This window comes from Ursus maritimus, unplaced genomic scaffold (assembly GCF_017311325.1).
Source record: "Ursus maritimus isolate PB19 unplaced genomic scaffold, ASM1731132v1 scaffold_32, whole genome shotgun sequence".
Classification (NCBI taxonomy): Eukaryota; Metazoa; Chordata; class Mammalia; order Carnivora; family Ursidae; genus Ursus; species Ursus maritimus.
In genome coordinates, this window is record NW_024425786.1 from 9,372,268 (window position 1) to 9,478,056 (window position 105,789).

A 105,789-nucleotide genomic window follows, 5' to 3' on the forward strand; every position below is an offset into this window, starting at 1 on the left:
GGGGGTGCCTAATGCTTTTTAAATGCCTGGCTGACAGCCAGATTGGTTCAAATCCTACCACCGTAAGATGAAAGGTGGCCCCCAGCAAGATATGTCCACATCGTCATCTCCAGCGTGTGACCTAATTTGGAGAAAAACATCTTTGCAGATGTGATTAAGCTAAGAATCTAGATCCTTCTAGATTACCCGGATGGGCTCCAATTCCAAAGCCAAGTGTCCTTAGAAGAGAAGAGCGGCTCACAGAGGAGAGGAGAAGCTGTGGGAAGCAGAGGCAGGGGCTGGAGAGGGGCAGCCACAGGCCAGGGGACGCCTGAGCTCATCAGAGCCTGGACGAGGCCAGGAGTGATTCTCTCCTGGACCCTTCCGAGGGACGGAGCGTGGTCCTGCCCACACCTCTGCTTTCAGACTTCTGGCCTCTGCCATCGTGAGAGAATGAATTTCTGTTCTTTTAAGCCAAGTTGGCAGAGATTACTATACCCGCCTCCTCCACGTACCAGCCACCTTACCTGGAACATATTTCTTTTTCTTTTCTTTTCTTTTTTTTTTTTAAATATTATTTATTTATTTATTTGACAGAGACAGCCAGTGAGACAGGGAACACAAGCAGGGGGAGTGGGAGAGGAAGAAGCAGGCTCCTAACGGAGAAGCCTGATGTGGGGCTCGATCCCAGAACGCTGGGATCACGCCCTGAGCCCAAGGCAGACGCTTACCGACTGCGCCACCCAGGCGCCCCTACCTGGAACATATTTCTTAACACTCCTGAGCCTTGCCTTCCACATTTGTGAAACGGGGCAGTTTCTACATCCCGGGGCATGTGAGGACTCGAGATGATACGGCTAAAGCTCTCAGAGGAAGGCCTGGCACTGGCTGTGGGCCTCTCACTCGGTAGCAAGCACTGAAAGTTCTATTGCCAAACAGTTCCGGCCCCGACCAGTGCTGACTGTCTCCGGCCGGGGCACGAAGGGACTTGAGAAGCCCCCACGCCAGCCTCCAGATGATTTGTCACACCTAAGTCAGGACCCTGGCTCGTCAGGGGCGATGGAGGCTGTGTGGCACGAAACGGTGCTAATGACCCCCTTGTCATGCCATTTTTAGCCCCAGGAAAGGGCTGGCAGGACCTTGCAGTGGTCAGAGTATGGGAATTAGTGGCAATGACCCCAAGGAGGTCAGCTTTCACACCCATGGAAGGGATGGCAGGATCTCACAAGTGGTCGGAACATAGACTCTGCTCTGTGACCCTGGGTAAGTTACTTAACCTCTCGGTGCCTCGGTTTTCTGACCTGTAAAATGGGCACAACGTTCATCATGTTCCTAGCCTGTAGTGTTTGTAGATGCTTAGACTGGAGTTGGAAAATTGCTGTGCTGTTATTAAATACATATTCACCTCAATAAAGAGGGCATTCCTTTGAATCTGAAACCTACCCAAATTTCCACTGGAGGCAAAGCTGCCTCTTGACTGCTTGACACACCCTGCCTCCAAAGGGAAGACCCCCCTGCCCCCCAGGAGGGTCCTTGGCTGCACAGTGCTTAGGTTTTCCCAGCCAACACCTTTGAAGGCTGGGAGAAGTGGGTGAGTGCTTCGGCCCTTACCCCGTGTGTCTGGGTCTCTCCCTCTGGGAGGCTCACCCAGCTTCGTAGTGTAAGCCCCCGTTTTCTTGAGGGCCCCAAACTCTGAGTTATTAGACTTCTTGGCTATCTGGGAGTGTCCCCAAGGGGTCTGCTTCCAGGGCTGGGTCAGCTGGGCTGAAAATGGACTCCATTTTCTCACTCATGGAATGGGGTCCATAACATCATCCCTCAGCCCGGGGTGGAATTCTGAGCCGCACCTTGCTTGGCATCCCCCAGGACACTCTGCGGGCGTCTGGGGAAGACAGGGTGAAGCCCCAGCCCGGCTAGGATGCCCTGTCCTCACGGCACAATGGGGACCTTGGCTGGCGGTGTGCAGGGTTCTGCTCTGCCACCCAGAAGGCTCTGTATGGTTTTCCCCCCCTGGAATCTGTTTTGGGACCTTGGTGTGATCAGTGACCCTCCACGTGTCGTCCAGTTTCTAATTCCAGAAAGCCATCAGTTCAGGTGTGTTGAGCCAGCTTCAGAGAACGTCTCTGTGCGGGGCAGGGGCCTGGGAGGCCGGGGAGTCCTCGAGGTAAGCTTCCTCCTGTCCGTGTGTTCATCCATCCATCTGTCCGCCTACCCAGCAGAGAACAGATGGGCTGAGCCCATCTGCTTTCTGTCTCTGTGAATGAGGGGGAGTTAATTAGGCAACTGGGGCCTCAGTGTCCTCATCTGTACAGTGAGGATGACAACAGGGCCTACCTCTTGGTGTGCTTTTATTTATTTATGTGTGAGAGAGGTAGGGAGCCGGAGGGAGGAGCAGAGGGAGAGGGACAAGCAGACCCTACGCTGTGCATGGAGCCCAACACAGGGCTTGATCCCACGACTCCGAGATCATCACCTGAGCCGAAATCGAGTTGGATGCTTAACCGACTAAGCCACCCAGGTGCCTCTCTTTTGTGTTTTTTTTTTAAGTTTTTATATTTTATTTTGATAAAAATAGAGCAGAAATATATATAGGCATTAACTTCACAGAATACCGGTAGTAGGAATATTTGAAACCGGGTCGTGTCGAATGGTCACAATTTCTTGGACTTAAATATCCTTTTTCTTAACTTTTTATTTCTTTGTGATATCTAGCTTAAACTTAACTTTATTAGTTTCTTAGGGATGAAAAAATCTTTTTAAAAAAAGATTTTATTTATTTATTTGGGAGAGAGAGAGCGAGCAGAAGCAGGGAGGAGGGGCAGAGGGAGAGGGAGAAGCAGACTCCCCACTGAGCGGGGATCCCGACGTGGGGCTCGATCCCAGGACCCAGGGATCACCAACGGAGCCACCCAGGCACCCTGAAAACATCTTTAGTAAACATGACTTCGTACCCATGGTATAAGAGGCTGTCAGTCACAGGACCACACTTAAATACCACACACATAAGAGCACACTTGGAAGAAAAAGATACTTGTCTTCCTAGTTATTTCTTGGAGGAGAAAATGAGGTGCAACACACTTGTTAGAATACATTACAAGAAGAGACATCTTTTTCTTTTTTTTAGTTTCAGATTAGAAATTTAGCTTTTTTTCTAGTCTGCAGCAGATAATTTTTGTGTTTTAAAAAATCGTGTAGCAGCAATATTTTTAGTTAGGTGGTTTTTTCTTTGTGATAAATGTATAATATAGCCATGTGTAGAGTCCAGTTTTTTTGTTTGTCTCTATGTGTTTGGGCTCTTTATTATTTTATTATTATTTTTAAAGGTTTTATTTATTTATTCGACACAGATAGAGACAGCCAGCGAGAGAGGGAACACAAGCAGGGGGAGTGGGAGAGGAAGAAGCAGGCTCATAGCAGAGGAGCCTGATGTGGGACTCGATCCCCTAACGCCGGGATCACGCCCTGAGCCGAAGGCAGACGCTTAACCGCTGTGCCACCCAGGCGCCCCTGGGCTCTTTATTTTTAATTCAGCATCCAAAAATGATTCTTTGGATAAAACAAGATAAACCCTTCTTTGGGGTCATGGTAGTAGTCGTCACTTTTTCTAGGGAAGATTAAAATAGGAACTTGAACTGGGTTCTGAAAATTTACTTAATCCTGAAGGACCAATTTTTAAAAATCTAGGTATTGTGAAATACGCCCTTCCATTGTATGTTTGATACTTTTTCCCTACTGTTTCATCAAAAGGTAATTCTTAGCTGACATAATGAACTCCATCTTAGAGTTCTTTACCTTGAGGATATTTACAATCGTTTAATTTAGTGATAAATCCATCTCATAATCCCGGGCGTTCTCCTGACCTCATTCCTGCATTGCTAGGAACCTGCGGAAAGTTCCGCACAGCCTCGTACACGTGGTAGGAACGCCTTCACCTTTGGCCGTGATCTTGAGAAGCCGACACACCCTTATACCAGAGTCTGTTTCATATCAGTGTGTTCACTCCAAATGACTCTTGGCAGGCCGTGTGCTCGGCAGTCCTCAGGAAATGCCGACTGCTGCCTAAACACCTTGAGTTCCAGCCACGAGCAGCCCCACCGGACGTGCTCCCCAAACAGCCCGTGCCTCTTCATCTCCTGCAGCTTCGGAAATTTCAAGAGGACACAGCATAATCCCCCTGCCATCCTCACAGCTCCCTGATGTCCGAGGTCCCCCCGCCAAGCTGAATCCATAGGCTCAGTGGAGTCACACAGGGTGGAGGTCATGGGAAGAGAATGGTCTGGGAGTGAAAAACCCCAAAGCCCTGAGCTTTCCTTGTCCTGTTTGTCCACTAGGAAGCCACTCTTGGGAGGAAGGAAGAAGGTTGGTTAAGAAGGTGGACTCAGGATCGAGCTGCTCAGACCAAAATCCTGCTTCAGTGCTTCCTCGTCCAGGCTCACTTTGCTCATCTGTCAAATGGGGATAAGAGAATACCTACTCTACAGGCTTCTACTGAAGAATAAATGAGATGACAGTCCTGAAGTACTTGGCACGGTGCCTGGCACTTAGTAGGTGCTCAGCAAACATTACTCTCTGGCAGGTTCAACCCCTGCCCTTTCCTCTGGGAAACACAACACGGCAGAGGGTCTCTGCCCTCTCTGGATCTAGCTCCTTCCCTTTCCTTTTCCTGGCTTCTCTTTGCTGGGAGGGAGCCCCGCTGGGTCTCAGACACCCTGAGAGAGCTTGCCAGACAGAAGCTGCAGCACATGCTAGTGTTTCCAAGACAGGGCTCCAGTCCACGCATCTCCCATGCCTCCCACCGCCCGCAACCTGCTAAACCCCTCTGCCGACAGGCTGCGAGTCATTCCTTCATCTGGCTCGTGACTTACATCCAGACTCACCGGGGAAAGCAGGATGCTTAACGACCCCTGCCGGTGTGTGCTGTCTTATTTGATACAACGAGGCACCATTATCCCCACTTCACAGATGATGACACGGAGGCACGGGGGGTTAAGCACCTTGCTCAAGGTCTCAGTTACAATCAGAAGAGGAGCCTGATACAAACTCTGGTCGCCTGTCCCCAGAGCTCGCGTTCATGAGCTTCAGGTTATATGGAGTGACCCTGCTGTCCAGCAGCAGCAGTGTGGGCTGCTGGGAAGATGAGCCGAGATACCCCCCCCGCCCACTAACTCAGTCCTTGTCGTGTTAGTAAGTGCTTGCTAGAACCTAACTCTGCTGGTATGGCTCTTGCCATCCCCCTCCCCTGCCAGGATCATGTAGGAGCACCCATCACAGGACCTGGCTGCTGCCTGGTCTCCCCCCCACCCCAGTGGAGTCCAGAGTAAAACCCCCGGGGAAACAGGCAGGCGCTGGAAGGCGGACTGCGATGCAGAAATACAGATTCTCATTACATTTAGGAAAATCACAAAACCCTTTCTTGACTAAGAAGGTTATAATCAAGCCAATGCCATCAGAAGGATCAGTTTATACCCCTGGGTTCCAGGGGAGGGGCTGGGAGGTCAGGCCTGCTTGGCTGTTCGGGTCTGGGCAGGAGAAACCACTTGAGTGGGGTTGGGAGGTTGGGCATGGCGTGTGTGTGTGTGTGTGTGTGTGTGTGTGTGGCGGGGTGCACATGGTGTGGAAGGGCAATGGGGTGGGGTGGATGCTGGGAGCCGGGAGCAGCATGACCCTCCCTGTTGTTCTTCTGCACCCCAGTGAAGTTTCTGAACTAGCAAGATGCTGAAAGTCCCTGGGCTTTGCATGGCAGACATGGACAGGGCCGAGCAAAGCTAGGTCTAGACAACAGGCAGGAGCGCTGGAGAGAAGCAGAAGGAAACGTCAAGGAGGTAAGAAGCAGGGCTTGGCTCTGGATTGGATGCTGTCCGGAAGGAGGGTGATTCTTAATAAATCTCATTTAGAAGCAGGAGACTAGACAGAGGTGAAAGAAGCATCAGTCACTCATAGTGGCCTTTTTTGGTCATTATATGGTGACATGGACAATATCCGTATTTTGTCTGTGTTCAGACATGATTTCGGAGGGGTCTTGTTTTCACATTAATCCATCACCGTTACTGGGTGGACTTGTCTGGTGTCGATGTTCTGTGAAGTTGTCTATGTTCATTAGGAAAATACCAAGGCCCAGGTGACGGTGCGGGACAGACACTTGCAGGAATCGGGAGGAGACTCTGGCTTCCAGGTGCACTGGAAAGAGGTGTAGTAAAGTGTCTGGCATACGACGAGCATTAAGGTGTGCGCTCTGTATAGTTTGGTATTTTGGTTTTCCCTAAGAAATATATCCAGAATATCTTGTTTGCTCATGTGTGCCCACATCCCTGAATGATGCTTGGCACAGAGTAGACACCCTGTTTAATATCTATTTGTACAACAAATCAAAGTTTGTTGAATGAATAAGTGTGGGATTTTATTTAACCATTCCTCTATCATTGAACATTTAGGTTATTTCCTATTTCTGTTATAAATTATGCAGTGGTCTACACATATTAAGTGGAACAATATGCTGTCCTGCTGCCCTAGTCCCCACCACTCCCTATCGCCCCTGATGCCGAGGTCACTCGTAGTTGCTATATTTCATCATACACGCACTACAGGTTTTCTTAAAGTAAAGAAATACTACTCTGGGGGCACCCGGGTGGCTCAGTCGGTTAAGGGTCTGCCTTCGGCTCAGGTCATCATCCCAGGGTCCTGGGATTGAGCCCCACATCGGGTTCCCTGCTCAGTGGGAAGCCTGCTTCTCCCTCTCCCACTCCCCCTGCTGGTGTTCCCTCTCTTGCTGTGTCTCTTTCTGTCAAATATATAAAATCTTGAAAAAAAAAATAAATAGTACTCTGTACCCACGTCTATCAAAAATGGAAAGATAAAAGCAGGACTGAGAGAGTTGCCCATTTCTAGAACAACAGGAGTAAGCAAGTCCTTGGCAAAACCGGTGAGTACCTTGTGGGCAAAGTGCACAGATGTGCACACTGTCCTTGTCTTGTACCCAACCTGCGTCACTCATTGACATGGTGCCCTTCCTCACCCGCAGGATTTGAGAGAGTGCACTTTGTCCAGCCTGTGTGAGAACACTCCTGCGTAACCCACACCCAGCTGAAGAAGCAGAATGTGGTAACGCCAGAGCAACATGCACCCTCAAGGCTAACCTTTGTCCTGCCTGCTAACACCACAGGCTTAGTCCTGCCTCCTTGAACTTTACATGTGTGGGACCCTACTGTCCGCATTCTTGTGTGTAAACACTGTGCTCCTGAAGCTCATCTCTGTTGCCATAGTTTGTTCATGTTCATTGCCATGAATATGCCACTGTGTGGATATACCGTCTGTCCTCCATTTTACTCGGGATAAACATCTGGGATTCTGACAATTTTTGGCTTATTGCAAGTAATGCCTTTAGGAACATTTTTTATATCTTCTGGTGATCGTATGGATACTTTCTGTTAGATATACACTTAGGGATGGAATTGAAGCTGTTCTAGAAAAATTTTTAAAGATTCTGCCAAACAGTTTTCCAAAGTGCTTTAATCTGCTTGAAGCATTTTAACACGGAGCATTCACTTAGTTCTAAGCATTATTTGTGTCTGCATCTTACAGATAAGAAACCCGAGGCGCAGAGAGGTGAGTTAACTTCTGGTAGGTCACACGGCTGGTAAAGGCTGGAGCTGGCCTTCATGACACACCATATTGTGTCTCATGAATCCCAACCTGGTTCCTACAAAATGTAGGGTCTGGAACATAGTAGGTGTTTAGTGAGGGCTTGTTGAATAAATGGGCCAATGAAAGAATGGGTCCCCCCCCCAAAAAGGGCTGAGGGGGCCTCTCAGTCTACTCTCTGGCTCAGTGGTTGATTTATAGGGAAGAATAATTTGGATTAAAGACCTAGAAGTGCTGTCATTGCTGCAACATTTTGAAGAATTTTGTCTCTTTAAATTCCATAGATAATACATCATCATTACGGAAAGACTAGAAAAACTGACGGGCAAAACAAGTCCCTCCACCCAGGGAGTCACTGTGAAGACATGATTAGCTTTTTCAATATAAATACATGCTATTATGTCAGTGAGATCATCAATCTTTTCCTTTGTGATTTCTGTATTTTTAAGCGTCGTTAGAAAATTATTTTCCTCTCCGAAGTTGTAAGAGTTCTTCCATGTCTTCTTCTGGTGCTTTTATAATTTTCATTTTAAAAAGTTTGTATTTGCTCCATTTGGTCTTTATCATGAGGCACAGCCTACAACATGGGCTCAGGTTTTTGTTGTTGTTGTTTTTCATCTGGCTACCCAAATGGTCCCACATCATTTGTTAAAAAGCCCATATTTACTCAAATTGTTAAGGCTTTGAAATATCTCTTAATCCCTGCCTGGTGAGTTTCCTTCTATTGTTCTTCCTCAGAGTTTCCTGGATAAATTTGCTTCTTTATTTTCCTTTTCTTTTCTTTTCTTTTTTTTTAAAGATTTTATTTATTTATTTGACAGAGAGGCAGCGAGAGAGGGAACACAAGCAGGGGGAGTGGGAGAGGGAGAAGCAGGCTTCCCGCTGAGCAGGGAGTAGATACAGGGCTTGATCCCAGAACCCTGGGATCATGACCTGAGCCAAAGGCAGACACTTAACGACTGAGCCACCAGGCGCCCCTTTATTTTCCATTTCTGTTTGAGATTCTGAAGTAGCTTTTGTAAATTTCAGGGGGCGGTGGGAAGGAGGTCTATCAGCATTTTTGCTGGGATGTCATAACGTTTTACAGTTATACCAGGGGAAATAGGCAACTTTAGGTATTGAGTCTTACCATCCAAGAACATATTGTGTAGTCTTTTTTGTGTTCCTCAGTCATATTTTCAAGTTCTCACTGTAGATTTGTGTATGATGTAAGGAAGTGATATAAATTCACTCTTTTGCATGGGGGTATCCAGTTGTCCTGGCACCATTTCTGGGAGAATGGTTGTTTTTTTGCCCATTGAATTTTCTTGATATTCTTGCCAAAAATCAATTGGCCATAAATGGGATGGCTTCATTCTGGACTCTCGGTTCTGTTCCATTGATCCATATATTTATCCTTATTATGCCAGTACCATACAGTCTTTTTTTTTTTTTTGAAGAATTTATTTATTTATTTGAGAGAGGGAGAGTGAGCAAGAGAGCACAAGCCGAGGGGAGAGGCAGAGGGAGAAGCAGACTCCTTGCTGAGCAGGGAGCCCAATGTGGGGCTTGATCCCATGACCCTGGAATCATGACCTGAGCCGAAGGCAGACACTCAACCGCCTGAGCCACCCAGGCGCCCCCACACAGTCTTGATTACTATAGCTTTTCACTAAGTTTCGAAATAGGGAAATGTTGAGTCCTTTTTTCCAACTGTGTTCCTTTTTTTCAAGATTGCTTTTGGTATTCTGGATCCCCTTGTGTTTCTATAGGAAGTTTAGGATGAGCTTGTCAATTTTTGCAAAAAAAAAAAAAAAAAGACAGTTGGGGGGTGTGCCTGGGTGGCTCAGTCCCTTGAGAGTCTGACTCTTGATTTCAGCTCTGGTCATGATCTTGGGGTCATGAGATCAAGTCCAGCATGGGGCTGCATGCTGTGAATGAAGCCTGCTTGGGATTTTTTCTGTCCCTCTCACTCTCTCCCCCACCTCAGCTCTCCCCCCTCAAAAAGAAAATACAATTGGGATTTTGATGGGGAATGTATTGAATCTGTAGATCAAGTTGACAGGTTTGCCATCTCGACAATATTTTCTTCCTATCATAAACAAAGGGTTGAATTCATTTAAGTCCTCTCTAATTTCTTTCAAGTGTCTTGGAGTTTTCAGACTATACGTTTTATAATCTTTTATTAAATTTATTCCTAAATATTTTATTCTTTTTGATGTGATTAAGAATGGAATTGTTTTCTTAATTTCTTTTCAAATTGTTCATTGCTGGAGTCGAGAAATACAAATTATTTTTATACATTAATCTTGTACCATGCCACCTTGCTGAATTCATTTATTAGCCCTGATAGTCTTTTTAGTGAATGCTGCAGGATTTTTTTTTTTACAAGATAATGTCATATGCAAATAGAAATAGTTTTGCTTCTTCCTTTTCAATCTGGATGCCATTTATCTATCAATCTATCCATCCATCCATCTCCATCTCTCTCCATCTAATTATTTGTTTGTTTGTTTTTGCCTAACTGCCCTGACTAGAACCTCCAGTACAATATTGAATAGAAATGAGAATGACTCTCATTGAGAGTGGACTTCCTTGTCCTGTGCCTGGTCTTAAAGAGAAAGTATTCTCCCTTTTACCACATGGCAGACAGAATAATAGTTCCCCAATGATGTTCACATCCTAATCCTAGAACCTGCAAATATATACCTTGTATGGCAAAGGGGAATTAAGATTGCAGATTGCTAATGAGTGTAGAATAGGGAGATTGTCCTAGGTTATTTGGGTGAGCCAAGTGTATTCACAGGGGTCCTTCAAAGAAAAAGGGGGAAGCAGAGGAGGGAGAACCAGAGAGAAGGCAGTATGAGATGGAGTTGGCCCAGGGTTTTTTGACTTTGAAGATGGAAGAAAAGGGTTGTGAGCCAAGGAATGTGGGTGGTCTCTGGGAGCTAGGAAAGCCAAGGAAACAGATGCTGGTTTAGAGCATCCAGAAGGAATACAGCCCTCCCGACACGTTGATTTTAGCCCAATGAGATCCATGTCAGACTTCTGATCTCCAGAACTGTATGATAATGAGCTTTAGTGGTTAAGCCACTAAATTTGTGGGATGCCTGGGTGGCTCAGTTGGTTAAGTGTCCGACTGTCGATTTGGGCTCAGGTCATGATCTCAGGGTTGTGAGATCAAGCCCCCTGTCAGGTTCCATGCTGAGCACGGAGCCTGCTTGGGATTCTCTCTCCCTCTCCCTCTGCTCTTCCTCCCCCCCTCTGGCATGTGTGCGCTCTCTCTCTTTAAAAAAAAAAGCCACTAAATTTGTGATATTTGTTACAGCAGCAATGGAAACTAATACTCACCATTAAGTACAATGTTATGTTAGGCATGGTTTTTTTTCACTGATGTCCTTAATCAGGAAGCTCTTTTCTATCTTGAGGGGTTTTTCTTGACTGTTTTTTCTTGAAATCGTTTTGGATTTTGTTAAGTGCTTTTTCAGCATCTACTGAGATGATTATGTGGTTTTGTCCTGTATTCTATTGACATGATAGAGTATATTAATTGAATTTTACATGTTAGACCAATTTTGCTTTACTGAAATAAATCTCACTCGGTAATTTATCCTTTTTATATGTGTGCTATATTCAGTGTGCTAGCAATTTGTGGAGGATTTTTGTCTGTGTGTTCATAAGGTGTGTGGTTCATATTGGCTTGTGGTTTTCTTTTCTTTCTTTGTCTTTGATATCAGGGTAATACTGGACTCAGAATGATTTGGAACGTGTTCTCTCCTCTTCTATTTTTTAGACGTGTTTTTAAGGAATGGGAATTAGTTCTTTAAGTGTTTGATAGAATTTCCCAGTGAAGTCGTCTCTTTCTGTTGATCATGCTTGGAGTTCACTGAGCTTCTTGGATGTGTATAATGTATTTCATTGACTTCAGAAGGTTTTCAGCCATTATTTCTTTGACTATTTTCCTGTTCCTTTTCCTCTCTTCTCTCCTTTGGTACCCCCACGATACATATGTCCCACTTTTCTCAAAGGCTCTGTTCATTTTTCTTTATTCATTGTCTCTCTGTTCTTGTGAGTACATAATCTCTATCAGTCTACCTTCAAGTTTGCTGATGATTTCTTCTACCAGCTCAGGTCTACTGTTGAGCCCTTCTAGTGAATATTTCATTTTGGATATTATTCTTTCCAATTCCATAATTTAATTTTTTTTATTTATTTTTAAAGATTTTATTTATTTATTTGACAGGACAGAGACAGCCAGCAAGAGAGGGAACACAAGCAGGGGGAGTGGGAGAGGAAGAAGCAGGCTCATAGCAGAGGAGCCTGATGTGGGGCTCGATCCCATAACGCCGGGATCACGCCCTGAGCCGAAGGCAGACGCTTAACCGCTGTGCCACCCAGGCGCCCCCAATTCCATAATTTTAGTTTGGTCTTTCAAAAAATATAATTTCTATCCCTCTGTCGGTATTATTTCTATAAAATATTGCCATCATACCTTCCTTTACTTCTTTAAGCATGATATTCTTTTTAAAAAATATTTTATTTAAATTCAATTTAATTAACATATACTGTATTACTAGTTCAGAGGTAGAATTAAGCATGATATTCTTTAGCTCTTTAAACATATTTGTATAAATGGGCAGGTGGATAGGACAGAGCAATATATTATATCCTGAGTGTATTTTGGTCAGTTTGTTAGAAGAAACTACATCTCAAAATTGTAAAGAAAGAAAAACTTATATATATATATATATATACACGCACACTATATATATATATATATATAGTACAAAACAAAAAATACATTTTGTGTATATGTATATATACATATACACACACAAAAATAAAATAAAATACGTTGAAAGGATAGAATGTAACTGTAAAGATGAAAATTAAAAAAGACTTTAACAAAACTAAACAAAAAAGAAGAAAAAGAAAAGGAGAAGAAGGAGGAGGAGGAGAAGGAGAAGAAGAGGAAGAAAACATGGGGGAAAAAAGAGAGACCATGATGAGACAGGTGAAGAGAATAGAGCCATACACAATTCTGGGTGCATTTTGGTCTGTAAGGAAAAACTGCATCCCCAAATTGTAAAGATAGTAAAACATATTTATAATAGCTGCTTTGCAGTCTTTGTTAAGTCTGACATCGGGGTGCTCTCAAAGGTAGTTTCTGTTGCCTGTGTTTTTCTTCTGTATGGATCACACTTTCTTGTTTCTTAGCATGTCTCATTTTTTGTTGCTGTTGAAACTTAGATATCGTATTGCAATAACACTGGATAGTGATTCCTCCACTGCTCCTCCCTGAGCTTTTTGCCTATATTGTCTGCTTGTTTGTTTAGTGACTCGTATGGACTATTTCAGTAAAGTCTATCTCCCGTGGCGTGCAGCTCCTACGGCACTCCTCAGGGGTACAGACGTAGGAAATGTACAATCCACCTGGGAGCACATGGTTTTCATTAGGATTTTCTTTAGCTTTCCCTGATCTCTCCATTAAGCTATCTGCCTCTGTGGATGTCACCCAGCTCTTAACCTCCACTTATTGCAGGCTAGTGACTTACTTTCAATAACACCCTGGGGCACATCATTGTTCTACTTGCTTCTGCATGCCCAGCTCCAGGACTGGCTTCTCCAGTCCTCTGGTCCTGCAGTGTGTGTGGCTTTTGCAGATGGCTTTTCTAGCACCAGCTCCTGCAGTAGCTCTCCCTTCCATCCCCCCTTGGGTAGTTTCATTTCAGAGTGCCTCCATCAAGACACCACCCTATGAATGAATGGCTTTCCCTAGGACCCAGGGAGGGAAGATTGTCAACAAATTGGGGGTGAGGGGGCAGGACAGATGTTAGCAAGTCCCACTGGTACAGCAGGAGAGCAACTTGCCAAGTCAATGAGTCATGCCATGCCTCTCCAACAAGCTCTAGACCTCAGTCCAGTGGGGTGAGAGGCGTTCTGTCTCAGCCCTAGAGGTAACAGTCGTTCCTTGTATCTGTAATTCCTATAAACTTTAGAGCTCTCTTTACTTCTTGCTAGCTAATCTCTTGTGACTCTTGTACCCTATTATAGTTAATAATTCATCATGTTAGTTTTCTTCACACATTGTAGATGCTGGGTGCTGGCAAAACCACACATACTCCAGGAGCCTGCCATGTGAGCTCCTGGACACAGGGAGCAGAGCCTTCTCTCCTCAGATGTCTCTCCAGGACCCTTTCTTGACAATGCCTCCTTGCCAACAGACAGAGGAAAAATATTGAAATTTCCAGCTCCATTTTTACAAAGCAGATAAAAATTGAGTTTGGAGCTGACAGGCAATAAATTGAGAACTGGCAAAAACTCAAATGTCTATCCACAGTAGAAGGAATAAAGAGTTGTGGTGTATTCATACAACAGAATGCTATGCAGGAATGAGAATGAATAAACTGATCGATATAGAAGATGTGGAAGATACACCCGTTTATATAAAAGTCCGAAATCAGCCAGCCGAGTTTGGCTGTTAAAGGAACAATGGTGGTTACCTTTAGTGAGTGTAGTAATGGGGAGGGGGTGGTGGTGATGGGGAGAAGGGACCGTCTAGGTGCTAGAGGTGTACTACATCCTGGTTTGGGTGCTGGTATTTGGGTGTGTTCACATTGTGGAAATTCTTTGAGCTGTATACGTAACGATTTATACAGTCTTACATATGCATGGGTATGCATACATTTATTTATTATAGCCAAATATCATTTGCTTGAAAAAGAAGATATTCGCACAGCCATGTTCTTTCCAGCGCTATTCACAATTCCTCAGCTAATTATATCTCCTTCTTTTAGAGGAGAAACTGAGATGCAGAGAACAGATATAACTTATTGAAGGCCACAGAGCCAGGAAGCTGAAAAGGCAGGGTTCAAACCCAGGCAGGCTGGCATCTTAGTAAGTCTTCTTGACCCTCTGCTATGCTGCCTCTCCCCACAGCCTAGACTGGGGCATCAATCAAAGTGGGGTCGGGGCAGCTAACTGGAATGAGATGTGCTTTGTCCACCCTAACCAGACTCTGGTGAGGAAGGCTGGCTGTGTGCCTCCTATTCCACAATTGAAAAATCAGGTCACAAAGGTCTGAGGCCTCTCCCTTGGGTGCCCAGGTGCCAGGTGCTGTCTGAGCCTGCAGCTGTGCCAAGGCTTTAGGAGACCCATCTACCAAGACACCTCCTGATGGGCAGGACTGGCTTTCTTGGTGCCTGCATTCTTCAGAGGAGTGAGTAGTCCTTCCAGCTGCCATTGGCTCTGCTGGATTTATGTATGAGAAGCCAGGTCAGGGCACTGAGTCATGGCTAAGCCCCAACACAGTGGGAACCAGGAGACAGCTGGAATAAGCAGTCCAGGGTCTCCCAACACAAGTTCCTGAGCTGATTCCTCAGAGAAGCAGCTCCTCAAAACGCCGGAACATGCTCATCCTGGGGCTGGTGCTACTGTCCAGCTTCTCTGTGGGAGTCTTCGTCTGGGCTGTGCTTCAGCACTTCCTCACCGCCGATGTCCCCTCCGCTTTGCAACATCCCACCAAGTTCCGGTTTCTGCACTGCATTTTCCTGTACGTGCTCACTTTGGTGAGTTTGCTCTCAGCCTCTGTCACGGGCTGGGGTCCCTTCCTCTCTCCCTGTACCTTACCCCTCCTTTCCTCACCAGACTCCCCCGAGGCAGCCTTTGCTGCACTGTCTTTTGCGTCTGTGGTTCCACTTCCCTCCCTCTTCCCTTCCCTTCCTCACTCCCACCCCCACTTTTCCTCCTTCAAACATCAAATACTTTTGAATGCCAATCACTGGGCTGCTTTCTGAGGATTCTAAAAGGATTTCAGACCCGGTCCCTTCCTTCAATGGGCTTTCAGCCTGACAGGGAATGAACTGGCTTCACCCACAGCATCTTTGACCCTTGGCGCACTTACTTGCCTGTAGGTCTTCTCCCCTGCATAGACTGTAGGCACCTTGAAGGCAGGGACTGCCTTATCCACCTTCGCAAGCCCGGCCCCAAGCACAGACCTGCCACCCAGAAGGTGCTTTCTATTTGCTGATCAAGACATAAGGGAACTCACCCAGCCTGTCGGAGTGGCCGTGCTGGCCTGGCTCTGAGTAGGGACCGGCATTGTGGAGAGGCCAGCATATGCCCAGACCTGCAGCAGATTGGGAAACAAAGGTTTGGCATGTGGCAGGAGGCAGGCAACTGGATTTAATCCCAATATCTTAAGGCGGGGTGATAGCAGCCAAACAGTTCACGCCACTTACCTGGGGGGGGGGAGGGGCAACCGTGGAAAAAGGAGGATAGAGACCTCAGCAAGAAGCCCAGGCTGCAGCCAGCCTGCCAGTGTGTGCATCCCAGCTCTGGCCATGCGATCTCGGGCCATGTACTGAACCTCTCTCTGTGTCTGTTTCCTTACCTGTGAAAGGGAAACAATAGTGTCCATCTCATCAGGTTGGTGAAAGAATGAGATGACGTGATTAGGGCTCAATAGGTTTGGTAAAGAAGTAAAATACGTTTCTGTGCTGCTGGAATGTTCCACTGTGGATACGGATGACTCTCAGAGATAGAACAAGTCTAGTTTATAATTACAGAAATGCTGCTAGCTCAAGGAGACAGGCCGAGGGTGCAAAACTCTCATGTCTCTTATTTATCAGGGCCATGCTCCTCACCGGAGGTCAGCCTGCCTCAAACCAGCGGCCGCTTTCTCATGGGACTAAGGCTAGTCTGAGACCCAGAAAAGGCCAGACCTTTCTAACCTTCAGTGTTTTCTCCTCGAGAGTAGCTCACAGGCCCAAGTGCCTGCTGATGACCGCTGCGCTGGGGCGCTCGCAGGAGGCTCGGAGCCGGACCTTACAAGTAACACAGCCAGCTATTTTCCCAGCAAGATGGGCTTATTCAGGAAGAGCAGAGGAATTGCAATTGGGGACAGCAAGTTATGGCAAACCACAGACAAGTCCAGCGATCAGAGGAGGGAAACCCTTCTTTATCGAGAAGTGGGGGGAGTGGGAGGGCTGCTTTGAATTAAAGTCCATTGGAGGAAAGCTGGAGGCCAGAGTTGGAATCGCTTCTCATTGGCTGAGTTGTGGTATCTTCTTATTGGCTGAGCTTGTTGCTAGGCCAGGAGAAGTTCTTCCTGCCTCCTGTCAGGCTTCTTCTTGGGAAGTTGAGCTACGTCTTCCCATTGGTCTGCAATTGAGAAAGAGCTGTACCTCCCGAGGGCTCCCCCTGCTGGCGTCCCACTCCATCTTCCCAGAGGTTTCCCTGTCCAGTTTCACAGATACGGAGACACTTGGGAGGTCCCATCCTGGTCCCTTCAGCACTGGCTGGGTGCCCCCAGGACACACTGCCCATCCCGGGGTGCTGCTGATGAAGATGATGATGTCCAAGTGGTTACGGTTCACTCGGTTCTGGAAGACAAACAGATACAGGAGGGATAAGAAATTTGAAGAGGAGGAGGAAAAACCTAAAAAGATTTTATGACCCAGAAATCAGGTGCCTTCTTTTGGTGTCAGACAACCCTTGGTCTGAACCCCAAGTTTCCCATTTGTTAGCTTTGTGGCCTCCATTGTCTTTGAGCCTCCATTTTTTTCCTGTGATAAATGAGGATAGCAAGAGATACTTTTTATAGGGTTGATGAGAAGATTAAATGGGAAATGCAGCCCTGGGTCCACATGAACAAGGCAGATGAAAGACTGCAAAAACATCCTAGCAATTATCGGTGACAGGTGTCATCTACAGTCCAGATGGGTCCTGACCTCTCCTAATGTTTCCCTTTCTTTCTCTTACCTCCAACAGGCAGAAATATTTGAGAAGCTGGGAATTTGCTCCATGCTCAGATTCCTCCAGTTATTGGAAGGCAGTGTGAGAATAAAGAAGGATGCTAGACTGATGGTAACGGACCTGTATTTTGGGACCATACCTGTGAGGCTGTTCCAGCCCAAAGCAGCATCCTCTGGCCCCCGGCGAGGCATCCTCTTCTTCCCCGGAGGAAGCGGGTTTGTGGGGAGCCTGGGTAAGGACTTCATCTACGTGCACAAATTTGCCCACCCTTCCATGAGAACCTTTTTGTAGTGACTCAAAGGAATCAATGGTTGGAGATTTTTATAGGGAGCCCAGACGAAAGGCTTTGGGCTCATGTCAGCAGATGGTGTGCAAATCTACATAGGAGATGGTAATTTTCTGTACTGTAATAGTCTTGGTCAAGGTGAGGCTAGTGCTGTGTCTCAATAGGGCTTTCATGGATGGTCCTGGAGGGTTGATTCCTCTCTTCCCTCACCACTCACAGGCAGCACTGGCTGGTCCTAGCTGCTCCCCACCCACACTACCTCCCAAACCCATGCATTTCTCCCGGGCTTTGAACCCCACCATGATCCAAGACCCCATCTTCTCTTGCCTACCCCCTTGACACTTCTGCTTCTCCTGTCGCCCCTCATTCCATTCTCCACCCGGCAGCCAGAAAGACCTTTAAAAAAATACAAGCCAGAGCTTGTCGGTCCTGTGCTAAACCTTTCTTGTGGCTCTCCAGTGCCCTTCGATGGAACCAAGCCATTGAACCCTGATAGCTTGGAAGCCCCTGCCCACCTTTCCGACCTGGTTCCCTGGGTCTCCCTCCTCCCAAAGCAGTTCCCTGCGCTGCAGCCACACCACGCACATGACTGCGTTCCAGACACTCCCGGCTCCTCCCCACTCTGAATCCTCTGCACTTGCTGTCCGGGGCACCTCAAAAGCTGTCTCGCCCCTCCTGACTTTGCATCGCTGGTGGGCCCTTGTTTGTTCTTCTAGTCTGACCTCCAATGCCCCTCCCCGGAGAGGCCTCCCTGAACATCTTACCTAAGGAACCGTCCCTTAGAGTTCTATGCCCCTGTCTCCATCCCTGACCTCATCCCTTTACATTTTCTTCATGGCACTTGTCACCATCTGAATTTGCCTTGTTCCTTCGTGTGTTTTCTTATGGTCTGTCTTCCCCAACTAAAAATGGAAACTCCACGAGGGCCAGGAAGACTTGTGTTTTATTTTCTGCCTCATCCCCAGTGCCTTGCCTGTGCTTTTCCATTTTCGAATGACTCTATGAGTGCATGAATCCGGATGGGTGGATAATTGGCTGAAAGGATGTGTTCAGGAATGAACACACAAGTGGATGGACAGATGGTTGGACGCGTTGCCCGCCCGGCCCTGGAATTGGGGTGTACCGCCACCTGGTGGTGGAAATAACCACAGCCTCATTTGCTGCCACAATGCTCTCCTTTTTCAGAAGTTAGCAATGGTGATCTCCCACCTGAGGGCCCCAAGATCGTTCTTCCCTTTCAGAGGCCCCCAGGAGGAGCACCCCGTTAGTTGGCTAGGACTGTTAGCCTTCCTCTTTGGGCCATGGTATTATTTACAAAAGTAAAGCCAGGACTCATTCAGCAAATATTCCCTGAGTGTCTACCTTGTGCCAGACCTTCTTCCAGGTACAGAGCACTGAGCGGAGAACAAGGAGGGTCTTCATGGAGCCTACTCAAATGAGGAGGAGGCTGGGCAGTGAAAGAGCAAACAAACAAGTAGGGTAATTTCACAGAGTGAGAGCCTGAGGGGGTGGAATAGGTAGAGAAGGATTCAGATGCATCCTTAGTTTTTCAAGAACAAGCCTCTCCAAAAAGGTGGAATTTGAGCCCAGGCCCAACCAACGGATGAGGAGGAACCAGTCCTATAGAGGCTGGGAAACAGCATTCGAAGCCTCTGGGGGTGGGGGAGGCAAAGGGGGTGCCGGGGGCTCCATCTTGAAAGGGGCACCAAGAAACATAGTCTAATATTTTTATGCATTATTTTTGAAAACTCGATAATAATGCAAAAAAAATCTATGATGGACAAAATATCAAGGTTTATCTAATGGCAGGATCGACAGGGCGGGGGAATTGGACAAAGGCAAAGTAGGCTCTTGTCTACTTGAGATTTTCATACGAGGGTGTTCATCAACTTGTGGTATTTACTTGGGGATTCCTTCAAGTAGTATTTATCTTGGTTGCTGAGTGTCCGGGGCCCATGGCAAGTGCCTCCCTTGCCTCCGCGGGGTCCCAGCCCTGTTAAGTCTAAGCCGAAGGGAGCGCAAACGTGGAGCTCGGGAACAGGAGCTTGAAGGAAAGAATGAATGTCCCGGGGGGGGGGGGGCAGAGCAGGGAAGCAGGGAGATGGCGTGCGAAGGGCCAGCAGCGGCTTCCACCCTCTCTGTGCTTTGAACCCCCCTCCCCGGGGATGCTTTAGAGTCGTCCCCACACCCAGGTCCTGCCCAGGCCGCTGTCTGGTTCAGGGGTGGGGCCGAGGCATCAGCATTTTTAAAAAGCTCCCAGACGATGCTGATTGGCAAGCAGGGCTGAGGCTGCCGTAGGAGCTGCCCACTCCCCACTCCGTTTGGACCCCTCCTCCATCACCTCCCTCAATGAAGTCAATGAAGCCTGCACCCCCCCCGCCACCCGTCACTTCTCCAGGTCATATCAGTCATTCCCAACCTCCCCGGATGCTGGCATTGTCTGGCGTGACCTGGGAAGTCCTGCTGCCCGTGCCCCCCCCCCCCCCAGAGACACTGGTTCAGTTGGTTTGGGGGCTCCTTCTGGGCATCGGGACTTGCAAAAACTCCCTGGTACTTCCACGCACAGCCAGGGTTGACAACCACTGAATTACAGATTTGTTTGGTACAAATGCTGTGTCTGGCACTGTGCCAGGATGGCCAAATACTGTTGAGAAGGGTCTTGTCCTCTGACAACCTCAGAGGTACCACTCAGCTAATAGAAATGGCCCATCCAACCCTTGCTTATTTCTTAATAATATATGTCTGTATGCATGCGTATGTAATTACCATTAATATTCTAGGGCAGGCATGCCTCCCTTCCCCGGTCTTGGTTTTGTAGGTTTCCAATCACCAAGCCTTTCTTGGTCCTCAGCCTCCCCCCTCACTTTTGTAAAAAGGAACGTTGTTGCTGGTGAGCCCCGAGATGCAGCCAAGCCCCGACGGCATTTTGGTTGCGCCCAGGCAGAGCCGGCCAGAGTCACTGCGGAGGAGGCAAGAACAGGAACAGGAGACTGTCACACCCAAAGCTGGTGCTGCTGGCGGTCTGGCCCTGGAGGCCGGGGGAGGAGGGCAGGCAGCAGGGCTGGGCCCTGGGGGGGGGGGAGTGCGGCGACATCCCTAGAGACCACTCAGGGTGACTGCTGCTGTGACCGGCTCTACTCTTGCAGACTCCTACCACAACCTGTGCAGTTTTTTGGTCCTGGAGACGGACTCCGTGCTGCTGTCGGTGGGGTGAGTTGCTGGAGAAAGTCAGTGGGTGTTGCATAGGTGGGGGAAGGCAGGAATGAGCACATGGCTGGTTTGGAGAAGAGAGAGAGAGGCCCTGAGCCCCAGGAGGCACTCTTGCACATGCACATAAGGACCCGGGCACTGCACTGTTCAAAAGGACAAAAACCCAGAAACGACCCAAAGGCCCATCAGCGCGGAGTGCGTGAATAAACTGTGGCAAGAAACAAGTGTGGGTGAGGATGTGGAGAAAAAAGAATGCTTCCGCGCTGTTGGTGGGAATGCATATTTGTGGAAGACAGCGGGGAAGTTCCTCCAAAAATTAAAAATAGATCTAACCCATGGTCTAGTAATCGTGTTCCTGGGTCTTTACCCAAGAAACAGGGAAACTCTCATTTGAAAGGATACATGTGCCCTGTGTTCATTGCAGTGTGAGTTACAAGAGCCAAATTATGGAAGCAGCCCAAGTGTCCATCAATAGAGGAGTGGATGAAGATGTGGTAGATATACAACGGAATATTATTCAGCCATAAAAAGGAATGAAATCTTTTTTTTATTTTCTATTTTTTTAACTAGTGATTCATCACTTACATATAATACCCAGTGCTCTTCACAAGAAGTGCCCTCCTTAACGCCCGTCCCCCACCTAGCCCGTCCCCCACCCACCTCCCTCCAGCAACCCTGTTTCTTCTCTATCACTGAGTCTCTTACGGTTTGCCTACCTCTCTCTAAAAAGAATGAAATCTTGCCGTTTGCAACAACATGGATGGAGCTAGAGAGTAATGCTAAACGATATAAGCCAGTCAGAGAAAGATAAATACCATATGATTTCAATCATACATGGAATTTCAGAAGCAAAACAAATGAACAAAGGAAAAAAAGACAGACCAAAAAACAGACTCTTTTTTCCTTTTTAAAAAAAGTTATTATTTATTTATTTATTATGTTTTAAAAAGATTTTATTTATTTGACAGAGAGAGACAGCGAGAGAGGGAACACAAGCAGGGGGAGTGGGAGAGGAAGAAGCAGGCTTCCCGCTGAGCAGGGAGCCCAATGCGGAACTTGATCCCAGGACCCTGGGATCATGACCTGAGCCGAAGGCAGACGCTTAACGGCTAAGCCACCCAGGTGCCCCTAAAAAAGTTATTATTTAAATTCCAATTAGTTAACATATGGCATAATATTAGTTTCAGGTGTACAATATAGTGATTCAACACTTCCATACATCACCCAGTGCTCATCACGACCTTAGTCCCCATCCCCTATTTCCCCCATACCCCCACCCACCTCCCCTCTGGTGACCATCAGCTTGTTCTCTGTAATGAAGAGTCTGTTTCTTGGTTTGCCTCTCTCTTTTCTTCCCCTCTGCTCCTTTGTTTGGTTTCTTGAATTCTACGTAGGGGTGCCTCTGTGTGACTTACAGCAACTCACCAAGCCTCTCTGGTCTTCTTGATGAGATCGAGGAAGGCAGCATCTTTCTGGTACTCGACATACTTCCTGACTGGCTCAGCATTGTGTCTGAAATCCCACTGAGAGAGTTTCTGTCAGACTCTCCATCTGAGAAGGCCTTCGTGGTAATGAGAATACTCCTTGAACACGTAAAAGTGTTAACGAACACCTGCATGAATACCTTGCAGGAAATTGCTTACGATATTGTTATTCTGGAGAGTTGAAAAGACCCAGGGGGTGCCGGAGTGGCTCAATGTTAAGTGCCCGACTCTTGATTTTGGCTCAGGTCATGATCTTAGGGTTGTGAGATCGAACCCCATGTCAGGCTCCATGCTGAGTGTGGAACCTGCTTAAGATTCTCTCTCCTTCTTCATCTACCTCTCCCATCATTGCTCTCATGCTCTCTCTTTCTCTCTCTCAAAAAAAAAAAAGGGAAGGAAGGAAGGAAAGAAGGAAGAAAAGAAGAAAGAAAGAAAGAAAGAAAGAAAGAGGAAAGAAAGAAAGAAAGAAAGAAAGAAAGAAAGAAAGAAAGAAAAAAAGAAAGAAAGACAGACAAGACATAGGGTGTGGACCAGACTGAGCACATGAGCAACTTACAGGTATAAAACACAGTCGTGTTAACTGTAATCACCATGTTGTAGGTTATTTTTTTAAAGATTTTATTTATTTATTTGACAGAGAGAGCAAGAGACCACAAGCAGGGGGCACAGTAGAGGCAGAGGGAGAAGCAGGCTGTCTGCTGAGCAGGGAGCCCGATGCGGGACTCGATCCCAGGACCCTGGGATCATGACCTGAGCAAAGGCAGATGCTTCACCGACTGAGCCCCCCAGGCGCCCCGCCAGGTCGTAGGTTAGATCCTCAGGACTTGTTATTCTTATAACTGGAAGTTTGTACTTTTGATCAACATCTCCCTCCCCTCCCCCTGCCCCAGCCCCTGTTAACCACCATTCTGAGTTGTGTCTTTTGAGAGTCCACAGATAAGTGAGATCATACGGTATTTGTCTTTCTCTGCTGGACTCACTTCACTTAATGTAATGTCCTCAAGGTCCATCCATGTTGCCCCAAATGGCAGGATTTCCTCCCTTCTCGTGGCTGAATAATATTTTACTATAATTTACACATCTAGAAGTTCATTTTCAAGTCCTTTCTTTTTGTCCTTGAATTCCCATGAAGAGGCACACTTTGGGGGCTTACTCAGAGCAGCCCTCAGTGTCTGTTCCCTGCCTGCCTACCTTTCCTACACCTTCACCCTCATGGCTCCTCCCAACCTGCTCCCTCCTTCCTCAAACCCCCAAGAGAAGGCAGCTCCTTAAGTCACTGGGTAAGAACAAACCTTGGCCATTAGACTTTTGATAAAAAAAAAAAATTCTTCCTGAAAGAAACTTCTCCTTTATTTGGAGAAGCCCTTTCTCTCCAGACAGCCAGCGGGACAGACAGTAACTTCCTTCGCCTTTCCTGGCATTCCTGGTTGTCCTGTTTCTACTTCAAACAGCTTTCGAGTTGCATAATCTTGGTGTAGGGTCTGCATTTCTGGGCAGCAGACAGAGCCTAGGGCCGGAGTCAGGAATCCCTGCCTGGAAGACCAAGGAGAGGCTCTTCACGTCCTCATCTGCAAAAAAAAAGGGGGGGATAAAAATCCTTACCTCACAGGACCATTCTGGGGACTTAGTCAGAGACAGGATTGCAAGGAGGAGTCGAGGACACAGTTAAATCGTTCCCAAACAGCTGGCCACACTGCTATGCTTTTGTTCCCTGCTTGCTCCTCAGGTACCGCAAGCTTCCCGATCACCATTATCCCAGCATTTTCCAAGACTGCCTGAACGCCTCCATTCACTTCCTGAAGTCCCTGAAAACCTTCGGGGTGGACCCCGCCCGGGTTGTGATCTGTGGAGACAGCATTGGGGGAGGGTATGTGGCCTGTGTCACCCAGGCCCTGGTGGGCAGATCAGATCTTCCCCAGATCAGGGCCCAGGTCCTGATTTACGCAGTGACTCAGCTCATCAATTTCCAGTTACCTTCCTACTGGCAGAACCGAAACGTCCCGTTCCTCTCCCAGGAGTTCATGATGATGTGTATGTTCAAATATATGGTTATCGACGTTCACTGGTGGGATGCCATCTTGAACGGGGCTTTCATACCCCCGGAAGTCTGGAAGAAGTACCGGAAGTGGCTTAGCCCTGACAACATACCCAGGAGATTCAGGAAAGCAGGCTACCAACCTCTGTTTCCCGGCCCTTTTAATGAGGCCGCCTACCTGGAAAACAAACACCTTTTGGATGTAGCCAATGCCCCTCTGCTAAGGGATGATGAGACCATCGCGCAGCTTCCTGCAGCCTTCCTGGTGAGCTGTGAGCACGACATCCTCCGCGATGACACCTTGCTCTATATGAAGCGCTTGGAGGACCAGGGGGTCCCTGTGACGTGGTATCACGTGGAAGATGGCTTTCATGGGTCCTTGATGTTTTTTGATAAGAAGCTTTTCTTTTTCCCATGCTCCCTGAAAATTATAAACTCCGTCATCAGTTATATAAAGAGCATATAGTAACCCTGGGGTGCTGCGTCCTTTGGTGAATTCTATTTTGCTGATTAAGAAGACGCTAAGTCAATGCTCGGCCCATGCGAGAAGGATAAGGGAGCTTAGAACAGTCTTGCTTAGTATCTAAAAAAATCCAAAATATGGGGCACCTGGGTGGCGCAGTCATTCAGCGTCTGCCTTTGGCTCAGGGCGTGAGCCTGGCGTTATGGGATCGAGCCCCACGTCGGGCTCCTCCGCTGGGAGCCTGCTTCTTCCTCTCCCACTCCCCCTGCTTGTGTTCCCTCTCTCGCTGGCTGTCTCTCTCTCTGTCAAATAAATAAATAAAATCTTAAAAAAAAAAAAAAAAAAGAAAATCCAAAATGTCTCTCTTTCTTTCTGGCACCAACAACGGTTAACCCTGGATCTAGCAACACTTGCCAACTTTCTCATTCAGGTGAAACAGATCTCAAAGGGAGGGGGGAAAATCTTTAAAAATTTCTCACAGCCTTAACACACAATGTCTGAACAGAGTAAATGCCAACAATTGGTCATACTGTCCCCGGTGAATCTATACTCAGGAGGCGAAGCACGGCTTGGAGCCATATTGCCTGTTGGAGGAGGGGCTCCTACTTGTCCTTGGGGTCAGAGGTCACCAGCCAAATTCCCACAGACTGGTTCCAGATCAGTCTCCAGCTGGAGAAATGCTGTTGCAGTAGAACTCTTGCCTCAAGTCAGCTACCCATCGGCTGGACGAAAGGCAGATTTTAGGGGAGGTGATTGGAAAAGGAGATGGGGAAGAGGGAAGAGGGAGGCCATGTGGGAGAGTGTGGGCTCTGGGGGGCTGGGTGGATGTTGTTTGGGCTCAAGTCTTTAATCTGAATTCCAAAATCAGATCCCGGCCTACCAAGAGGCAGGCTCTCAGGGCCAAGGCTGTCTTGGGAGCCTCTGGATGCCATCTGGCATATGCAAACTGCATTCTTGAAGCCGGACACCTTACTATACACTCTTTCTTTGGTGAGCTTATGTATCATTCCCACTTTTACAAAGAACCTTGCCCTAGAGGTGCTGGCCAGCTTGGTTGGTAGAGTGTGTGACTCTTGATCTCCAGGTTGTGAGTTCGAGCCCCATGTTGGGTATAGAGATTATTTTTTAAAAATAAAATATTAAAAAAAAAGAACGTTGTCCTTGCTTAGCCCATACCACTTTCTCTGCTCACAGGGAAAGGGAAGAGAGTCTTGATACCGCATGCCAGCACTGTCCGCATAAGTTTTTACATGGGCCCATGTTTGCTAGATACATCAGTAATAACACTGAGCCTCACCACTGTCTATACCCACCCAAGTGCTGGAGTTGGAGGTTTTCCCTTTTCTTCCACCATAACCTCTTTTGGTACCAAGGACCTCACCTATGATCAATGGAGGAGGGAGTCTTACAGGTGTCTTGGATCATAGAGGAAGGGAGGGAAAACTGAATGTGAAGAAATCAGAGAGGGAGACAAACCATGAGAAACTCTTGACTCTGGGAAACAAGCTGAGGGTTGCTGGAGGGGAGGGAGGTAGGTGGGGGGACGGAATAACTGGGTGATGGGCATTAAGGAGGGCACTTGATGTAATGAGTACTGGATGTTATACGCAAATGATGAATCATTGAGCATTATATCAGAAACTAATGATGTACTGTATGTTGGCTAGTTGACTTAAAAAAAAAGGAAATATACAGCCTGGGGCCCCTTGCAGACCTACTGAATCAGAATCTGCATGTTTAACCAGATTCCCAGGTGATTCATGTGCCCATGACAGTTTGAGCCAAATCACCCTGGGGGAAAGAGAAAGACACTGAAGCCAGCCAGACCTGGGTGAATTCTGACCCTGCAGATTCACGGTCCAACTTTGAGCAAGTTTTTTATCTGCTACCAGCTTTGGTTTTCTTATCTCTAAAAGGGGAAAATAACACTTTTCTCAGAGCAGTCTTTTTTATTGTGGTAAAAGATACACAACATGAAACGTCACCGTTTTAAATTGTGCAATTCAGCAGCATTCAGTGTATTTGCAACATTGGGTAACGATCACTACTGTTTAGTTCCAGAACATTTTCATCACCACCCAAAGGATACCCTGTACCTTAAGGCACATTTCCATTCTGTTCCCCCTCCAGTCATTGGTAACTGCTAATTTTCTTTCTGTCTCTAGGAACTTGCCCTCTCTGGTTATTTCATACGAATGGAAGCATCCAATACATAGCCTTGTATTCTGGCTTTTTTCAACTTGGTCTTTTTGAAAAAAAAAATGTTACTGAAAGAGAATAAATCTAGAAAAAAGTGCACAAATTATAAATATACAGCTCGATGAGTTTTCACACCAACTACATTCAGGTAACCATTACCCAGACCAAAAAACAGCATTTCGGTGTCCCAGAAGCCTCTCCCCTGCCCTTGTCCTGTCACCATGACATAGACTGGATTCATTTTTCCTGCTTTTGAACTTCATAAAATGGAATCGTAACTGTTCTCTCTCATGTCTGGCTCCTGTTGCTCAGCACTGGTGGGATTCATCTACGTTGTTGCACGTCCTCGTAGCTTGTTCACCGTATTTGCGCTCTAGTTCCCCATCGTGTGAACAGATGGTCATGTATTCATCCCTCCTCTTGATGGGATGGATCGTTTCCAGTTTTCATCTATCATGAATGGTGCCGCCATAACCATTTCTGTCCATGTCTTTTAGCACACATGTTCAACTTCTGTTGGCTCCATTCCTCGGAGTAGAACCGCTGGCTCAGAGGGTACGCATGTGCTCAGAATTAGTGGACGCTTCCCAACAGTCTTTCAGAGCAGTTGTGCCGAGTTATCAGTGGTGTATAATACGGATGCTCCGTATTGCCACCCACACTTCTTGATATCCAGTTGTACTTGAGCACATTAGAAGCGGACCATTGAAGAGCTCTCATCTGTTCTGGATTTATACGGCTATTCTGCGATATGAAATAGCACAGACAGCCCAGTAATCGTGTTTCCCAATATGACTTTGCTTTATTGCCTTTTAAACCCAGAATCGACTATTAGGATCTGAACCTGTCAAGCTACTAACCAGCTTGTGGCTACATGGGGAGGGGAGTGTATCTACCTGGTATCTAGTGGGAAAACCTCCTTCCTCTGAGCACATGAAATCAAATAGTCCCTCATCTTTGGGAAACACCAAAAGTTTATTTTGCAGTTCAAGTATTTTCAACAGAACTATCTATTGTACCTTCAAACAGAGGCTCATTGGCTAGCAGTCAAGGAGTCATGAGCTTGACTGGGGAAAGAAATATTGTTATTTTCATGAACCTCTCATTGAAATTTAGTTTTCTTTTTTTTTTGTTGTTTTGTTTTGTTTTTTGTTTTTTTCTGGCAGAAATGTGGACCACAAGCCACAGTAATATTGCTTGTACAGGGGTCTTAATCACCAATAGAAATCACAAATATTTTCATGTATTTCCATTGTGGCAAATACTACAAAACATCTTGTATGTTCATCGTTATTTTGAAATGTGGCATTCCTAGATCTGCCACTAGATCGTGCTATTTACTGTTTTTTTTTAAGCACTTATATTTCTATATCAGAAATTGAAAAACCATCTCAACAACTCCATTTTACTATAATTAATTTTCTTGGTAAAACTTGGTCTGTTTTGCAGTTAATTAAAAACATTGTTTTTACCCCAAAAAAAGTACTAAAAATATTCTGAAAAGAGGTCTGCAGCACAAAAAGATGAAGAATCCCCGCTTTCAACTGACAATCAGCCACCAGCCATGAGTGATCAGGAAGGAGAGGAACATTCCAAAGGGTTCTAAGTGTGTCTGCAGGGTCACTTCGCCGGTCTGCCATTCTGTCTAACATTGAGCCCATCGTGACCTTAAAACGGATTATTAACAAAGCTATTGTGAAGATTCGGCCAGGATTACTTACTTCAGAGTCTGGAAAGTTGACTCAGCCTTTAGCAGCTCAAAGCTTGTTCACCTGTCCTTGAGGCAGGAGGGGCTCCTGAAACAGACGAGGCCCGTTCTTTTCCCAGGGGGCTTCCTCAGCCAGGAAGGCTCTCCCCAGATCGCTGCTTGGGGAGCGCGCACCCTGAACACTTATGAAGGAATGAATGCACTTCCTGACGCTGCAAACAAGAATTACACATAGAGACGCATTTCTCCAAGTCCGGCGCCATGTTGGTGCCACGTGGAGCGGAAGTCGGCGCTGCGGGCGTCGGGTCCGAGTTCAAGTTCACGTGCAGTCCGCTGTCTGGGGCGGGGGCCCTTCCACCTGGCTCCCTGCACCAACGTGCCTGAGTGGGGCCCCTTAGATCTGCCTGCATCGGAGAAAGAGACCCCAAGGGTCAGGCGGCCTGATACGGCTTTTGCAGCCTCCGTGTGCAGCCGGCCCTCCTGCCCCTGCAGACCCTCAGGTCGGCCTCCCCCCAACGGTGTCCTTCAAAACCCTTGGCCAGGGACTCAGTTCGGCTCCAGGGACTTCCACCTGAGAGTTTCAGCCCAGGAATGTGATTTCAGGAAACAACGTTCAGCTCATTTCCCCTTCAAATGTGCACCACCTCCCCGTCCCCCCAGCCCCTCCACCCTCACTGCTTTCCCCTCTACCCTTTGCAGCTCACATGGGTTTTCCTAAGGGATTAGTAGCCCTTCCACGACGTGAGAGGTGGGGAAACTGACAAAGCCATCCTCGGTGTCCATTTTTGGAGCAAGTTCTGAAGGCAGAAACTGTACTAAGCAAGATGATTCTTGTCATTTTTTCAGACCTTCCCCTTTTATTCACTTGGAAGCTGGAAAACAAAGCTAGAGATTCCCGACGGGTCTTTTCACAGAGGATTTGTGACCCCGTACAGCGAGAGCATGTGCAGTGAAGGCAAAGTGAAATGGACGCAGCAGCGGGCACGGGTCGGAAGTTGGAAGAAGAGGAGAAAAGTATGTCCCCTAGAAGGGCCAACAACGTGTCACACTCGAGGCAGGTAATTGTTTTTTATTAAGATATAATGGACATACATGGGGCGCCTGGGTGGCACAGCGGTTAAGCGTCTGCCTTCGGCTCAGGGCGTGATCCTGGCGTTATGGGATCGAGCCCCACATCAGGCTCCTCCGCTGGGAGCCTGCTTCTTCCTCTCCCACTCCCCCTGCTTGTGTTCCCTCTCTCGCTGGCTGTCTCTCTGTCAAATAAATAAATAAAAAAATCTTAAAAAAAAAGATATAATGGACATACAAACATTGCATTAGATTTAGGTGTACAACATAATGATTCGGCGTACGTATGCATAGATACCGCAAAATGATCACCCCAAAAAGTTTAGTCAATACCCGTCACCACACATAGTTCTATTTCCTTTTCTTGTGACGAGAATCTAGCAACTAGTCTCTTAGCAACTTTCAATGTGCGGTGTTGTTCACCAGAGTCCTCGTGGCATGTGACATCCCTCAGAGTTCATCCCTTACTTATCTTGTAACTGGAAGTTTGGGTCCCTTTTGACGCCTTCACCCATTTTGCCTGCCCCGCATTCCCCACTTCTGGCAAACACCAAGCAAATAATTCTTAGAGAAATTCTTGAGTAAGGAGAGAAGTCTACTAAGTCTTTTTAGATGGTGTCCTGAAAAGAAGAGTTTTAAGTGGGAGTTCTATCGGTGACAGTAACTGGTAGACCAAAAAGTTTTTGCAGACACATTGATTGCATTTGCAAAAGCAAATCTCACATGCTTATTTCTCAAAGCCAAGGGGGGCTTGTAGGGGTCTGCTGCCCCTTCAGGACTCCCCCCAGAGACGCTAATATCCGAATCCCCAGCACCTGCAAGTATATTACCTTCTGTGGCAAAAGGGACTTGGCTCGTGTGATTAAGGATTCTGAGGTGGGGAGATTATCCTGGATTATCCAAGTGGGCCCAATGTCATCCTAAGGGTCCATTTAAGAGGGAAACAGGAGAGGTCAGCATCAGCAAAGGAGGTAGGATGACAGAAGCAGAGGTCAGAGTGATGCCAGGAAGGGACCCTGGGCCAAGGAGCACAAGCACCTCTAGAAGCTGGGAAAGGGAAGGAGACGGGTAGGAGCCTCTAAGAGGAACTCAGCCTTGCCGACACCTTGACTTTAGACCTTCTGCCTCCAGAACCGTATGAGAATAAATTGGTATTGTTTTAAGCCCCAAGTTGGTAATAATTTGTTACAGCAGCAGTGGGACACGAATACATTGTTCCTCCCTTCCTTCCTCCACCTGCTCTGCGCCCTGGGAAGCATAGAGCCCGCCAATAGTATCCTTTGCCCTTGGCTTTCTCGAAGGGTCTGGGCAGGGGAGCACCTCCACATGAGAGCCTAGGGAGGAAGAAGAGTGACAGAGGAGTCAGCTCTGTCCCTGTGGGATTGCCACGTGTAAGCTGTGAGCCTCAGCTCAGCTGACAGGGAGCCCTCTCCAGGCAGCCTTGTTCCGAGGGGAGGGAGAACGGAGCCTGATGTTACCAGCTGTGCTATCCTATGGGGGTCTTTGCAAGTTATCCTAATATGAGGGTCTAGTCCATTCAGGCTGCTGTAACAATATTATCACAGACTGGGGGACGTATAGACAAGAGAAATTTATCTCTCACGGTTCTGAAGGCTGGGAAGTCCAGATCAAGGTGCCGGCAGATTCTGTGTGAGAACGCACTTCCCAGTTCCTAGACGGCTGTCTTTTCTCTGTGTCCTTATATGGCAGCAGGGGCAAGGGAACTCTCTGAGGTCTCTTGTAAGGGCACTAATTCCATTCATGTGGACCCCACCCTCATGACCTAATCACCTCCCAAAGGACCTCCCTCCAAATACCATCACACTGGGGATTGGATTCAACATATGAATTCCAGGTGGACACAAACCTTCAGTCTATAACATGCGTATGCCATCTGTTTTCTGCTGGGACCCTGACTGATAATTACCTTTCTTTCTGATAAAGCCGATTCTCAGAGCATGTGGCTTAAGTATGTGGGCAAGTGTGCTGCGTGATATTAGGAACCCGGTCCCAGGCAGCACTGAACATACACACGTGTGTCTCTGGCGACCCCTGGCTAGAGACCAGAATGCCCCCTCCCAGCAGGCAGATGTCATAGCAAGCTGAGCATGTCTAAGTCCTTCTCTTAGGATCTCCATTCACAAAAGCCACTTTCCTCCCCTTGGAGGAGTGAGTGTAGAAGTAGAGGGAACACCGAGTATTATTCTTCTAGAGATCGCTTTACCCAGGGGAAAGGTGCACCCAAATACTTTCTAGCTTCTGTCTTTGGGCAAGTAGGATTCAAGGCAGGAAACATCAAGTTGTAAAAGAATACCATTCAATGTCGATAAAGGTGCTGTTATGGGTTGAATTATGTCCCTCTAAATTCATTTGCTGTGAGTTTTTAATTTTTTAGAACATTTAAGATTTTTAGGTAATCCTTACACCCAACATGGGGCTCAAACTCACAACCCTGAGATTAAGAGTCCCATGCTCTGCTGCTGAGCCAGCTGGGTGCCCCCTAAATTCCTATGCTGAACCTCACCCCCAGGACCTCAGAATGTGACCTTATTTAGAAATAAGGCCTTTGCAGAGATCATTGAAATGAGGTCATCAGAGTGGACCCCGATCCAAGACACCTAGAGTCCTTACCAAAAAGGAAAGCTCAGGCCACAGAGACATGAGTGGAGGGAAGACGATGTGGAGACAGCCATCCACAGGCCAAGGAGAGGGGCCCGAACAGACCCTTCCCGCACAGCCCACAGAACAAACCAGCTCTGCAGATACCTTGGACTTCCAGCCCCCAGAACTGGGAGACTATAAACTTCAGTTGGCTAAGCCCCCCAGCCTGGGGTCCTTGGTTAGGGCAGTCCCAGCAAACGGATACAGGCGACTTGCAACGTAAAGGGATAGTGCTGTGCCAAATAGCATCACAGCAAAACATACAAAGGAAAAGACTGCTGGCAGTTCCCTAATGTGCGCACAGGAGCACCAACACGGCAAGGGGACGTAACAGGGATACCTGACCTTGGGCTGGGACTCCTTGGCAGTCCGTGGTCGGTCTTCAAGGGGGTCTGAACATCACCATCACACTAGTGTTTATTCCATGGGCCAGATGCTGGCACTCGGCACCCTCCTTGCCGTTCTAATCTCTCTCCTGTGTCCGGGGCCAGATACAGGACAGTGGCATTTCCTAGGCTCTCTTGCCCACGGTGCTCCCGTTGGCCCAGGAGAATGGGTTCTGTGAGCTTTGGAAGGCAGCTAGGAGAGAAATCATTCTTCTCGGGCGGCCGCTGAACATGGGCTCATGAACCCCAGTAGACGGAAGGCTCCACGTTTTGCCCACGCTTCCAGGTGTCCTCTGGAGGGACAGTGGACGTTCCAGTTCCAGAGATCAGCCAGCAGCAGTGGTTTCCTGTGACACTGGCAGGTCCCTTTTCCCTGCAAGCCTGCCCTCCCTCGCTCTGGCTCCCTCCACCCTGCCAACAGTTTTCAAATTCCCTGTAGTAAATCTCCTCTTGCTTGGGGGACAAAAGGCTGCAAGGCAGAAAGATCCCGTGAATTCACCAAACTCCATTTCGTTTTCATCCTCTGCAGGTGGAAGGTTTGTTTGCCTTCCCCAGGGTCCCGTGCATTTAGGTGGAGCCATGTGAATGAGTTCTGGCCAATGGGGTGTATTTCCCGGGCTGGCCCAGGGGTTCCTCCACAAGCATAATGTTCGTCAGGCTCCTGGCAAGGGTCAGAGAATCGTGGAGGTCCTAGGGGCTGGCAGAGCAGCAGATGGAAAGAAACACGGATCCTATAATCACCAAGTGGTGTGGGTGTTCGCCACACATGCAGATGTCTGTGTTGGGAGGGGGAAATATGTCTTTCTTCCCGCAAAATCTGAGATACAGGGGTCATTTGTTAGAGCAGCTGGCATTACTTATCCTAATCTATCCAGGAAATAAAAAATGGTTCAGTGTTTATACGTACGCATTCCCTCATTCTCCCCGTGATTTTGCACGATTTCCAGGTGAAGTGTTTGTAAACCTCAATGGTAACAGACTCCAATCCCTCTCCTCGTAATCGGTCGATCTGTGTTTTCATTTTTTGGGTGAAATTCAGATATTTATATTTTGACAAAGAAATTCTTTATTTTCATTTTTTTAAAAAAGATTTTATTTATTTATTTGACAGAGACAGCCAGCGAGAGAGGGAACACAGGCAGGGGGAGTGGGAGAGGAAGAAGCAGGCTCCCAGCGGAGGAGCCTGATGTGGGGCTCGATCCCAGAACGCTGGGATCATGCCCTGAGCCCAAGGCAGACGCTTCACGACTGCGCCACCCAGGAGCCCCAAAATTCTTTATTTTCAAAATCATTGTCGTCTGGTTTCACGAACCGTAGAAAGCATTTTTCGAAGCATGACGTGAGAATGGATGAGAGATCTCACTGCATAAAAATGAGAAACATCAATGCAGAAAAGCAGCATTAACAAAGTTAAGAGGCAAATAGGAAAAAAAATCCTTAAAATATTTTCAAAAATGTTTTATTGAAGTATAATTGACATACAGTGTCCTGTTAGCTCCAGGGGCATAACTCAGTGACTCAGCAATTCTACACATGACTCAGTGCTCGCCACGGTAAGTGTTGCCCCTATCTGTCCCAATGTGATCACTGCAAGTACCTTTTAAGTCAACGCAACAAGACAGACAAAAATAGCAAAATAGATAAAGGGTATCAACACACAAAATAAATGCGCGTGAGTCCGTAAAGGAAAAAAACCCAAATAGCCACTGAAATATGAAACAATGTTCTACTTCATTGGGTTCGAAGAGATGCACCCTGAAACTACACGGAGAAGCAGTTATTGTCATCCCAATCTTACGGTCTTGGAAGCCGAGGCTCAGCGAGTGTAAGTTACTCGTTCGCGATGAGAATGCTGGCTTGGGCAGAGCCCGGCTCCAAATGCAAGTCTTACTAACGCAGGGTGTCCATCGTGGGCCCTCCTGACCTGCTGGACCAGATACCTTCTCATGTGGGGGCTGTGTGTGCGTTGCCGGGCTTTGAGCAACATCGCTGACCTACTCAGGAGATACCAGTCCCAGCCCCCACCCCCCGGGTTGTGACAACCACAGATGTCTCTGGACATTGCCAGATGTCTCCCGGAGGGTAGAATCGCCCTGTTGAGAACCACTGCTCTGGCACCACCGTGGGGGAAGGGGGAGAGAGGGCAGGCATGAACATTCTTACCACGGACGTGAGACTTTGTCATTAGGGATGATGTTGAACACTGACATCAGTCGCTGACCTAACCTGAAAAGGCAGGTAAGTTCCCTGTTTCCTGCTTTACGATGAGAAGGACGAAGCTTGTTTATTCGTTCCTTCATTCAGCAGCCATTTGCTGAGCACCTACGAAGTACCAGACCCTGATCTAGCCTCTGAGGATAAAGCAAGGAGCAAAACAAAAATTCCTGTGCTTACAGAGGTGACATGTCACAGACTATAAAGGAGTAAGTGAAGTGTGTGGTATTTTGGGTGATAATAAAGACCAGGAAGACAAAGTAAGTAAGTGGGGGTGGGGGGAAGGGCATAGGGATGCTGGTGGGGGCTTATACTTTAAAATAAGGTGGCCAAGCACAGCCTCACTCAGAAGGTGACATTTGAACAGAGACCTGCAGTAGGGGAGGGGTTGAGCTCAGCCACTGTCTGGGGAAACAGGGTTGCACAGAGACTTGCAAGTGCAAATGCCCTGGGGCCTCCTTGGCAGACTAAGGAATAACAAGTGTGGCCAGAGTGGAATTGGGGGGGGGGTGGTGTCCCCAAGCACCGTTGGAGGGAATGGTGTTTCTGATGCCCATGGTGACATCTCCAGGGCTATTTCTAGTAGCAGTGCCGTAAAATATAAGCTGGAACTTCAGAGCCCTCACTTCTAGCTGACTCAGGCTGCGTGAGCCTCTTTCTCCACTGCATGGGCGCTGTCCTCAAACTGCCACCTCACCTGAGTCTGTGACTCACCTGGTGTGGCCAATGCTGTGGAGATGGGGAGGTGGGGAGGGCAGGGTGTGATGTATAAGTGGAGGAGTGTGGTTGGCTCCAAACCTTGTCCTAGTGGCCTGCACTGAGCACAGCCTCCTCTCAGTCTCTTCTGTGTTGAACACAGCACCATGGTAGCCCCGCTCCTTCTTCTCCTCCAGGCAGCCTGCGTGTTCTCTGTGGGGGTTGGGCTGTGGGTCATTGGCAGCCACTTCTTCACTGTGGACATCCCTGCGGCCATCGGCCACCCAGTGAAACTGCGGGTCCTGCATTGCCTTTTCCAGCTGTTGATGACTTGGGTGAGTTGGTGTGTTTTATTTGTCCCCTCCTCCTGAGGAAGAAGGAGGGAGTTGGGAAAACACACATCAGAAGACTCTAGTTGCATTTGTGCTACCGTCATGGCCGTAGAGGCTGACAGTATATTATTCTCAAATTGGAGTGATCCCTGTTGGGTAACGTATTAGCCAAGAGGTTTGCAACCTCTTCATGGTGCTGCTCACGCTGAGCTGGGCTCGGAGCCACGAGATGAAAAAACAATTTACTTCCTCCAAAAAAGCCCTGCACTAGTCCCCCTCCCCTGCCTCCAGACTGACTTACTTCCCAGCACACGGAGTGATGCTGTGAGGTGGGGAATGAGTTTTTCTGAATCTGGAGCGCCCGTTACTACCTGCCAGCTAGCTAGAACCAGCCAGCAATGAAGAGACACATGGCCGATTAGTAAATTAGTACTGATGAGCAAAACTACAGAATGTGACTTTAGAGAGAGAGATGTGTTTTTTGTTACTTTGGAGAGATGGACAGCTATGTAGTATCGTCAGATTCTGCTCATTGTTCCTGGTGTGCGAATTTAATAAAACTGATATAAATGGATCATGGGGAGACTTGTGTCCAAGTTGCCCATGGGGATTGGTGGTGCTTTTCCAGAGGGCTGATAAATGGAACACAGAGAAGGAGTGTTAAGTCTCTTACATAACGGAAAGTGATCACAAACACCTGTTCTCATGAGGGATCCATCCTGGAGAAGAACCCACAGGCTGAAGGTTTCCTACCTTCAGGGCCAGCTTTTGCAAAACCCGATGATACGTCCTGTGCTTTTCCTGTGGTTTGCCCTTGACTCTCATAGTTGGGTAGTCCGGGTTCCCAAATATGGTGACTCCGTTTCCTCATCTGCACAAGAGGGGGAAATAACAGTCTAGACTTCGTAGCATGGGCTCTAAGGAGGTAAGCCATCCCGAGCACAGCTTGCAATGCTTGGGGCAGAAGAAACCCTCAATAAGTATTCGTCTTACTGCTATTTGTGATTTGGTTTTTTCTACGAAGATGGGTCATGTGACTACTATATGTTACCCACCAGTCCCAGCTCTGGGATCAATGATGGACGAGAGAAAGGACGTCCCAGAGAGAGTCTGCCTTCTGGATGGTCATGCTGTCCCGGCAGTATGGGGAGACAGAAACAAGCCAACCCACTGGAAGTAAATTGATTTACACAGCGGCAGGTGCTATGAAGAAAGTAGAACAGGGCAGGAGGGTATGGTGGGGCTTCTGAATCTGGGGTTCCCTGAATCCACAACAGCAACAGAAGGCAAGGAGTCCCTGAATATGGGGGGAGGTAGAAATCACTCCATTTTCGCTTGTGTCCAAAGGAAAAGTGGTATTCCCTTCCATTAGGGACAGAAGTGACAAACCACAGTCGTGACAGCAGGACCTGAGACTTTGTCACCAAGACTATTATCAGAGCAGATGACATTTCTCGCAGATGTTGTGAGAAACTGTGTGTGTGCCTCGTTTCTCTGAAGTTGTAATAGTGTTAAATAGGCCACTAGGTCTTGCTATTCTGTGTGCTAATAAGGAAGCACGAGCATTACTTTTATTTTATGTGTTGGAAACATTCAGCCTCAAGGTCCATAGGCATCACTGAAAGCCTAAATGGCCTTGGCGTAGAGCCACTAGGAAGAGGGTGCCCGGGGAGAGCCTGCTTTGTTTACTTTAATTGCTTATTATGCAGACTTCCAGACATAGGAGACAGAATACCATAAAGACGCCCTGTGTTCCCACCCCCCAGCACTGAGTGCTGACTCCTGGCCAATCTTATTTCCCCTGTGATCCCGCTTTCCCCCCTTCTCATTTCCTAGGAAGCAGATCTTGGGTACCATATTTTATCCAAAAAGTTTCAGTAGGTATCTCTAAAAGACAAGAACCCCTCACCTTTTATTTATTTTTATTTTTATTTATTTTTTTACTTTGTATCTTTTTAAAAATTTAAGTTCAATTAATGAACATATAGTGTATTATTGATTTTAGAGGTAGAAGTCCATGATTCATCAGTCTTATACCCAGCGCTCATTACATCACATGCCTTCCTTAATGCCCATCCCTCAGTTACCCCATCCCCCCACCGCCCTCCCCTCCAGCAACCCTCAGTTCATTCCCTATGATTAAGAGTCTCTTATGGTTTGTCTCCCTCTCTGATTACATCTTGTTTTATTTTCCCCTCTCTTCCCCTATGATCCTGTTTTGTTTCTCAAATTCCACATATGAGTGAAATCATAGATAATTGTCTTTCTCTTTTGGAGTTATTTCACTTAGCATAATACCCTCTAGTTCCATCCACATGGTTGTAAATGGCAAGATTTCATTTTTGATGGTTGAGTAATATTCCATTGTATATATAGACCACATCTTCTTTATCCATTCATCTGTTGATGGACATCTGGGCTCTTTCCATAGTTTGGCTCTTGTGGACACTGCTGCTATAAATTTTGGGGTGCAGGTGCCTCTTCGGATCACTACATTTGCATCTTTACCCCCCACCTTTTAAAAAACATAACCACAATGCAGTTATCAGGTCCTAATAGCAATGGCCACGTTGGCTAGGCTGGTCCAGGAGGGCATCTTTGGGAAGAGGGGTCATGTCCAGGCCACAGTGGGGGGTGTTCTGGGTTAGAGGAACCCTTGCGGGGTGGCCAGAAGCCTGGTTTATGGGGCTGGGGGCCAGGTGTCTGAGGAGAGAGGAGGAGAGGGGCAGTGTGGGCCGGGGTGGGGTGCATCTACCGCAGGGGTCATGGGGGAACACAGGGTGGAGCAGGGCCGTGGTCCAGTCTGCCCGCCAGCCACTCCCCTGGGGGGCATGGGCGGTGGCGGGACTCCAGTGTGGCTCACACTGAAAACCTTCCCGCCTCATTTCCTCTTCTCTCATCAACAGGGCATGATTTTTGAGAAACTGGGAATCTGCTCGATGCCCCAGTTTGTCCGTTTCATGCATGATCTGGTGCCACTCAAGGAGGACCCGGATGTTGTGGTCACAGATCTCCGCTACGGGACTATCCCTGTGAAGCTGTACCAGCCCAAGGTGTCCTCCTGCACCCCCAGGCTCGGCATTGTGTTCTACCACGGTGGCGGCATGCTCTTAGGGAGCCTGAGTAAGAGTCCTTCCCTCAGACCCCCGCCTGTCGTGGGACAGCGTCCGAGCAGAGCTGGGTGGGCGCCTGCCTTCCAGCGAGAGGTGACCCTCCCATCACCTTCCTGGATCAGTCTATACGCCGCTACAGGCCAGGGCACGATCAGAGGGTTAGCGGGTGCCGGAGCAGGCTGGTGGCAAAGATATGGAATGTTTGGACCTCTTTCTGGAAGTGAGGTGACCTATATACGGAAAAAATATATATATATGTATATATATTCATATATATATTTACCTATGTGTGCTATCGATGTATATATATGGATATACAAGGAATTCACACCACATAAAATTAATCACTCTTTTTTAAGATCTTATTTATTTATCTGGCAGAGAGAGAGACAGAGAGCACAAGCAGGGGGAGAGGCAGAAGCAGAGGGAGAAGCAGACTCCTCGCTGAGCAGGGAGGCCATCGCGGGGCTCGATCCCAGGACCCCAAGATCATGACCTGAGCAGAAGGCAGACGCCCAACCGACTGAGGCACCCAGGCCCCCAAATTAACCACCTTAAACTGTACAATTCTGTGGCATTTACTAACTCCCCGTGTTCAACAACTACCACCTCCGTTTAGTTGGAAATCAGGATTTTTTTAAAAGTTAAAAAAACAAAAACAAAACCAGAAACACACCCTTTTGTTTCATGCCAGATATTGCCTGAGACAAATTCCGGTACAGACAGGAGAACCGAAAATTTGAGGAGAGTTAATGAGAGAAAAATCTCAAAATTGAGACGATTTTATTATCTTACCTCCCCCACACTGGTGCCTCATGAATTTGAGGGGAAAAACACTTTTATTTGGTTTCAGCCCTGCCTTCTGAGCTGTGGAATGCCAGAGGCCCACGGCAGTAGCCTCGGGAAAATAAGGGATTTCGTGCAGCCGTGGTTTTGGTTCGGTCGGCATAATGAATGGCATTAACAGTCAATGGATATTATATAATATTATTAATATTTACACGGCAGGCACTGTAGCGACCCTTTACGTGTGTGATCTCATTAACCCCCATACATTCCTGTTGTTCTCATCGTGCCCGTTTTACAGGTGCGGCAGTCAAGCCTCAGGGAGGGGAAGACATTTGCCCTGGGCTACCTCAGCTGGAGCGAAAAGGAGGCAAAGTCAGGATGTGAACTCTGGTCTGAATCCAGAGCTCACACCCCAAACCACTGTGCCCTATGGCCAAACAGCATCTCAGATATTTTGAATTAATTGCAGAGTCCATGGGGGGAGGGGACTCTTAGACGAAGCTGTTCAGACAGGACCTCCAAGGAGAAATTCTAGAAAGTGCTGCACAGCCCGAAGAAAGTCTGCAAAACGTCATTAGGATCAAGCCCAGTTCTCTGTCCATGGTGGTTGACAGAGAGAAAGGGCAGCCCATGGCTGTCAAAGGAAGCCACTAACCATCCTAGTGAGTGTTAAAACCCTTTTATTTTCTAGGAACCCACAACGCCATATGCTGTCATCTGTCCAAGAAGAGTGACTCGGTGGTTCTAGCAGTTGGGTGAGTACAAGAAAGAGGAGGTGGTGCTGGGTAATGGGGTGGGAGGCAGCACTGGGAGCAGGCGGGGAGATGAAGGGCCACCAGGACACGGGGACACTGGGGCAGGGGATGGGCTCTGAGCAGCTGTGAGGGGAGTAAAGGAGAGATAGAGAGAGAGGCAGAGAACGACACTCCTTCCCGTGGGTGGCCCTCGGGCCCCCTGTCATCTGGAAGCTGTGTGGGGAGAGGTCTCTGTTAGGGAGAGCAGGTTCAGAGCTTTACGCACCTGAGCCTTGCTGGGTGGAACATACTTCACTGAGCAGAATAGCCCTCATGTGCCAGATACTCAGCACCTCCTTCCATGAAATGCCACGGTGCCCTGCGTGGTAAACTGGACAAGCTCGAACATTGCCACAGCATTCCCAAGCACTTCCGAGAGGGGGGTCCACTCTGGTGAGATCTGCCCCAGGAAGCGAGAAGAATAAAAAGCCACTCTCTTCTAACTGATCTTCAGAGTCGCCCTCCCAGTTTGGAACCTCAAGGAGGGGTTAGAGGACGTGGGGCAGGAGAGACCTGGCGTGGCCCCTCCCTGAGCCTCCACATCAGGCGAACTGAATACACATGACCAACTGTCCCTGTGGTGGTGTGGCCTCATCCTCCCGCCCCTGCCATCTGACACTGCGTCCCACAGGAGCAGGGTGCTTCCTCCTGATTAATCTTTCCTGCAGCTTTGTTTCAATGCCCGTGTCAGAGATATACCAATTGCCGGGGTCTTAGCGGGAATGCCATTTCCCAGCTTCCTTGTGGCACAACTGGTTGAGTAAGAGTGAAAAATACAAAAATTGGTCCTGGATGAGGGAGAGGGACCCAGAGAAACCAACCACTCACTTTATAATTCTCAGCTCCAAAACCATTTCTGCAGTAGGGAAATCTTAATCCAAGCATTAACCACGAATACTCCCCTCAGCTCTGGTCGTGCTGAACCAAGATGTTGTCGGTATAATATACCAGCAAATCTCTGCAAGAAAATTATTTTATGAATCCATGGTAGACAAGGTTTTAGAGTTGAAACATTGCTGTCCCAGCATGAACTCAGGGTAGCTTAAAAATAGGAGACAGCAGAATGGAAATGGTTGGCAAAAGTTTGTTGATTCCATATATGCATTTAATTTGAAATGGTAACATTTCTCACAACACCCAGATTTTTGGAATCTCTTGAAAAATGGGGAGGTCTAGCATGCCGGGCTGGTATGCCTGCGTGGCAGGAACCTAAGCATGGAGCTCAGGCCCTCGCCTGCTCGCCTGGCTCACCGGCAGGGCAGTGATGGTCCAGAGTGGACATGGCTGTACTGGAGGAGACCCGCATGTTCACTGCTGTCCCCGGGCCATATTTACATCTATAAGATCCTCGCACAAAACCTGGGAGCGTGGCAGGATTCAGTAGAATTGAAACCCAGGCAAATCTGGAGTTGCTCATCAAGGAATCATAAGAAGAGGGGACAAGTGTGAGTCAAGGACGCAGCAGCAGGGAGTTTCAGAAAGATGGGGTTTGTGTTGGTAATTGCTAAATTGTTGAGGACTAGGTGAATGATGGGGCTCTTGTGGTCATAGCCTGTCCCCCGAAGGGGCATTGACACAGAGGGAATAGTAGCCACCACTCACTGAACCTACACGCCAGGCATGGTGGGCTTCGCGTCTACACTTCCCTTAAGCCTCATACCTTAACTTCACCTGCTCAGGCTTCAGAAAGAGAAGTTAATGGAAGAAATTTGGCCTAAAGCGTGCTAGACACAGGTATTTTTGGCTTTGCTAGTGTGAACACCCAGTGTTGCTGGGTGTGAACTGTGTTCCTTGATTCCTCTTTAGATACCGCAAGTTGCCCCAGCATAAATTCCCGGTGGCGCTAAGGGACTGCATTGCAGCCACCATCCACTTCCTGAAGTCACTGAATAAGTACGGGGTGGATCCAGATCGGGTCGTGGTCTGTGGAGACAGTGTGGGAGGGGGAGTGGCAGCGGTCATTTGTCAGAGATATTTGAGCTGTCCAGATCTCCCCAAGATCCGTGCTCAGATCCTGATCTATGCCAGTCTCCAAGGTGTGGATTTTCAGCTCCCCTCCTATCAGCAGAACAAGAATGTCCCACTGGCCAGTCGAGACTTCTTCTTCCACTGTTGGAGTACTGTCCTGGACATCAATCCCTCCTGGAAAAGCACCATCATGAAAGGCGCCCATTTGCCTGCTGAATTCTGGGAAAAGTATAGAAAGTGGTTGGGTGCAGAAAACATCCCAGAGAGGTTTAAGAAGAGACCCTACGAGCCGAAGAACTCTGAGCCCCTGAATGAGTCTGCCTATCTGGAGACAAGCCTTGCTCTGGATTCAATAAACTCACCCCTGATTGCAGAAGATGAAGTCGTGTCTCAGCTCCCCGAAACTTTCATTGTGAGCTGTGAGTATGACCTTCTCCGGGACGATTCACTGTTGTACAAGAAGCGGTTGGAGGACCTGGGAGTCCCGGTGACTTGGCACCACATGGAGGATGGTTTCCATGGGGTGCTTAGCACCTTAGATATGGGCTGTTTGCACTTTCCCTGCTCCATGAGGATTCTGGATGCCATGGTTCATTTTCTAAAGGGGTTGTGACCATCTTTCCTTCCTGGTAGAGCTACGAGAGTATGCACGGCACCGCCATCTGGTTCCCCAATCGGGCTCTCTCTTGTGATGTAGGTGATGCTGAGTGGGGCTAGGGAGGGTGTTGAGGTTGCCTTGTCCTTCTTGCTTCAGGTTCTAGAACTGCAGAATGAATGTTTCTGATGTCTGAAGGGAGAGCAGTACGAGAGATAGGTTTGGGGGGAGGGTGGCGCTGTGCTCATATTCACCACTGGGGAAATTTGAGCTGACGATCTGCAGTGGTCATCTGAGAGTGAATGGTCATGCAGGTGCTGCCTCTGGCTTCCCGGAGGGAGAGTTCAGGCTGGTCTAGGCTGTGGGTAGCAGGAGTGTCCACTTGGCTGACCTTGGAATGAAACAGGGACACATCACGTGTAATCCCATGGGCTTTCTTCAATCTAGCTTGGAGAACGGGGCTCTGATGTTCTAGACTGCTGGGTGGAGGTGGAGAAACTGCTGTCATTCTCCTCCTCTGGGTACACAGTGACATTTTCCCTGCTGTTCCTCTGCCTCTGAACTCAGAGTTTCAACTTTCTAGGCTGGAAGAGTTAGAACAGAATGGCTAAGTTTTCTGTAGTGGCTGGCCCCTAGTGGCGATGAAGACACCTGATGGGGGGAATTCGGGAGCTTTTGGAGTCAAAGGGGCCGAAAGGACTGAAGATGTGTTAGCAAAACCTTTTTCTGTTTTAAGACACAGAACCAGCTCAGATTGGCCTAAATCAGAGAAAGAATGTATTGGTAGCTATGAATTCCAAGGATAAATCAGGTATCGTTTGATCCAGGAGCTCAAACAATGCCACTAGCTGCATTCTCTTCTTTCCTCCATTCTGTGATCTGCTGCACAGACTGCCCCTTCATCTCTGCATATGGTGGCCCTGAGCAGCTCCACACTCACATTCTCAAGAGTCATGTGCCTCATTCTCAGCCAGCCCAGCAGAAACCACATTGTAACTCAATGGGTCCATTGGGTTTCTGAGTAGTATGTCCATATGCCACAACCTAGGGGATGTAATGTTTTGACCAACCATTTCCCATGCCAGCCTTGGAGTGGAGGATGGAGTCAGTTCCACCAGGTGCTTGGACTGAGCATGAGAGAGGGAGGGAGTACTTTCCTCACATCAAAGCTTACTTTTCTGCAGTAGACATTGATGCTTACTCTGCCAGGTGGACATCAATGCTTATGCTACTACAGAAGCTAAATGAACCCTGAATCAGAGTACTTGGAAGTGGCAAGAGATGTTAAGGACCACTAGGCAAGTTGACCACCTGTCCCTGAGGAATAAACATTCCCATGAAAGGGCAGGCCCAGGTTCCCAGGCTGGCCCTACCTGGTCTTCAGGAGGCTCTGCTCCTGGTTGGCTAACGGCTTTTATAGGCCAAGATCCAAGTCTACTGCACAGAGGCCCCCAGGCATGTCCTTAACTTGCTTTCAGTTGAATGTTCGTGCTGAAACATGGGGCAGAAAGGAATCCCATTTGGTGGCTTCTGGATCCATTCACAGCAGAAGACCAGCAGGTGTCTTTGTTGGAGAGATAGGAACCACTCACTGGAAGCACCTCAGCTGTTGGACAATCCTGGGATCTGAGGAGCATGGTCTCTTCTAGAATAGGCCTCTGAGTTGAGTCTAGAGTAGGCTCCTGTCCTGGAGTATGGTCTTCATTGTTTCACCCTGTCTCTGGACATAGGTAGAAGGACTGGGCTGACCTTGTGGGAACTTGGGTGGTTAGCTTTTCTACTGTGGGGTGGCGAGAAGTGTGGGAGCCACCGGAAGACCACGCCCAGAGGAGAGGAGTTGGTTGCATTTTCGGGGCTGGAAGAGCCTCTGGATTTAAATTTCCATCTCCCTGTGATAAGAAAACAGCTCTTTTTTTTTTTTTTAAGATTTTATTTATTTATTTGACAGAGAGACAGCCAGCCAGAGAGGGAACACAAGCGGGGGAGTGGGAGAGGAAGAAGGCAGGCTCCCAGCGGAGGAGCCTGATGTGGGGCTCGATCCCTTAACGCCGGGATCACGCCCTGAGCCAAAGGCAGACGCTTAACGACTGTGCTACCCAGGCGCCCCAGAAAACAGCTCTTTTGAGTTGCTGCCAGGCATTTTACAGCATGACAACCCTGCTCACACCCTCAGTCTGGACAGGTAGTTAAGAACCTCAAGCTTAGGATTCTTGCCATAAGTTCCCACTTTACTTTTCTCAGGGCACCCTATAAATAACCATTTGGGGGTCAAGCCCACAAGAAGTGAGTGACCTCTGCCCCAACCACCTTATCGGTAGCAGGTACTTGCTACCCTGCTCTCTCTCCTGCTCGTTTGAGACCTGAGACAGAGGACTGCCCTTCCCTCAGCTTATTGCACCCCACCAACCCCATTTCTGGGATCTGTAAGCAATAAATCTTGTGAGTTTATTACTTTTGTGTGAGCGTATTGAAATTGCACCTTCAATCAAAATGACCCCGGGTTTCCACTTCTCCAGGGTGGGAGCTGGGATGCTGATGGAGCCACTTGCCAATCCCACGTGGGTGCCTCGTGTCTCCTCATTCAGCAGGTCATGATCTGAATATTTTTAATTTAATACACCAGCTATGCACCCCCCAACACACTCATGTTTGTTCCTCACATGAATTCTACAAAGTAGGTATTCTTAAACCCATTTTACAGATGAGGAAACAGAGGCCTAGAGTCATTAATAACAATGCTCACTTCCTATCTCTTTCCAGTTAGGATCAAGGCCATGTGGTTGGCCAGGTGCTACGCAATGAACCCCTGCTCCATCTGACAACACCCCCTTTCTGCCATATCCCATGGCCCTTTAGCTCTTTTCTTTCCATCATTCAGAATTAAAATAAAATACATGATTGAGCCACATGACCTTATTTGAGTCATTTGCTGTCCACCTAGGTGTCAGCTACTGTTTGATCTGAGTCAGGTTGATGGAGTAAGTACATTTTTGCCATCTGGTTTCCTTTGTTTTTTTGACCGTAGCTTTCTCAAAGTCTGAATGACCTTAGAATTGGTCATTGTAGCTGAGGTGTCCAGCTAATACCAGCTCAGGGATGATGGACACCTGCAAAGCATTAAGCCCTGACATTGTGCAAGTGTTTTCTCAGTAAATTCCCAGGACTTCCCTGAAGAGATCTGCTAGTTAGGCCAGGGCAAATGCCATCTGATAAAGGACAACATGTTGCATCCCAAATTGCTCTCACTGGTCAGTAGGCAATGGAGGACAAGGTCCTAAGGCAAAGATGGAAAAATGGGCAAAATTAGTCTTTATTGGGGCGCCTGGGTAGCGCAGTCATTAGGTGTCTGCCTTCGGCTCAGGGCGTGATCCTGGCGTTCCGGGATCGAGTCCCACATCGGGCTCCTCGGCTGGGAGCCTGCTTCTTCCTCTCCCTCTCCCCTGCTGTGTTCTCTCTGTCACATAAATAAATTAAAAAAAAAATCTTTAAAAAAAATTAGTCTTTATTGTTCTTCCCTCCACTTCCCTTTCAGTGTCTTCCTCAGGGTACCCCTCACCCCCACCCAGGACCTCCCTGCCTTTCTGATCCCAAGCCTTGCCTCCTCTCTGCCTGCATTCTCTGCTCCAGAGTGACTGCTGACTCTCTGTTATCCCTCGGCTACTATAGGCCAGTCTAGGTTAGGTTCTGCCGCAATGACAAGTGACCCCACAGTCTCAGTGGCTTAGGGCAGCAAAGGTCTATTTCTTACTCACACTACACATTACATGGCCTTCACAGCTCAGCTGGAGCTCTGCTTCACATTTCTCTACTCCAGCATCCCCAGGCTGATGGAGCAGCCTCTCTGTGAAATGTTCTCCAGTCTCATGGCAGAGGAGAAAAGAACATGGAAAATCACACGCTGGCTCCCCAAGCTTCCGTTCACCTTTCATTGACCAGAGCAAGTCATGCAGCCACGCCTGACACTGATGCGACAGCATCATCCTCCCCAGAGAGGGGCAGCAGATCGTTTTTGGACAATATGACAGCTTACTACGCTCTCAATCATATTTCCATTCTACCTTTTAAAAAATTAATTTTAAATTATGAAAGTGATACGCAAGGATGTGATCTTTTAATTTTTTTAGTTTTTTTAAAGATTTATTTTTTTTATTTTAGAGAGAGAGAGAAAGCATGTGAGTGGGAGGAGGGGCAGAGGGAGAGGAAGAGAAAGAATCCCAAGCAGAGTCTGCACTGAGCACAGAGCCAGACATTGGGGCTCAACCTCACAGCCCCAAGATCATGACCTGAGCTGAAACCAAGAATCGGATGCTTAACCAACTGAACCACCCTGGAGCCCCAATATTATCTTTTAAAATAAAACCTCCAAATACTGGAAATAAGGCTAACGTCCTTTTTGACCACCCTTCTTTCACTCTATCTGCTTATATCTGGATGTATCCACTGTTGCCTCGTTGGCAGGGGGTGGTCTTCTAATCCTTTAAAGCCTGTTTCTATGCTTTTACATAGGCAGATATGTACCCATGGAAAATACAAAGCATTATTTTGCGGGATGACTTTGCCATGTATTGGTACATAAAAGATATTATTCTGTACATGTTGTGACACTTGAGTGTTTTCAATCAATGATATACCTTGGAAATCTAGCCTAGTAAACAACCTAGATTTACCTTACTCTTTTTAGCTACTGCATAGTGTTCCCTGGTGTGGCTATATTATAGGTCTTAGCCATTCCCAAGCAGTGGACACACTTGATCTCTTTCTAGTTTTTCACAAACAAATCCGTAGGGAATGTGTCGGCACATGCCGCCTCCTGCACATGTGATTCTGTGATGGATTCAAGAAGAACTGTTAACTGGGGATATTTTAAATGTCGGTGGATGCTACCAAGGTGCCTGTCCCTCTTTCCCAGCAGATCTCAACTGGGAGGGAAATCATTGGATCATAACCATCCATCCCAAAGGCAAAAAGAAAATGGATTGGCTTGACAATCAGTAGGGCGGGACCAAGTTGGCGTGGCATGCCTGTATTTTAGAAGGGAAGTTCCTTCACTCAAATGAACCTCTCCAAGAATCAGTTAAGGAATCGGGGAAGGATGCAACGTTATTGATTTTTTGCCTCCCACGTCTTTGCATCCCACAGAAGAAAGCAAAGGATACCAGAGCCAGCAGATTGTCTCCTTGTGCCCACGGTTGCCATGGCTTGCTCTTTTCCCTCCCTAGAGTATCTCTGCCCCAACATAGTAGCTGGTTGTCTTGCAAATTACTGCACAAAGTTGAATCAGATAAGGAAGTGCTGGAGATTCAATTTCAAAGCACTTCTAGTCATAGGAAAAAGCCTTCCTATTTCCCAATTTGTCAAATATGCTCCTCTACTGTAGGGAAAGGAATGGATTTTGTCACTAAAATAAACTTGATTTAGGCACAAAAGGAAGAAGGGATTGAATATTTATCTACCCCTTATATGTGACCAGCATCTTGTGAAGTGTTTTATAGGTGACGTTTCATTAAATTCTCATCATCTCATGGTATTTACTCCCGATTTTTAGATTAGGAAACCAAGGTCGACTTGGGCAATCTTGAAGTTCAAGCCAAGCATGTCAGAGTTCCAAGTCTACCACCCACCACTATTCTGTTACCTGCAAAATACCCCGAAGCAGATTGGTCATCTTTAAGAAGCGTTTCTAGGCCATCCTGGACCAGGAGGGCAGAAGTTAATGCATGATCTATCTTTTAGGTCTTGTCTTAAGTGCTGCTTTCTCTGGAAAGCCAAGCAGGGTTAGGTCCTTCTGTGAGCTTGCAGAGCATGCTGTAGTTCCTCGAACATAGTGCTGAGCCCATGATGTTGGGATCATACAATGACCAAAAATGTCTGCCCCTAAACTGGATGAAAGTGATCCCTAATTTCTAATGTCCACCGGTGATTGGAGAAACAAATGACAATCATCCCTGCAAGAGGATAATGTCATCCTAGACCTACGTTATTTTTGCAAATAATTTTTCAGGTACCAGGTACATGAGAAAAAAAGAGCTAGCAAAAAGAAGCCACAGAAACAACAGCTAAAAAGAAAAAAAAAAAAAAAAGAGGGCACCTGGCTGGCTCAGTTGGAAGCGGATGTGAATTGTGAGTTTGAGCCCCACGTTGGGTGTAGAGATTAAATAAAACTTAAAAAAAAGGAGTCACACACCGTAGAATAGTTCTGCTTACTATGTCAAAGGAGATAAAATCGGTATCAACATATTTATACATATAACCTATATAAACAGAATGGGTAAATCTGTATGTAGTCTATGAGTATAATCTACACATTTAAAATATAATATATAAGTATAATCTATAAATCTATAGATCTGAAACTTTGGAAGGCAAAAAGTGGTAATTTAAAAATTCATAGGGTAGAAGGGTGCCTGGGTGGTTCAGTCAGTTGAAAAAGAATTGATAAGCATCTGGTAAGACCAATAAGGAAAAGGGGGAGCACAAACAGTAAATACCAGGAATAAAAAGGGACTTCAGTACAGATTCTAGAGATATTAAAAAGATGATGAGAGGAAATTATGAGCCACATATGCTAAAAAAAATTGAGAATTTAGATGCAGTGTGTAAATTCCAAGACAAACGCAATTTGCCAAACCCAAAAGAGAAAATCTGATTTGTTTTATAATAAAAGATACTGAATCTAACTGAAGCTTTCCAACAAAACAAACAAACCAACACAAAATGTAAATCTCCTGACCCAGATGCCTTGATTTTCTTAATATTAAGGGGAAAATGACATTAATTCTACATAAACTGGCATAGAGAACATAAAAAGCAGGTATACTCTTTCTGTGAGGCTTACTTAGTAATCAAATTCCACAAGGAGAGTGGAAGTGAACATTATAGGCTGTGAAAATCTTACAGATAAAAATATTTCTAAAAAATATTTAGCCAACTTAATCCATCAGTATCTATAAAGGATAGTATATCATGACCAAGTTGAGTTTATACTAGAATGTAAGATGGGTTTCACATTGGAGAATTTGTTAATATCACAAACTTAATGTAATTTATCACATTAACACATTCAATGAGAGAAACTGTGTGATTATCTTAATAGATGCAAAAATTTAAACATTTATTTATGAAAAAATTGTCAGCTCTTTGGAATAGAAGAAAATTTCTTTAACCCAATAAATGGCATCAACAAAAATACCTATAGCAAACACCTTGCTTAATGGTGAAACCCAGAATTTTCCCCTTGGTATCAGGAACAAGAAAAGAGTTGTTCCCTATCATTTTTATTTGACGTGTACTAGTGGTCCTAGCCAATGTAAGAAGACAAGAATAAACCAATAAGAATTGAAAGGGAGGAAACTAAATAGTTATTATTATTTGCAGATACTATGATCCTACATGTAAATGCTCAAAGAATCTACAACAAAATTATTAGAATGAGTCAAAAAGTTGATGTACACAAAGTTAACATTTATAGAAAAAATCAGTTGCGTGCCTTTCTCTTTCTACCATCTTGGAGCCTGTGGAGGCTTGCTGGGAACAGGACTCCTAAAACGACAAATATGTCTGGAAGGCTGTGGTCCAAGGCCATTTTTGCTGGCTATAAGCAGGGTCTCTGGAACCAGAGGGAGCACACAGCTCTTCTTTTTTTTTTTTTTTTAAAGATTTTATTTATTTATTTGACAGAGATAGAGACAGCCAGCGAGAGAGGGAACACAAGCAGGGGGAGTGGGAGAGGAAGAAGCAGGCTCATAGCAGAGGAGCCTGATGTGGGACTCGATCCCGTAATGCCGGGATCACGCCCTGAGCCGAAGGCAGACGCTTAACCGCTGTGCCACCCAGGCGCCCCACACAGCTCTTCTTAAAATCAAAGGTGTTTATGCTTGAGATGAAACTGAATTCTATCTAGGCAAGAGATGTGCTTATGTATACAAAGCAAAGAACAACACAGTGACTCCTGGTGGCAAACCAAAGAAAACTAGAGTTATCTGGGGAAGAGGAACTCATGCTCACGGAAACAGTGGCATGATTCGTGCCAAATTCCGAAGCAACCTTCCAGCTAAAGCCATTGGCCACAGAATCTGTGTGATGCTGTACCCCTCAAGGATTTAAATTTAATGGAAAGTAAATAAATAAAGGGGTAGATTTAAAAAAAAAAGAAAAGAAAAAAGAAAAAATCAGTTGCATTTTAATATGTAGGCAAGAATCAGAAAATGAAATATAAATAACCATTTAAGTGGCATAAAATATAAAACACATAGGAACAGACAATATTGCGAGGGAAAGGACGACTCATAGAATAAGAGAAAATATTTGTAAATCATATATCTGATAAGGAATTAACATCAGGAATATAGAATGAATCCCTACAACTCAACCACACACACACACACACAAAACCGAAGAAAACCACCACCACCAACAACAACAAAAGACCCAAACAAAGAAGCAAACAAAAAACACTTCAAAACAAACAACCCAACTAAAAAAAATGGGCAATGTTTTCTTAAAGATGATACACAAATGGCCAATAAACACATGGACAGATGCTCCACATTATTAGTCATTAGTGAAATGCAAATCAAAGCCACAATGAGGTATCGCCTCACATTCATTAGGATGGATTGTTAATAAAAATGAAATGTAACAAGTGTTGGCGAGGATGTGGAGAACTGGGAACGCCTGCTCATTGCTGATGGGAATATAAACTGGTGTGAACCCTGGGGAAAAAGAGTTTTGTGTTGCCAATTTTCTCCCTAGATATTCCAAAGATTGGAAAGGGAAAAACTCAGATACCTGTACACCCATGATCATAGCCACACTGTTCACAATAGCCAAAAGGTGGAAACCATCCGAATGTCCATCAACAGATGAATGGATACACAAAGTGTGGTCTATATATATAACAGAATATTATTCAGCCATTATTCATCCAAAAAAAGAAATTCAGAATGAAATTCTGACACGTGCTATACCATGGATGAACCTTGAAAACATTAGGCTAAGTGAAATAAGCAAGACCGAACCAAACCAAATAAAAACCCTGTATGCTTTCTTTTATATGGGGTACCTGGAACAGGAAAATTCATAGAGATGGAAAGTAGAACAGGGATTGTCGGGGCCTCTGGGGAAAGTAGAAATGGGGAGCTATTGCTTAATGGGTAGAGAGTTTCTGTTTAGGATGATGAAAAAGTTCTAGACGTGTGGAGTGATGGAAACAAACATACATGCTGATGGGGGGGGAATATAAACTGACATATTGGAGAACAGGTGGGCGCTGTCTAGCAAAGTTGAAGACACACATACCCTATGACCCAGCAATTCCACTGTTATAGGTCTATATCTCAGAGCAGAGGTTCCCAAAGCAAGATCCCCGGAGATCCTCAAGCTTCCTTCAGGGGACCTGCAAGGGCAAAACTATTTTCTTAATAATGCTAAGATGTTGTTTGCCCCTTTTCACTGTGTCGACATTGGTACTGAGAGTGCAGGGGCAGTGGCAGTAAAGCAGTTGGTGCCCATGCCTGATCCAGGCAGGGTTGCCAGTGGTGTTAACAGTCATGTCTCCACCACCACACACTAGCAGTAAAGTAATAATAATGATGATGGTGATGATGATGATGCTGGTTTCACTTAAGGTTGTCCTTGATGAAGAAGAAATAAAAATGATTAATTTTATTAATCTTGACCTTTGAGCAGATACACTTCCAACATGCCGTGTGATGGAACGGAAGGTGGGTGTGAAGAAAACTCTGCTGTCGCAAACCCAAGAATGATATTCTCTTGAAAAACAGCACTGAAGTTATAAGCAGAATTAGGTGGGCTTTTTTTTTTTAATTAAATACCATTTTTACTCGAAGACATGTTGGGGAGACAAATCATGATTATTCACATTGGAACATCTGGCAGATATTTTCTTAAAAATGAATGAAGTAGGTCTGACGCTTCAGAGAAAATTGGACATTAGTTGCTGCCGATGACAGAGTTTTTGAGCTTTCAAACTAAAACTAGAATTTTGGAAACCTTGTATCCATCGCTGTGAGCTGGTCAACTTCCTAACACTTGAATGCTTTTCTGATGAGATCACTAGTGGTATTCGCAGGTGCAATTTTAAAAATATCATAAAATACACCAACATTTGGAAGATTTGTAAGGCTCAGTATACCAATGTATTCCAGTGACCACTATGATGTTACAAAACCACAAGTAACTGAAAGATCTGCTCAAAGCACAAGGTCAACCTGTGGATTTTAATGTAACAGAGCTCAAGGAGGTGACTGAATAGTTTCAGATTCCACATTGTAACTAACCTTTAAGAAACTACCACTCATTGAGTTTTGCTGTAGCTTCGAAGAATATCCACAATTAGCTTCAAAGACTATTAAAATATTTCTCTCCCTTCCAACTACTTATCTCTATGAGGTTAGATTTTTTCCTTTACACAAAACAATCTATCACAACAGATGGAATTTTTTTGAAATCAATCAATAATAATCAATATACTTATATTCCTCTATTGGGTTTGCCCCTTCTGTGGTATAAATATCGCCACCATGAATGATTTTGAGCTACCGATGTGATTTCACAGAATGTAGTGCTGGGAAGAGATGGGCACCGTGGGCTCTCATGAGCAGCTATGACCCGGCTCCAGACCACCAATACAACCCACATTTTAAAAAGGTCTTTGGGTCCTCCATAATTTTTGAGAAACTAGAAATGTGAGAACCACTGCCCTAGAGAAATGGCTGTATCTGGGCCCCAGGAGACATGCAGAAAAAGGTCATAGCAACCACAACTACATGCAACATGAGTGAATCTTTTTTTTTAAGATTATTTATTTATTTGTTTGTTTATTTATTTATTTTTGCTAGAGAGAGAGAGCATGCGCCTGAGCAGGGGTGGGGGGAGGAGCAGAGGGAAATGCAAACTCCTGGCTCAGCAGGGAGCCTGATGTGGGACTTGATCCCAGGACTCTGGGATCATTGCCTGAGCAGAAGGCAGACACTTGCTTAACCGACTGAGCCACCCAGGTAACCATGAGTGAATCTTAAAAATATTAACTATAGGGGTTCTTGGGTGGCTCAGTCAGTTAAGCATCTGCCTTCGGCTCAGGTCATGATCCCAGGGTCCTGGGATCGAGCCCCACGTCGGGCTCCCTGCTCGCTGGGGAGTCTGCTTCTCCCTTTCCCTCTGCCTCCTTCCCCCTGCTTGTGCTCTGTCTCTCTCTCTCTCTCAAGTAAATAAATAAAATCATAAAAAAATATTAACTATGTTGAGGAAAAGAAACCAGACTCAAATGAATACATGTTATACAGTTTCATTTATACCAACTCCAGAAACACGTATAAGGCTAAGCATTCATGTATAGGAATGCATCCTTTGGTGCTCAGCATATTAAAAAAAAAAAAAGCAAGGAAGCTACAGCTACAAAAGTCAGGTGAGAAAGGCAGGAGGCATGTGTGACACTGGGGTGCTGGCAGTGTTCTGCTTCTTCACCTCTGTGCTGCTTTGTGGGGGTTTGCTCTACTGTAATTCATTGATCTGTACATTTATTTTTAATGTACTTGTTCATATTGTGTTACATTTTATAATTAAAAGTTTTGAAAAATGCAATTATACAGAACACATGACTCCCCTGTACTTGGATCGGAAGGACATTCCCCTCTTCCTGGCTCTAGCCTGCCCAGACTGTCGTCCCTGCCAAATAGAGGTCTGCCATGCTCTGTGGTGTGTCTTCATATCTTTCCCCCGCCACATGGTTAGTTTCAAGAGGGAACAAATAGTTTCTTGGAGTTCCTCTACTTTTGTTTAAAGGCTGTTGGAAAATACATCTCTGAATTGCCTACTTGAAATTGGATATCTTCATTTGTGGCAAGCGAGACTATAGGGTTCTGCTTCTTTAATTCAATCGTATTATAGGCACCTTTCTCTGTTAGCATTTTTTAATAGCTACAGAGTATTTCATTATATGGATGTACCACAATTTATTGAACCGGCCCTCCCTTGATAGAGAGGTGGTTCCTAATTTTTTTTTTCTTAGTCAATAAGCAAAATAATGGCTTTTTCCCATTGGACCTCAGTGGGGTCCCTCTGTGGGGATGGGACCTTGGTCTAGTCACTGATGCATTATACCCACAGCTCAGTGCCCAAGATGTAGCATGTGCTCAATAAAAATGATTGTGGGGCGAATGAAGACTAACCGAATGAACCACATGGTATCAGTTTGAGCCCAAAGATAGGATTCCTTAGGCAAAGGGGCAGACAAGCACTGAGTGGAGCCCAGGGGTCTAGGCCTGAATCAGAGTGGATTCAAATCCCGGCTGTCTCACATGTGTGACTTGAAACAGCTACTTAATCTCTCTTTGCTTCACTGTTCTCATCTATAAAATGGGTATATTACCCAGATGGCATCTGCTTCATAGGGCTGCTGTGAGAATTAAATGAGTGACAACATGCAAATGTCTCCGCATGGGCTTAACACATCAGCACTAGAGAAAGAGAATTAGTAATAGAATGTGATCATCCCAACTCACCCTTGTAAAAGTACCCCAAGGACGATGTCTCTCACAGGGCGACAACACGAAAACAAGGTTTTTCTGGCCCTGCATTTGTGGTGGTTATTGTTGGTTCAATTTGCTTCTATGGGGTCAGTTTTTCTCCTGAAGAATCAGCTTCCCCCTTAAGGAGAGTATTTATACACACAGGCTATCACCATGGAGACAGTCAACAGTAGGGAATCCAAGATCACATCACCTCTCCCTGGAGGCTGAAAGTAGACTCTCGGGAACATTTATTTTGTGAAATTGGCAGAGTGTCATTAACTATAAACCACTCAAAAGGGTGGCTAGGAAGATGAAAAAGACACCCTAAACTCAGCAATTGTGTAACATCTCCTCACTCCCGAAACCTGAAACTGTGTCAACTCAAAAGACTCAGGGCAAATACTTACCATGCAGTTTTTGACTGCAGTAAGTCCACAGTCCTTCTCTACCCCAAGCTGGAAGGTTGAGACCAAGTATTCAACCCGAGTGCTCACTGGAAACTGGGTAGAAGAGAGGAGGAAGGTAAGGAATGGGAGAACGTAGACAGAGGGCTTGGGGGATGGCCTGGCAGGCAGAATTAGGAATGAGGTCATTACTATTTCCAAATTAAGGGTCATAGATGGTTACATCTTAACAATGTGGCGTTAGGGTCTCTGTGCTCTTCATAGGGGAGTTACATTCAAGCAATCATCAAAGTCCCCATTATATCTCGAAAATGCCATAGCAGAAGCGTCAATATAGTTCTGCCTTACAACATTATTTTCGGTGGCCTGTTTCTAGGCATCTGGTGTTCCCTGTCCCTAATTCCTCTGCACCTTGATTTGAAGAACATCTACTATCCTGGGCCTGGCCCTTCCCAGAGTGGGATGCCTTCCAAGGCAGGCTTGCCACTCCCTGCATGGATGTCCAGGGATGAGCTGCTGCTCTCTGACACCCATTCCACAACCTTGCCCTGCCTGCGCATTTCAGTTTTTACTTTCAAAACAGAACAAATGGGCTCTTGGTTTCCCCATGTATTTTAAAGGCCAACACAAAAATACTTTGCCTGAATTGGCCTACTTGAAATTGGGTATCTTTACTTGTGGTGGCAATCAAGATTGAGCCACTTAAATTTCTGCAGAGACATGTAGATATCCTCATGCCTTCTTGGGAAATGGCCAAGGAAAAGAGGATGATATCAATTGGCAGCTTTGGTGTAAGGATGGGGAAGGGTGGTGGTGACTTCTGAGAACTGGAAAAGGCTGTTTTCAGGGAGAACATTTGCATTCACCACCCCTCTGGCTAGATGTGGCCTGTGGCCATTGTTAGTTCTCATTGCACTTGACCTTATTTGGGGAGCAGGTGTGTGTAAGAGAGGGTCCAAGGGCTAGGAGAACTGGCTAAGCAAGTCCTCCAGGCTCCTGTGGGAGAGATAGTACCTAAGGATACTATGGGCTGGTCCTATGCCTAGAAGAGATTGCATAAAGAGAGCAGAGTTGGAGTGACATGAAAAACATGGCAGACTAAGAAGCTCCAGCTCCTTACTCTCCCACAGAAACATTAAAGAAACAACTATGGTCTAGCTAAAATAACTATAAAAGAGTTCTGAAAAGCAGTCAAAGGTCCACAGCAACCAAACAAATGTCCAATTTAGAAAAACTCACATTCAAAATGGTAGGAAATTCCATGGTATTTTTACTTGCTCTTTTCTCATTTTCTCCTCAGAACAGCATGGTGTAGTATAAGAGAAACTCAGCTCCCAGTTCCTTCCCTTGAACCCAGAGAGAGTGGAGCAACATTTTAATTTGTCTGGAGGCCGCTTGAGGGATTGCTCCCCCTACTTTGCTTAACTCAGAGCTCAGATAGGGAAACATGTCATAGTTCATGTTTCAGGCTAAGAAAAGCTGTTGAAAGCAGGGGTGGTTACAGCTGCTAGGAGACTATAGACCTGTGAAAGTCTGAGGCTGGAGATTACAGGTGGAGGAATGCAACAGAACGTAAAAGACCTTGAGAAGAAGCAGGGGAGACACTCTTTGGGAAATTAAGGCATTTTAAAGTAGCTGTGTATATAGACTAAATAAAAAAGCACACCACACATGCACACACACACACACACACACACGCACACACACAGGTTCAGGCAAGATGCATGCTCAGAAAACTCCTGAGAACTTAAGACTTCATTCACCCTGGAATGTGCCCTGTTAGTTAGTGGAGATCTTCCCTTAAATGGACTGGACAAAAACCTTAAAACAATCACTTTGAATATGCATAAAGAGCTAAAAGAAAACATGAACAAAGAACTGAAGGAAATCAGGAAAATAATATATGAACAAAATGAGAATATTAATAAAAAATAGAAATTATAAAATGAAATCAAACAGAAATTATGGAGCTGAAAAATACAATAACTACATTGAAAAAAATTCACTAGAGGTATTTGACAGTGGACTTGAACAGGCAGAAGAAAGAATCAGAGAACTTGAAGAGAGGTCATTTGAAATTCTTGAGTCTGAGGAGACAAAAAAAGGAATAAAGAATTGCAAACAGAATCTAAGGACTTATGGGTCACCATCATGCAGGCCAGTACACACATTTTGGGAGAAAAAAGAGACAGGGGCAGAAAAAATATTTGAAGAAATAAAGGCTGAAAACTTCCTAAATTTGAAGACAAGACACGTGTCTATAAATCCAAGAATCTCAGAGAACTCTAATAGGAAACATCCAAAGAGACCCACACAAAGACATATTATACTCAACCTGTTGAAAGTCAAAGACAAAAGAACTTGAAAGCAGCAAAATAAAATGACACATCACGTACAAACCAGCCTTATAAGATTATCAGTAGATTTCTCAGCAGAAACCTGACAGGCCTAAAGGGGTGGGGTGAGTGCTAAAAAGAAACCAACCACAACACCTGTCTACTAAGAATTCTATAGCTAGCAAAACCATCCTTCAAAAATGAAGGAGAAACTAAAGCACCCCCAGATAAACCAAAGCTGAAGGAATTCATAACCACTAGGCCTGCCCTACAAGAAATGGAGCAATGTTAGACAGTAACTCAAAGCCATATGAAATAAAGACTTCTGGTTAAGGTAAACACATAGACAAATATAAAAAAACCACTGTTATTGTAATTTTGGTTTGTAACTCCACTATTTTTATAGGATTTTAAAAAACAAATGCATAAAAATAATTATAAATCTATGTTAATGGGTACAAAATATATCCAGATGCAGTTTATGACATCAGTAACATAAAATGGGAGATGACAGGACTGTAAAGAGGCAGAATTTTTATATTTGATGTCCTATGTTCATGGATTGGAAGACACAATATCATTAAGATGTCGATACTACCCAAAACTGGCTACAGAATCAATGCAATCCTTATGATTTTTTTTTTTTGCTGAAATTAAGAAATCCGCCCTAAAATTCATTTGGGCTTTCATCAAAATTGAAGACTTTTATGCATCAAAGAACACTATCAATAGAGTGAAAAGATAACTTACGGAATGGGATAAAATGTTTCCAAATCTTATATATGATAAAGGATTAATATCCAAGATACATAAAGAACTCCTACAACTCGACAATAAAAAAACCCAACGATTAAAAATGGGGAAAAAACTTGAACAGATATGCCTCCAAGTTATGCAAATGGCCAATGAGCACATAAAAAGATGCCCAATATCACTAGTCATTAGGGAAAAGCAAATCAAAACCACAAATCAAAACCACTTCACACCCATTAAAATGGCTATGATAAAAAAAAAAAAGAAAGAAAGAGAAAGAAAGTAGCAGGTGTTGGCGAGGAGGAGGAGAAATTGGTATGCTTGTGCCTGATTAGTGGGAATGTAAAATGGTGCAGCTGCTGTGGGAGGCGGTATGGCAGTTGCTAAAAATATTAAACATAGAATGACCATATGACCCAACAGTTCCGTTTCTGGGTTTCTACCCAAAAGAGCTGAAAGCAGGATTTTGAAGAGCGATATTCATACATCCATGTTCATAGCAGCATTATTCACAGTAACCAAAAGGTCGAGTGGATAAGCAAAATGTAGCCTACGCCTACAATGAAATATTACTCAGCCTTTAAAAGGAAGAAAATTCTTCCACATGCTGCAATGTAGATAAACCTTGAAGACACCATGCTAAGGGAAATAAGCCAGGCACGGAAAGACAAAGGCTGTCTGCATCCACGTGTATGAAGTACCTAGAGCAGTCAGATTCATAGAGACAGAAAACAGAATGGCGGGTGCCAGGGGAAGAGGGAGGGAGCTGTTTAATGGGCTCAGAGTTTTAGTTTGAGAAGGTGAAGAAGTCCTGGAGACAGGCGATGATGGCTGCACAACCATGTAAGTGTACTTAATGCTACTGAACTGTATATGTAAAAATGGTTAAAGTGGTGAATTTTGTTATGTATATTTTACCGCAGTAAATTTTTTAATAAATGAACCAGGAAACAAGCATAATGGAGGGGGAAGAGTGGAACTGGGAAGAGGTGAGGAAAACAAAGGAGAAAAAGAGGAAGGAGGCAAGCAAGAAGGGGGAACAGGGAGAGAGAAGACAAAGGGAACAGGTGCAGACCAGGAGAAGTGGTTGCGTGACACAAGTCACAGCTTTCCTGCAGCGTGCGGTGCCAAGGGCCTGAGCACGTTCATTTCTAAGCTCTGGAAGGGAGGCAGCAAAATGAAGCCTGTCTTGCGCAGGATGCACTGGGCTGTATGTTTACCCTTTCTCTGCCCAGCTTTCCCGAGCCCAGGAGGGGACGGGATGTTGCAGAGATGTGAGAAGGTGCATCCCAGAAGTTGTCCTGAATATTTCATCTTTTTCAGTTCACCAAAGCCACTGAGAAAACACCTCAGTGCATTTACAGAGAAGAGTATGTCCCCTTTCCAGGCCACAGACCAGACCAGATCTCCAGGTGGTACGGCAAGAGGAGAATTGAGGTAAGAGGGAGTGGGGGGATTCTCTTCCTTCTTCTCCCTCTGCCCCTCCCCCTGCTCTCTCTCTCTCTCAAATAATAAATAAATCTTTATATAATCTGGTTAAAATTAAGAAGCCCCCCGCCAACATATACACAGAATAGAACCAAGCAATCAGAGAGCCATTTCCAAGGACTCTGTTCAGGTCTGCTGCTTGTGCGCCGGGGATCCTGGACATCGCCCTGCTCCCCCACAGCTGCTTCCGCCACGGGCTCTTCCTCCGAGGACAGCCAGCTCCCATCCCCACTTCACACTTCCTCCTTCTTAGGCAAATGCGCACCTGCTCCTTCAATCCACTCTGGATCGATGGGGTTAGCATCCCCAGGGAGGACCCCCTTCCTGTGCTTTTGCCCTAGGCAGGTATATTAATCACATTTTTTATGTTCTATATTTCAGATGGTTTGACATCTTAGGGGCCGTGCTAATCCTAGACAGACGGCCCTCCCAGGGCTGGCTAGTTCCCACAACAGTAAACAGCTTGCTGGAAGCATGCCTTTGGGATACAAACCAGCTAACCCAGAACCCATACCCCCACCACCTCTTTTCTACAAGGCTCACATGCCAAGCCAATATCCCTTTGCCCTAAATCACTCCAGGGCCGGGCACCGATAACCAGAGGCACGTCGTTAGCCCAGAGCCTGCTGAAATCATTCAGACTCTGCAATCCTAAACTTCTCAAACTTGCCTACCCTGCCTCACCTGTTCCTTCCCTTGGAAAACACACAGAGGCCCCGGGCCATGCTCTCTCCTGCGCCTTCTACGACCCTGGTGCTTCCCTATGTGGCCCTGTGTGGTGCCCTCTCCTCTCGGGAATTGAAAGTAATAAACTTCCCAAATCGTTTTTTTCCCCCAAGGCAGTTGTCTCTCTGTCACCTGACCATGCCTGATCAAAACAAAAATCCCAGGCACATCATCAAGACAGCAGGGCCATGCCCCAAACCGAGAAGAAAATCCTTTTCTCTTTCCCCTGTTGTGATGCCTCCTTGGCACTTCCCTTGGTTCATGGGAACCCCTCCAACTTGCTTTCCCTGGCCCTGGACGTGTGCTCCGGGCACCTGGTGATGTGGATCTTGGGAACCCCTGCCTCATGTCTGTGCCTGTCCCCCTCGTCTCCCTTTGGCATTGTAATCTGACTTATTTATGGAACCACCGCTTGAAATATTATGTGTAGCCGGCGCTTCCAGACCAGAGCAGACACAGACCTCCCTGTCTGCTCCAGACAAGAGGATGGGCATGGAAATCCACATTATCCTCCCCTGTAAATCAGCCCAGTCCTCCAAGATTCCCTTCCAGGGCCAGGAGGATTTTCTTTGGAAGGGCACTGATGCAGGCAAACGTCCCAGAGTAAGGAGGACACGGCTTTCTTCTCCTTGTAAATAACTCCCACCAAAGAAATCACTCCCCGAGTTTCCAGCTGAGGGAGCCATAAATCCTTTGCAGTAGAAGGCGATTTATGGAGCGTTCTCTGACTCTTCCCATAGTAACTGATTGAAATACAAGGTGCATATGTCAGGCTCGTAGTCAACGTCTTCCACTTGCCATGGAAATAGGCCCTGGGATGGAGGAGCCTAGAGACGCAGCAGAGGGTGTAATTTCAGATCACAAGAGCAGCAGTGGCTCTGACTCTTCCTAGCAGCTGGGTGTTCTGCCTTTCATTTCAATGCGTCCCCATAGCCCATGCTCGGGATGAACTGACTTGGCATGCGTCGGGGGCTGGGGCATGTGTGTGAAGGTGAGCTGTGTCTCCCTGGCAGCGGCCCCGAGGGCTCAGGCAGCAACAGTCACATCAGCATCACACACGTCCACGGTGGCAGCTTCGGCCTCCGGCCGCGGCCGTGTGGATGCCTTGCTCTGATCGGTAACACGCTCGCTGTGTCTGTCCCTCCAGGGGCTCCCGTACAAACACCTGATCACGCACCACCAGGAGCCCTCCCACCGCCATCTGATCAGCACCTATGATGACCATTACAACCGGCACAATTACAACCCAGGCCTGCCCCCACGTCGCACCTGGAGTGGACACAAGCTGCTGTGGCTCCCAGAGAAATCGGACTTCCCCCTTCTTGGTATTCGTCTAATTTGGGATTTTGCCCTGTGCTGGGCTGGGAGGGGTCCACGGCTGCCTAGGGCTGTGGATGCTGAGAGACTCACACAGAGAGCATTAGAATGACATGCGAAGGGGAGAATCCTATGGACCCACAGGGCCGCTTCTTGCCACGGAGGTGACATTGGCTGTGTGATGAAGCCCTCACCTGGGCACCGAGGCCGGGTGGGTTTACCGGGAGCACAGGTGGCAGGAACAGCATCATTGCACTCAGATCCGTCACCTTTGCATAAACAGTGATGACCAGTTCCCTGGGGCCCTGCCCTGACGGAGCACCTGGGGACACAGGAGTCACCAACGGGGAGGAATTCCTGCCCTTGGGTAGTTGTCATTCCAGTGGGTCTCAGATAAGACACTGTTGATGGATAACTTAAGATCTGGCAAGTAACATCATTCTGGACCAGGATGTGCGCCGTGAAGCAAAGACACTGGTAAGGCACGCAAAGTGAGGCACGTACTTGTGAATCTCCTTTGGGTGGAATGATGAGAGATGGTCGCTCTGGAAGAGAGAGTTGAGTTGAGAAGGAGGGAGCCATATAGGAATGGCGGGGGGAGAGAATTCCAGGGGAAGAAATAGCAAGCAAAGATGTTACGCAGCAGGAGTGCAAGAAGACCACATCCGGGCTCATAGGCCAGCACCAGCCGTGCGGATTTTGTCCTTCCAGAAGCAACAGGACTTTGAAGGGATTTTTATAAGAGAGTGCCTTGATCTGATTTACATTTCAAGCTACCCTCATTCTTTGCATCCAACTTTTTGGACTCCCTACCCTTCGATGCAAAGGGACCTGGGTTCAATGGTGAGCTGCTTGTCACTGCATTACTTTTGCAAGGGTTTCTCCTCCCGAGAAGTCTCACAAGCCAGCACTGCTCCCTTCCCTGCTAGGGGAGGACAGTCCCCCAGGAGCCGGCAGGGCCACCCTCCACCAATTATGGGGCTGATTTTTCTGAGGCCTATGTACCAGCGCCTGGTTCCTCCTGAGTATGCTGGGAGCACACCCCACGCTGAGCCAACACTCCTGCAAGCCCTTCTTCCCTCCGGAGCCCTGCCAGGCTTGGTCCCTGATACTGCAGCCCCGGAAAACCTCCAGGGCCCCACGCCACACATTCCCCTGGCTGGTCCATGCCCTGTTCACCCAGACTCTGGCTTCTCTTGCAGCTCCCCCTACGAACTACGGACTCTACGAACAGCTGCAGCGGAGTTGGCTTGCGCCCAAGGCTGCCCCGAGGGAGAGCATTTACACCTCGTCCTACCCCAGACCACCACCTTACGCTTTGTCCCGGCGGGAACATGCCATCCCCGTCCCTCCCCCTCGCCTGCACCCTGTCCCGCGCTTCTGAGAACTGCCATGTGAGAGCAACGCAGGCAGAACCAACCGGACACCCACTGTGCTGTTCGTACTTGCCAGGCAGCAGGCGGCTGCAGACACACCCCGAGTTTTAAATCCGGCCCCGCCGAGGGGCCCTTAGAATCATGATCTGTGTTTGATGGTTCCTACCCTTCCTCCAAACCCTCAGCTTCCTTCCTTTTCCATCCCACAATTAAAGCTCTTTGACAGAATGGAGTGTCATGGATGTGCAGAATTCTGCAGAGTGGCACATGAGGGGAAACTGAGGCCCAGAGAGGTAACATGACTCCTGCAAGTTCTCACAGTGTCGTCCCTACCCTCCAGGAGTGTCTGGTCCATACAGAAGGGTATCTGACCACGAGATCCGCTGCAGAACTCCACGGAATGGTAGAATGTGGTTTTGGGAGGGCACCCCGCAGGAGCTGGCCATTGTAGAAGGGTCTGGCATGCCGTTGCCTCCCCAGGGGTGCACCGAACCCAGGGCTCAGAGGAAGCAAGACACACAGCATCTCCCTTCCACCTCTAAGCTCTCCAATCCTTTTCCGGGTTTGAGGATGGGGGATTTTTCAGCGAGTGTTTCGGAGTGAGGATGGACCCGCGGGTAGAAGATCCGGGGCGCTGCCCTTGCCCAGGATGGAGTCCCCTGAGGCGCATTCTGTCACCTGACGTGGAGTCTAGCCTCCAGATGAAAACGGCCAGCCTGCATCTGCCCCGACTGTCAGGACGGTCTCCGAACGGCCTTCTCTGCCTCCTGCCTCCACCTGCTTACCTGTGTTCGCTACCGTAGGCGCCACACTCGGTATACAGTTGGTGCTGAATAATCCTTGGCTGGACGTACAAATGAACCATTGTCTCTTTTGATGCTCTTCTCTGGACCCACATGGTACCCCATTCACCACGACCCAGTCCTGTTCCACACTCTGAGCCCCTGTCTAGCTGCTTCCCCACACCCCTGCCCCAAGGTGGACCTCCGTCCAGACCCCAGCCCATCTTGATGCCCAAAGACCCCTTAGTCTTCCCAGAACTCAGCCACTCCCACTTCTGAATCGGAGAAAAGTGAGCCCCCCCTAGAATCCTTCTGGCAACAGCAGAGAGGAGGTCACTTCTCTGCTCCTCCCTCCTTTAGAACCCGGCCGTCCATCTGTGGCAGGGCATCAACACAATTCTGAGGCTCTGCCAGCCCCCCATCTCACATCTACCACTACAAGTGGTTGTTTTTTCTGCTTTGGAGAAAAAGAAATGAATAGAAGTATTTTTCCATGAATCTTTTCCTTATGTTTTTGGCACCTGCTTCACATTCTAGCAAATAATCAAGACCAAAAAAAAAAAAAAAAAGGCAAGAAAAAAACGGAGTTAATATTTATTCTGGGTTGAACAAGCAGTTCCACAAAAGCCAGGATCTGGGCCTCAATGAGATTATTTCATTGATTTATCGCTACCACCATTCATGGTAGGTGCCCCAAGGTATGGATTAAAAACGTCATTTCTGTTTACAGAAATGGGAACAAAGAACAGAGACAATAGAGATTGGCTGGCCTGAGACTGCACGGGGATTGAATTCTGGAGCTTGGATTTGAACCTAGGTGGGCTTGTCACAGAGCATGCGTGCTTAGCCCTTGTGCAAAACCATCTCTTCAAAGAAATGAAAGCCTTGAGACCAGCTGGACGTGTCGGTCTGCTGTGTGATTGGCTCAGGGACACATGTGTGTGGTTGGCTGATTCTGGTCCAGAAAACATGTGACTCAAAGTAGAGGAAGCTGGGCTTGGGCCATCCCTTTCAAGGACACCTGCTGGCTCCAGGCCTCCTCTAGGTTGACCTCAGCACACTCTAGAGCCATCGCTCACTCCTCCAAGAGTCCGTTCACTGGCCCTGTTTTCCCTACCAGACTCAGAGTTCCCTGAAGTCAGAGCTGGGCACACACGAAGCGCTGAGTCACGTTTGCTGACAGAGTGGTGGGCAGGATGAGGAATGAGAATAAAGGAGGCTTGTCCAGGAGAAGAGCTCCAAGTGGTTGCCGGGGGCTGGCACCACGCTGGCCTTCCTCACACCTCCAGCAGCTGCTCAGCTGTCCCATAAACATTCTTTGAGCCATTGTTGAACTGGGCATTGACATCACAGAGCCTTCCATCAGGCAGAGGAGAGGGATCTTCAACAAATACAGGACAGGACAGAGTGATGTTGGGGACAGGTTTACGGAATTCAGGACCTTGGTGGCCAGTGTGCCATGAGGGAGATCATTGGGGGTGTACTGAAGGGAAGGGGTCTCGAGAGCAAGAATGGGGGCGTGGAGACATGATCGAGCAGGGAAGCTTTCCCCAAAGAAGGGTTATTTAGGCTGAGGCCAGAACACTGGTGGGAGGGGAGTGGGGGACTAGCCAGGTGCGGGAGCAGGTGGGGAGGGCAGAGGGGGTGGCTGAGGTCACAGGAACAACATGCGTGAGGCTCCACGTTGGGAAGGAGCTTAGCAGGTTTGTTCGAAGCCCGAAAGTTGATGTATGGGTTTCCTACTGCGGCTATAACAAATACCACAAACTTAGTGGCCTAAAGCAACACAGTTTATTCTCCTACGGTTCAGGAAGTACGACATCCACAATGGGTTCTTCTGGAGGGTCTAGGGGTGAGTGGCTTCCTTGCCTTTTCCTGCTTCGAGGGGACATCTGCACTCCTTGACTCATGGCCCCCCTCTCTCTTTCCAGAGCCCCAGGCAATGTAGCATCTTCTCTCTCTGCCTCCCTCCTGGGAGGACCCCTGTCATCACAGGGGGCCCTGGGTAATCCAGGATAATCCCTCTGTCTCAAATCCTTAGTCACATCTGCAAAGTTCTTTTGGAATATAAACAAACATATTCAGAGGTTTGGGGGATGAGGATGTGGACATTGGCTCAGGGTGGGGATGCTTTTCACAGTGGAACCTGGCACTTTAGGAGCCAAGCCCTAGCCGGTGCTGTCCCACTGGCTGGAACGAGCCTGCCCCCTGCTGGCCAATTCGACTCCTTTTTTATAGACTGCTGTGGTTTCAGGTTCAGGGTTTCTCCAGCATTAGCCATTCTGACATGTGTGGGGTGATGTTTCATTTCAGTATTGATTTGCATCTCCCTGATGACGAGCGGTGTTGACCATCTTCTCACCTGCCTGTTGGCCACCTGCATGTCTTCTTTGGAGAAGTGTCTGTTCATGTCTTCTGACCATTTTTAAATTAGATTATTTGGTTTTTGGGTGTTGAGTTGTGTAAGTTCTTTATATATTTTGGATACTAAACCTTTATCAGATATGTCATTTGAAAACATCTTCTTCCATTCAGTAGGCTGTCTTTCAGTTTTATCCATTGTTTCCTTTGTTGTGCAGAAGCTTTTTATTTTGATGAAGTCCCAAGAGTTTTATTTTTGCTTTTGTTTCCCTTGCCTCATGAAATATATCTAGAAAAATGTTGCTATGGCCGATGTCAGAGAAATTACTGACTGTGCTACCTTCTAGGATTTTTATGGTTTCAGGTCTCACATTTAGGTCTTTGAAATGAAACTCCATCTGGAGTTTATTTTTGGAGTATGGTGAAAGAAAGTGGTCCAGTTTCATTCTTTTGCAGGTAGCCATCTGGTTTTCCCAATACCGTTTGTTGAAGAGACTGTCTTTTTCCCATTAGGTATTCTTTCCTGCTTTATCAAAGATTAATTGTGGGTTGATTTCTGGATGTTCTATTCTGTTCCATTGATCTATGTGTCTATTTTTGTGCCATTACTATACCGCTTTGATTACTGTTTTGTAATGTAACTTGAAGTCCAGAATTCTGATGCCTCCAGCTCTGTTTTTCTTTTTCAAGATTGCTTTGGCTATTCAGGGTCTTTTATGTTTCCATACAAATTCTGGGATTGTTTGTTCTAACTCTATGAAAAATGCTGTTGGCATTTTGATAGGGATTGCATTGAATGTGTAGATTGTTTTGGGTAGTATGGACATTTTAACAATGTTTATTCTTCCAGTCCATGAAAATGGAATGTCTTTCTATTTGTGTCGTCTTCAATTTTTTTTAATCAGTGTTCTATAGTTTTCAGAGTACAGGTCTTTCACCTTCTTGTCTCTGAGGTCTCTGGAGAGACTGCAGGGGAACTGTGGTTACATCGTTGCTCTTCCAGACCTGAAACCAACCTTGGTTAGGGGCCTTGGCTTGGAAACGTTCTGGGGCTGGAATCCCCCTTGCCCCTCCAACCCTCCACCACCAGGTATAAAGTACAAAATTAATCCGGGAGGCGTTTGCAAATAGCTGTTGAATGAGTATATACATGGTTTTATATGAATAGAATTCTATTGCATAGGCTATTCTGTACTTGATTTTATTTTTCATCCAATGATGTAATCGTCTGCAATCTAACATGGCCCAGCAGACTTACTTTTTATTATATATCTGCTCCCTTCCCATTCCTTTCAACCTCAGAAAGTCAGGACCAAGCTCTAGAGGGTCTCTTGACCCCTCACACCTCACATTTGCTCAAAGCAAGTCCTGCTGATTCCACCTCCAAGGCGTCCACAAAGCCATCCCCACTGCCACTCAAGGGCAAACCAGGATCCCCCACTGGGAGCTTGGAGAGTCTCCTGGCTGGTGTCTCTGCTTCACGGTTAACTGCGTGGTGGAACATAATCCAGCAGCGGTGGGGGGATGGGGCCGGGGAGGACTGGAAAGCATACATCAGGTCATGTCACCACCCTACTTACAAACTTCCAGTGATCTCCTAGCCAGCCTCTCCCCTCATGGCTGTGTTCCATCTGCCTAGCTGCTCTCCCTGTGCTTCCCCCTGTGCTTCCCCCTAGTTCAAGGTGAGACCAGTACGCCCTGCACCGGACCCTCCACTGCAGCTAACTGTGGGCCCACGGTGCCCCCTGGTGGCCAGAGACCCAAGATCGTCTGGATAGAGAGACAGGCGAGGAAGTACGTGAGCAAGGACCAGGCACTTTAGATTTGGAAAAAATTTTGGAAGAGCAAAAGCTTAGAAGACCCAGAGTGTTAGTGGGAGACAAGGGAGTCTAACAGTCCTGGCTGGGGTGGTGCCTTCTCACTGGGTTTTGGAGAGGGGGCTGGAACGGGAGGGCAGGTGACATCAGGATCGGCCGAAACCTTGCCTCTGCGACCTCTCATCACACCAGCGTCCACGTCTGTGCAGGAGGGGGCACTGCGCTGTATCTGGGTCAGTTATCAAGGAACTTCCTGGGAACGTGGGCTCTGAGTCACCTTCTTCCCTCCAGAATGTCTCTCCCACCGGCAGAGACCCGGCGCAAGGTCTCTGTGGCAATGCCAGTTATGGGGACGATACCTGTACTCCCCGCTCGGAAGGTCAGGGGACAGCCTTTACTTTTCAAGACCCCTGTGACTTTCGCTGACTTGATTTGCTGGTGGTGCCTCTTCTGAGCAGAGGCCACGATAAGGAACAAAACCACTGCACAGATGACAAGTCCAGGCACCAGCGGGCTGGGTGTGTGGGTCCCGGGCAGGAGCCAGGACATGGAACCCAGCTCCTCAGGTCCCACTGCAGTGAGGCCCCTGAGGGACCTCCCCCTACCGCCCAGACCCCAAGTCCCCTGCCTGCTTGCCCCCGCACCCCGTATTTCCCCACACTCCATTTGTCTGTAGGGCACACTGTGTGTTGCTGACCTCACGATTCATATGACAATTATTCTGAGAAATTATGCCCAGAACTCGACAGGAAAGAGAAGTAAAGGGATCACATTTTACCATGGAAGAGACGGAAGCAAGTATTTGCACCTGGGAACGGTGTAGCTGATTAAACCAAGACAGCGGAGGGAGAAGGTGCAGCTAGAGTGTGGCCTGGCGCCGGGGCTGACCCCCGCCAGTCCGATCAGACCAGCTATGTTTGGATGGCGCGCACACTAACAGTAGAAGGAGAAAAGAACCATCATGAAACTCCTCACCACTAGCGAAAAAGCATTGCTTTCCTAGGTCAGCAGTTCTCAAAGTTTGAGTGTCAAGACTCCTTTTTTTTTTTTTTTTAAGATTTTATTTATTCATTTGACAGAGAGAGAGACAGCCAGTGAGAGAGGGAACACAAGCAGGGAGAGTGGGAGAGGAAGAAGCAGGCTTCCAGCAGAGGAGCCTGACGTGGGGCTCGATCCCATAACGTCAGGATCACGCCCTGAGCCGAAGGCAGACGCTTAACGACTGAGCCACCCAGGCGCCCCATCCACCCAGGTGCCCCGTGAGTGTCAAGACTCCTTTAGATCCTTAAAATGTATCACAGATCCCAAAGAGCTTTTGTTTTGGGGGGGTTGTGTCTATTAATATTTGCCATATTAATTAAAATGGAAAAATTTTAAGAACATGTATATTACTGCAATTACATAGCATGGTACCCAACCTATGACCTATGAAAATATAAACGCTGTATTTTTATCAAAAGCAGTTATGTTTTCCAAAATTAAAATAATTTAGATGAAGTGTGGCATTAAAAAAAAATAACAGCTTTATTGGGATATAATTTACATACCACACCATTCATCCATTTAGAGGATGGAAGTCCTCTTGGACTACGGTGTCCACGTGTGTCTACCTCTGAGGCTGTCTGGTGACTGAACTGGTCTGTGCTCTGACCGGTTTGCTCCCCTACAGCTGGATCTCCACACGTCCTTCCCGGTGAGCGAGATGGTTTTAATCAGATCATGGAAATCTTTCCATGGATTCTGTCTTTGTTCCAAGTCCCAGGTGATCTGCCGGTGCCCCTACCCAGGCTCCCCTCCCTCCTGGGCCGCTGTCGGTCTCAGGCTCCCGTTCCCATCTCCCAGAGATGCATAACAGAGCAAAGTGTCTAAGGAAAGGGATGAAGATGTCCCAGGAGCAGTGACATGGCAAGAAACTTCACATTATCGGAACTCTTGGGGATACTTCGTGACATTGGCAGCACAAAAGATTAAACGTGGGAGGCCGAGCCGAAGTTAGGAGTATAACAAACAATTCACCAAAGCTTAGAGAAGACCCTTGCTCCCTGTCCCCAGTGAAGCCATGAGAAGGTGATCACTGTTCAAACTACTCTTGATAAATTTTTTTACAAGGACAAAAAGCACTTTAATTCTCAGTGTTTTAAATGACATGGTACTAAATAAATATTAGTTTTACTGGTTTTTTTTTTCTCTATACATTTATAACCACAGTAAGAGAGTTCTTAAAAATTTTTGAAGGCCACGGGATAATCATAATTTTTCCCATTGATTATTAGGATTGCTTTGTACTTTCGGCTTGCACGCACTTTTGCCATCCCGCACTGCTGTGACCGGGGTGTGGGTCTAACTGCGTTTAATCTACTGTTCAGTTGATGAGTTTTTTGTATGCCTTGATGGAAAGTAAGGTCTGCACATAGGAGATAACGCTGAGAGCTGGACCGGGTCACACTTGTTGGCTGTCTCCCCGTCACCCAGAATAGCTGCTGGCACACCCGGACATCCAGGGAAGACTTTTCTTTTTTTAATTGAGGAACAATTGACCAATAAAACTGTATGTAATTAAAATACACAGTGTGACGATACACAGGTCTACATGTGCCCTGATGACCAAGACCGGGTCATGAACACATCTGTGCCCTCACACAGTTAACTCTGCGTGTGTGAGAAATGCTTAAGACCCACTCCCAGCAGAGCGCCTGGGGGTCTCAGTCAGTGAAGCGTCTGCCTTGGCTCAGCTCATGATCCCAGGGTCCTGGGATCGAGCCCTGCGTCGGGCTCCCTGCTCAGCAGGAAGTCTGCTTCTCCCTCTCCCTTTGCCTGCCACTCCCCCTGCTTGTGCTCTCTCTCTTTCTGTCAAATAAATAAATAGAATTAAAAAAAAAAGACCTACTCCCAGGAACTTCCAAATATACAACACCGTCTTCTTAACTGCGGTCACCAGGCTGCACATTCGCTCCTCAAAGAGATATGAGCACCCATGTTCACTGCAGCGTTAGTCACAAGAGCCAAGATATGGAAGCAGCCTAAATGTCCTTCGATGGGGGAAAGGGTAAAGAAAAAAAAAAAAACAGGATGTATGTCCAAAATGGAATATCATGCAGCTGTAACAGAGAAGGAAATCCTGCCCCGTGTGTCAGCGTGGATGAATCTAGAGGGCATTATGCTAAGCGAATTACGGCCAGACAGAAAGCCTCCTGCTCTCCCACCCCCACGTGACCCCCTCCAAGGAGGAGAAGCAGCAAGTCGCCCGATTCACCTCTCAGGTCCTCCGGCTGCACTGCCTATGGAAGCTCTCTATGGAACCTCCCTCCTTCCTCGAGGGCCGCCTGGACCAGACGCTCAGGTGAGGGCTGGCAAGCCCGGGTGGTGTCACAGTGAATGCGACACGGGGGTGTCAGGTGCACTGTCTCATTTGCTGCTCTATCTTGAGTGTGGCATCGCACAACCACCCACATAAAGGTTCGGGGCTATGGCAAGAGACACCTCGCCAGGAAGCTACGCACTGGGAGGGGGGCTCAGATACAGTGAGGGTGGGTTTGCGAATTCTCAAGATAAGATGACTTAGGGAAACAGGAAAGGGGAGAGGGCATCGAGGAGGGGGAGCCACAGCAGACCTGAGCATCTCCACAGGGGAGCTGTGTGCTCAGCAGCTTCGTGAACACGCAGGAGTCTGTCTCGACTCCCCCATCTGTGAAAGGTTTCACGCTCCAGGTCCGGGAATGAATATGGGGGATGCAGGATTCTGGAGGCAAGAGAGTGGCAGCAGAAAGGATCATGAAAAGTGGTAGAAGGTGTCCTGATGATGCGGGGATGTAAGGGATCCCCGCACACTGGCACCCCTGGTTGAGGCTGGGGGACCTTGCCCAGGTTTGGTCCTTCTCTGCCTCCCACTAGCCTCGCCTGGCTCAGAGATACGGGGGCCTGAGGCCCGAGCAATGGCCTGAAGGAAGCCTGAGTTGAGAGCATGTATGGCCTTGTATCCCAATATTAAGATTCAGGGATGCCCACCGTTGATTGAGACCCCGTGTCAGACTGAGCCTCTTCTAGCCCATTCCGTTACCTTCATTCATTTCCATAAGTACGTCGGAGTCTGTTGTCCTCTGCTTGACAGATGAGGAAAGGGGGCTTTAAAGATTTTGTGAACCTGACTTAGTCCCGTAAGTGAAGGTGGGAGGCCCCAGCCCAAAATGAGGCTGGGGTCCTGGGTACTGACCTTCATCAGATGGTCACAATGACGTTGGCCTTGGACAAGTCAGCTGTCTCCCCTTTGAGGCCACCTGGACCCCCACCCCCCACCCCCCGTTCCCCAGGCCTGTTTGGTTTCTCCCCAGGTGCCTGAAGACCCCTTTGGAGACCCTCTCCTTAACCAACTGTCAGCTCACAGAGTCGGACTTGGCGCCCCTCCCCCAGTGCCCGAATATCAGCCAGCTGAAGGGTCTGGATCTGAGCGGCAGCAGCCTGACCGGTTTCAGCCTCAAGCCTCTCCAAGTGGCAGCCAGGCTCCAGGACCTGGGCTTAGATCTGTGTGGACTCACGGAAGCCCACCTCGGGGCCATCCTGCCAGCCCCGAGCCTCTGTCACCAGCTCCAGACCTTCAGAGTCAGTGGGAATGTCCTCTCCGCAGCCATGGATGGGAGGCCACTGTACCACACCGCCCAGCGGCACCACCTGCACCCAGAGCTCTATCCTGCCCCTCTGGAGAGTTTTGGCGCTCAGGGAGCTCCCCACCTGGGGATGTTTGCCCAGGTTCAAGCTGAGCCGACAGAGATCCTGAGGGACTTGGGGTTGCCCTGGACCATCTGGCTTAGCACCAGCCCCTGTCCTCGCTATGGCGCGAGATATTCTATGATTTAGAGCCCATCATATATCCCTGTTCTACGCCTGCCTGATTGGGCGCATGCGTCTATCCACAACTGTCTTCTGGGCATTTGGAAACTGAAGTCTAGGACCTAGGTGCATTGCATGAAAAGGGAACACGGACCCCCGGTTTCAGATATCTGTTCAGTGTGGATGGGAGAGGGAAGGTGACCCAGCGGGAGGGCAGGATTGCGGACACAGAAGCCTTGACTCGGGGAGTCGCTGGGACCTTCACGGATATGTGTCCTACAGTCAGAAATGTGAATCTGAATTTCTGGAGGGAGATTTGAGCTTGAGACTCACATGTGGGAGTTATCCCTGTGTGGACCCTTGTAAAAAGAGGGTAGGAAATAAAGAACCTCAGTGTAAACTCTCCGGTGCCTTCCATGATCAATTAACTGGTTTCTCCAAGTCACACTTCAGGAAGCTCCAGCTGCTGATGGAGAAGAGCCGTACTGAGTTGTCCATGATCAGAAACTCTGTAACCGCTGTGGTGGGATTTGGCCCCAGGAACTCACAGCATGTTTATGATTTCCTCCAGTTCTTTATTCTTTCCGGGGTCTCTCTTGACTCCTTGTTTCAGGGGCTGTTGGGTGGGTCAATACAACAATTGGAACATGTTAAGTGGCCAATGAGCCATTGGAGACCCTCACTGCTGAGCCAGATGCTGTGACCCTGGACGTGAACCCTCCCCACCGTTCTCCAGGTGGACCCCGAGGCCTCAGTTCCCGGCCTTTGTGGTGAGAAAGGGCTTCACTGCACAAAGCAGGGCCAATTCTGGAAGGGACTGTTCACACTGCAGATTAACTGGAGCTTCTGGGCCTCACCAACCCATGCCCTTCACAGGTGGGTGGTCGTCCTTGAACTCAACGAGGTGGCCAGTAAAGACATTCAAGTTCCTTTTAGCAAAAGTACTAAAATCCTACAGGCATGGAAACTTAGTATTTCTACACCACATTAAAACAAATAATACCCCAGGGCTAGGCCATGTCAATGAGAAGCGGACTTTATTCTCCTAACACCTCTCTTCCCCCACCAGGAAAGACTAGAGCAACATGTTTTGAAGTCAGTATATTAGGATATGTAACAAAATACCTCTAGGCAGTGACTGACTCCCTTGCCTGTGGTAAGACAATGTCTTGGCCAGGTTTTCTTGACCAACCAATAGACTGTATACAGATGTGTTAGAATTGGCTCACATGGTCACCGCAGAAGTCCACTCTCTGTCATCTGTGAGCTGGAGAACCAGCAAAGCCAGTGGTATGACTCAGTCCAAGACTGAAGGCCTGAAAACCAGGGGAGCAGATGAGGTAACTTCTAGTCTGAGGCCAAAGCCCTGAGAAATGGGGGACCCCTGCTGTAAGCCCCAGAGTCCAAAGTCTTAGAAGCCAGGAACTCCAGGTGTTCATGGGCAAGGAGAGAGAGAATTTGCCCTTCCTTCCCCTTTTTGTTCCATTCTGGTCCCCAAGAGGTTGAATGATGCCCAGAATCTCTAACCTCAGTGTACTGATTTCAAACGCTAATCTCTTCCAGAAACACCCTTACAGACATACCCAGGATTAATGTTTGACCAGCTATCTGGGCATCCCTTAGACATGGTGACACCAAAAAATCATCACAGTGACTCAAACAAAAGCACCCAAAGGAAGGCTCCCCCGCTGAGGATTCAGGGGCTGGTGGTGTTGATGGGAGGTCCTTAGGCAAGAGCCTCAGTTTCCCTATAAAAGGAGTTTTCCCTGTATAATGATGCACACACACCCACCTTATCCAGTTCTTGTAGGATCCAATGAGATGATGTACATAGAGGGCTTGGCATACAGTAAGAGCTTAATAAATGAGTCTTTCTCTTCCTTTCTCTTCCTCAATCTTCCTTTCTAGTCCTGACAGCAGGAGGAGAGCAGGACACAGGGCATGCCATAGGATTCAGCTTTTACATGTGGCTACTAATGAATCGTAATTCACGCAGGCAACTTTAGCAGCAAGCACCAGGCATATGAAAGACTGTATTTATCTCTAGCGATGCTCAGATAGACGGTTCCAGTCCTTGGGACTTGTGTGCCACCTGCTGGTAGATCCAGGTGATACAAGCTGGACCATATTGTTCACTCTTCTAAGAAATCTGTCATGAACTGCTATTTGAGTATAAATATCTGTGTTGTGATATATAAATGTTAAAGATATAAATTGCCTTTAAAGGTTGTAAAAAGAAATTTGGTGTTTTTAAAGAATGCATGCAGATATTTAAAAGAATTTTAACTTCGTTTGGTGTCTGTAAACAAATGAGACTTTAAAACTTGAGTTTAAAAATCTATGAACAAGAATTGTTTCCTCTGTTAAAAAATTAAAATCATAAAATTTTAGAGCTGGAAGGTTACAGTTAAATTTTTAAAAGGAGACTTTAACTTTTAGAGCAGTTTTAGGTTCATAGTAAAATAGAGAATAGTTTCCATCTAACTCCTACCCTCCCTCGCCCCCCACAATATGCAGCCTCCCCACCAGAGTGGTACACATATCTTGGTTGCTTCCAGACTTTGGCAGTTATGACTAAAGCTGTTCTAAGCATCTGAGTGTAGGTTTAGGTGTGGACATAAGTTTTCAGCTCATTTGGATAGACAGATGGCAAGGAGCAAGATTGCTGGATCAAATCATAAGGATATGTATTACATTATGTTTTTTCCCCTTGACAACCTCACCTGTTAGAGATTGCCCCATAAAGGGTAGGGACTGTGTCTCTATCACCCTGTGGTCCCACAGCAGAGCACAGAGCCTCACATGTGGTTGTAAATGCTTATAACTGCATGGTGCATGGAAGTCTTTATCATCAGTTTATAGCTAAATGTTTTTTTCCACTAAAACGCAAATTTGGGGAAAGCCAACATTAGCTGGGTACCAATGAAATAACTAAGTTGGATATGCAAGGAATAGCAGGTGGGATTCTGTGGTCACTATGTTTGTACAGGTAAATGGTACATGTTTTCCCTATTTTTTATGGTTTTGCTCAAGTAATACAGACTACATTCTCAATGTAAAACATTATGTGAATACAGATAGAACAGACATCTCCCTGAACTTTCTCTTCATCCCAGGCCCCTCTCCAGAGAGTACATTTCCTTGGTTACTAATGATGCTGTCCACCTTTTCGTGTGCTTACCTGGCATTCGTGTATCTTCTTTTGTGAAGTGTCTGTTCAAATGTTTTGCCCAATTCTTTCAGTCTTATTATTATTGAGTTATAAGAATTTTTAAATATATTCTCAACACAAGTCCTTGTTAGATGTATATAGCGAATATTTTCTTCCAGTCTGTACCTTGTCTTTATTTTTTCAGTGGAATCTTCAGAAGATCATACATTTTTAACTTTAATGAAGTCAAATATATCAATTTTCTCTTTTATCACTTGTGCTTTTGTGCCCTATTTGAAAAATCTTCATTCGCTCCAAGGTTGCAAAGATTTTATGCTAAGTTTTCTTCTAGAATTTTATAGTTTTAGCTTTTGCATGTAGATCTATGATCCATTTCAGGTGAATTTTTATGTATGATGTGGGGTAAGCTTTGATATCTATTTTGTCCCCATGTGGATATCCAGTTGTTCTCAGACTACTTGTTGAAAAGGCTTTTCTGTCCCCATTGAGTCACCTTGGCACCTTACCAAACTGATCATATATATGGGGTCTACTTACGGATTCTCTGTGGTGTTCAATTAATCTGCATGCTGGTATGATTACTGTAGCTTTATGGAAGTCTCGAAATCAGGTAGACTGAGTCTTCCAAAATGTTCTTTTTATAAAATTACTTTGACTATACAATGTCATTTGCATGTCTATATACATTTAAAATAAGCTTCTCAACTTCTACCAAAAAGCCTAATGGAATATTTATTAAGATCCCACTGAATTTAGAGATTTGGGGAGAATTGACATCTCAACGGTATTGAGTCTTTTAATGCATGAATATTGTGTAGTCTCTCCATTTATCTACGTATTCTTTCATTTCTTTCAGCACTATATAATAGTTTTCAGTGCACAGGTCTCAAGTATATTTTATTTTATTTTTTTAAAGATTTTATTTATTTATTTGACAGAGATAGAAACAGCCAGCGAGAGAGGGAACACAAGCAGGGGGAGTGGGAGAGGAAGAAGCAGGCTCATAGCAGAGGAGCCTGATGTGGGGCTCGATCCCAGATCGCCGGGATCACGCCCTGAGCCGAAGGCAGACGCTTAACCGCTGTGCCACCCAGGCGCCCCCCAGTTCTGGAAGTTTTAATAACAGCACTTCCATTCACCCCCCCCCAAGTGTACTGGATTGGGCAATCAATTGTAGGATCACTCTGTAACACTATACCCTATATCATTTATGTGAGTTAAAAAATATATACACACAAAATGACACAACATGTTTTATAAGGACACATGCAAATTCAAGGTTAGGTCAAATAGTAGAGTGCTTATCTATGGTGGGTAAGGGGGTGGAAATGGGCAACAGGAATAAAGGGGAATAGGTGTAGATGTATAACTATACCCCTTTGAGAGAGGGGGGACATCTCAGTTACGGCAATGAGCTATGAATGAAGACTCTAGAATAGATCAGTTCTGCTCTTGAGTTGGGAAGAAAGATGGAGGAGGGAAGATGCAAATAAAAGAGAAAGAAGAGAGAAAAGAAAAGAAGTAAAATACAAAGTTAGTAACTCTGTCCTGTCAAACAGGAGAAACTAATGCCAACTATCCCTCTCCCATTTTACTTTATATTACATTATTGAGTTGGATTTTAATTACCCCATGTTTTGTACCCCCAATTTGTCATTATTTCTGTTTTACACAGTTAAGTTGGTTTAGGATAACAGTGTGTTTTCTGATGTCTTTATTTACCATCTCTTTTTGAATCTCAGACCTTTTAAAAAACATGATTTACTTTTTCATTCAACAGAGCTGGGAAACTCTCTCAATCCTTATCTTAAAAGGCTTCTGTTCCACCACCTTCCTGAAAAGGTTTCCTGAATTTAGAATTCTAAGATGACAATTATTTTCTTAGTGATTTTAAGATCCTATTCTTATTTGAAGGACTTTTAGTTTCCACTGGTGGGGCTGAGAAGCCAGTTGTAAAGGGAATTGTCATTCCCACGTAGTTATTGTTTTTTCTCTTGGGCACTCTTGAGATAAGCTTTTTGTCTTTGGTGTTCTGGATTTCATATATCTAGGTATGGATTTCCTTTCCGTGATTCTGCTTGGGATTTATTGTGGCACCTGGGTAGCTCAGTCGGTTAAACATCTGACTCTTGATTTCAGCTCAGGTCATGATCTTGGGGTCTTGAGATCAAGCCCTGCATCAGGCTCCGAGCTGAGCATGGAGGCTGCTTGAGATTCTCTCTCTCTCCCTCTCTGCCCCTCCCTGCTTGTGCTCTCTCTTTGTCTCTCTCTGTCTCTCAAAAAAAAAAATTAAAACAAAAATAAATATTCTGCCTGCAATTTGCTTGCCTTCCTGAATCTGAGGTTTGGTGTCTTTCACCAATTCTGAGAACATTATAGTTTTTATCTCTTGGATAAAGAGCTTCAAAGAGTTCTATTTGCTTCTATTTTTTTTAACATTTGTCTTTTTCCTTCTTTTACTAGCATCTTTTCTAAAGTGTTTGGTTCCTTTATGTTTTTGTTCATTTCTAACATCTTATGTTAGAGCCGTTTCCGGACTCTTCTATTACCTGAAGCTTCCAGGATTCTAATCCTCCTGATTATTGTGATTTGCTGACCCTAGCTCCCGGTGGGATATTCTAGAATGAGTGTTCTAATTTTGGTTTGTGGCCTCATCTTCATCAGGGCTTCATTTGTGGGAATGTCTTCTAGCCTGTGTTATTCGATCATCCCCCAAGGTCAGTTTGCTGCTTTGCTTTCTCCAGGTGTCCCAGTGATATCAACGGCATGGGGCAAGTTGTAATTTTGTTATTTCTCATCTTGGAGTTTCCTAGACCACACAGGGAATTTAAAATAGGCCCCAAACCTACCCAAGGAACAGGCTGGAGGACTGAATTTATGAGGGGAGGAAATTATTTTTTTCCTATCCAGAACCATCCCTGCACTGGCAGGTGGACTTTTAGAATCCATCCTTGCACTGAAGGTAAATCTTGATGGCCCAACTTTATGTAGTGGTATGAATTCCAGTTCCCTGTGCTTTGCAGACTAATTTCCTACCTGTCCCCCATGTGGGTCTTAAAACCCAGGCTGCTAGGTTACCGGGCTGCTAAAGACCCCTGCACCACATCCTCCCTTGCCTCTGGCAGCCCTTACGTTGGCTCAATTCTTACCACCCTAGTTTCAAGCTCTGTGTTGTTCCAACAAATAAATGCTTCCTTTCCCCACCCCAGCCCATCAGCTCAGCTAGGCATTACAAACACTGTACATTATAGTTTTCCAGGATTCCTAAATTTATTGTTAGGTATTTGTGTAAGAATTGGAAGTCTGAGAGGTCCTGATTTTGGTGCATTAATCTTGGACCTGCTCATTCTGTGGAACTGGCATGTTAGTTCAAATGTGTTTATTGGTGATTCTCTTGGGTTTTCTGTATAGACAATCACACCATCTACATTATTAATTTCAAATATTTATACCCTATTATTCTTTTTCCTTTTCTTATGAAATTGGCTTAGAACCCCTAGGGCAGTATTGAATAATAGCAAAGTTAGCAGACATATGATAGCACGCAGCCTATAATGCCGCTGTTGATTCACAAGTATTTATGATATTTGCTGTAGGTTTCTGGAACATGCCCTTTATTAACAAAACTTCTCTGAAGTTGTAATATTTAATATTTACTAAATACCTCTAGTGAGGTTAAGTGATTTCCGTAAAGCTATCATAAACCAGAATTTTTACTTTAGTTATAACATGTGTAATGTAGAAATGTAAGCAATGACACTATGGATATTCCCACAGACATATCAGGGACTGGATATATTCTGAGGTCTTAGACCACTGTTGAAGCTACTTCCCCAAAGGGTGCAAGCCCTGTCAGGATTGGCCTTTTTCACCTCTCAGGTCTCTTGATTGCCCTTACCACTGTCCTCTGGGGATGGCCAATCCCGACCCACTCAGTGTCGTATTAACAGATGGCCATTGCTGGTAGAAGAGCTTCTTTATGAGAAAGTTCATTCATTCCCCACATGAACAGCATTGGACTTGGTTTTTGCAACCCTCCCACCCCATGTGATGAGAAAATGCCCTAACTGTTCATTGTCAGGTCCTGTGCTTTCAAATGCAAAAGGATTTCTGCAAAGATAATGGAGATGAATTTTATCTGAGTTGGTCAGCGTGACTCTTTCTTGGGTACCAGTAAATCTGTAAGGGTTCAGAACAGATGTGCCACTTGGGCAAGTAGATTATTTTGAGCTGAAATCAATCAAGCTTCTAGGGAAGCTCAAAAGATTTAGGAAGAAACTTTGATCTTCCCCCTAACTGCCTAAAAGAATTTAGGTAGAGCAACTGATCCAGGAAGAGAGCTGTCACCTTTGATAATACGTTGTAATATGAACTAAGGATAGTAAACAGGGAGGCATTTAGCAAAGTCTGATTGTTAAAATTCCTCTGTGTCCCATTGTTTCTGTGCAGACTAGCAAACATGTGTTTACCAAACATTTATTTTTTTATCTTCCTGTGAATCATTTCCTTCCCTTCAAAGTACCAGACTCCTACTACCTTCTCCTTAATTTAAGATGGCATATATTCTTCATTTTCTCTTTCTGTCTTTGAACCTCTTGTGTATGTTGGTTCTGTATATTCAAAATTAAATTTGATTTTCTTCAGTTAACCTGTCTCATGTCAATTTAATTCTTAGGCCAGCCAGAAGAATCTTGAAGGATAGAGGAAAATTTTTCCACCCCAACATAGCCAAATGTTTTAGGTCGGGTTCCCTAGAAGTAGAGCCTGATACAAGGGTGCAGGTGCACAGGATTGACTGAGGGGAGGGCTCTCAGGAGAAGAGTGTGAAGGACGGTGGTGGGGGGCAAGGGCAGAGGAAGGAGCCAAGTAAGGACTTGGTCCCAGCTGGAGCTAGCTTCCACCTGACCACATGAGGGCTCTGGAATGTAGAATGTGCCACAGCATGAGTCCTACCTGGGGGTGGAGGGGTGGAGGGGTGGAGGGGGGCTGCCTTTTGTTCTCCTTTGTCAGTGAGTTATGGCTGTGGGGTGCCTGGGTCAGGGCTGACAAGGGGACTCCACTTCTGCTGGAGGTGGTTCTCTAGAAGAAGCAGGAGCTGAGAGCTGTTAGCAATCAACGCTCACAGCATTTGGAGATGGGTGTGCCCAGTACAGGAGTCTGGACGGGACACTGATGGTTCACTACACCTAGTCAAACCTAGCTAAGGAGACAGTGGTATGGGCACCGCTGAGTGACCAGGAGGTGGACACCAGGCTTGCTGGACAAAGGATGATGGCAGTGGTGCCAATAGTCAACATTGCTCCAGGAATTTGGAACCTGGGCACTCAGCCCATTGGAGAGAGCTGCAAAGTGCAAAAAGGAGACAGAATTTCAAGAAGACACTCTAAGAAAAATGAGCAATGTGCTGGAGTTAATCGCTGCTCACTCAAATCGCTCTTTAAACAAATACATATTCATGAGCGGGCATTCGGAGAGGTTGTCTGAAAGTTAACTTGCTGTCAAAATGTGGCATTTTTCTTCCACTTAACACTGTGGCCTGCCTTCGTGACTCCACATCTCCACACGATCCAAAAGCTCCAGGATGAGAAATATTCTATTAACTTTCCATCATGGGCTGGGCCTGGCGCCAGCTTCCTATTTGACAGTGAAATCTGTTAGAGCAGATCTGTGACCCATTTTGATGTGGTTACAGACGGAGGGCTCAACCTCCTTGAAAATTCAAATCCCTCTTTGGTCCCTGGAGGGAGAAAGTTAGTGCAGCGACTCCAGCTCACTTTCGTGATGGCTCCTACCCGCCGTATTTCTCTGAAAAGCCTTCAGCCTCCGAAGACCCTTATTCCTCAGGAAGAAGAAATGACAACAAGAGGATAGGAAGTTTTGAAGATTTACTATCTTTCTCCCTTTGTTCTTTCTTTAAGTGAGGCAGACGTGCATTATTTTTAATTATTTGGTTAGCACCGAACGTAGCCTACATATTCACCTTGTCTGGTTTGAATCCTTGATTTGTGTGTGTGTGTGTGTGTGTGTGTGTGTGTGTGTGTGTGTGTGATTGTCCCTGTTTAGCACCAAGAATCAAGTCCAAGATGCTGCATGAGACAAAGAAGTGACGGAGAAGGTGTTAGGGGGTTTTATCTGCCAGGTATGTGTAAGGAAGTAAAAGGGAAAAGTTAGCTTTGAGGAATCAAATGCCACATTCAAGGTCAGAGAGAAAAATAAAAACTGTAAACACACTTTAGTTTGATGCTCTTATAGCCAATCTTTAAAAAAAAAAAAAAAAACCAAAACCTTCCTTTAGCCCAATTCAGATACTGCTGGAGGTTCATGACTATATTCTGGCATAATCAAGAAACATTACGGATGAGTAGTTAATAGTAGTGGGGTTTTTTTGTTTTTTGTTTTTTTCCTCTAGAGGAGCTCAAAATGGATTTTCCACGTTGTTATTCACTGGGACTGTCTTGAACAGGATCTGGTCAGTGTGATAAGTAAGGTAATTAAGTCAGCAGCTTGTCCCTCCACCCCCCAAATCCTCTGTACGTGGATTTGGCCAAACCCTTCCAGTTAGTTTCTCAACAATTCTTTCTGCTATCAAATCATTCCTTCCTCATCCGGAGCAGTTTCTGCCTCCTGAAGAAATCGCCTGCAGCCCGCTGGCTCGCCTGAATGCAGCTCCTGTCCACCCAGGTGCTGCCTTCTCACCGACTGGGAGGCATGGCAGTGAGAGATAAATCAAAGAGCTGTCACCTTCCATAGCAGCACATTGCAGGGGATGTTAACTAGCCTCCAAACATGACAGAGGTGACCCTTCCCTCTCAGGGTAAAACCTCCCACAGCCAGAGGCTGCGATGGGAGTTGGTACAGTGAGCCTTACGTGGCTGCATGATCTTGGCTCTGGGCGGTGGAAGGAGACAGGCCAGGGCCTCTCCTCTCCTACCCTAACCCCTCTGCTAGAACAGCTCTTTCTCATCCTCCAGGTCTCAGCTGCCCTGCCACCTCCTCAGAGAAGCCCTCCCTGACCACCTCTGCTCTTCCCCATCACTCTTGATGCTGGTTTCCCCTACAGAAGAAGCATAGCATGATCTATAATGATGTTCTGCATTCTTGTTCCTTCTAGATGACCAGCTCCAGGAGGACATAAGACCCCACTGTCTCATTTATCAGAGTTGACCCCACAGCGACCCCATGTCTCTCCATGTAGGAGCTCAGTACATATTGTTGATACTGTTGCTGAGTCGAGAGGGGTAATGGCTGGTCTTCCCTCTTCCTCCTGCCTCCACACTCACGCCCAAGTGAGAAGAGGCAGGAGGTAGGCGTGTGCAGGTCCAAATGTCAGTGTGTTGCCAATAATGCCAGGACCAGAGACAGTGGCTTATCCAGTCTCGGTGTCTGCCCTGCTTGAGATGGTCACGGGGCTGGGCTGTAGGCTTTGAGGATGGGGTGGAGGTGAAGGAGGAAAGGAAGGAGATGAGCGGGGGTGGAGGGGTGGGAGAAAGGGGAGGGCCAGTGTCCTCTAGGAAACCTGAGGAGTGGGCAGCTGGTGACCCCCTCACCCCAGGCTCTGGGAACCAGGGTGGGGGGCTGTTCTGGACACATTATGGTTCATTGATTTCAGGTCAGCAATTCTCTGAGATCTCCCTGGGGCTGGAATCTTTGGTCAGCCTTACTCTCGTCACGCCATGGGTTCCAGGAGTGGCCTAGGCTGACCAAATCATTCATTCATTCATTCATTCATTCATTTCCCTTGGCTTCATGGGGTGAAGGCAGTATGAATTTCAGTTTTTGGCTCTCTTACAGGGACCCTACTGGAGAGGGTGAGCGGCCCTCTCAGGTTACCCTCAGGGGCAGGAAAACGAGCCCATTTTGAGCTTGCCCCCCAAACCCACCTGCTCCCACTGTAGGGACACACATGGAATATACACAGGGCATCGCCACATTTGTCCAGTGAATATCTGCTGGCAGCTGGGTCCCTGGTTAGGCACTGTGGGATTTCAGAGAGGTATGAGGTCTAAGACCGGCCTTAGGAGCTTCATTCATTCATTCATTCATTCATTCCACAAACTAAGCATCTACCATTTGCCCAGCACTGGGCGGGAGCCCAGGGCTACGAGGTGGTCAAGACAAATGTGCCTGTACTCACAGCTTATAGTCTAATGAGGGAGACAGCCTGACAGGTAGATAACATTCAAAGCAGTTCAAGCTGTGAGAAAGAGCTCAGGGGAGGGGAGATGAGGAATGAAGGCAGAGGACATGCAGGGCAGGTCGAGGGGTGCAATTCTTTCCCTCTAGAGGCCAGGGAAGACCTCTCTGAGGAGGAGAGATTACTTGTATCTAGAGGCAGGACAGGCTACCATATCTGGTTGTGCAGATTGTGCACTGCATAACTCTGGGGGATGACATTCACCATTGTATGCAGCATGCCCTGTGGAGGGGAATCCAGAAAGCTCCATGGAGGAAGTGGCATTTGAGATGCAGGATCCCGGCAGGTGAAAGAGGTTGGTGGATGGCATTCCAGTAGAAGGAATCATGTGAAGGGATCCACAAGGGGAGAATACTGGGTGGTTTCGGGCATGGGAGGGCTCTGATGTGGCAGGAGCGTAGTAAGGGGAGTGGCAATAATATGGGACACGGCTCACGAAAGGGCTTGTGGGAAGATCACAGGAGGCCTTGAACGCCAGGTTGCAACTGTGCTTTACTCTCTACACCATGATCTAATCCGTGGCCTGTGGATATGGCCTGTGGACTAAGGGTGGTTTTCACCTTTCTAAAAAGCTGTAAAAATGAAACAAATTGAAATGAAAAGGGTACAACGAGTGCAGTGAGTGGCCTGCAAAGCGGAAAATATTCACTGTCAGACCCTTAACCGAAAGAGTCTTGGGAAGTTCCTGGGTGCCCTTGACCGAGAGTGACCTGGGACAGGAAATGGGTAGCTTGGACACGGGAGGAGAGAGAGGCCAGGAGGCCAGGTGAGAGGCTGCTCCGTCAGCCAGGTGCTCGGAAGAGAAGCTCACGCGGGGGAGATGGATGAACCCCCGCCCCCAGCACCTGGCGATGTCGCCTCCTCCACGGCCAATACTGTTGACTTTCCGAGTATTAGGGGTTGAAGGATGACACATCCTCCCCGGAGATGGGGGATGTCCCATGCATCACCTGCATCAAGAGTTCTCATCAGGTTCTATTTGAAGATTTTTTTTTAATGATTTTTTTTTTTTTGCTAAAAATAGATGCAGTTGCAAATCATTGGTAGAGAGGACACGGTCTTCTATTCATCCCAGGAAACCCGAGGAACTGTTTCTGACAAAGAACTCACTGGTACAGAGGAATTATGTCCTCCTGCCCATCCCCTCCAGAGCTATTGGCTTCTGGATGGTTCTGGGTGTGGATGGTGGGGTGGGGTGGTATAATGGGAAAAATACGGCCACTGACTGGTGTCTCATTGGGCACGTGGCTTCCCAGTCAACATCTCCAAGGGAAAAACAGGGGTAACGGGACCTGTGTGGCATGGCAGCTTAGAAACCGTGTAGAAAGTACCCAGCTCAAAAGCTAATTATTCATCCTCACCGTATCACCCCAGGATGTATCTGTGTATTCGACTTGCAGAATCCCAGGCTTGGAAGGGACCTGAGTGACGTGAATTCCCAGTCTGTTACACACCCTGGATCACCCACGGCCAACCCCCACAGGAAATGCGGTGTGCAAGGCCGCGCATTGCACGTGGGAGGCAAAATCCCAATGGTTAGAGACACCATTTTCCGCTGCTGGCTCTATGCTGCCCACGCGATTCTAACTTTGCTTCGATTTCAATATTTGAATACGAGTCTTCTTTGCCACACGAAACAACATAAGCTCCTTCTGCATTCGCTGTCTGCTGTGTTCCGTTTCTCCGAAGGCAGATACTGGGGCCGCTTGTGAAGGGACCCGCGGGCCGGCTCCCGGGGCAGGGGTGGGGAGGTGCCAGCTGCCAGCTTTGTGTGAAGGTGAAGGATTGCGGGCTTCCGAGAGGCGGACGGAGGAAGGGCAGATGGCAGCAATCAGTTCTCGGTGGTATAGAACTGTCCGCGTGCCAAGGAGCCCGCCCCACACCGACTGTCCGCTCTGCGGCCGCCCCGCTCACTTCTCCCTGCTCCAGGCCTCCCAGCAGGGGCTGGGCCCAGAGAGGGTGGGAGAGGGAGCTCTGGGCTCCTCTGCTCAGCAGAGCTGGACGCTTGACCTCTCTGAGCGTCACTCTCCACCTTGCAATCTTCATCCTGGTTCTCGAATTTACTCCAAATCTCTCTTATTCAGCCTGACGGAAGCAAGAGGGAGAACTCGGGTTGGACGGAAGTGAGGTCAAGTCTGCCTTCTGGCTGTGCAACTTGGGGGGAGCCACTCAACCTCTCTGAGCTGGTTTTCTCATCTGTCAAATAAGCTTAATGGTCCCTAAGGATACAATAAGATTGTGTGTGTGTGTAGTCAATTCTTGTTATTGCTGGTACTTACATTCCAGAAAGCCCATGAAATGCTGAACAGGTCAATACTGAATCATCTCCTCTAGGGAAAATGTATGGTTAGGTTTCTTGAGACTTCCGGTCACAACATTTTTGTCAGCTTATCAGTACATAGCCTTGTTTTATGTGTGTTTCTGTCTCCAGACACCTTATCTGATAAATACTGTAGATTCGTAACGCCGGCCTCATGGCCTACCACGCTGTAACTCAGGCCAGAACGAAGCTTACCCAACACACATATCTTCTCCGAGGTGGGGGGAGGCAGGGACCTTTCCACTTGCCTCTCATACCTACTCTCCCTTTCTTCCCTAGTGAATAAAATAACAATTTAGCTGGTCACATGACCCCCTCCCCTTTCGTTTTCCAACCTCCCTTAAAACAGTCATGGCCTGCCTGGTGACCGAGTTCCAACCAGGAAGAAATAAGCAGAAATGTTGGTGGAACTTCTGGGGGGTTCCCTTAGGAGGCAGTGGCACGTCCTTCCTCTCTGTTCCTCCTTCTTGTTGGCTAGGATGCTGAAGTGATGGCAGGAGCTCAAGCAGACATCTTGGACCATGAGGTGGAATCCAGGTGCTGCTGATGACAGAGCCACAGTGAGAAGGACCTTGGATTCCTGGAATTGTGGAATGGCCAGACAATCCTCGACTGACTGGCTACCCAATCGGAGAGAGAAATAAGGCACTCTCTTGTTCAAGCTACTATTACCTGTTTTTGTTGTTGTTGTTTGCTTGTTTGTTGTCATGTATAGCCAAACCTCATCCCAAACCTAATCCTAAGTGACACAGGAAGGTTCCCATCCTGCTTCACCATTGACCAGCTCTGTAACTTCACTGTGGTCACTTTACCTCTTTGGGCCTCAGTATATCCACAAAGTGGCAGAGGAAGAAATTAGGAGAAATTAAGTAACTTTCTTGTTCTAAAATTCTCTGATTCTAATCAGTCTGAAATACATGCCTTCACAGGCTAATTTTCCTAAGGTAGGTGGAAGCCGAGATGTGGTTGTCATGGAGACATCCCAGCGATGCTGCCCAGTGCCAATCAGCAATGGAGAAGATGCTGGACGCATGTTTGATGAACAGAGGACCAGAGAAACCTGTACCAGGAGGGTGGGCCAGCTTGTGGTTGGGAAGTCCCTGGTAAGTTTTCCATTCAATCCAAAGGTTGGCAGCCTTATAATGACCCAAGGAAGCCACTGTTCTTGCCCAGCCTCAGGAACCATGGGACCAAAACAGTAGGTGGTGGAAAGCAGGGGTTTAAGTGAATAAACCAGAGGTGGCCCCAACTGGACCAGGCAGAGATGTCCAGGAGCCTACAGTCTGGGGCACCTGGAGAAATAGCCCCTGAGCATAGCCCAGCCAATGCCCTCACTCCCAGCAGCAAAGGGGTCCTCCCCAGCAGGGGGAACTATGGGACACCCCCTAAAGATGAAATTTCAGACCAAGGCAAGAGCTTTTTTGCTCAGGTGGGTCTAGACCTAGGAGCTGCCTTACCCAGAGAGAGATGTCCTCTCTGTTTTAAAAGCTTCAGCTCCGGGGCACCTGGGTGGCTCAGTCAGTTTAGCATCCGACTCTTGATTTTGGCTCAGGTCATGATCTCGGGGTCATGGGATTTGGCTTCATGCTCAACTCCCCGTCATCCCCTCCATTCCCCCACCTGCTCGCTCACACCCACTCTCTCTCTCCCTTACTCTCTTAAAAAAAATTCAGCTCTAGCTTTTAATTTTTAAAATTTTAAAAAATTTTTATTTATTTGAGAGAGAGAGAGAGAAAATGAATGGGGGGGGGTGCAGAGGGAGAAGCAGACTCCCTGCTGAGCAGGGAGCCCAACGCAGGGCTCCATCCTGGACCCCAAGGTCATGACCTGAGCCGAAGGCAGACGTCTAACCGACTGAGCCACCCAGGTGCCCCTCAGCTCTAACTTTTTAAAGACAATGTTTATTCAAGACTTGGCAAACACTTTCGGAGAGGTAAGCTGCCTGCTGTCTGTTTCTACGAGGACTGTGGATCCATCAGAAACAGGATTTGAGGTTAGCTCTGTCAAGGAGATACAAAAGCATTCCTGTTTTTGTTTGTTTCTCTCTCTCCTTTTCTTTCTTTCTTTCTTTCTTTCTTTCTTTCTTTCTTTCTTTCTTTTTTTCTTTCTTTCTTTCCCCCAATATATTTCACTTCTTTTCTAGGGCAGGGGCTCTACCCTTCTGCCTCTCTGATTACCCACTGCACTATTTATATTCCTCCCCCAGAATCCTAGCAGAAAGGAGGGCAAGCTGGCAACAAACTGACCTGAGAGTTCAATTGATCCTCTCTGTGTCTGCAAGACTAGAGTGGAATTCTCTTTCTGGAGCTCTTGGGCGCTCAGGGTCATGAGCACGCTGGCTGGTCCATGAGCAAGGTCTGCTGTCTACGAGGTCACTCAGTGTCACAGAGGGTCCCTAGAATCCTAGACTCTCAAAGGTCTCTCTTTCTATAAGTTAAGAACTAAGGGAGGCAGATTTTTCAGACTTAAGAGACAGTTGACACCCTTGGAAAAACCCCAGGCATCTAGGACACAGGCAGGAAGGTACTAGAAGAGATGTGCTGTGTCCTAAATCCCAGGAGAGAAAATGTGAAGTTAGCCAGATAGTAGCTCCCAGGGAATCTGGTGTCAGTTTACCCATGGAAGAAACTGAGGCCCAGAGACAGTGAGTGTCCTGCTTAAGATCAAAGGGCAGTCAGGACAACTCAATAACCAGAAGGCATGACCTCTGGTATATGCAACAACATGGATCAGTCTCCAAATGGTCGTGCAGAGCGAAGCGGAAGCCCAACCAAAAAGAATTCCTAGTGTCCGGTTCTGTAGGTGAGCTCTCTTGCTCAACCGCAGACCCCGAGAGTTAAAACCAGAAACAGACAAGACCACTTTACTCCTGCTCTAAGTCAGACCCATTGTTCTGATTCCTTATCACACCTTGTTGAGACACTGACGATATTTCGCGATGACTGGAATATTCCAATCGCCAGCCCAGAACAGCCCTGATAGCAACAGGATGCCTAGAAGACCACACCCCGCACGCCCCCTTCCCTGCCCGTGATCATGTGCTGAATACATACCAGCTCCCACCTGTGATCACACACTCTCCACTTGCTCTCTCGCATGTACCCCGCGGAACCTCTCCCTAGAAAATTCTTAAATGTCCATCCTGTGGGCGGAGAGGTGGGTTGATAAGGCTCAAGCCTGCCACTGTCCCCAGCTCCTGGCCCCTGAAATAAATTTCTCCCTTCCTCTTTTCCAAACCCTCGTCTCTTGAGTTACTGGCTCCTCTTGCGATGAGTTGATCCGAGTTTCTTCAGCAACAGTGTTGGCAAAGCCAGCCGGGAGCTTTGCTCTCGATTTGTCCAGACCCTTCGGGAATCCCCAGGATGGAGCTGTCGGCTGTAACATTGAGCCAGGGCTTACCTGTTCGTGTCCTGAGCTGGCGGCTGTGCTAGATGGATTGGTAACAGTTCCATTTATTAAAACTTCAGAAAATGCCAATTCATCGCTAGTGACAACGCAGATCATGGTTGCCTGGGGATGGGGTGGGGAGGTGTGAGGGATGAAGGCCGTGTTCATCATCTTGATTGTGGTGATGATTGCATGGGCTTGGACAGACAGATAAAAAGCTATCCAATTATATTCTTTAAGTGTGTCTTTTATTACACGTCCATCATACTTCAATAGAGTTGTTGACAAAAAACTCTTCCATGCTCTACGCCCCCCCCCCCATATTCAGATAGCAGATCTAAGACTTGACTCCAATCTCTTGATACTGACGGCTTTCTGGCCAAGATGTCTTTCTCTTTCTCAGTCACAATATATTCCTGCGCTATGAAGAAGAGCAGTCACCACAAACCTTAACGGCCTAAAATAACATCAAACAGCACCCATGTATCCCCTGTGGGTTTCTGTGGGTCAGGAGTCCACACGTGGTTTAGCCGGGTCCTCTGCTCAGGGCTTCATGGGGTCTCATGTGAGGCTCGGGGTCCGACTCCGAGCTCCTGGGGCAGAATTCATGTCCGCGCTTCCTCCAGCCAGCAGGAGAGTCTCTCCCTTCAAGATCCTCATTTAAATGCCCCCCAGGACAGTCTCCCTTGTGATTAACCCAAAGTCAACAGCTGTAAAATTCCGTCATCTTTAGTTTTCAGATGTACCCTAATCACACCAGTGAAATTCCATCCATTTTTCAGTCTTGCCTGGACTCAAAGGGAGGGGTTGTACGGGGTCTGCACTCCAGGGCGCAGGAATCCTGGGGGCCATCTGAGAACCCTGCCTGCCTGCTCTATCTCTGCCCAGCAATGCACAAGTAAACCAGTACAGAAGACGTACAGACATGCTTCGGAGGGAAGGGCAAAGCAGCTTGGAGCCACGGTCCGGTGACACCCTCAACCCCATCCCCACACACCGCTTGCTTTTTACTTCCCACTTGGTTCAGCATTCTAATGGGCTATTGCATTAAAGAACACCCCCATCCTTTGGGGGCCCCAGTCCCCTCAGCTGGCTTGGAGTAGCCCTTGGAACTCCCACCTAGACAGGAGATAAGGAGACCCGGGAAGCAGGTCAAAGCTGGAACAGCACTGGAGAATAAGATCATATTTCTGGGAAACAGTGACTATAAATGTCAAAGGAAGCCAGGGGTGTGGCTGGGGCTTAAAATAAGGAGCCTTGAGTTTGGAGCCAGGGAAATAAGATCGCGGAGCTTATTTGGGGTCAAAGAGGTAGAGTTTACAATGGGCAGGGGGTTCTATGCCCTGTCCTATTTTCAATGTTGAAATTCACAGAACATAAAATTAATCACTGAAAGTGTATAACCCAGTGGCATTTAGGGGCATCTGGGTGGCTCAGTTGGTTAAGCGTCCAACTCTTCGGTTTGGCTGGAGATTCTCCCTCTCCCTTTCCCTCTGCCCCTCTGCACCCCTCCTCTCTCCCTCTCTGAAAAAAAAAAAAGGGTACAGTCCTATAATCCAGTGGCATTCAGTACGTTCACAGTGTGGCAAAACCATCATCTCTATCAAGTCCCCAAACATTTTCATCACCCCATACGCATTCTCGGGGTGATGCTCTGTGCTGGGAGAGGGTGGGAAATCAGACCAGTTTAAGGGATGTGAGCCCATGCTCCAGCAATGGGGAAGGCGTGCCCATCTCACACCCTCTAAGTAGATGCCACATCCGGGGTTGAAAATGACAATTTCCACTACGTTTTTGAGTTACTGATTTTAAAAAAGAAATCTGCCAGCCAAGGCCTGTGGACTTGTGAAACCCCTCCTGGGAGGACCGTATTTACATGACTATATTTATTTGGATTTAGAGACTCTGGTTATGAGGAAAGAAAAGGGAAGGACTTACGAGTCACATTCCTTGTTCAGTCTTTCATCCCAAGACGGTTTGAAGAAGCATCTCTGTCACTCATGAGGATTCAGTAAAATTGAGAATATGCCTAGGAAAAGGCCAAGATCTCCTTCCGAAAGCCTCGGCCAGAGCTTTGCGTATGCCTGTCTCGGTTCGGTTCATCTGAGAAAATCCTCCCCTTACACAAGAGAAAATCCCTGGGCTGGCCCCATATATCAGAGCGCTTGGAAGGTGCTGGTTGGAAAGTCAGATCCTGGGTTACAAAGTTGGTGCAGTTCACAGTGGGGAATGGTCAACCCGCCATCGTCCAGACGGGCACTGACCACGAGTGCCCATCAGCATTTGCCCCTGGAACAAGCCACCCGCTCCCTTAGCACCCCCATTGCCAAGGGCAGGCTGCTCCCCTAAACTCTGCGTGCCCTGGACAGGGAAGGACTTCACAATACTACTGTGACATCCAGGGAACTCCCACTAATTGGCTACTCAATGATTTCTGCCTAATTGACGGGCAGCCTGGGACCTCGTCCTCCTCCAATGACCTCCCCTACCCCCGACCCACCCCATTATTCTCGGACGGCTTGCTGTAAGCTGGAGAGACATCAGAAAGCCGAGAGGTTCAGCAAATGTCAGGATCCTTTCTGCTTTGTGGAATGTTACCTGGTGCCATCCTGCCCTTGCTCAAGAACCTTCAGTGGCTCCCGAGGGCACAACATGGTGGGCCGAAAACTTGAAAACTCATCTGTCTGGCTGTCAAGGACTCTATTGGGAGGTAAAGTGACTGCTTCTAATGGGCCATCTTTTGAGGGTTGCTGAATATGCCCACCTCTGGGGTTCCACCCACTTCCCAGTGAGAAGGACGCCTGGGACCGCACCACTCACTAGGGGCTACGAAAGTGCTGTGCCCTGATTCGGTTTGGTTATAAGCCCCTCTCCCAGTGGCAGTGGCTTGCCTCGCATCACCCCCCACCCCGACACACATTCTTGTTACTTTCTGCTTGTTTCCCCAGCCCCTCAGTGCATCCTGGGTCCCAGCATCTCCCTAAGATCTTACAGGAGTTTGTGCTCACAGTGCTGAGGACAGAGGGACTCAGAGGTGACTGCCTCTATTTAAAGATAGTGGTGGGGAGGGGACGCAGTTCCGAAGGGGAGGGCGGCAAAGCAAAATGAATGTGTCTGCACAGATAGAATTAGAAGTAATTTTCCTTCCCCTCGCTGAAAATTAGAGTAACAGTAATGATAACAGTAAATTTTAAAAATACAAGCGAGTATATTTGTACTCTCTACGCAAATATAATTGGAAAATAAAACGTCAACAGATTTTTTAAAGCAGAAGGGCTTGTGGGGAGTCCAATCCGTATGGTCTCCTTCCCACAGTTTGATGTGTGGCCTTGACATTTCAAGGTTCATGAGCACAGATTTTGAGCCAGGAAGTGGGGAGGGGGGTGATTTTGCCCACCAGGACACCGTTGGTAGTCTGGAGATAGTTTTGGTGGTCCCAATCGGGAGGGGGATACCGGCATCCCCTACAGGCAGGGCCCAGGGATGTTGCTCAGGATGGTTCCTCCCCCCCCAACACACACACAAAGAATAAATGGGCCCCGATGTCAATGATGCAGAGGCTGAGAAGCCTACCCTCAAACCATGATTTCCATCCTCATCTGATCAACAGACCCTCCCGAGGCATTTTTAAATAAGAAGCATCCCAACCTGGGCAAGACGAATCTGAGTTTCCAGGAATGGGGCCTGACCAAGGATTTCCTAGCTTCCGGAAGTGATAGAGTCCACACTCATGCTTCTCCTTGTTGGACTTGGGATACACCAAGCGGAAGGGCCTTTTCCCTGGCCAGTGGTGGAGTCAGGGCCGATTTCCTGCTTCTTGGTATAGGCTATTCTGACCACCCACAAAAGTCGGGGGGAAGGTCATGCCCTTCCTCCCGCCACTATCAGAAAACCCACATGCACGTCAGGACAGAGCCTGCTGGGGCACCACTTGGCAGAGAGGTCCGTCTCAAGTTGCGTCCCCTAGAAGCAGAGCCTGAGACTGGAATCTGTGGGCACGTGACTTACCAAGTGAGAGCCCTCTGAAGATTCCAGTAAGGGGTGAGGGAAGCAGAAGAATCCAGGGGAAGGAATAGCATGAGACTGGTTTCAGGAGTCCAGCTTTAGCCGGTCCTACAGGGAGCCCCAGAGCATGACTGGTCCCCGGGGCCTGTCCCATCCTGAGACAAAGGAGAGGGGCTCTTGTGTCCCTGATACCCACCCCCCATCAGTCGCTGGCCATTGGCCTGGGGGGCTGTGGGAAGGGGACAGTGGTGTGTTGTTGCCTGCTCCTATCGGCTGGTGAGACCAACTCTATGCGTCTCTTCCCAACTCCATGTTCAGTAAGGTCGCGTTGGTGGCTTGAAATCAGCCAAGGGGGTGATATTTACACCCTGGAAATTGACTTTCCTCTCTGAGCCATTGTCCCAGCACCCCACTGAGGGGAGGGCTGTTGTCATCCTAGGGGGTGGCTTCAACCACCCAAGGCAAACACCAGAAAAGGCCCCCGAAGGCGCTGTTAGGCGAAGCCCCTGGGGGGTGGGGGGATGGGCGAAGCCTAACCAGACACTGCCTCCCAGCTGCTCGGCCTCCAGTGCCTCCAGCACAGCACACACCCTGTCCTGGCCGTTTCAGTGAAGGCCGATCTCCGTTTGCCAAGTGACTCTGCTGCCCTTTGGGGAGGCAAGTGTACACCTTTCTAAAACAGGGATTGTGAATTAGAGCGAACACTGGCCCCAACTCCTGCAGTTGGAGTGACATTCTAGCAAGAGGCTACGCCATCTGCTGAGAGCAGAGAGCCCTGCAGGGTCTGGACAGCCTCCTGCGGCACCAGCCTGCTCCTTGTCCCAAGCCCTGCCCTCCTGGAAACAATCCACCATCACCCCAGTTGGGTCAGAGCAGGTAATCTGAGAGCTTCTCTTCCTTACCCCAGGGCGCAGACCTCCCTCTTCGGTTCAGAGACAGGTTGTGAAGGCGAGGACAGGAAATGCTGTGGCTGGAGGCTTCTTTAGCTGAGTCTCCTCGAGGTGTTTCATGGGAAAGAACCCGGGACTGCTCTCAGCAACCTGCCCTGGTGAAGGGGATTCTCCATGGTGATGCAGGAAAGAGCAGGGTAAAGAGCAGAAAAGGGGACGCCTGGGTGGCTCAGTCGGGTAAGCGTCTGCCTTCAGCTCAGGTCATGATCCCAGGTCCTGGGATCAAGCCCCAAGGAGGGCTCCTGGCTCAGTAGTGAGTCTGCTTGAGGATTCTCTCTCTCCCTCTGCCCCTCCCCCTGCTTGTGTTCTCTCTCTCTCAAATGAATAAATAAAACCTTTTAAAAAATAAAATTAGGAGCACTGGGGTGGCTCAGTCAGGTAAGCGCCTGGCTTTGGCTCAGGTCATGGTCTTGGGGTCCTGGGATCGAGCTCTGTGTCGGGCTCCTGGTTCAGTGTGGAGTCCACTCGAGGATTCTCTCTCTCTCTCTCTCTCTCCCTCTGCCCCTCCCCCTGCTTGTGTTCTCTCTCTCTCAAATAAGTAAAAAAAAAAAAAACTTTAAAAAACTAAAATTAAATTTTTAAAAAAGCAGAAAAGTCAGAGCCCCTGGTTTGAGGTGTTCTCATCAGCCCTCTGGCGCCATTCTGCACGCAAAGCCAGAAGCGGGGGGTGGGGGGTGTGTGGGATGACAGGGAGAGAAGCCATGTGCCACCTCACACCCACAGGGACAGCTACCCTCAGACAGGAAATAACAAGGGTTGTCGAGGTTGCAGAGAAATTGGAACACGCGTAAGTTGCTGGCGGGATGGAAAATGGTGCGATTTTTTTGGAAAACAGGCAGTTCCTCAAAAAGTTAAACAGAGTCACCATATGATCCTGCCATTGCACCCCCATGTATACACCCCAAAGAATCGAAAACATTTGTTCATAAAAAAGCCCACGTGCGTGCGTGAGTGCTCACGACAGCATTATTCACCGTAACTAAAGAGCGAGCGGAAGCCGTGCAAACGTCTGTGGACTGATGAGCGGGTGAACAAAGGGCAGACTAGCCAAGCCGTGGAGTATTATGCGGCCGTGAAAAGGGAGCGCTGACCCTGACCCACGCTCCCACAGCGACGACCCTTGAGAACGTGAGGCTGAGTGGCAGAAGCCAGACACCAAAGGCAGCATTTGTATGATTCCATTACATGAAATGTCCAGAATGGGCAAATGCATGGACACAGGAAGTAGATTAGTGGTTGCAGGGGGGAGGGAAGGGGCATGGGGAGTGCCCGGGGATAGGTATGCGGCTTCTCTCTCTGTGCGATGGAATGTTCTGGAATCAGACAATAGTGACGATTGTACAATCTTGTGAGTGCGCTCACACCACTGGCTGTCCCCTTCAAAGGGCGACTGGAAGTTGTGTCCTATCTTGAGTTTTGCTTTTAATGAGAAAGAAGGAAGCCATGGGGCAGCGGCCACAGGAAGGGCTGGGCAGAGCTGAGTGGGAGAGGGAAGGAGGCAGGGTGGGAGAACAGCAGGGGAGGGGCAGACTTGCCAGAGTTGCCTGGGCATTTGAAGGGGAGAATGAAGGAGGGAGAGAAGGGGCAGGGGTGGGGGTGGGGCAGAAAAACCACAAAGGGTGTCAGTGCATATGCGATCAGGCCAGCTGGGTTTGCGAGCTCAGCAGGTACAGAAGTTAGGAGTCTGTCCTCCTACTGGGACTGGGAGACAGGGGCCCCACCTTCCTCCTGATTGCATTTCAGAACAATGGCTCTCAGGCCCTGGAGAAAAACTCCTGAGTTATGGGACATAGGGGTACATCTCAAAGGGACAGAGGAAGCATTCTTAATTGAAAGCCCTGTTTAGTAAATGCTCTATGAAAGGGAAGTCAGGGCCCATTGTCAGGTGTTGGCTAGAACAAACAGTAAATTCTCCTGGTAGCGATAAGCTTTCTCAGGCAGGCACTTCAAAGGGGCTGGGGAGGTCTTAGGGACACAGCCTCAGGCTGCTAGAAGCATCCTGGAGGTTGCTCATCTCGGAGAGCAGGCATTTGGGCACAGTCCTTGGTTCTCACTGGGGACCATTCTCCTGGCCCCTCACCCTGAGCTGGCCCCTGCTCTGGGCTCCCCAGGGAGCTGCACTTCCCCACAGGGTAACTCCTTACCTTTGTTGTGATCATTGTTTTTCTCATTTTCTCTGATAGTAAAGTGCTTGACGTCAGATGCTGTGTCTGTCCTGTTTGCCACTATAGGACAGTGCGTGGGCCAGGGGACATACTCAAATACTGAACACAGGCACGCATGCATGAACGAATGAATGAGCAAGTCCCAAGTGAGAAGCAGCTAGGACAAGGAGGATTTATGCAGGATGGGGAAAAATGAGGAGAAAGTGCAGACCCACACAACCTTCCTAGAAGTGGTTTGAGGGGTGTCTACGCCCCGCTTGGGCTTCTGTGCTGTGGGCTGGGGGGGGGGCGGGAACTCCAGGAGAGGGAGTCAGAGTGGGGACCAGAAATCATCCAGGCACTTAATCCCACGCTGCGCCCATGAGGAGAGCCCTCCCCCTCTCTCTCTCCTGCTCTCACACTAGTTTCTCCCAACAAGCAATCAGGTACTTAAGAAGATTCCAGATTAGCAAGAGAATAAGCACTTAGAGAGAGCTCATCAAAGGGACAGACTGACCTCCACTGAGAGCAAATCTTTGGAAAATCGAATAACCTGACTGGTGCACAGTCTCCTCCCTCTAGAGGCAGGTGGTGGACAAGGACAGGTGAAGAACATCGCCCTCTCGCCGTCGCTGGGTTTTAAGCCCTTCTTGCAGGGAAAGCCTGTCCAAGTAATTAACGGAAGTAATTAGGGGTCAGATGGTCACGGATGGAGATCACTCGGTATCCAGCCGCTGATGCCAAGGCTGGCAGGGCCAAGGAGAGGAGAGCAAGGGGGAGGGGGACTCAGAGAGGAGGGGAGGGAAGAAGAGGCGGCCACCACTGCCTAACAGGACATGGCAATCTGACGACCTGATCAGGGCTTGTTTTCCTGGGGCTCTCAGACAGAAGGCGAGGTGCAAAGAATGGGGGTTGCATCCATAATCAGCAGTCCGCCCTGGGGCAGAGGGAAAGACTCCTGAGCTACAAGGTGGGCAACTGCTAAGCAAGGAAACATGACAAGTGGTCCCTGACATGACTGCAGCCCTGGGTTTGGAACTCTGCCCCCTGCAAGGTGAAGAGGCATGTTCCTTTAACACACTCAGTGTGGCTTGTAAATCCTCTCTTGGTCATATCCCTCACACATTGTGTGTGGCTTTCAAGTCCTTGGAAAGAGCAGAAAATTTGCTATCCACCCATCCATCCACCCACCCACCCATCTATCCATCCATCCATCCATCCATCCATCCATCCATCTATCCACCCACCCATCTATCCATTCACCCTTCTATCCATTCCCCAGCCATCCAACCACTCACCTACTCTCTCATCTGTCCACCTGCCTATCCTTCCATTTACCCACCCATTCACCCAGCCAGCCACCTATCCATCCACCCATCTAACCGTTCACTCATCCATCCATCCACCCACCCATCCATCCATTCATCCATCCATCCACCCACCCATCCATCCATTCATCCATCCATCCATCCATCCATCCATCCATCCATCCATCCAACCACTCACCTCCTCACTCATCCATCCACCTGCCTATCCGTCCACCAACCCATCCATCTATCCATCATCCATCTCCCCATCCACCCACTTATCCATCCACTTCACAAATATTTATCAGGCTCCTGCCAAGCCCACGGCCAGTCCAGGCTCTGGACATACACAAGACAAGCATGGACCTTGTTCTTGCAGTTCACAATCAAGGGAGGAGGAAACAGACAGAGCAAACAGACAGGCAAACACAACCCAAGAAGCCCACACAGTGGGGAGTGCTCTGAAGTGAATGAAACAGAGTGATGTGTGTTAGAGGTGGCCAGGGGATGGTTCTTTAGCTGGGATGGGCGGGGCAGGCCTCCCCAGGAAGGTGACCTTTGGGCCGAGACCAGAATGACAAGAAGGAGCAAAGATCTGGAGGAAGAGCATCCCAAGTGGAGAGGACAGCTGGTTGCCAGGGCTGTCAGGCTGGAACAAGCAAGGCTTGCATGCCAAGGGGCTGCCGGGATGAGCGGAGGGGAGAGGGGCTGGAGCAGGCTGGCAAAGGCCAGGACCACCCACGGCAGCATCACACAGACCAAGGACCAGCCGCGTGAGCAGAGGCCCGGATTAGTTGCCTTCCAAATACTCAGGCGGAAGGTGAACACAGTCCACATACCAGAGTATTTTATTACTCTATTTCAATGCTCCAGTGATACTACCCCAAATATTCTGTTAGAACCATCTCAGCGGCCATGGGTCAAGTGCAGTAGGCTGGCTTGGACCCGGCCTGGACTCTGCTCTGCCTCCTCACTCCCTCGCACCTCCTTCCTTAAGGGAGGCCACCTCCCTTAAACGGGGGAGAGTGTGTGTTCCTTGTTCTGGTGACATTTGGGGGCTCCTAGCTGCTAGGCCTGCTCAGGATTGGTGTTCAGTGATGGGGACCAGCTGGGGCTGACCTCATGGAGCTTACAGTCTCACGGGCATCTGTGGGAGCAGGGGACTCCATGGCGCGGGGGAAGATGTCCATGGTGCCAGCATGGAACCCTGTGGTGGGAGCGTCTTGCCCTGCATTTCTTGCCTTCCTGGGCAGCTTGCAAGAGTGTGGAGGGCCCATGGCTTTCCCCACCTCAGCAGATCCCTGCAGCCTCCCCCATCAGTCAGGAAGGAACATAGATGCTGAATGTCGCTGATGTCTGTGTCCCTTCTTGTCCCACGAGAGCCTCACCAGGTTCGGAAGGTGCCTCGTTGCCACGGCTATGGGTGATGGTGTCCCTGCCTTGGGGAATCTGTTTGCACACATTGATAAACCTGACTGGAGGGAGGCCTGATGAAAGGGAGGTTTTGGTGTTCAAGGAAGAAGCCCAAGAGATGGGGAAATTGGGAGGATCTTAGGGGATCTGCTTCTAAGCCCCACCTAGGGACTAGTCTGACCCCGTGGAGGGGGCATTGTCCCCATGTCTATAGAAACACACTGTGGCTCTGTGGGCTGAGTGAGGGCTCAGGGATGGTGGTGTGGGGATAAGCACCCGGCCAAGGCACCGATCGTGGGGGAGGGGTCCCCCAAGGAGCCCCAGCAGGGCAGGTGGTGGCCACACTGCCCGGGACGAGGGTGAACCCTCAGCAGACAGGAAGGAGGCTCCATGGACGCCAATTCAGGGTGGGTTTTAAGCCTAAGAGAGACTCTCCATCCTCAGAAATAGTGTCTGTGGGTTGGGGAGTGGGCAAGGGGACCCTTTCACTGACTTGTGGTCAGGCAGGTGGGATCCACCAGGACAACACAATTTGAATGAATCTTTATGGGGCCTCATCTGTATTGTTGGCGAGTGGACCCTGGGGGCACACAGGTTACACCTGTAAACGTGGCTTCTGACATGTACACAGACTCCTGGGGCTGGGGGCTGCTTACAAAAGGGTGAAAAGGACACCTGAGCTCCTTCATTATGCGCCAGAGGTTTTCAGACTGCTGCCCCTTGGCTCCTGTTATCTGATGCTGGGATTCGGCCTCTGATTCGGCAGTTCTCTTGAGACGGCCCCCTCTTCTGTGCACCTGTGACTGCTCAAGGAGGCACCGCTGGGTTTCTGAGGGGGGAGGGAAGGGACCATGTTCGCAGGACCATTATTTCATTGTTTCTCATCAACTCTGCCAAGAAGTATTACTCTATTCACAGTGGGGGGCTTGTGGCTCGAGAGGGTCCACAGCGTGGCCAAGGGCACTTGGCTCTAAGGGCAGAGTGGCCAGACAGCCCATTGGAGAGCTAACCCTCCACCACCAAGGGCTCGTTTGGAGGCTGGGGGACACATAGTTGCTTCACTCTGATTATTCAGTTCGAGGCTTGGATGGGGACAGTGGTATTGTACCGAGTGACACACCTTGAATGATTCTTCAACCAGCTCAGATACCGATGAAACTCCAGACAGCAAATGAGTTCTTGATGAATGGTCCTGAACATGGGTATGAGGTTTTACCAAAAAGCACGTTGTATTTTTCCCAAGGCCAAAATATAATAACGTGCACCGTGGAAAGGTGTGTTTTCTAAAAAAGGATTCCATTTGCAAATAACAGAAGAGTGTTCTTGTTCATTTTTTAAAAAATCGTTTCCCAGAAAAAAACAATGTAAAGTTTGGATGTGTTTATAGCCTGGAGTCTTAAAGAACAATGTTACCTTGTTGGTTGCAGGAAATGAAACCCACAGGGGTCCGCTTTGGGGTGGTTTTACCGTATGGGATTCAGCAGACCACTTTTACAAATAATAAATTACTTAACCCTCAAGGCTACTGAGGGCCACTAAAAGGGAGTTTACGGCCAAGGCCCAGAGCTGGGGGCTGACTCACCGGGTGGAGGCGGGATGTGTGTAAAGGAGGCTTAGAGACTTGACGTGCTCCATGGTCCAGTTAAATTTAATAGCTTAGAAAAAACACCCACCCAGCCGCTGTTGGAATCTAGAATTCGTGCCTGGAACTTTGGCCCTCTGAGCCTGTAGGGGGACATTGCAGGGGGGAGGGGGAGGGAGAGGAGGGGGGAAAGAGGGAGGCTGAAGCATGGATGTTCCATGCAAAGCCTTCTCTGTGGCTGGTAAAAGCAATCGGTGTGCTTGCACTTTTCAGGCTTTCTGTACGAAGGCCCGTGGGGTGAGCCCCGCGGAGCAGAAGCAGTTCGGGCCCTAGGGCCAGAGCCATAGCCTGTGGCTGCCCTTTGACCCCTGGTATGGTACCCAGGCCCCCCTGTAACAATCCATGAGGCCAGAACAAGGGTTAAAAATACACTTCACATACCCACATCGAAACCATCATAAGTCATCAATGAAAATATAGCGCTAAAGAAAATACTCCACCCAGCAACCTTGACAGAAACACCTTCTTAATGAATGGAAGACTAGCTTCAAATGATTCTTACATTCCTAGAAATCTGCACCAGAATGTGGCGCATGGGGAGAGCTGAGCATCTAAGACCTCCCCCCTTCTCTTCCCTGCTCTGGCTCCATGCTGTGCCTCCAGGGGTCTTATGCACACTTGCGTGGTCTTTCCAGCACATCCAGCCTCTAATCACATCCCCCAACCTCTACTGCCTGGCCACTCAGTCCGTCCTGGAGGAGGGATGGTGGGTGCACATCATTTGATGTCATTTGTGCAGTGAATTTTGGGGTCCTAAGTACCAGAGAATGTTCTAGAAGAGGGCACCAGTTCTGAGTGGGTATGCCCTGGGCTCCATAGATTCTTCATCCCAGGGGGAAGAGCACAGCTAGAGGAAGGCTGGGATAGGGCCCTCTAAAGTCCTGGACCCAGACCACAGGTCCCTTGCCTGGGTTCATGGGCTGTACTGGTGGTACCCACTGTCAGCCTAAGAAAATGAATTCATTTGTGATGCTGCCAGAATCCTCTGGTCATCAGACATTACGGAGAGCCACACAAGGAGACAAGACAATTTGGTGGCTTTGACTCTCCCAAAGAGGTCTGATACACTGGATTGAAGACTCCAAATAAATTCATTCACCCAGCTGCTTTTCCTGGAGCCCAGGACACAGCTCCAAGAAAAGTGCCACCCCATGCTGTCCCTGCCAAGCCAGCTGCCGCTGGCCTGAGCGGGGAATGCAGTTGGGTGGAGAGAGAGTATGCAGTGGTCAGAGAGCCCGTGGCCAAATCCCACTCCCTTCCTGGCCGTGTCCAGCCAAGCAAGTTACTCCCAGGACAGAACCATGTGGAGGTGATGGGTCTATAAAGGGGAGGTGATCATGGTACCTCGTGTGTGATGGTTTGGCTTCATGGATCAAGTCGGCTGGACTACAGTGGCCAGACATGTGGTCAACCATTATGCTGGATGTTTCTACAAGGGTGGTTTTAGATGAGATTATTTAAATCGGTGGACTCTGGGTAGAGCAGATTGCCCAGTCATAATGCGGCCTCACGGAATCGGCTGAAGGCTCTCACAGAACAAAAGACCGACCTCCCCCAGCAAGAGAGAATTGTGCAGGGGACACAGCCTCTGGACTTGAACTGCAAGACCGGCTCTTCCCTGGGTCTCCGGCCTGCCTGCCTGCCCTGAAAATTTTGGACTGGCGAGCCTCCACGGTCACACGAACCAGTTCCTTAGAATAAATCTCTTTCTCTATGACATCCTGTTGGTTCTGTCTCTCGGGGGAACCCGGGCAAATACACGGCCTTATAGCCCTTGTGAGCCGCATCGTGGGTGTGGCCCAGCGTCCAGCACAGGCGTCCTCGATGCACAAGAACTAGCATCATAAGCAGGAGCACGGGCTTCAAAGCCCAAATGTGGATGGGCTCCAGCTCTGCCAAGTGCCGTCACCCACCCACCTTCTCTGGGCCTCAGTTTCCTTATCTATAAAGCTGGGATAATAGCGGCTCTCACCCGGACTGATGAGGGTGCTTAAAAAGAGCTCATGTTGATAGAGTTTCTGGTATGGTGCGTGGAAGTCATTGGTTTGCTTTTCTGCCCACTATGCATGTCAGCTGTGCCACTATGGTGTGCCAGGCACGGCTCTAGACCTGGGGACACAGATGGCCCGCGGCCCGGCGCTTGGGGAGCTCATGGGGCAGGCTGGCCAGGTAGACCGTAAACAGGTACGTGCTGTGCAGAAAACAGTCCGGGGAGCCGTGATGAGGACACTCTTGGGGAGGTGACATTGGAGACTCAGTGACACTTGTGGAGATCTGAGAGGGGTGTTTCTGGTGCAGAGGAGGCCCTTGGGCCATATGTAAGATCGTCATTGTGGTTAGTCATGACTTGAGACCCTACAGCAAGTCAGGGATCCCTAAACCCCTGCCAACACCCCACTTCTAGGAAGGCATTTCCCCAGCTGAGCCGGGGCTCCTGGCCATCCTTCTTGGGCTTGGATGTCCCTTCTGTGCCCGACATCCTGAGTGTTTCACAGGGTTAATACCTAGGCAGTGACGGTTTCAACTGGCAATGACTTAAACCTCTTCTTCCCCTGGAGTCATGTTCCTTCCAGAACTCTGGGGTGCAGCCGGCAGACATGGGGGTTGATTGGCACCCATGGAGCCCCCATCTCTGGCTCAGGGTTGCCCTCCCCCACTCCCTCGTTCACTCAGTAAATGACCCCCGTGCTGTGCAGGGCTCGCGCCTTGGGTTTCTAAGGAAACGGCTGAGTTCACTCACTATAAGGAATAAAATAGACTCATTAGGTGGGAATTCACCCCCGGAACCTATTAGAACAAAGCTATGGTACGAATTCCACAGCTTAGGGCACCATTTCCCTAGGATCCTGGGAGAAACAAGTTGGAACTTTGGTGGGGGCTCAGTGGGAGGCAGGGCCTTTAGGGGGTCCCTCGTAGGGTGCTCCTGGGGGGTGGGGATCAGACATGGTGACAACGGGCAGCGATTCTGACCCCACACAAGTCTCAGTGAGTCTGTGGCCAGGCTGGGGAGGTGCGGATGTGAGATTGTTCTGTGTCTCAAACTCTCCGCCTCTGAGCCCTTGACGCACACCCCCCACTGCGGTCTTTTCCGCAGTCCCTCTGGTTGCTCACGGTCAGCACGGTTCCCCTCTCCTGACTGGAAACCTTCTCCAGGAGCCTTCCTTCACAGTAATGGAACATGGTGGCTG

At 47.7% G+C, this 105,789-nt stretch overlaps 4 protein-coding genes across 4 annotated transcripts; all 4 read left to right on the forward strand.

Annotated features, from left to right (window-relative positions):
• The first annotated feature begins 14,883 nt into the window (after window positions 1–14,883).
• On the forward strand, window positions 14,884–24,998 carry AADACL4 (arylacetamide deacetylase like 4). The gene is made up of 4 exons (XM_008694706.2): window positions 14,884–15,164; window positions 17,368–17,584; window positions 20,785–20,848; window positions 24,059–24,998. The coding sequence occupies exons 1-4, from the start codon at window positions 15,006–15,008 to the stop codon at window positions 24,831–24,833; spliced, it is 1,215 nt and encodes a 404-aa protein (XP_008692928.1). The 5' UTR covers window positions 14,884–15,005; the 3' UTR covers window positions 24,834–24,998.
• A 10,763-nt stretch (window positions 24,999–35,761) lies between these two features.
• AADACL3 (arylacetamide deacetylase like 3) lies at window positions 35,762–43,371 on the forward strand. The gene is made up of 4 exons (XM_008694704.1): window positions 35,762–36,097; window positions 39,001–39,217; window positions 40,688–40,751; window positions 42,597–43,371. The coding sequence occupies exons 1-4, from the start codon at window positions 35,930–35,932 to the stop codon at window positions 43,369–43,371; spliced, it is 1,224 nt and encodes a 407-aa protein (XP_008692926.1). The 5' UTR covers window positions 35,762–35,929.
• A 12,920-nt stretch (window positions 43,372–56,291) lies between these two features.
• On the forward strand, window positions 56,292–64,505 carry CUNH1orf158 (chromosome unknown C1orf158 homolog). Its single transcript, XM_008694931.2, has 4 exons — window positions 56,292–56,405; window positions 60,700–60,813; window positions 62,738–62,915; window positions 64,110–64,505. Exons 1-4 carry the CDS (start codon window positions 56,292–56,294, stop codon window positions 64,289–64,291), a joined length of 588 nt encoding a protein of 195 aa, XP_008693153.1. The 3' UTR covers window positions 64,292–64,505.
• Window positions 64,506–72,407: 7,902 nt separating this feature from the next.
• On the forward strand, window positions 72,408–74,467 carry LOC103666851 (putative PRAME family member 26; the record flags this gene model as incomplete). Its single annotated transcript, XM_008694930.2, has 2 exons — window positions 72,408–72,583; window positions 73,572–74,467. Coding segments are annotated over 2 exons (699 nt in total), but the record flags the coding sequence as incomplete, so codon positions are not given.
• Between the last annotated feature and the right edge of the window lie 31,322 nt (window positions 74,468–105,789).

What these genes read in the sequence shown, in the direction of transcription:
- AADACL4 (XM_008694706.2), top strand. Translation starts at nt 15,006, where the DNA reads ATGCTCATCCTGGGGCTGGTGCTACTGTCCAGCTTCTCTGTGGGAGTC. An exon ending in CGGGTTTGTGGGGAGCCTGG is followed by an intron (nt 17,585 to 20,784) that starts GTAAGGACTTCA and finishes CTACTCTTGCAG; the next exon opens with ACTCCTACCACAACCTGTGC. An exon ending in TCCGTGCTGCTGTCGGTGGG is followed by an intron (nt 20,849 to 24,058) that starts GTGAGTTGCTGG and finishes CTTGCTCCTCAG; the next exon opens with GTACCGCAAGCTTCCCGATC.
- CUNH1orf158 (XM_008694931.2), top strand. Translation starts at nt 56,292, where the DNA reads ATGCAGTTTTTGACTGCAGTAAGTCCACAGTCCTTCTCTACCCCAAGC. An exon ending in GGGTAGAAGAGAGGAGGAAG is followed by an intron (nt 56,406 to 60,699) that starts GTAAGGAATGGG and finishes CATCTTTTTCAG; the next exon opens with TTCACCAAAGCCACTGAGAA. An exon ending in ATCGGACTTCCCCCTTCTTG is followed by an intron (nt 62,916 to 64,109) that starts GTATTCGTCTAA and finishes CTTCTCTTGCAG; the next exon opens with CTCCCCCTACGAACTACGGA.
- AADACL3 (XM_008694704.1), top strand. Translation starts at nt 35,930, where the DNA reads ATGGTAGCCCCGCTCCTTCTTCTCCTCCAGGCAGCCTGCGTGTTCTCT. An exon ending in TCCAGCTGTTGATGACTTGG is followed by an intron (nt 36,098 to 39,000) that starts GTGAGTTGGTGT and finishes TCTCATCAACAG; the next exon opens with GGCATGATTTTTGAGAAACT. An exon ending in TCGGTGGTTCTAGCAGTTGG is followed by an intron (nt 40,752 to 42,596) that starts GTGAGTACAAGA and finishes ATTCCTCTTTAG; the next exon opens with ATACCGCAAGTTGCCCCAGC.